The sequence below is a fragment of the Eurosta solidaginis genome, chromosome 3 (assembly GCF_040869045.1).
Source record: "Eurosta solidaginis isolate ZX-2024a chromosome 3, ASM4086904v1, whole genome shotgun sequence".
NCBI lineage: Eukaryota > Metazoa > Arthropoda > Insecta > Diptera > Tephritidae > Eurosta > Eurosta solidaginis.
In genome coordinates, this window is record NC_090321.1 from 93,015,552 (window position 1) to 93,159,730 (window position 144,179).

At 38.3% G+C, this 144,179-nt stretch overlaps 1 protein-coding gene and 1 pseudogene across 2 annotated transcripts; one reads left to right on the plus strand and one right to left on the minus strand.

The window, feature by feature from the left end:
* Positions 1 to 4,283: 4,283 nt before the first annotated feature.
* On the minus strand, positions 4,284 to 114,698 carry betaTub60D (beta-Tubulin at 60D). Of its 2 annotated transcripts, none has more exons than XM_067772767.1 (4): positions 114,252 to 114,698; positions 17,950 to 18,058; positions 7,613 to 7,857; positions 4,284 to 7,538 (listed from the first exon to the last, which is right to left on the minus strand). In XM_067772767.1, exons 1-4 carry the CDS (start codon positions 114,306 to 114,308, stop codon positions 6,585 to 6,587), a joined length of 1,365 nt encoding a protein of 454 aa, XP_067628868.1. In that variant the 5' UTR covers positions 114,309 to 114,698; the 3' UTR covers positions 4,284 to 6,584. The 2 variants fall into 2 exon arrangements, with proteins under 2 accessions (XP_067628868.1, XP_067628866.1); XM_067772765.1 differs by lacking the exon at positions 114,252 to 114,698 and adding an exon at positions 92,278 to 92,794.
* LOC137247283 (uncharacterized) lies at positions 89,945 to 91,782 on the plus strand (annotated as a pseudogene).
* Positions 114,699 to 144,179: the final 29,481 nt, after the last annotated feature.

Consider the following 144,179-nt stretch of genomic DNA (forward strand, 5'->3'; position numbering starts at 1 on the left):
CGACGCAAATTGGAAGAGAAGCTCGGCCTTAGATCTCTTCGGAGGTTATCGCGCCTTACATTTATTTATTTTTTAAGTGGAATTTCGACTATTACTGCCAAGTGCCATGGAATATTTTTATTGGAAGTAAGTGGAATTTCGACCATTACTACACAGTTCAAACTTTAACGACTTCAATAATAAATCTGACGACTGTGGTTAGATTCAATTAAGGCGAGTTTTGACATTTTTCTCTAACACAAATTATATGGAAAAAATATACATTTCAAAACTCGCACTTACTCAATCTAGGCCATAAATAAACGGAAGTGTAAAGTAAAAATTAAAAAAAAAAAACAAGTAAGGAAGGCTAAGTTCGGGTGTAACCGAATATTGCATACTCAGCTGAGAGCTTTGGAGACAAAATAAGGGAAAATCACCATGTAGGAAAATAAACCTAGGGTAACCCTGGAATGTTTTTGTATGCCATGGGTATTAAAGAGTATTTTAAAAGGGAGTAGGTCATAGTTCTATGGGTGGACGCCTTTTCGAGATATCACCATAAAGGTGGACCAGGGGTGACTCTAGAATGTGTTTGTACGATATGGGAATCAAACGAAAGGTGTTAGTAAGTATTTTAAAAGGGAGTGGGCCATAGGTCTATAGGTGGACGCCTTTTCGAGATATCGCCATAAAGGTGGACCAGGGGTGACTCTATAATGTGTTTGTATGATATGGGTATCAAATTAAAGGTATTAATGAGGGTTTTAAAAGGGAGTGGTGTTAGTTGTATATGTGAAGGCGTTTGCGAAATATCGACCAAAATGTGGACCAGGGTGACCCACACCATCATCTGGCGCTAATTTATTTATATATGTAATACCACGAAGAGTATTCCTGCGATGATTCCAAGGGCTTTTGACTTCGCCCTGCAGAACTCTTTCATTTTCTTCTACTTAATATGGTAGGCGTCCCACCTATTTTACAAAGTTTTTTCTAAAGTTATATTTTGCGTCAATAAACCAATCAAATTACCATGTTTCATCCCTTTTTTCGTATTTGGTATAGAATTATGGATTTTTTTTTCATTTTTCGTAATTTTCGATATCGAAAAAGTGGGCGTGGTTATAGTCGGATTTCGGCCATTTTTTATACCAAGATAAAGTGAGTTCAGATAAGTACGTGGACTAAGCTTAGTAAAGATATATCGGTTTTTGCTCAAGTTATCGTGTTAACGGCCGAGCGGAAAGACACACGGTCGACTGTGTATAAAAACTGGGCGTAGCCCATATAATCTATGCCCCCACCAAATTTCAGAAGGATTCGTAAATTTTTGTTCGACTTATGGCATTAAAAGTATTCTAGACAAACCGAATGAAAAAGGGCGGAGCCACGCCCATTTTGAAATTTTCTTTTATTTTTGTATTTTGTTGCACCATATCATTACTGGAGTTGAATGCTGACATAATTTACTTATATACAGTAAAGATATTAAATTTTTTGTTAAAATTTGACTTTAAACAAATTTTTTTTTAAAAAGTGGGCGTGTCCTTCATCCGATTTTGCAAATTTTTATTTAGCACATATATAGTAATAGTAGTAACGCTCCTGCCAAATTTCATCATGATATCTTCAACGACTGCCAAATTACAGATTGCATAACTTTTAAATTACCTTCTTTTAAAAGTAGGCGGTGCCACGCTCATTGTCAAAAATTTTACTATTTTTCTAGTCTGCGTCATATGTCAACCTCCCTACCAAGTTTCATCGCTTTATCCATCTTTGGCAATGAAATATCGCATTTTTCGGTTTTCGAAATTTTCGATATCGAAAAAGTGGGCGTGGTTTTAGTCCGATATCGTTCATTTTAAAGAGCGATCTGAGTGCCCAGGAACCTACATACCAAATTTCATCAAGATACCTCAAAATTGACTCAAGTTATCGTGTTAACGGACAGACGGACGGACGGACATGGCTCAATCAAATTTTTTTTTCGATACTGATGATTTTGATGTATGGAAGTCTATATCTATCTCGATTCCTTTATACCTGTACAACCAACCGTTATCCAATCAAAGTTAATATACTCTGTGAGCTCTGCTCAACTGAGGATAAAAATTTGAGCTATTGGAAACAATTTTTATATTTTATAATAAAATTGATACAAACGAGCTCTGGAGAAATTTAGTTTAAAAATAAGATTTTTATGTAAATAAAAAAGAACTAGTTGGGCTTGCGGCACGGGTTTTCTCTAAGGTTTAGCGTTAAAACAATTATTCATATAAGCCTTTTTGTTAGAATAAAAGTGTGTGTGACTGTACTTTACCACAACCTGAAATTATTAATTTTACAAAGAACTCGGACCATTCGTGAATTGCCGAATTGTTTGTAAGCCAATTAAAACTTAAAAAATTGGTCCATTTCTTTGAGATTTGGTCCTTTCGATGAATTTTGGTCCCGAATGAAAACATGGTGTGGCAACCGTGCCTTTAAGCCTATTTTTCGAAGTTTCGATATCGATTTTTATACTCAGTTGAGCAGAGCTCACAGAGTATATTAACTTTGGATAACGGTTGGTTGTACAGGTGTAAAGGAATCGAGATAGATATAGACTTCCATATATCAAAATCATCAGTATCGAAAAAAATTCGATTGAGCCATGTCCGTCCGTCCGCCCGTTAACACGATAACTTGAGTAAATTTTGAGGTATCTTGATGAAATTTGATATGTAGGTTCCTGGGCAATTATCTCAGATCGCTATTTAAAATGAACGATATCGGACCATAACCACGCCCACTTTTTCGATATCGAAAATTTCGAAAAATCGAAAAAGTGCGATAATTCAATACCAAATACGGATAAAGCGATGAAACTTGGTAGGTGAGTTGAAATTATGACGCAGAATAGAAAACTAGTAAAATTTTGGACAATGGGCGTGGCACCGCCCGCTTTTAAAAGAAGGTAATTTAAAAGTTTTGCAAGCTGTAATTTGGCAGTCGTTGAAGATATCATGATGAAAATTGGCAGGAACGTTACTCTTATTACTATATGTATGCTGAATAAAAATTAGCAAAATCGGAGAACGACCACGCCCACTTTAAAAAAAAAATTTTTTTTAAGTAAAATTTTAAAAGAAAAGTTAATATCTTTACAGTATATAAGTAAATTATGTCAACATTCAACTCCAGTAATGGTATGGTGCAACAAAATACAAAAATAAAAGAAATTTTCAAAATGGGCGTGGCTCCGCCCTTTTTCATTTAATTTGTCTAGGATACTTTCAATGCCATATGTCGAACAAAACATTACCAATCCTTGTGAAATTTGGTAGAAGCTTAGATTCTAGGACGATAACTGTTTTCTGTGAAAAAGGGCGAAATCGGTTAAAGCCATGCCCAGTTTTTATACACAGTCGACCGTCTGTCCCTCCGCTCGGCCGTTAACACGATAACTTGAGCAAAAATCGATATATCTTTACTAAACTCAGTTCACGTACTTATCTGAACTCATTTTATATTGGTGTAAAAATTGCCGAAATCCGAATATGACCACGCCCACTTTTTCGATATCTAACATTACTAAAAATGAAAAAAATTCCATAATAATATACCAAATACGAAAAAAGGGATGAAACATGGTAATTGGATTGGTCTATTGACGCAAAATATAACTTTAGAAAAAAGCTTTGTAAAATGGGTGTGACACCTACCATATTAAGTAGAAGAAAATGAAAAAGTGTTGCAGGGCGAAATCAAAAGCACTTGGAATCTTGGAAGGATAACTGTTCGTGGTATTACATATATAAATAAATTAACGGTACGCGACAGATGATGTTCTGGGTCACCCTGGTCCACATTTTGGTCGATATCTCGAAAACGCTTTCACATATACAACTACCACCACTCCCTTTTAAAACCCTCATTAATACCTTTAATTTGATACCCATATCGTACAAACACATTTGCAGCACAATTGTTGTCCGTATTCATCGCTGTCTGAAAGAGAACTAATCTTCGGCCAAAAGTTCGTATGGTGTATGGCCAAAGCTGCGAACAAGATTGCGGAATGTTCGCGGAAATGTTCGTGTCGTGTATTTGGCGCTTAAGTCAAGTTAAGTTTTGAGTAATCAGTAACATGCAATGTTCATTTAACAGAACTGTAAGTGACAGTTCTCCAGCCAAGTCAAGTCTATGCTAAGTATCAGTAATGGGGCCTTAAGGCTGGGATGTGACACCAGTTTACCTATTTTAATATACATACCTATGATCTGATAAAGGGGTTTCACAAATTGAAACAAAGCATATTTATTTCTGTTAATTTTTATTTGAATAACGATTAAACTGTTTTTTATTTAAAATAATGAGAATTGGACAGATTTGTGTAAAGAAGTATACGAAATTAAATGTATGTACATTCTTATAAAAGTGCAAACGATAGACGTCGTGAAGATAGATAACAATTTTTATTGCATTTAGAGTTGCCACTTTCGATTAAGAAATAACAATTTTATTCGAGTCGACTTTTAGCTTATGATAAAATAGCGACTCATTTGAAAGGCTTCCAGATACTATCGTAACGAATTGTGTATTACAATTAAAGTTTGAAAATTAAATTCGGAATAATTCAGAAACTAGGTGAGATATTAAATTTAATAACATCATTTAAACGATATTGATATATTTTGGTTAATTGCATTATTCCATAATTTTTCGCAAAGTTTACATACGGAATTTGTATAAATGTACGCAAAAGGATTTGTATTGAATTTCGGTTAATACTTAAAAATCTAAACCTACTATGCATACATATGACTTTTTGTATGTAAATATTATATATTAAAATTACGATAAGCGATTTTTAAAATAAATGATTTTACGATGAAATTGCAACATTGAATATTAGGTAAGTATGCTAATGGTATGATTATAATTCCCTTAAATGAGTTTACCGATAAACAGTTATTTTTTTTTTTAATAAGTGATAACGTATTTATGGGGGTGAGTGTGTATAATTATGTATTGTATGTATGTATAATATAAGTAAATGACAAGTTCGCTTTATGTTTTCATAGAAAGTGAGTTTGTATATGTTATGAGTAAAACTAGCAGAGAAATGCGACAGAAGTGCCCTACAATTCTGTAAACATTTTATATTTAAAAAATAAATAATACGCATACACAAACATATGTAAGATAATTCGAGAAAATTTGGAGAAAGTTTTGTGCTCTTCTAGAACCCGCCAAAAATGTACAGCAAATATCATAAGACTGTTACATCTCATCAAAGGCTTGCAATATGAGGGTTGATTAGGCTCAGGACACAGCGTTTGTCAAGAGCTATGCTAGGCGTGAAGTGCCTGATAATTTCTTAAACGTTATCTGCAAAATAATAGTTATGCTATCGCATAGCTCCCATTATGTTGTCAGCCTAAGGAATTAAGTTCTATGCCAAACCCCCAATACTACCTACGCCTTTTTTTCTTATACTGCTGTCATAAAGCTTAAGGCTTATCTGCAAAATAAAGTATGTTTTAGGTTGATAAGCAATAATACGTAAGACATTTAAGTAAGCATATTGGCCAGCGTAAAAGCCCCGTCGAATAAGAAGTTTTTCATATGCATACATACATATGTAGATGCGTTTAACACAATCTTATGCATCATGAGGAGATTGCACGTATTTTTATGGAGAACGGTAGATTGAGTGACACTGGCGCCACCTGACATGGAAAAGTAGCCAACTCCCAACTTTTGTTGCAAGCAAAGCATAAGAAGAAGAATTTAACATTTGATTTTGCTAAGGGTGGTTTCACACGTTGCAAGTAAAATTATTTTTCGCACTCGTTGGTACTTTTCTAACATTTTTCACAGTTAAAAACTGCAATTTAACTAATGAATACGACACAAAAATTTGTATGAAAGTATTTTTCTGGTATAGTAAGAATGTTTAAAACAGTGCTTCGCGAAATGTTTTATGTGAATGGGCAAGGCAAAATAAGCTTCAATTGGAAAGTCTGTAGTTCCTTTATATTTACAAAATCAACATCTTGGTTGATTGTGGTGATGTTAATGACATGCATAAGATTGCGTTGAACGCATTTATATGAAAAAATTTATTGTGTCTCGGCCATAATCCTTATTGCTTACAATCCGTAACAAAATTTCTTGCTGGGACGTTTAAAATCTCAATAAGTTCGACATCATGCGTGTGTGCGCGTATCTTTTTGGTGCAAAATACTAACCCCAAATTCATATAAAAATTATGTGTTAAAAAGTTCTTATAATTGGAAATTCGTATTTTACAAAGTTTTTAAACCATTGTTTTATTTCTTATGAATTGGGGGATAGATAAATAATATACATTAAATTGGTCCCCTTTCCGTTGCCGATACTAACGTGTATGTGTGACTGGTAGATAATGTATACATATGTATGTCATATCATTGGAACAACTGTTTGGCTATGTACGGATGTTTGAATGAGCGCCTTAAATTATACTACAGTTTTTGTAGTATCTCTCTTTCAAATGAAAACGCATTCCCGATAGCCACAATCGTTCACCAAATGCCACCCTACGCACGCTCGCCATTTCTCTGGTCTTTACATTAAATACAATCGCCCTCAACCTCCTCTTGATGCACATCCTGATCAAATTCATCATCTGCGGTAGCCTCCTGATATTGCTGGTATTCAGATACCAAATCATTCATATTACTTTCTGCTTCGGTAAACTCCATTTCATCCATACCCTCGCCCGTGTACCAATGTAAGAAAGCTTTGCGCCTGAACATCGCCGAAAATTGTTCTGAAATACGTTTGAACAGCTCTTGTATGGCGGTTGTATTGCCAATAAAAGTGGATGACATTTTCAGTCCCTTTGGTGGTATGTCACATACTGCAGTTTTTACATTGTTCGGGATCCATTCTACAAAGTACGAACTATTCTTATTCTGCACTGCTAACATTTGTTCGTCTACTTCTTTCATCGACATACGCCCACGGAAAACAGCAGCAACAGTTAAATAGCGACCATGCCGTGGATCACATGCAGCCATCATATTTTTAGCATCAAACATTTGCTGTGTCAGCTCGGGCACTGTCAGCGCGCGGTATTGTTGTGAGCCGCGTGAAGTTAATGGAGCAAATCCTGGCATAAAGAAGTGGAGACGCGGGAAGGGTACCATGTTGACGGCTAACTTCCGCAAATCGGCGTTGAGTTGACCAGGAAAACGCAAACAAGTGGTCACACCGGACATAGTAAGCGAAACAAGATGATTAAGATCACCATAGCTTGGATTGGATACCTTTAGCGTGCGGAAACAAATATCATATAAAGCCTCGTTATCAATACAATATGTCTCATCTGTGTTTTCTACAAGTTGATGTATGGACAGAGTGGCATTGTAAGGTTCGACAACAGTATCGGAAACCTTTGGCGAAGGCACCACGGAGTACGTGTTCATAATACGATCGGGATACTCCTCGCGTATCTTTGAGATAAGTAGCGTGCCCATACCAGATCCAGTTCCACCACCCAATGAATGAGTTAATTGAAAGCCCTGCATGGAAGAGATTTAGAATAAGACTCTGATTAGAAGCAGCATCTTTATTTTGTTACGTAAATATAAGTTACCTGCAAACAATCGCAGTTTTCACATTCCTTGCGTACCACATCAAGAACATTGTCCACAAGTTCGGCACCCTCAGTGTAATGTCCCTTAGCCCAGTTATTTCCAGCTCCACTCTGACCAAATACAAAATTATCCGGACGGAAAAGTTGTCCGTAGGGGCCAGAACGCACAGACTCCATAGTACCCGGCTCGAGATCGAGTAGAATAGCACGGGGGACATACTTGCCACCAGATGAGCGTGTCACAGCTGTAGAGAAGTAAATTGGAATTTTAGTAAATAGTTCAAGTGATGGACACTATTTAAGATAATCGTATATAGCCTTCCTTTGCAAAAAAGGCCTTCTATATTTGTCTACGGTTCTTTTTATTATCTTTTATATAAAAGTGGGCGTGGTTTTAAACCGATTTCGTCCAATTTTGCAGGCTCATTCCCTATGACAAAGGCTATAAGCTTACCGAGTTTTGTAATGGCAACTTAAAAGATTTGGGGGTTTTCACCAATAATATTTGAAAAATTGATTTTTGTCAAATGTGTGTCCCTTTTCGAGAAACTTTTCCAAAGCTTTAATTAGGAGTCGCCATTTTAACCTACATATGAAATTGGATTATTTTAGCTGCATTATTTACTGAATAATAACTTTACGACGTGAACTGCATAAATTATGTGATCGGTTCGGTTTAGCAGTTCTATCCGTTTTCGGACTTTTGGACCGGTTCCTCAAAGCGGGTTTTTGGATTTTGACCCCCGTTTTCGGTTCGGTTCAGTGGCTCGGAAATAAAAGAAAAAAATGTATAAAAATGCATAATATATACTATGTTTAATATATTGAATGAGCTGTTGAACCGCTACGAAAAGTGGGTTTTAAGTTCGGATCAGATATTTTTGAACGTATTCAGTTCGCATAGTGGTTAAGTTATTTAAGAACAAGTAAGGAAGGTTAAGTTCGGGTGTAACCGAACATTACATACTCAGTTGAAAGCTATGGTGACAACATAAGGGAAAATAACCATGTAGGAAAATGAACCGAGGGAAACCCTGGAATGTGTTTGTATGACATGCGTATCAAATGAAAGGCATTAAAGAGTATTTTATGAGGGAGTGGGCCTGGACGCTTTTTAGGGATATAGCCATAAAGGTGGATCAGGGTTGACTCTAGAATGCGTTTGTACGATATGGGGATCAAATGAAAGGTGTTAATGAGTATTTTAACAGGGAGTAATCCTTAGTTCCATAGGTGGACGCCGTTTCGAGATATCGCCATAAAGGTGGAGCAGGGGTGACCCTAGAATTTATTTGTACAATATGGGCATCAAACGAATGATGTTAATGAGTATTTTAAAAGAGAGTGGGCCTTAGTTCTATAGGTGGATGCCGTTTCGAAATATCGCCATAAAAGTGGACCAGGGGTGACTCTAGAATGTGTTCGTACTATATGGGTATCAAATTAAAGGTATTAATGAGGGTTTTAAAAGGGAGTGGTGGTTGTTGTATAGGTGGTCGCCTTTTCGAGATATCGCCATAAAGGTGGACCAGGGGTGACTCTAGAATGCGTTTGTACGATATGGGTATCAAATGAAAGGTGTTAATGAGTATTTTAAAGGGAGTAATCCTTAGTTACATAGGTGGACGCCGTTTCGAAATATCGGCATAAAGGTGGACCAGGGGTGACCCTAGAATTTGTTTGTACAATATGGGTATCAAATTAAAGGTATTAATAAGGGGTTTAAAAGGGAGTGGTGGTTGTTGTATAGGTGGTCGCATTTTCGAGATATCGCTATAAAGGTGGACCAGGGGTGACCCTAGAATTTGTTTGTACAATATGGGTATCGAAAGAAAGGTGTTAATGGGTATTTTAAAAGGGAGTAATCCTTAGTTCCATAGGTGGACGCCGTTTCGAGATATCGCCATAAAGGTGGAGCAGGGGTGACCCTAGAATTTGTTTGTACAATATGGGTATCAAAAGAAAGGTGTTAATGAGTTTTTTAAAAGGGAGTAATCCTTAGTTCCATAGGTGGACGCTGTTTCGAGATATCGCCATAAAGGTGGGCCAGGGGTGACTCTAGAATTCGTTTGTGCAATATGGGTATCAAACGAAAGGAGTTAATGAGTATTTTAAAAGGGAGTGGCCTTAGTTCTATAGGTGGACGCCTTTTCGAGTTATCGCAATAAAGGTGGACCAGGGGTGACTCTATACTTTGTTTGTGCGATATGGGTATCAAATGAAAGGTGTTAATGAGTATTTTTAAAAGGGAGTGGGCCTTCGTTCTATAGGTTTTTGCCTTTTCGAGATATCGCCATAAAGGTGGACCAGGGGTGACTTTAGAATATGTTTGTACGATATGGGTATCAAATGAAAGGTGTTAATGAGTGTTTTAAAAGGGCGTGGGGCTTAGTTCTATAGTTGCACGCCTTTTCGAGATATCGCCATAAAGGTGGACCAGGGGTGACTCTAGAATGAGTTTGTACGATATGGGTATCAAATTAAAGGCATTAATGAGAGTTTTAAAAGGGAGTGGTTGTAGTTGTATATGTGAAGGCGTTTTCCAGATATCGACCAAAATGTGAACCAGGGTGACCCAGAACATTATCTGTTGGATACCGCTAATTTATTTATATATGTAATACCTGCCAAGATTTTAAGGGTTTTTTATTTCGCCCTGCAGAACTTTTTCATTTTCTTCTACATAATATGGTAGGTGTCACAACCATTTTATAAAGTTTTTTCTAAAGTTATATTTCGCGTCAATAAAACAATCCAATTACCTTACCATGTTTCATCCCTTTTTTCGTATTTGGTATAGAATTATGGCATTTTTTTCATTTTTCGTAATTTTCGATATCGAAAAAGTGGGCGTGGTCATAGTCGGATTTCGTTCATTTTTCATACCAAGATAAAGTGAGTTCAAGTAAGCACGTGAACTAGGTTCATTAAAGATATGTCGATTTTTGCTCAAGTTATCGTGTTAACGGTCATTCGGAAGGACAGACGGACGACTGTGTATAAAAACTGGGCGTGGCATAAACCGATTCCGCGCATTTTCACAGAAAACAGTTATCATCATAAAATCTATGCCCCTACCAAATTTCAAAAGGATTGGTTAATTTTTGTTCGACTTATGGCGTTAAAAGTATCCTAGACAAATTAAATGAAAAAGGGCGGAGCCACGCCCATTTTGAAATTTTCTTTTATTTTTGTATTTTGTTGCACCACATCATTACTGGAGTTGAATGTTGACATAATTTACTTATATACTGTAAAGACATTAAATTTTTTGTTAAAATTTTACTTAAAAAAATTTTTTTTTTAAAAGTAGTAGTAATAGGAGTAACGTTCCTGCCAAATTTCATCATGATATCTTCAACGACTGCCAAATTACAGCTTGCAAAATTTAAAATTACCTTCTTTTAAAAGTGGGCGGTGCCACGCCCATTGTCCAAAATTTTACTAATTTTCTATTCTGCGTCATAAGTTCAACTCATCTACCAAGTTTCGTCGCTTTATCTGTCTTTTGTAATGAATTATCGCACTTTTTCGGTTTTTCGAAATTTTTGATATCGAAAAAGTGGGCGTGGTTATAGTCCGATATCGTTCATTTTAAATAGCGATCTGAGATGAGTGCTCAGGAACCTACATACCAAATTTCATCAAGATACCTCAAAATTTACTCCAGTTATCGTGTTAACGGACGGACGGACGGACGGACATGGCTCAATCAAATTTTTTTTCGATCCTGATTATTTTGATATATGGAAGTCTATATCTATCTCGATTCCTTTATATATGTATGTACTTAATATACTCGGTGAGCTCTGCTCAACTAAGTATAAAAAGCCAGCTCTGTCCGATTTCGCTTATTTAAAATAACGGTTGTAGATAAATAACAAGGCACCCACATATCAAATTTCATTAAGATATATCAAAATATGATCATTTTGATGCACGAAACTCTATACTTATCGCGGTTAATTTATGCCATTACAAGCTATACTTTGTGTAGCCATATATATACATATGTACGTCATGAAAAATTCGTTTGAGTTTGAAACCTCTAAACCCAAATTTAATTCACCTATAGTCACCTTGAACTAGAGTTTGAAAAACTTTTTGGCATTTACTGATTAAGAATACTGGCGGAATTGTTTCTAATAAACATCAGTGCACTTTATACAGTGGAAGAATTATGAATTCTTTAAGTTGCATGGCACGTAAGCGTTTCATTTCGTATAGAAACTTACACAATTCACTCCAAATTAGGTGAATGTTCAGCTATAAAGGTGACGCTGATATTAAATAATTGTAAACTAATAAAAAGAAGGAGCTCTAGTACAGTTTTGGTTGTGAAATGAAAACCGTATGGTTTGAGTAGTCTAAGTGCATTTTCTTTATTGAAATTAATGTAGCCCCGTGGGTTCTTCTCCGCTATAGCGTAAGTTTATGTGTTCTCTTCAAAAAATATTTTCTACTAAATAAGAAAAGGGATACCATTTCCTACAAATAGAGCCATTTTGCTTAGCGGAAGGTGACCTAGTTCAAAAATTGGAACTAAGAGTGCAATATGCAGGTATAATTTTTTCCAGAAAAGAAAACGTCGTAAGATGCAATTACTTCGATGCTTTTGCCAACCCCAGTTTCGTATTGAGATAGAAAACGAGTTCTTTAAAATTTTCTAGAATATACAATATACATGTGGAGTACCCTAATAGTCAGCATAACAGCTCTGCATATTCTGTACAAACATTTTTACATATTCGCTTTGTATTGCAAATTTAACTCTCTTTTCTTAAACTTGTTTACATAGTCACCTTTTCAATTAACTTTTTCCAGTACATAGCAATAGCATATAGCCCTAGCGGTAACCAAATTCTTTTATGCTGTAATCTTCGTGAATATGAACAGTAATTTTATCAGGCCTCTTGATTTTTGTCCTCTAAATACGTCGGACGTTTTACAAAAGTATTTTGTTAAAATAAAGCAATATTTTTTGTTTAACCTAGAAGGTAAACCGTGCAAGTGTTTTTATTACGGCAAAAAAGGTAAAGTCAACCGTCCAACTTCGAAAGCATCAATTTGGTAAGGACCCCGCAAAAAGTGTCATTGCAACGATTTCGAACACGTACTAGTAAGCGAATCTAGCATAAAGCACAAGGATGCCAAACGATAGCGGAATTTCTTCGGCACCAACGGCTAACACGCCACCACAGAACTCCAACAATTCCATCCAATCAACACCGCTAGTCGAAAGACAAGCTGCTGCAGTTTACGCCCGGCTACCAATCCCTGCCATGTCCAGTAATAATTTTGAAGCTTGGTTCACGTCAATGGACTTTTGGTTTACTGCGTCGGGAATCACCTCCGACAAACAGAAGGCGGCAACTGTGTTCGCCGCACTCGATCCCACGGTAATTGGTCAACTATCCGAGGTGATCGCAGCTATGCCACAACAGGATGGATTTGAGTACGTCAAGGCTAAAATAATAGAGCATTTCGCCGATAGCGAACAAAGGCGCCTAAACCGACTTCTATCCGACTTCTATCCGAACTTCCACTCGGTGATAAAAAACCTTCCGAACTATATTTCGAAATGAAACGCGTCGCCGGAAATACATTAGGAGAAGCCGCCTTAAAAGGCTTGTGGACTAAACGTCTCCCAGAATTTGCGCAACCCGTCGTTGCTGCATCCTCGGGTACTGCTGCGGAATTTACGAAGATTGCGGACTCGATCATCGACGCAGTTACACCGCACCACGTTCATCGAGTGGAATCAGGAGTTGCGAGTGAAATAAGTCAGCTCCGCTCAACCGTAGAAGACCTCGGCAAGCGTCTCGATAGATTCTCTATACGCTCACGTTCACGCACTCGGCAGAGATCAGCAAGTAAATTTCGACATCGAAGCACAAATCGACCAGAAACAGCCAATCCGGATTCATCAGCTAGTACCCAGTGCTGGTACCACAAAAAGTACGGCACAAACGCTCGTAAGTGCCGCAGCCCGTGCCGCTATAGACATCGCACAGCTGCAGTGACGACAGATAAGAGCGAACAATGACTAGATAATCACGCTGCTGAACCCCGTAATACATTTGTAGGACCTCGTAAAGTATTCCGCCTTCAAGTAAAAGACAATATTTCAAAAACGACATTTCTTATCGATACGGGAGCCGACGTATCGATCCTTCCGCTGACATCGCAACCGTATGACATCCAACCAACTGCCACTAAATTATATGCTGCAAACGGTGCTGCTATCAAAGTCTTAGGTAAGATGAAACTAAAACTTGACCTAGGTCTCCGGCGCGATTTTGTCTGGTCATTTATAATCGCAGATGTCACTCAACCTATCATAGGCGCGGATTTTATAAAATTTTACGATCTCCTCATAGACATGCGTCGAAGTAAACTGATCGACAATACGACGACCTTAGCTACGAATTTATCGCCAACAGTAAAATACAATGTGTTAGAATTAAAGACATTTACGATCGAGGGGGTTTTCAATGAAATTTTAAACGAATTTCCAAGCATCACGAAATTGGCGCTAGATGGCACAAAATCTAAATCAACGGTTTTTCATCGAATTCAAACGACGGGACAGCCAGTGTTCTGTAGGCCTCGCCGTCTTCCGCCCGAAAAATTAGAAGCCGCAAAATCCGAGTTCGAATTTTTGCTCAAGGCGGGAGTGTGCCGCTCATCAAGCAGTAGTTGGTCCAGCCCACTCCATATGGTTAGGAAAGGTGATGGGTCCTGGAGACCATGCGGAGACTATAGAGCTCTAAACGCGCAAACCCTCCCCGATCGGTATCCCTTGCCCTATCTAACAGACTTCGCCAATATTTTTTAGGAAAATCGTTGTTTTCAAAGATCGATCTAAAAAAGGCATTCCACCAGGTGCCAATCCACGCTGACGACGTGCAGAAGACCGCAATAACAACGCCCTTCGGTTTGTATGAGTTTCAATTTATGACATTCGGGCTGTGCAACGCGGCACAAAATTTCAGCGTCTAACCGACGAGGTCCTGCGCGGTTTGGATTTTGTCTTTCCATATATTGACGATATATGTGTGGCGTCAGAGTCGATAGAACAGCATCAGCAACATTTAAGATTACTTTTCCAGCGACTACAGGAAAATAATTTGACAATAAATATTTCCAAATGCGTTTTCGGAAAACCGGAAATAAAATTTCTAGGTCACCTAGTTAATTCCACTGGAATCAAACCGCTACCAGAAAAAGTTGCATCGCTGGTAGACTTTCCCAAACCGACTATCGCCAAGAATCTGAAACGCTTTATAGCAATGATCAATTTTTATAGAAAATTCCTTCCTCACGCTGCCGACTACCAGTCTGAATTACAGCAGCTCGTTCGAGGAAATAAGAAAAACGACATGACGGCCCTCGTTTGGAATGCTGAAGCCGAGGATGCGTTTAAACGTTGTAAAGAAGAACTCGCAAACGCGACGCTATTGTTTCACCCATCAGGAACCGCGGAATTGTCACTGCATACTGACGCCTCTGATTTCGCTGTAGGAGCTGCTTTACACCAAATAATTGACGGCAAGTTCCAACCCCCAGCACAGCGCAAGTACAGTACGTACGATTGGGAACTAACCGCAATGTATCAAGCTGTGTCACACTTTCGCTACATGATAGAGGGACGACGCTGTCATATACTTACGGATCATCGCCCTCTTGTCTTCGCATTCAGGCAAAAACTGGAAAAAACAGCTCCTCGCCGTGCGCGTCAGCTTGACTACATAGGGCAGTTTACGACAGATATAAGACATATATCGGGAGAAGCTAACATCACGGCAGATCTATTATCTCGAATTCAGTCACTGGGTGAAGTAATCGATTATAATGCCATAGCACAGGCACAGCAAACCGACCCCGAGTTGCAAACGTTTTTGGCATCAGGTACAAACGCTAAATTTTCTTTATCATTAAAACCGTTTATTCCTACAGGAACGAACGTTCAATTAATCTGCGATACGTCTACGCCAAATATTCGTCCATACATTCCAAAAGAATTTCGAAACCAGATATTGTCTAAAATGCACAGCCTGGCACATCCTGGAGTGCGCGCCACTACGAAGCTGGTTACAGCTCGATTCGTTTGGAAAGGCATAAAAAAGAGCGTTGCAGATTTCGTCAAAAGATGTGAAGCATGCCAGCGATCAAAGACCCATCGTCACACGAAATCCCCACTGGTAAGATATGCTACACCTCAAGGTAGATTTACGCACATCAATATCGATATAGTCGGACCATTTCCCTTATGCGAAGGACAGCGTTACTGCCTCACTATCATCGATCGTTTTACACGATGGCCGGAAGCGGTCCCCATTCCTGATATGACCGCCGAGACTGTCGTCAAGGCGTTAATAACCGTTTGGATATCGAGATTTGGGGTCCCCGAGCGCATAACGTCGGACCGTGGGCGACAATTTGAATCCGCAATATTTCAGGAGCTTATTTCATCATTGGGAGCAACTCATTTGCGTACTACGTCGTATCACCCCCAATCCAACGGAATAGTCGAACGCTGGCACCGTTGTCTGAAATCAGCAATCCTTTGCCAAGGCTCCAGCAAATGGACGCACTATCTGCCTACGATTTTGCTTGGACTTAGAGTGGCATTCAAACCGGATATCGGCGCATCCCCAACGGAACTGGTCTACGGTAGGACGTTAAAAGTTCCTGGAGAATTTTTCCACCCAACTAGGCCAACAGATGTAACCAGTGATACGGTAGCAAAATTTCGTAAGTCAATGGAAAAGCTTCGTGCTAGTGACACTGCCCACCATTCGCCTCCTACTACGTTTGTGTCACAAAAGTTACAAACCGCAACACACGTTTTTATAAGAAATGATTCCGTGCGACCCGCACTAACTAATCCGTACGACGGACCGTTCGCAGTAACGCATAAAACCCCGAAATATTTTACAGTGCTCATTCGAGGGCAACCACGCAACATAAGCATCGATAGACCAAAACCCGCATATTTAACAAGCTACGATTATCAATCTCCGTCAACACTCAGAGGGCTACAACTAACACCGGAAATAAACGTATCAAAGACGCCTACGCATAGCTCTATCCGAAACCCTCAGCCAGATAAAAACAAAAACAACGCATCGACGAAATTTACACGAAGTGGTCGACAAGTGAAATTCCCCAGTCGGTACATGTAACTTTCGTCTAGGAGGGGAGTAATGTGGAGTACCCTAATAGTCAGCATAACAGCTCTGCATATTCTGTACAAACATTTTTACATATTCGCTTTGTATTGCAAATTTAACTCTCTTTTCTTAAACTTGTTTACATAGTCACCTTTTCAATTAACTTTTTCCAGTACATAGCAATAGCATATAGACCTAGCGGTAACCAAATTCTTTTATGCTGTAACCTTCGTGAAATATGAACAGTAATTTTATCAGGCCTCTTGATTTTTGTCCTCTAAATACGTCGGACGTTTTACAAAAGTATTTTGTTAAAATAAAGCAATATTTTTTGTTTAACCTAAAAGGTAAACCGTGCAAGTGTTTTTATTACGGCAAAAAAGGTAAAGTCAACCGTCCAACTTCGAAAGCATCAATTTGGTAAGGATTTAGTTCGATCGAATCCTACATACATATAGCAGTGACATTCTGGTCTTAAACAATTTAAGAACCTTGTCCGAAAACTGAAACTTGAACGCCAGAATTTTGGGCTCAAACAACAGTTCTATTTTGGGAAATGATGTCTCTAATGATGTAAATATTTTGTTGCAATATGCATTTTTTAATCGGCGGCGCTGTGGGCAAGGAATAAAGCTCATTTCACCTGATTTGGAGAAGATAATTCTAGCAGCAGATGTTTCTTCATGGAACAATCTATTGCAAGGGTATATTAAGAGTGGGATCAGCAGCCTTAGCAAATGCGCTGTAATTTTTTCACGAAAAGGTCGCGCAGTCCATGGAACAAAAGTTTAACTAGAGCTCCGATAGCACGAAAAGGAACTGCGTACAAGCCGCTAAGCCAGACTTTAATTTCCCGCCCATACGGCTCTGAAAAATTATGTTAATAAGCACCTCTAAAGCCTATTCAGAATTGTGAAGGATCCCTTCGAGCCGTTCGACGCTGAGCAAGCCCTCAGAAGAATTTAACTTAAATTTATCTGGTTACCAGCATTAACATAAACAGCAATGGGAAGGGGTCAGCAATTAAGGAGCTAAGTCCTCTCTTCAAACGTAAATGAAGGTCTACAATTCACTTGCCGCAGTGACATCATTGATGTGGCAACTGAGTACATATTACTATCGGAACATCTTTTCCATAGGTAAATTATTTCCTCAACTAACCTGAAGCTTCGTTGTAGTAAACACTGACCCGCTCCAGTTGCAGATCGCTGTCGCCATTGTAAATGCCATTGCTGTCTATTCCGTGCTCCTCTGAGATTATTTCCCAAAACTAGAATAGAAAATTAGGATTATATTAATTAATTAGAAATAATGGTTCAACGAGAGTAAGATAATATTGATAGTAAACTGATTACACTTATTTGATGTTTGTATACAATTCCATTAACAGGAATCATATGCATATGTATTATATTGGGCCTAATTGAGAAAGACCAATCAAGAGTTGATAAAGCAATATTTCGACTTGGCCATGCCAGAAAATCTTGATATACAAATATCATATATTATATTAATAGAAAATGTGTGGCTACCGCCGTGATTATCGTGACCATTAGCTTTAGCTCACAAAAACTTATAAGGCCTTGAATCTAAGTAGGTATCACCTTTAAAATTTTTTTCGGGCAGTATAACGTCTGGCAAGAATGCTAATAGCAGTGCTGCTCAAAAATTTTTATATGGAAGTGCGAATCACAATACATGTACAAAATTTTATGTGCACTGAAACTTGTTTGTATTTAAAAAAATATATTTAAAAAATTTTAATTGTTTGAGGTCGGAAAAAGTTGAATATTTGGTTTCAAGTTACAAAATATTTGCTTAAAATTTTACGTCAATAGTTATATCACCAACATACAAGAGCCAATAAATTTAATTCTGGAAGTAGCGAAAAATTACATTGACCTCTAGCCTCAAGTTTTGTGGAAACATATTCTATATACGTACATATATCGTCGGAATTTGGGTTTCAATAATCATACTAAAAGTGAATGTAGAGATTTTTCGCGAATGTTGTATTGGAAGTTGAATGTGATAACTTTTGAAATGCTTAATTAGAGGACTCCGCGTGGTTTGTTTCAAATTTGTGTTCAAATTTACATATCTATATTAGCAACAGATATTACTGAGGTGCTGAAGTACCATTTGAATTTAATAAAATGTTTAACAAGTAAATGATAGGCATGGTTACATTACGGTTCCCCCAATCAAAAAATGTCTCATAACCAAGAAAAATAATATATCGAATTGAAACAAAAAGTCACAGAAACAGAAAACCGCGTAAGGAGAATCTCTAGTTCAAAACAAGTGCATTTCTAGTGCATTCTGAACCACTAATAGTTCGCCATCTATCTCTTTTACATGTTTTCAACTGGCGAATTTAACATGGCGACGGCCTAGGCGGTGGAAATTGCCCCCGCTGCTTTAAATTTTAACTAGTATCCTCTTTTTTCCTTTTCCAAATTTCTTTTTCGAACTTTTTCGATAGTTGAGAAAGAGGCATACTCATATGTAGCCGCAGCTCGTTAAAGCTGGTAGCAGTTTTTTTGTCGATTTTATAACTGAAAATCTAGTGTTAACGAACTAATACTTATTTGGCACTCTAGGTCTAGTTCTGAACCAGAATTTTGTATCACTAGTTACTGACTTCCCTTGAGGGTAATTAACTAATATATGAAGTTAGAATAGGCTCCTGTTGTTGTAGCAGTGTTCGCCCATCCAATAGGTGCGACCGATCACAAATTGTCATCAATATCCTCCAATGCCAGTCCAAGGAAACTTGCTGTTTCAACAGTGGTGGACCATAATGTGAGGGGTGTTAGAGGCTTTGGTTCCACATTACAATTAAAAAGATGGTTGGTGTCATGTGGGGACACATTGCAAGCAGAGCATACATTTTGTATGTCGGGGTTGATTAAGAGTTTAACCTGTTACAGTATCCAGATCTAAGTTGAGCTAGAGTGACTTGCGTTTCCCTGGGGAGTGTGCGTTCCTCTTCTGCAAGTTTTGGGTACTGTTCTTTGAGTACTGGATTCACCGGGCAATTCCTGGCATAAAGGTCCGACGCCTGTTTGTGGAGTTCACTGAGGACCTGCTTGTGTTTTTTTGCTTTATACGGCTGAGTTCTCAGGTGCCGTATTTCCTCATAATGCTTACGGAGATTACTTCTTAAGCCCCTGGTGTTGGCTCATCAATCAGATGTCTGTTGGGATGCCCAGGTTTCTGGGTATTCAACAGGAACTGTTTGGTTAGAATCACATTTCTCTCCCTCATGGGGAGTATTCTCGCCTCATTATGTAGATGGCGTTCTGGGGACAAAGGAAGACAGCCCGTGGCAGTATTTTGACAGGCCTGTAGCTTCTTCCAGTGTGTAGTTTTTAGGCTTGGCGACCATATAGGGGACGCGTAGCATGCAATCGGCTGTCCAATTGCTTTGTAAGTGGTAATGAGCGTTTCTTTGTCTTTTCTCCAAGTACTGCAAGCAAGTGATTTGAGGATTTTTTTACGGCTCTGGATTTTCGGTACAATTGCGTCTGCATGATCAAACGTCACGCCCAAGATTTTGGGGTGTGGGACAGTCGACAGCGTAGTGCCACCGACGTGGATGTTCAAAATGGTCGACATTTGGGACGTCCGTTTTGTGAATAAGGTTGCGTAGGATTTAGTCGGTGATAATGCCAGGTTTTGCGAGGCGAAAAAACTAGAGAGATCAGGGAGGTAGCCGTTTATTCTGTTACAAAACTCATCGATCTGTGGGCCTGGGCCTGTGGCCATTATTGTGCAGTCATCGGCATAGGAAACGATAGTAACCCCTTCTAGTGGTGAAGGTAGCTTTGATATGTAGAAGTTAAACAAAAGTGGGGATAGGACACCACTCTGTGGCACCCCTTGTTTAATTCTTCTTGGTTTTGATGTTTCGTTTCTAAATTGCACCGATGCCTGCCGACCACCCAGATAATTTGCGGTCCACCTTTTAAGACTTGGGGGAAAGGTAGACCCTTCCAGGTCTTGATATAACGTGCCATGGTTGACCCTAACAAAAGCTTTTGGTAGGTCTAGCGCAACGAGTACTGTTCTATGGTGGGGTGTTGATTTTAACCGCAATTTATCTGGGTGCTAATGGACTTTAACGCGGTAGTAAGCTGTGTAGTTTTCTAAAGCCATGCAAGTTTGCCTTGAAATGGGGCAGTAAAATGGCTTTAAGCGTCTTAGTTACTGGCGATAGGAGAGATATCGGGCGATATGACTCTCCTATGTTTGCTGGTTTCCCAGGCTTTAGTAGCGGGACCAACTTGGCCATTTTCCATTTTTCGCGAATGACGAAGGTGGAAAGAGACAAGTTGAAGACATGCGCTAAATATTTGAAATTCTCTTTCCCTAGGCTTTTAAGCATCGGCATGGCTATGCCGTCTGGGCCCACAGCTTTGGATGGTTTAGCATGACCGATGGCATCCTCAACCTCTTTGGCGGTGATGGTAATTGAGACGCGCTGAATTTATGTTTATGTGCGTATCTGTTGGCCCTCCGTCTATCTTTGTCGACCGTAGAATGCATTATATATTGTCGGCAGAAAGCGCTCGCGCAATTTTTCGCGTCCGACAGCACTTTATAGCCAAAGGCGATGGAAATTTTGTCATTGTGCTTAGACGGATTCGATAGGGACTTTACGGTGGACCAAAGCTTACCTACATCGGCAGAGAGGTTACAACCGCTTAGGTGCTCCTCCCATTTCGCCCGTGTTCATCCACCAGCAATCTGATGCGTTGGTTTATATCCCTTATTTGGGGGTCGCCGGGTTCGAGCTGTCTTATTAGGTCACGTTCTCTCGCTAAATTTGCGGCCTCCGCCGGAAAGTGAGGCCGATTTCGGGAATTCTACCGGCGGGAATGAAACGAGCCGAGGCGGATTCAATGACCTTGCGGAAAGCACGCTCCCCTTGGGGAACATCAGTCGGTTGTCTGTAAAGGATTTTTATTCATCCCACTTTCCTTTTTTAAAGTTTATGAAGGTGCGTTTTTCTGTGACGATGAAGTCGGTGGTACTCTCGAGCGAAATACACTCAGAAAAAAATTTCTCCCCATTGAAGAAAAATTGGAATGAAATGGCACTTAATAAATTTTTTCCTCATTCGCATGGCCAAATTTCTTCAAAATGAGGAAAAATTCTTCAAATTGAGGACTTTTTCGTCATTTTGAAGAAGTTTTGGCCCCGCGAAGAGGAAAAAATTTCTTAAGTGCCATTTCATTCAAGTTTTTTCTGAGTGTAAGTATTGGCAGGTGGTCAATGTTACCATCGGCTGCCAGTTGACGCAGTTTACGAGTCCTGCGCTCACGATTGATATATCCGGCGAACTGTGACAGCTTCCTACCATACGTGTGGAGGCGTCTCCGTTTATTGTGCAGAACGTCGTTTCTTATATTTGATCCGCCAATATCTCACCCCTACTGTCTGCCTGCAAGTTTGAATGCCATAGATCGTGATGGGCATTGATATCGCCTAAGATAATGCGATTATTGTCAGTGAGTAAGGCGCTGATATTAGAGCGGTATCCACTGGGGCAGCAGGTGGCAGGAGGGATGTAGATGTTGATGATTTCTAGGTTTGCATCGCCTGTCCCGACAGATAGGCCTTGACGTTCTAAGACACTGTCCCTGCGGCCGATTGCGGGATGAAATAAAAGATAATGCACAGAGTGGTGTATGATAAACGCGAGACCACCTCCATTTCCGCTCTCGCGATCTTTTCTGTGGACATTATGAACAAGTCTGCAGAGCAGATCTTGCTGTGAGTTTAGTCTCTTGAATCGCAGCAATGCGGATGTTGTGCCACTTCATGAAATCGACTATCTCCGTGATCTTCCAAGTTAATCCATTACAGTTTAACTGCAGAATTCTGAAGTGCAACGGGGGAGACGTTGTCACTCTGGGAGTAAGTGCCGGGTGACTACGCCTGGGTTGTGGAAGGCTAGGACGCAACTGCTGTTGTGGCCCTGCGACTGGCCGTCCTTGGGTAAGCATTGGGGTACCCGGCCTGGCAACATGGCGCAATGAAACCCGTCGGCGGGTTGCCGTCGCGGAGACCACAACATCTCGGAAAGTGGAACCGCCCATGGCAGGAGCTGCATTGGACGGATGTCGCAAACATATATATTCTGTGCTGGCAAACGGTGCAAAAGAAGGTAGGGACTAAGAGTCTGTTTCCCTAACTACACGGTTGCTGCCGGAAAAGGGAGGGGAAGAAGACGGGGGCAGGAGCTGATGCTCGGCATTGCTCCCAACTCTACTACGGAGGTTGTAGGTATGAGTAGGAGCGGCCGTATGAGTTGGTGGTGCCGTGGGGCGCGAGCAGCAGTGTGTACTTGTTGTGGCTTGCTGAGCAGCGGGGCTTCTGGAAGGTAGTGGGGGGGGGGGGGGGCGCTAAGCCGTAGAACGGGACGCCCTTGGGCGTGAACAGCAAGGAGCCACAAAATAATTATAAAAGTTACGTGGACGTCGGGTTTTGGGATCTAGCCCAGAACAACCTATCCGATGCAACCATCCCTAGCACGAGACACACTGACAAGAGTATGACCGTCCTAAAAAGATTCTTTTCCGGCAGACGCAGCAAAACCATTTCTCAGGACCGGGGTTAGGAGACGGACCCGGATTGGATTCGATACCTTCCCGGAGCAAGAGAATATGGAGCAGTCCCGCTGCAGGGAGATGCTGGGAGGATGACAATTTGTGGGAAGGACGCAAAACATTAAATGGGGTTACACTGAAATGACAGTCCTTGGTCGGGAAAAATCCCGAGTCGCTCCGGTACATAGAACCGACTGGCTTGGGAAGCGCAGGCTCCTCTTGTTTTGGTACAGTTTTGTTTACATTCTCTGGTCATATGCTCCATATATTTCAGCTCCGCGGTAAATTATCTATTTTAATTTTATTTATGAATCAATTTTGATTAAAAATTTTTTTCAGTGCTATAATGTTTTAGAATAATTTTTAGTTATCAATTTGTTAGTATACATTTTTTTATTATACACAAGTACATGAGCTTCATACGGGAGTGCGTTTTCTTGGCACTTTCATAAGAAATTCAAGCATTTTCATATGATTCGAAATTATATGTGAGGGCATATGGGAGTGCTATGAAAATTTTTTTTATATTCAAAGTGTGAATTTGAATTTGTGCCTATGATTCAGGGGAAACAAAAACAAAAGTGGTACAAGTGTATAGGGGTTGAGCAGCTCTGGCTAATAGTGTCTAGTAATTGGTAAAGTGCAAAAATGCAACCATAGCTCAATTACATGGTTAGCTCATCTCATCAGCTGATTTTATTTTTTTTCTTTCACTGGTATAAGGATTGTCAAAAGGAGATGGCAAGCGCAAAATGTAACCAACACATTGACTATTATTTACTGCCGAGGAGGTAAATTTTTTATAAAAAAATAGTTTCGTATTAGGTTAGGTTAGGTTGAGGTGGCTGCCCGAGGGCACACTTACACCAGTAGTATTAGGCCCGTTGTGATACCACCAAAATACACCGTTACCTTTCCTCTTCGAACCAGTTTGAGGACCTGATAAAAGCTACCATGTCCTTGACGTCATACTCCACAACCTGGCTCAGATTATCAAGAAATGGAGCACCCAGAAAGCGCTGTCGTGCTCCGCTTAGTGCTAGGCAGTTGCAAATGAGGTGAATCACCGTTTCCTCCTCATCATCCTCTTTACAACCCCTACAGCATCGACGATAAGACGCTCCTAACCTTTCTGCATGCCTAGCTATGAGGCAATGACCAGTTAGTGCCCCTACAAGTGTGGAATGGTATCCCTTCTTAGGTTGTACACGTGACGGGATCTTTTAGGATCCCATTTAGGCCAGGTTTCCTTCGATGTTCGACACTCCGGTGTTCGTAACCATCTTTCGTCGGCTTGACGGTGGATGTGCTCTTTTAGCATTAGCTTGCATGTGGACAGGGGCATACCTAAGCGTTCTTGGCCAGGAAGAACCTGCCTGGTTGTACCCTGCCTAGCGAGTTCATCTGCAATGCAGTTTCCCTCGATATCCCCACGTCCAGGGACCCACGTGAGGTGTACATGGTAGTTTCATATTACTTTAAGTTATTTTTTTAGTAAGTGCATCTAATTAGTACATTATTTTTCCACATACACAAGAATTGCCAAGTTTTATGTTTTCTCACCATTCAATTCGCCTAACACCTACACGCAGGTTTTCACAATCTGAACAAAGGTATGTTGTTGCTGTATATATATGTAGTTGAACCATGAATGCAACCGAAAAATTTCATTACAGTTTGTCAAAAAAAATTGTTAAATATTAGAAAAAATGTATGTCTTAACTGTCGTCTTTGGAGAATTCTTTTGATTTTAAACGTTTCTGAAATTTTCAGAAAATTTTGCAAATATAGATTTGATGTCATGCATCTGATTAAGTACATATAAAAATTTCTTTCACTAGATTTAACATAATTTGTCCTAAGCTTTTTGAGGGATCCATTTTAATAGTAATTTTCTTTTTTTGAGTCGAAAAAGTCCGGGTCAAAAAATTTTCCTAGGTGAAAGTTTATGGGATACCGGGGGTTTCCATAGTATTTTCATGACGAATCAAATAAAAGTAAAACCCGGACTTTTATTTTATAAGTCCGAAAATAAAAGTTAAATCCGGACTTTTTATTTTAAGAGACGAATTAAAGTGCGGCCTTTTAACTACCGAACGACTCATCTAAATGAAACGAATTTTTTTAAAACTAACTCTCATATGTAGTACTATGCTTTTACTTTTCCATAGTAAACTTGCACCTGTTTTTACGCCGTAAAGATTGATCCAATTAAGATATCGCCTTGAAATTCACTTGAGCACTTTCTGGGGTCGGCCTGAAAAACATTTAAATTTTCGTCTTTTATATATGGACGGTGCCACGGCCATTTTCCTAGATTTTACGAAATTTATATTTTGGATCATGGGATCACTTGCTACGTGGGAAGTTTCATCACATATCAAGTTTCATCACGTACTCCGCGTAGATATCGTTTGATTTCACCAATTTTCAATACCAATCTATTATATATATCAAGATAAGTAAGTATTCCAAATTACGTAAAGGTAACTTAATTTTTACTCACGTTGTTGTCATGGACGGATATATGTAGCTCAATCAATTTTGATATAAGAAGTCTATATCTATCTCGATTCCTTTATGCCACTACATACTACCGTTATTAAACCAAGGTTAAAATATAAGGGCCAGATACCCAACTATATATTGGACAAACTTAATGAAAGTTATAAAAAAATTGTATACAGGACCAACTTTTATTCAAAAATGTACATATGTACATACGATCCTATTGGAGCTACTTCTCTATGTAGTCAATTAGTCTAAGGTGGTTGTCATACAACCCCGACAATATTAAGTGTTATATCCACAAAAGCACTTTAGTGTACGGCTTTACATATACATATGTATGTAGCACTGACGTTCTGATTGTAATTTGTAATAATTAACTTTAGCTAAGTCAACAAACATGAAACAACATCATATGACAAACTAAATAGATTTACCAAATTTCCAAAAATAAATCTTAAAAAGATTTATGATATTTGTACTGAGTTGGCACAATATTATTGCTGACTTCACCCCACAAATTTTATTTACATACATACATATATAATGTAAAAATGTATGAAAGTATCTTTGTCTAAGCTAACTTTTATTTGGCTTTTTTATTGCTAAATTTAAATACTATGTACATCAAAATATAAGTACATATGTATTTGTATATTAGACCGAACTTAAAAAAGTGATATTCATATATTTTCCTTATGAGGCTTAGTTTATATTACAACTTAGTAATTTCTGGGCGCACGGCTTTTCGCCATTTTATCAAAGGTTGGGAAGGTGGATCTTTCACTCGTACTTTAGTTCATCAGAGAAAGTAAAGGTTCGCTGAGGACCACTAGGACGTAAACTGGTTGGTGGAATGTGCCGTCACATGGAGCTAACTGAGGGCGCTCCCAATGAACAAAAATATCTTATGTCCTTTGATTTAACCTAATCTAGAGTAATTCTCTGAAAATTTAGTGCAAAACGGACGCTGAGTTCACGTTTTATGTATACACCTGTATCATTTCAAATTTCTACTAATTCATTACCGTTGCACGGAATATATCTGAGTAAAATTTGTGTTTTCAGGTTTAAAAATATTTGGCTTGCGAGTTGCTGAACTTATTGGGAAACTAAGTTAATGTATTTTTCGATGTAACTTTACCATTTTGAGATTTAAAAAACTCTTAAAAAAAGAAAATTCGGAAGTTGTGATTTAAAACTTGATTTTTTCCTTAGGCCCACTTGCGGAACGGCAATTTATCTTTTTAACTCAGAGTTAATCTTCGACTAATACATTTGATACATTTTTTTAATTAACTCTGCGTTAAACCCCTATCCTATATTATAGAGTTCTTGTTTGTGGAGAGCCACAAAAAAAAGGACCTACCCTAAAAAATTTGAGGGGATTGATACCAGGCTATCAATGCCTAGTATTACGGGAGCCCTGAAAACAACCCCGACGGCTGCACTGTATGCCATTCTGTACATACCAGCACATACCACCTGTAGACCTAGTAGCAGAGAACATAGCGTCAACAACTGCAACGAGTCTCAGTGCCTCGGGGCAGTTTGAGCGCAGGCCAAGTAGTATAGAGTCATCAACTACAAGACGAACAGACTACCTGATTCCCTATCTGCGCTTCCAGGCCCAAGTTCGGGGCTGTAAAGTGTCGAAGATTATGTGTAGGTCTTACAACTTTAGACTAACAAAGTTGATTCTAACATTAAGAAGTGAGGATTATAGACTCGTGACAGGTATTCTGACTGGACACTGCCTTCTGGCGTCACATGCCTTTTGTTTCTGGTTAATAAAAAAAAGAGAAAAACGATTTATGAATACACGAACTTTATTGGAGCAATGTACGATAACGATAGTCAGCAAATTACAATGATAAAGAAGAAAAAAAAATGAAAGGCTTAAAGCACAATAGGCCAACCAATGCTGCTTGTGATTGGGAATTATCCCGGCCATGGCGTTACCATACTATATCTAACATTTGTGACCAGTCAATTCCGACTGAACATCCTGCCCCCGTTGAAAGGATCCTTTCAATATCCTGATGGTAATGGGGCTAGTTTATGAACTGGTCGGCGAAGAATTCCCTTTGCTGTTTTAATTTCCACCACTCGGACCTTTTTGTCTGGACCTGGGATAACGTTCGTAATTCGGCCTAATGGCCACTGGTTAGATGGTATATTATCTTCATATAAAAGTACAAGCTGATCAAGTTCTACGTTAGCTTGGTCAGTTAGCCATTTGGATCGCTGCTGCAGCTCATGGAGGTAGTCACGCCGCCATTGTTGCCAAAACAGATTTTTTATATGGGTGATGCGTTGCCATCGTGATAAATATGATAGCTTGTTGGTGTCACAATTGGGTTCGGGTACGCTCCTAATCGCTTCACCAATGAGAAAGTGAGATGGCGTCAAGACGCTTCCATCATTAGGATCGTTTGACATTGTTACCAATGGACGAGAGTTAAGAATGCCTTCTGCTTCAACTATGACTGTCAAGAGTTCCTCATACGTGAGACCACCTTGGGATAAGTATTTGGTAAAAAGGTGCTTTGCTGATTTAACCGCAGCTTCCCAGAGCCCACCGAAATGCGGCGATCGCGGTGGGATAAAATGGAATTCGAAACCTGTGATGGACGAAAAGTCGGAAATTTCCTTTCGACTTTGATCGCACAAGTAGCGATGGTAAAAATCTTGCAATTTGTTGTGAGCCCCCACGAAATTTGTTGCGTTGTCACAGTAAATTCGATGTGGAACGCCTCGCCGGTTTATAAATCGTTTGAGACAGTATATAAACGCATCGGCACTTAAATCGGAAACTAATTCCATATGTATTGCTTTCGTCGAAAAGCACACAAAGATCGCCACATAGGTTTTGTAGGGAACTTTACTCCTGATAAGGTAACTGGTAAGGAAAGGTCCACAGAAATCCACTCCGCAAATATAAAATGGCCGCTCTGTATGAAATCGGTCCGCTGGTAAGAGTCCCATGATTTGTTGTTGCAATATTGGTCGATATTTGAAGCAATGAACACATTGTCGCACAACCTTGCGTACCGTTTCTCTAGCCCTCACAATCCAAATGCGCTGTCGGAGCAAACCTAATAGAACCTTCGGTCCAGCGTGAAGATTTGTGCGATGTAAGTGCTCTATATAGAGGATTATGAAACGATGGTCGTGAGGCAGTATTAGCGGGCATCTTGCTTCTATTGGAATAGGTGCTTGCAACAACCGTCCGCCTACTCTAACGACGGTGTGCATCTTCTTAAATATTTGCAGTTGGCACAAGAGTGGCGACAGTTTCTGAAACGATGGAGGTATATTTTTATTGTTCTCTAATGCATTAATTTCTGAAGAGTAGAAATCGCGTTGTAAGGTTACGGCAACAAAATTGAATGCATTATTGAGTTCCGCAGCAGAAATGGGTTCTACATCTTGTATTTGCATCTTTCTTTGCGGTGGAACTGTGTTATATACGCGATGAATAAATGCTATTATGCGAAGGATGCGGATGTATGAGGAATTTCGATTGACGATATCATTTACAATGTGTGTTATGTGATTTGTTTTATAGCATTGAGTTCGTTTGGGCTTACGCTGCTCTTCCACTGGTGCGTCGGTGACGACTACCAGCTCCGGCCAATGTTTTGACTCCTTACTAAGGAAGAATGGGCCAGAAAACCATATTGTGCTACATAGATCAGCAGCACTGCAGCCGCGTGAAATTAAATCGGCCGGATTATCCTTCGATGGAACATGTCGCCATATGATGCCCTGCGAATGTTCCTGGATTTCCGAGACCCGGTTGGCGACAAATGAAGTAAGAGTCGAGGAATGAGTTTTTAACCACTGAAGGACCGTGGTTGAATCCGTCCAAAAATATACTGTGTTAATATTCTGCTTGAGGTTCACTTCAAACTTTTTCCATGTTCGTATTAAAAGCAATGCAGCGCACAGCTCCAACCTTGGTACAGACTGTGCCTTTACTGGAGCTACTTTAGACTTGGCAATAAGCAGATTAATTTTATACGTACCATTGTGCCAAATTCTGGTATAAATGCAGCATCCATAAGCTCGCTCAGAGGCATCTGAAAACCCGTGCAGTTCGCCTCTCTGTGACGGTGAAGTAAATGCGTAGCGGGGAACGGAAATTGTGTTTATTTTAGGTAGATCATCTTCTATGCTAGCCCATAAATCGGAAAGTGGCTTGGGCACTTCCTCATCCCATGAGGCACCGTGTAACCAAAGTGCTTGGAGAAGCATCTTGCATCGAACTACAATTGGACTCAAAAGCCCTAGTAAGTCATATATCTTTGCTGTCTTCGAAAGAATCAAACGCTTTGTAGTATTCCTGTGGGGTTCGTCATTAAATTGGAAACAGAATTGATCTGACCTTGGTTTCCATAACATTCCCAGTGTACTAGTAACGCCGCTGGCCAGCTGAATGGCTACCTCATCTGAGTTCGTGAAAAGTTCAATGCAGTTGCTGTTCCATTTAGCGAGTTCGAGTTTGGCCATCGCTAATAACTGGGTTAATTCGAATTTGCGTTGCTTTAACTCCTCTAGAGTATCGGCGCCTGTAAGGACATCGTCTACATATAGATCGGATTTCAAAACGTGTGCGCCAAGAGGATAAAGATTGCCATACGTTTCCGCAATAAAAAATAAACTGCGGATTGCTAGGAACGGTGCTGAAGCCGTTCCATATGTTATAGTATTTAATTCATAGAACTGTAAAGGAAGATGTGGTTCATCCCTCCATACAATTAGTTGAAATTGTCTGTCCTTCGGTGACATCCCGAACTGGCGATACATTTTACAAATGTCAGCAGTTAATGCATGTTTGTAAAGGCGAAATTTAAGCAAAGTTGTTATGAGATCGGGCTGGATCGTTGGGCCTACCATAAGTAAATCATTGAGGGATACGTTAGATGAGGTTTTTTGAGATGCGTCAAATACGACACGCAATTTGGTTGTTACATTTGTTGGGCGAAGCACAGCATGATGCGGTATAAAATAATGATTTGGACTGATGTCGACCTCACTGATCGGAGACATGTGCCCAAGTGCTGCATACTCCTTCATAAACTCGGTGTACGATTTTCCTAACTCTGAGTCTCTTTTGAAACGGCGTTCTAGAGATATAAACCGCCTGTAAGCATTCTGAAACGAATTGCCAAGTGCTTTAGGTGAGCCAATAAATGGTAAGGAAACCTGAACCCGATTGTCTGCTGTGTACGTAACATTTTTGACGTAATGGGCTTCGCACGCCACATGCTCTTCAGAGAGTTGTTGCTCTTGTTTATACTCTTCGATTTCCCAAAAACGTTGTAGTTGGGCGGATAAGTCAGGTGAAGATAGTGATTTCGTAAAGTAGCATGCATTCGACCGCAAGGTACTGTGATTCTCGTATTTCCCACCTACTATCCACCCTAGAAGAGTATTAACTATAAGGCATTGATTCCCATCGAGAGACAATTTTCCTTCATCGAGAAGTTGGAAGAAAATGTCTGTTCCGATAAGCAGATCTATTTTATGTGGCTTAAAAAAATAGGGATCCGCCAAATTGACGTTTGGAGGAAATTCTAAACTTTTTGTATCTATATATTGGCTAGGCTGTCTTGATGAGATCGTATTGACAACCGCAAACTCTGCAGTACAATTAAAATTTGAAAACCGTGACTGAATCGTGGTTTCTACCTTAGTGGATACTCTTTCGCTAGCGCCTGCGATCCCTGCTACTTTCTGATTGAAACGAATTTGATGTAGACGTAAACGCTTTGCAGTTTCAAGCGTTATAAAATTCAGCTCCGAGCAAGAATCCAATAAGGCACGAACTGGTTGGAAGATGCCGCAAGCATCCTTAATCAAAACGATTGCTGTTGGAATGATAGAGCAACCAGTAGCCCGTGCCAATAATGTAGTAGGTGTTTGCGATGTAAAATTTTGGGTGGTTGGTTGGTTTGAGCCGGACTTCCATGCTGGAGCTGAACCAGAGTGCGAAAACGAAAAGGTCGATGAAGATGAAAGAGGTGTCTCTCCAGATGAAGGCACTCTATGTAGCAATGTATGGTGCAAAGTGTTACACACCCGGCATCGCGTTTGTGATGGACACTTAGCGACCACATGACCTGTACCCAAACAATTAATACATAGGGATGATAGCTTAGCTAAGTCAAATCTCTGGGCCACACTCATGTTGCGAAATTTCATACATCGATGAATGAGATGGTCGCCTGCTTGGCAACAGACACATTTTGATTTGGAGGTGACGAACGCTTTTGATTTGCTTACCTTTGAATTGGGAATGTGATTAGCCACGTCAGGGGAGCGCTTATTCCAACTCTCGAGAAGTTGACAACGATGGCTTAGATTAGTGTAACACTTTTCAAACGATGGGAGTTCTTTAAATTCTTGGCGTTCATCATAAGCCTTTTTTGAGTCAGCATCTAACCTGGTTAAAATAATATCAATTAGCAACGCTTCCATTATGTCCTTCTCGGAGCCAATCGATAATAAAGCCCCTTTAATAGAAGCAACGTTGTCGATAAGTGATCGCAAAGCGATGTGATCGCCTTTATTCATTGATGGCAACGTGTGCAGAATCTTTATATGTTCAATAAAAATTAGGGTTTTATTGTCAAAGCGCTCTTTTAATCTTTGCAGCGCTCGCTGATAGTTTGCTTCGGTAACGTCAAATGGTTCAATAACTGCTCGCGCAGCCCCCGACAAGCAATCAAGAAGATAATTAAATTTGTCAATTTGTGATAAGGACGAGTCCTCGTGTACCAACGACTCAAACGTATGTATAAATCGAGAATATTCTGTGTACTTGCCGTCGAATTTCGGCAACTTTAATTTCGGCAAGCGATGTGAAGAAAGCGAAGGGGTCGTTGTATTAAAATAGCTTAATTCAGCGCTGCTTGATCGACGTGCTTTGTTCAAGAATCCTAATAATTTTGACTTGGTCGTGATGAAGAGTTCCTCTAAATCACTGCGGCCATTGTCTGTAAAGCAAAGTTTTTCAATTTGGGTTTGTATATGACATACTTGCTTGAAATATGATTCCAATATTTGCAATTGGCACTCTAGAATCGTGGCGTCAGCTGTAGCACCTTCCCTTTCAATTTTAGTTTTAAGGTTTGTGATATTCCGCTTCATTGAACTGCGTTGTTGACGCAGCGGTGGCAATTCCACCGATGTATCATTGGTATCATCGTCCGTCGGCATGCTGCCGGCTTTTAGATCTCAAAAATTGTGTGTTGATTGTTGTTTCCTCAAATTTATTTAATTTGCAAACTGCTTGTTCCCGTATGAAAGTAAAAAATAAAACGTGCACACGGACTGAAGCCAAAGTAAAGCACCAAAAAATAAAACGGAGATATGGTGTGATATTTTCGCTGAAAACAGTACTTTTCCCTTTATATGCAATCTGCTTATTACCGTATTAAGCAAAAACAAACCGTGCGAATGCGATTGAGGGCAATGTAAAGAACCGCAATATAAAACAATATGCTTGCGATTATGTGCGTAGGCTGTGTTCAGGCAAATTCAGCAATAATTACGATATATATGTACATATACTCAGAAAACCAAACAGTGCAATATAAAGAACCGCAATATAAAACTATATGCTTGTGATTATGTGCGTAGGCTGTGTGTATTATACCAATGCAGCACTAATTACGATATGTATACGAGAACATGTACTGCTCTGTATATTAAAATTTGAGGCTCCAAATTGTTCTCTTTTCCATGTACTCCACCTTGTTTGTGTTCTTGACGGCAGCGAGCACCTTTATTTTGTTTTTTATAACGAAATGCTTGCTTCACCGTCCTGTCACGGTCGCCAATGTTTCTGGTTAATAAAAAAAAGAGAAAAACGATTTATGAATACACGAACTTTATTGGAGCAATGTACGATAACGATAGTCAGCAAATTACAATGATAAAGAAGAAAAAAAAATGAAAGGCTTAAAGCACAATAGGCCAACCAATGCTGCTTGTGATTGGGAATTATCCCGGCCATGGCGTTACCATACTATATCTAACATTTGTGACCAGTCAATTCCGACTGAACACCTTTTAATTAGGCTTGGTCAGTGATAGAGATGTAGGAAGTGCGGCTCGTGCCCGGCGCTTGCCAGGCTAAGACTCCAGCTATTAGGAGTGATACAGCTGTCAGATCTAGAAGCAGCAAGTGTCATAAGTCCTAGAAAGCTTCTAGTATTTTCCAAGAGGACGGAGTTATTTTATAATATAGGTGCTGGTTTTTGATAGGAGTTTTCAGTTTGGTCGTTAAGTAAACTTCTGGTAACATTACGGACTCTTTCAGTCTATGCGAGGTCCTCATGAACCGGCCAGTTCAACCTTACCCAACCTGTGTTAAAAAGATTACTTGCAGTTCTAAAGTGGACCTTACAATTTTAATATTATATCTGTCAGAGCTTTGTACAAAAACCAATTGCACATTTTACTGTGGTTCTTGCATTTTTCATATTTTGTTGTAGATACGCACATGAAAAATATAACATTTTTCTACAATGGCTCATTTTGTGGCCTTAATAATTTGTTTCCAGACCTAAAGTAAAATTTGTGGGAAAAAGGGGGTTAACATCGGAAAACCTAGTATGTATCTATGCCTGTAGGGACTACCACGTAAAAAAGGTTATATACCATTAAGAACGAAATCAACAGAGCCATCCTGTGAATTCGAAATTGATCCATACAAATATCAGGATCACAACGTCGTTGTTGCATTTGCATGTTAAATATATGTATGTATATCAGGATCTGGATCAGTGTTTAATGGAACTCAGCTTTTGTATTTAACTCATGCAACAATACAAGCATGATGTTCCTATTGCTTTTGTCATTCATTTCATTCATCCGCTTTTGATCACTCATAAGGAAAATCTCTTTTTTAAAGCCAACCTTTCATTTGAAAATTAAGGAAAACAGCCGATTGTTTCTAATCCCAAAGCCGGACGGAAGCGATGTTATTAATCACATACTTTCCTTGTTTAAATTTTAATTGGGCGATCATAATGAAAACTAAATGAGAACTAAAGTTTATTTTCAGTTTTATTGAAAGAAATAACAGAATTGGTTTTTTCTTATCCGTCTAATGCCTAAGTGTAAGTTGATTCATTTAAATATTATTTCCTGTTAACATCGATGGTAGTACGTACGAGTACCAGCCACTTCAGTGCGGCGCCTTTCGCCAACACACCAAATAAAGAACGCGCCACGCATTTCTATTCTACATATAAATAAGTGAAATCGCATGAATGTATGTATACTTTTTCAAAATAGCTCATCAAATGTAAAATGCATTTTTGTCGCTTCTTTAAGTGATTTTAGAGCTGCGTTGGCTTGCGATGTTGGATGTGTAGGTAAATATGTTGGGATCCACAGAAAAGTCTAAATAAACATAGCGCTCCTGGGGAGGAACATTTCAAAAATAGAACAAGAAAACTGAGCTACAAGTTAACTCATGCAATGAGGCCTGGGTAAACAGCAAAAAATGAGGCATTTGGAGCGAATGAAACATCGCTACATGAAAATTTTCACTGCAAGAAATTTTAAAATAATCAGAAAAATGCACTGCTTCCAGTACATTTATAGCGTATGAATCATCAAGTTTTGACATACATGCACATATATATATCCATGTATGGATTTGTACAAATATATGTATGTAGGTAAATATTCTCTCTAAATGTATCTTTATAATTAAACATTTCTTAATATTATTAATCTCAACAAGTAAGGACGGGACTGTCTTCGGCTGTGCCGAAGACTTCATACCTTTCATGAATGGGGCTGAACAATAATCTTATCCCGTTCGTAATCTCCGAATAATCGGATGTATAAGATAAGAAATATATAGTGAACAGATCTACATACCTAAACGATTTTTAAGATAAATATAAAATAAACAAGTAAGGACGGGACTGTCTTCGGCTATGCCGAAGACTTCATACCTTTCATGAATTGGGCTGAACAATAATCTTATCCCGTTCTTAATCTCCGAATAATCGGATGTATAAGATAAGAAATATCTAGTGAACAGATCTAACGATTTTTAAGATAAATATAAAATAAAAAATAGGTAGGTACTTTGTGTGAGGACGCAAAGTTTCAGGTTTTTTGTGCGTGTAAAAACTATGACTACGAATCACGTATTTCAAAAATATATGAAGTAAACGTAACTATTTGATGAAATTTGATCAATTTTGAAGCTTCTATCCGTAAAAAGGGGCAAAAATGACAGTTTATATGAAGTATATAATATATATACCACCGATCTCTATGATTTTTTCAGACAACAATATATGCTATATACGTAAGCATTTGGTGAAATTTGAAGCTTCTAGCTGTTAAAATGGGGCCGAAATCGCAAAAAAAAAAATATATATATATCCTATATATACCATCATATATATATTATATATATCACCGATCTCTATAATTTTTTGACACAACAATATATACTATATACGTAAGCAATCGGTGAAATTTGAAGCTTATAGCTGTACCGTGGTGTGATGGTAGCGTGCTCCGCCTATCACACCATATGCCCTGGGTTCAACTCCCGGGCAAACCAACATCAAAATTTTAGAAATAAGGTTTTTCAATTAGAAGAAAATTTTTCTAAGCGGGGTCGCCCCTCGGCAGTGTTTGGCAAGCGCTCCGGGTGTATTTCTGCCATGAAAAGCTCTCAGTGAAAACTCATCTGCCTTGCAGATGCCGTTCGGAGTCGGCATAAAACATGTAGGTCCCGTCCGGCCAATTAGTAGGGAAAATCAAGAGGAGCACGACGCAAATTGGAAGAGAAGCTCGGCCTTAGATCTCTTCGGAGGTTATCGCGCCTTACATTTATTTTTTTTATTTTAGCTGTTAAAATGGGGTAGAAATTGCGAAAAGTTTCTTATCTGAACAATCGGTTGTATGAGATATATACAATATATACAACCGATCTCTATGATTTTTTCAGACAATAATTTATGCTATACACGTAAGCGTTCGGTGAAATTTAAAGCTTCTAGCTGTTAAAATGGCGATAAAATTGCGAATATATATATATATACTATATATATATACTATATTGTGAGGACCCAAATCCACCGGCTTTGGAGCCCACACATTCGAACCTACAAATATTTATCAAAACTCATTAAAACGTGTATAAATCCTACTTGAATTACAATGAATTTATACATATGGCATGTAAAATGTACAAAACTGAATTATATGAATTAAATTTACACATACAAAATAATCATTTTTGAATTACCCTAATATACATATAAACATTCATGACAACATCTAATTTCTTCGTTTAAATAATTGTCTCTGCCTGCATATGGTAAATATTTTGGTTGAACATTATAATTTCCAAAGATAACCCATAGGTAGGTAGGTAGGTTGAACTGGCCGGTCCATGAGGACCTCACATAGACTGATTGAGTCCGTAGTGTTACCAGAAGTTTGTTTTAACGACCAAACTGAAAAACCCTATCAAAAACCAGGACCTATGTTATAAAATAACTCCGTCCTCTTGGCAAATACTAGAAGCTTCCTAGGACTTAAGCCACTTGCTGCTTCTAGATCTGACAGCTGTATCACTCCTAATATCTGGAGTCTTAGCCTGGCAAGTGCAGGGCACGAGCACAGAACGTGCTCGATCGTTTCCTCCTCCAAACCGCACTTCCTACACCTGCTATCACTGACCAAGCCTAATTTAAAGGCATGTGACGCCAGAAGGCAGTGTCCAGTCAGAATACCCGTCATGAGTCTACAGTCCTCTCTTTTTAATGATAGAAGCAACTGTGTTAGTCTAAGGCTGTAAGACCTACACATAATCTTCGACACTTTACAGCCCCGCGCTTGAACCCACGCCTTTTCTGCTTGGTCGATCATGTGCACCTCTCGCATTCGCTTAATCTCGCCCAATCTAATTGGGACGTCTACGGAGCAAGCTTCAAGGGATGCGCCCTTTTTAGCTAATTCGTCCGCTTTTTCATTCCCATCTATACCCATATGCCCTGGGACCCAATATAGATGTATGCTTCTCCCTGTCCCGATTCTCTCCAGAGACTGCTTACACTCTAACACGCATTTAGATGCTGTGCTATGCGAGATTATTGCCTTAATTGCTGCTTGACTGTCAATATAAAAGTTAACACGGTTGCAGCTTAAGCTATTCTCTTCCAGGGTTTCTACTGCTTTGGTTACGGCTAACATTTCCGCTTGGAAAACGCTACAGTAATCCGGCAGCCTGTAGGATCTGCTTAATTCCGGATCAGCGCAGTATACCGCAGACCCTACTCCTTCCACTATTTTGGAACCATCGGTGTACACATGTATCGCCTCGTCCGCCATTTGCGCACCCTTGCGCCAACAGTCCACCTCTATTGTGGCCTTAAGATCTCCCTCAAAGTGCAGGTAGGGAATCATGTAGTCTGTTCGTCTTGTGACTGAGGACGCTATACTACTATGGCCATATGGTCGGCGCTCAAGCTGCCCCGAAGCATCGAGCCTGGTTGCGGTCGTTAACGCTTTGTTCTTTGCTACCAGGTCTACAGGTGGAATGTGCAGAATGGCATACAGTGCAGCCGTCGGGGTTGTTTTCAGGGCTCCCGTAATGCAAAGCACCGATAGTCTGCATACCCCCTCTAATTTTTTGAGGTATGTTGTTTTTTGTGTGGCTTTCCACCAAACAAGAACTCCATAGTATAGAATAGGGCTTACAATCGCTGTAAAAACCCAATGAGAAAGAGAGGGCGATAGACCCCACGTACACCCCAGCATTCTTTTACATGCATAGAGTGCCGTTGAGGCCTTCTTGACCCTCTCCTCCAAGTTGAGCTTCCATGACAGCTTACTGTCTAGGATGATTCCTAGATATTTTGTGCAAGGTTTCTCCTGTAAGGTCACCGCTCCTAACTTAGGCCTGGTCCAATTTGGGACCTTGTACCTCTTTGTAAACAAGACCATATCCGTCTTCTCCGCATTGACTTTCAGCCCGACATTAGATGCCCAGGTATGAATATCCCGAAGCGCCCGATCCATCAAAGAACTAATCGTTGGAAGGCATTTTCCACTTATGACAATTGCAACGTCATCTGCGTAAGCCGTAAGTTTTACGGGTCCCTCATCGAATTGTCTGAGCAGTTGGTTGATGACCAGTGTCCACAGCAGAAGTGATAGCACCCCTCCCTGCGGCGTGCCCCTGTCCACTGATTTCGTGGCCTCGTACAATCCCCATTGTGATGTAATCTTTCTGCAATTTAACATGCAGCCGATCCATCTGATTAAGGCAGGATGTACTTTAATGTAATTAAGACCATCCATAATCGCCCATTTTGCAACATTATTGAAAGCCCCGGCAATGTCCAAGAAGACTCCTAGAGCATACTCCTTATATTCCAGGGATTTCTCTATGCTTATTACCACCCTATGCAATGCGGTGTCTACCGACTTGCCTTTGGTGTACGCATGCTGTGTTGTGGGGAGCAGCTTTTCATCCACGTTGGACTTTATGTACACATCTATCAGCCTCTCAAAGGTTTTGAGCAGAAATGATGTTAAGCTAATGGGTCTATAGTCTTTGGGATACACGTGACCGATCTTCCCCGCCTTTGGTAGAAAAGCTACACGAGCAGTTCTCCAAGAGTGCGGTACATGATTCAGTCTTATGCACCCATCGAATATTATTTTAAGCCATTCCACGACCGCCCTACTTGAGACTTGTAGCATGGCCGGGAATATACCATCTGGGCCCGGCGATTTAAACTTAGAAAACGTCTTCACTGCCCACTCGATCTTGGTATCGGTCACCAAGCCCGGCACCACTAGCTCCGTGATCGAAGTGTGAGTGATGTCTGCTGGTTCTTCTAAACCGTCTCCCGATGGGAAATGTGTATCGAGAAGCACCTCAAGGGATTCCTCACTATCACGTGACCATTCCCCGTTCTCTTTCTTTATTAGTCCCTGGACTATGTTTCCCTTTGCTAGGACTTTTTTCAACCGTGCTGTTTCACTGGAGCACTCTATGTCCGTACAGAAACTTTTCCATGAGTTTCTCTTCGCCCTGGTAATTTCACGCTTGTAGATCCTCAGTAGATCCCTGTACTCGTCCCGACACGCTTCGCTTTCCGCCGTCTTTGCGAGTTTAAACATTTCTTTTACCTGTCTTCTTAGAAGACTCAGCTCATTGCTCCACCATGGCGGCTTTGCTTTTCTTCTGAATCTTCTTAGAGGGCAAGCTTTGTTATACGCAGTCATAAGCGTCCTTGTTAGGAATTCATTCGACTCCTCCAGTTCCTCTACATTAGCAACCTCTTTGGGTTGTCCCAGTTTCGTTTCTACATGTTTCTGGAATTTAGTCCAATTCGTTGCCATAGGGTTTCTAAAGGTTCCTCCCTTCTCTACCCTCTTTAGTGGGATGCTGAAGCTTATATACGCATGGTCGGAGAAGGATGGTCTATCGAGAACCATCCAATCATACCTTGATATATCACGCTCGGGGCTCAATGTAATATCCAGAACATTGCTGGATGTTGGACCAATGTATGTAGGAACATTTCCCCTGTTGGCTATCTGCAAATTGGTTTGCAGGATGTAACAAAATAGAGATTCGCCCCTCTCGTTCGTATCTGCTCCTCCCCACGCATTGTGGTGCGCATTTGCATCTGCGCCTATGACCAACCGCCCTTTGCGCCCTTCCTCCTGTACTAGCCTTTTGCACTCCATCGGTGGAACCTCCGCAGCATGGGCCATGTAGCAGGACGCCAGGATAAATGCCTGCTTATTCTTTTGCTCAACGGCCACCGCTACGAGATCCTCGGTGGTGTAATTAGGCAGCATATATGAATGCAGCTGTTTCCTTACCATTACTACAGCTCGCACCCGTCCTTCCGTTTGTGCGTAGTAAACGCCAAGCCCGCGCGCGCTAAGTCCAGAAACCTTTCCTCCCGATGAGAGCCACGGCTCCTGGATCAGCGCCACGTCAAACGAACCCTCCTCAAGGGTTAGGAGGAGTTCGCTCGACGCCACTTTACTGTGTTGGAGGTTTATCTGTAGGACTCGCAGCACCATTGGGCTGTTTGTCCCCCTCCAGCACCTTCGTCTTGACGTCGTCGTCCTCCTCTTGCCCTTTTGGTTTAGAGTATTCGAGGCCCCCTTCAGCCCCTCGTGAATGTTGTGCCGTGTGTTCCTCTGTGCGAGTCACAGCACCATTTAGCGGTTGGTCCTCTTCTAGCACGTTCGTGGTGACGTCGGGGACCTCCACCTGTCTTTTTTCCCTTAGGCTTCTGAGGTCCTTTTCGACTTCGCCCACTTCCAGCGTGTTAGGATTTTTATCCTCGGGACTTCTTTTCCTGAGTCGCATGTCAATTTTGCCAGTGCCAAAGGACATTTTGCCAAGCTGCGTGTACAAAATATCCTCCGCCTGCTTGTTTATTTGGAAGATGTAGAACTGACCATCCTCGGTAGGCCGAGATACAGTAAGTACCTTCCAATCCTGTGTCGATATGTTCGGATTTTGATTCTGCAGAAGTCGCAGTGTATCCTCCGACTTCATCACGCATGGTATCCATACCTTAACTTTTGGTACCGTGGGGATTTGCGCTTTATCCACCACCTCAAACCGCGCGTTCGTGCTTTGCCTTTGGAGGTTTGGAACGACTTCCTCCAGATAACCCATAACCGGCTGGTATTTTAAATAATGCTGGGAATACAGCAATGCAATAAGCAACACACATAAGCTCCCATTGCAAGAACACTAAAAACATACAAACATACGTATACCAAGCCATTGCGACCAAGCACAGCAGGCATTGAAGCGAACCATCGGGGCGGACATCGCACAAAGAGAAACGAAAAAATGCAATGTACTAGGAAGCGGTCACGTTAGCATACCAACAACACAGCGTGGGTACTAGACACAAGTTACCTACGAAGGGCAACCAACTCGTCGACAACAACAAGACCCAATAAGCAAGCAGCAGAGGGAAAACAAAAATAACTATGCTAGCTAACTGGAGATGCGTACCAACGAACTCACATGTTAGGGGGGGGGAAGTACAAGAGGCATTTTTACATACGCAATTTGGAGATAAATACTTATAATGCGATATATGGGTAGAATAATACAGTTAAATGTAAGATACCTTAAGTAAATACATATAATAAGTAAAATTTATTGTTGTAGGATAACTGTCCACCTGCGCGTGGATAAGTATAAAAGGGCGACAAATTTCGCGAATTGGGACAGTAGCCAGCTAGGAATAGTATCCTGCTAACGCCTTGTTAAGCGGTGAATGGGACTTCTGGGATTTTTCCATCTCACGAGTTCTTTATTTTAGCAACTTTGGGGGTTTTTCCAACCCCATCGTTAGAGGGATTGTGGTGGTTTTTCCACCTCCGCAACCTTCAGAAAGAGCAGGGTATCCTTAAGCTATATACTCGGTGGGGGTTTTACCAACTCCACCGACTGGGAGGAAGTGGTGGTTCTCCACCTCCACTTTCTTTACGAAGTAGTCTGAGATTTTTAGTTTAAGCGTAGTCCCGGTGGGGGTTTTCCCAACCCCATCGGCGTAGAACCGACGGTGGTTTCCCACATCCGTCGCCATAGCTTTAAGGGTAGTTTGAATATTTCGGAATAAAGAGTTTATAACGTTTCTTCTTTTTAACAACAAAACGGGATCTTTCTCTTTAAAAGGAGACGATAGGGATTCTTCTCTAATTCCACAGGGATCCTGGACGGACTGAGCATACCCCGGCGCAAGGAAAAGTCCGTCACAATATATACCACCATATATATACTATATATACCACCGATCTGTATGATTTTTTCAGAAAACAATATATGCTATATACGTAAGCATTCGTTAAATTTGAAGCTTATAGCTGTTAAAATGGGGTAGAAATTGCGAAAAGTTTCTTATCTGAACAATCGGTTGTGGTGGATATATGCTATATATACGACCGATCTCATCAATTTTTTCAGGCAACAATATGTGCAATATACGAAAGTATATGGTGAAGTTTGAAGCTTCAATCTGTTAATTTCGGAAGTCGAATTTTAGAAGTCAAATTTTAGAAGTGAAAATTTAGAATTCAAATTTCAGAAAGCAAAATTCGGAAGCCAAATTCAGAAAGTAATCAGACAACAGAAAAAACATTAAACTTTTCTCAAAATTCAGAAACGTTGATTTATTTGGAAGGAATTATGTATAAAGAAAAAGTAGTAAAATCTAAAATTTTATATTGTGTGCAATTGCAAGCGTGTAATTAATTAAATCTTTTCGCGTTTATCTTTTTCAAATGAATTTGCATTATTAAAAAAACGAAGTCTTTATATTTTATCTTGCGTTTCCGAAATGGCTCGTCTCCAGTTGAAAATTGCTGCAGTTTTGTTTCTGGTATTGCATGTTAGTTGTGTCCCAAACGCACTTCGAATGACGTTGTACCACCTTTAGATAGAATTATTTGTACGGACTTCACTCAATTTCCATAATTCGATTGGATATGACGCCTCCTTTCGACGTTGCTGTGTTCCAGGCGGAAAAAAATTTCAGAAGTTAAAATTCAGAAAGTAACCAGACAGCAAAAAACAAAATTTTCCGCAAAATTTAATGTTTTTTTGCTGTCTGATTACTTTCTAAATTTTGACTTCTGAAATTTGGCTTCTGAATATTGATTTCTGAAATTTTGGCTTTCTGAAAAAAGGGTTCTGACTAATGTTTTCTGAAAAAATGTTTTTCAGAATTTTTATTTTCTGAATTTATGGGGGGGAACCAGATGTCGGATCTCAACATTTATGGTGACGTCTCTAGCTTGAAGTACGACGTTTCTTTTATTAATGATGGTAAGTATTTTGAACAAAATTGAGGACAGCAAGATACATTCGAACTTGTTGATGTACCTGAGAATGCTGGTAACATCACCGTATGGTTGTGCAGTCAAATTTAGCTTAAGTAATGCGTTTAGTGCTTATGTTAATCGTGGAACATGGTTTGCAAATGGTCTGGTTGCCTCAATTCTAGCCAACCACCTAGTGTCTGAAAGACTGCGAAGAGAGTTCGGTACATATTTTTGAGGATATCCCATCGTTGTGGACTGCTGCTGAAGTAAAAACATTTTTGTATAACTCCGAAGAAAGTAATTGCAGCCGTACAACATTCTGCGGCATCAACACCACATAAATTCAGACTGTGTGTTGCACAAGACGAGTAATCAGCATTCTAGTTTTTGTCGAGAATGTGACGTTGTGCTCCGTTGTAATCTCCTTTCATATTGGCGCCGTTATCGTACCCTTGTGCACAACAATCTTTTAATGGGATTTCATGTTTACCTAGAGTATGGCAAATTAAATCAGCGATTTCCTGATCAGTTTTTTGGTTACGATCTACGAAAGCCAAAAACCGTTCTTGAATTTAAAATTTGTTGCTTTCGAATTAAAATGGGGTTAGCGTAAAATGAACGTAGTCTGTTCAACGTGACTGGCATCGATAATAGCAAAATACTTGGCTTTTTTGCGTTGATCTAATATAGTTTCTCTCACGTGTTTTGCACAAATTTCTATAAACTCGTTCTGAATGTTTGGGGAAAGATAGTAGATTGTAAACGTTTGTGCTGCTGTTGTCAAATCCTAACTTTCTCAAAATGATCTCTAAAAATCGGATCATATTGGCTTATGAGATCTTAGATGCCAAAAAAATGTTCATCGTTTCGTTCACCAAGATATATACTTTCGCCTCTGAAAGCTGGGCCTCTTTCACCCAAAAATAAAATAGTGTCCAAAATTATATATAAAATTTCCTTCCACTTTTGAATTTCAGTAATTAGCTGTTCATTGATAAGTGTATCAATTGTAACCTCCTTTTGAATTAGATTTTGTAAAGATCGGCATTGAATATAACATTTAATGTGATCTTGAGTATATTCGTATGATGGCAGTTTATCGTATAGCTTCTTCCACACCTGGAATTTCGAATATCCGCAGAATAAATTTTAGGTCGATTTAATAAAGTATTGGTGCTTAACAGACGACTTGGTAGGCAATAAAAAGCATTGCTATTGGCGCTCCACACTAACAAGTACCGCTCCACTTTCTCTCCAAATGCCTCGTCATGACAATCACGTGGAAAAATAACAGGACACTTTTGATGACCTCGGCGAATTATTTCGTTGACTTCTTCAGATTGCAAAAACTCATTATTCACGGTACCGATATCGAAGTCGTTTAAACAATTTGGACTTTGATACAGAGTTGGTGGTATTGTTGGAAGACTTTTTGAAGATGAACTTTCATCAGTGTCACCACGAAATCTTTACGATTTCGGATTCATGTAAACATTTTGTTTGATGTTTTTATTGTTTCCTCAGGCCCAGGCAAAAAATCATTATCAATATTCGTTGCTTTTGAAATTCGGCTTAAAATTTGCACATGGAACAAATAAAGGCTCTCCTGAATTAAAAAAAAATGTCCTAGTACCTCTAGATCGTGGGCCCGGGATAAACACATTTTTGTTTTATTCTGTTTGATGTGTCCTCAGGCCCACGCAAAAAATCATTATCAATATTCGTTGCTTTTGAAATTCGGCTTAAAATTTGCACATGGAACAACTAAAGACTCTCCTGAATTAAAACAAAAATATCTTAGTACCTCTAAATCGCGGGCCCCCTGAGAAACACATTTTTGTTTGATGTTTTTATTGTCTCCTCAGGCCCAGGCAAAAAATCATTATCAATATTCGTTGCTTTTAAAATTCGGCTTAAAATTTGCATATGGAACAAATAAAGGCTCTCCTGAATTAAAAAAAAAAAATGTCTTAGTACCTCTAGATCGCGGGCCCCCTGAGAAACACATTTTTGTTTGATGTTTTTATTGTTTCCTCAGGCCCAGGCAAAAAATCATTATCAATATTCGTTGCTTTTGAAATTCGGCTTAAAATTTGCACATGGAGCAACTAAAGACTCTCCTGAATTAAAACAAAAATGTCTTAGTACCTCTAAATCGCGGGCCCCCTGAGAAACACATTTTTGTTTGATGTTTTTATTTTCTCCCCAGGCCCAGGCAAAAAATCATTATCAATATTCGTTGCTCTTAAAATTCGGCTTAAAATTTGCATATGGAACAAATAAAGGCTCTCCTGAATTAAAAAAAAAGTGTCTTAGTACCTCTAGATCGCGGGCCCGCGAGAAACACATTTTTGTTTGATGTCTTTATTGTCTCCTCAGGCCCAGGCAAAAAATCATTATCGATATTTGTTGCTTCTAAAATTCGGCTTAAAATTTGCACATGGAACAACTAAAGGCTGTCCTGAATTTAAAAAAATATCTTAGTACATCTAGATCGCGGCCCCCTGAGAAACACATTTTTGTTTGATGTTTTTATTGTCTCCTCAGGCCCAGGCAAAAAATCATTATCAATATTCGTTGCTTTTGAAATTCGGCATAAAATTTGAACATGGAACAACTAAAGACTCTCCTGAATTAAAAAAAAATGTCTTAGTACCTATAAACCGCGGGCCCCCTGAGAAAACCCGGGTCCGGGTTCCAAAAACAAAATACAATTTTTCAATTATAGAAAAATTAAAAACACAATAATCATTACAAAAAATTATTGTTCTGGCCTTGAGCTCGTTTCGAAAATTCAATCCTTTATCAATAGGCCGCTAAAACAAAAACAATTGTTAATAAACCAAGAGCACTTGGGAAATGTCAAACAAAGTAATTGACAATAAGCAAGTCCAACATTATCAGTGTCTTGCAACAGATGGCGCAACGCTGATCAAATCAGAAACGATAAAATATAGAGACATTGCATAGACGAAAAATAGTGTGAGGCAAGCTTCACAAAATTCTAGTAGGTCACATTCACCACTTACCACAGCAGAATTTGTTAAACTACCACTGTCTGTATTTGTTATTTAACAATTATTTGTACATTTTTTATTCAGCTAATGTGTTCAGAATTCACATTTTTACTCTCTAAAACTCTAATCAGTGTATTTCTGTGCTTAAATTATGTTAAAAATCGAGTTAAAATTTGTGGTGTGGTGGAAGTGACCTACTAGAATTTTGTTACGCTCCGTTGCTTTCCACCGAAGTTCGCGCATGCAATATCTTTATATTCCAAAATTTTTGGATCAAATATAGTTGGCAGAGAGGAATAGAAGTGGCAATTTATCAGTCAAACCAAACACCGCTGTATAGCTAAATGGTTAGCGCAGCGTGCATAAAGCGTGCTGATGATGAAGGCTTAGCACACTTTGAAATGGATCTATCTGCGCAGCTATGGCAGGTTGTCTGAAAAATTTTCTACTTACTATTCCAAAAACAAAATACAATTTTTCAATTATAGAAAAATTAAAAAAAAAAATAATCATTACAAAAAATTATTGATCTGGCCTTGAGCTCGTTTCGAACCTTGAATCCTTTATCAATAGGCCGGTAAAACAAAAACAATTATTTATTATAATATTTAAATGTTTTTCATAATAAATTCTTTATAAAAAGTAATGCAAAACAATTGTTCTGCGTCGAATTTTTTGACAAAAAAATACTGCACAAAAATTATTATGCTACCAATGCCGTTGAGAAAAAATGGATCGAATCGGAAATTAAAGTTACGTATGAGTATTGTTCTCATCACCCGCACTTGAGGGGTATTTATATATATATGCTTAAAATATTTTCAAGCATATATGAGCCCCATTGCATTAAATATTCACCATTTGGCAAATAAATACTTACAGGGTATCAAAGCCTATCGAAAGAGTGTTTTTCCAATATAAATTGAGACCTCAAAATTTTGGCAGTCAAAATATTTTAACAAATTTTTAAACGATTAATCTTCATTCCCCACCAAACAAATTATTATCGACTCTTTATCAAGCCCTTTTTGATAGAACCTACCTTGCGACTGTTAACTTTTCAGATGAAACTTATTTCGACTTGCCCATTCGCATACAAAACTTCGCGAAGCACTGTGATAGACACCTTCGCTACAGAAGATAAATACTTGCTAACATATTTTGTCTCCAATTCATTTGTTAAAATGCAGTTTTCAATTGTGAAAAACATTGGAAAAGTACCAACGACTGGGAAAAGTAATTTCACATGCAAAGTCTGAAAGCACTCATGTTAAATTCTTCTTCTTATGCTTCCATCAACGTAATGAAATCGCAATTTTTTGAAGCGTTTCAAATGGCTCGCTTTTGATATCATTGATAAAATCAAAAATATTTTATGCAGACTTTGCGAGCTTTACTTCATTTAACTATGACGAAATATTTCGTCAGTTTTTGGATAAATGTTAATATTCTTTTAAGAAATTTTCCCTGACCTCCTGCTAAAACTTTGTAAGGTGCTATATTGGAACACTACCCAGTATTTTAATGCAAGAAGATGCACCCTAATGATCAATTACTATGTAGACGCGAATGCACTTATTCGGTCATTGGCCTTCTTTTACATGCCGTTGTATACAGAAGTAGTAATACATATGTATGGACCTCAGATGGGCAGTTTGCATTACCATTGAGTCAAAATTTTAGAACTGAAGAATGAAAACAAATTGCAGTAAAAATAAAATTTGAATGTTAAATGAAAACCGCTTTCGCATTATCATGCAACACTTATTCTTGCTGTAATTTAATTTTATTCAGCATTAATATTTATATTAGTAGCAATTTCACCTCAATCAGTAATTTTTATACCTTTCATCAAAGTTAAATGGTATATTAAGTTTGGTCCGAAATCGAAAATTTAAAGTTCTGAAAGGAAACAAGCCAGCTAATAAGTGTACCGAAATGATCAGGATGACGAGCTGAGATGATTTTGCCATCCATATCCGTCTGTCTATCTGTTTAAACGCAAATTGAACGACTACTTTTGAGATATCCGGCAAAGGACCATCAACAACGATAACACTCCCCAGTGCCTTCGAGGAGTTTCCTTTATCAACAATTATTTTTCAAGCACTGCCCATTAACAAAGTAAATCAACTTATTGTGTACTATACTTCGAATGAGTTCAATGAAAATTCAAATACATAGTGTTTTGCCTGCTATGCTGGTTTTAAGGCGAAGATATGTTACCCAAGGCACAGTTCCTTAACCAAGGGTACGGTCTGTAGTGTTAGACGAGTTTAGGTTGGGCATATGGATGCTTTAAACTATTAGTTGCAAATATAAGTTTTAATCTACTTTTTCGGTGTTAACTGTTTTTTTTTTTGTTTCTATATTGTAACGAAAGTAATTATTTTATGTGTTAGTAAATATAAATACTTTATATAAACTAAAAAAAGCGTTCCCTCTTTTGGTGAAATTAGATATTTGGCTTTCTTTCACCTATATAGATATTGAAACATTTCATTGACGCAGCATTATTTCTATTGTATAATATCCGGCTGGTGTGGTGGTAGCGTGATCCGCCCACAACGCCGAAGGTGCTGGGTTCAAGTCCACAGCAAAGCAACATCAAAAATTTAGAAAACATTTTTTGTTTTTTTCAATTAGAAAGCAGTTTCTTCAAGCAGGGTCGCTCCTCTACAGTGGTTTGGCAAACACTCGGAGTATGTTTTGGCCATGAAAAACAACTGAGAGAAAATTCAGCTGCATTGCAGCTGCCGTTCGGAGTCGGCATAAAACTTGTAGGTCCTATCCCGCCAATTTGTAAAAAAATCTATAAATTGGAAAGATAACACCGTGACACCGAAAAATACCTAGGAAATCATACCATTTTTTAGTAAATCTTGAAGATCTTACACGATTTCACCCGGACACCGCCAAAATCAGTAGTTACGGCAAAAAAAAAAACACAGTTGTGGTTGGGTAAATATACACCGTTTTCTAAATATTTCCAAAAAACTGTGTATGTATTTGAGGTTCACGCCGATGTTCTTACTTTGAAAAGCTTAATTTTTCTATTAAAAAAAAATAATATTTAGGAAAGGCTTTGTTTATATGTATTAAAGGAAATCAACGTTTTGGCTATTTCGGAAAGATCCGGAGTTTTTGCCTCAAAATCTCGCAGATCGTTCAAAAATTTTGCGGAATGTTTGTCCCTCGATCATTTACTCCAGAGAGGCTTCGGACCTAACCCCGGTCTTTGGAATTGGTACTGCTGTGTCTGCAGAAAAGAAATAGAGATACATAAAATGGTCACACTTTTGTCTTGTATTTCTCGTGCAAAGCATAGTTTCACCTGGGGTTAACTCCTAATATTCGTCGCGAACACAATTTCTTTAAATTATTTGTGGCTCCTTGGTGGTCACGCACAAAGGCGACTTACGGTTGCTATTAATGGTCTATTAATAATCATGACTTTCGTGGCACAGGGCGCCTCCAGTTTATTCGGCTTATTTTAAGAGCTACAATTCCCGATGTGCGAACAGTAGCAATCCCGACCACCAGTCGCTACCACGCCTCCTGACCCTTACACCATATGCCAGCACAGAAGCTATACGACCGCGACTTCGAAGTAATACCTTCGTCGACATCACTTTCCTAAAAGCTCTATGTGTAGCTCCGAAGACATTCTAACGGATGTTTTTGTCGCGTTATGCTGCCGAGCTACGCCAGAGGAACACCTTAACCTTTAGGGAGAGACTATTCAGCCAAGGATGCCGCCCTCGAAATCATAAGCAGTCTAAGTGGATGTCATTGCGTAAATCATGGGTGAAAATCATATAATCCTCTTCGCATCTACATAATTCAAATTTTACAAGGACCCTGGATAAAATTTTTAAAATGTAGACCAAAGTTTGCAGACGTTTGTGTTCACAATATTGATTTCAATAGTCTTCGTTAAATCAAAACGATATTTTAGAATGAAAGTCGTCCGATTTTCAGTTGAAAGAATTTAACTCCTGTTTTCCGGCCTTATGAGATAAGAGCTTATTATGGATGACCGCGTAGCTTCAGTTTTCAGACTAGTTCGACTGTCCACTACATTAGCACACACGGTCATTAGTTCGACTGTCTTGGGAAAGAAGGGTTTATGCCCCTAGAAGCTACTAAAGGATTTTGCAACACTGATTTCGCTTATTCTTTCAGCCAATCGCAATATAAAATAAAACATATGGGCACCTTTTTTGGGTAATCTGTTTTTATAACAACTTTTTTGATAACAAGTAAAGAAATCTAAGTTCGGGTGTAACCGAACATTACGTACTCAGTTGAGAGCTTTGGAGACAAAATAAGGGAAAATCACCATTTAGCAAAATGAACCTAGGGTAACCCTGGAATGTGTTTGTATTACATGTGTATCAAATGAAAGGTGTTAATGATTATTTAAAACGTAGTGGGCCTTAGTTCTGTAGGTGGACGCCTTTTCGAGATATCGCAATAAGGGTGGACCAGGGGTGACTCTAGAATGTGTTTGTACGATATGGGTATCAAATTAAAAGTATTAATGAGGGTTTTAAAATGGAGTAGCCCTTAATTGTATATGTGAAGGCGTTTTCGAGATATCGATCAAAATGTGGACCAGGGTGACCCAGAACATCTTCTGCCAGGTACCGCTAATTTATTTATATATGTCATACCAGGAACAGTATTCCTGCCAAGATTCTAAGGGCTGTTGATTTCGCCCTGCAGAACTTTTTCATTTTCTTCTACTTAATATGGTATGTGTCACACCCATTTTACAAAGTTTTTCCAAAGTTATATTTTGCGTCAATAAACCAATCCAATTACCATGTTTCATCTCTTTTTTCATATTTGGTACAGAATGATGGCATTTTTTTCATTATTCGTGATTTTCGATATCGGAAAAGTGGGCGTGGTCATAGTCGGATTTACGCCATATTTTATACCAAGATAAAGTGACTTCAGATAAGTACGTGAACTAAGTTTAGTTAAGATATATCGTTTTTTGCGCAAGTTATCGTGCTAACGGCCGAGCGGAAGGACAGACGGTCGACTGTGTATAAAAACTGGGCGTGGCTTCAACCGATTTTTCCCATTTTCACAGAAAATAGTTATCGTCATAGAATCTATGCCCCTACCAAATTTCACAAGTATTGGTAAATTTTTGTTCGACTTATGGCATTAAAAGTATTCTAGACGAATTAAATGAAAAAGGGCAGAGTTATGCCCATTTTGAAATTTTCTTTGTATTTTATTGCACGATATCATTACTGGAGTCGAATGTTGACATAATTCACTTTTATACTGTAAAGATATTAAATTTTTTGTTAAAATTTGACTTAAAACAAAATTTTTTTTTAAAAGTGGGCGTGTTCGTCATCCGATTTCGCTAATTTTTATTTAGTACACATACAGTAATAGGAGTAACGCGCCTACCAAATTTCATCATGATATCTTCAACGACTGCCAAATTACAGCTTGCAAAACTTTTAAATTACCTTCTTTTAAAAGTGGGCGGTGCCACGCCCATTGTCCAAAATTTTTCTAATTTTCTATTTTGCGTCATAAGGTCAACGCACCTACCAAGTTTCATCGCTTCATCCGTCTTTGGTAATGAATTATCGCACTTTTTCGATTTTTCGAAATTTTCGATATCGAAAAAGTGGGCGTGGTTGTAGTCCGAATTCGTTCAATTTAAATAGCGATCTGAGATGAGCACCCAGGAACCTACATACCAAATTTCATCAAGATACCTCAAAATTTAATCAAGTTATCGGGCGGACATAGCTAAATGAATTTCTTTTTTCAACCAGATCATTTTGATATATAGAAGTCTATATCTATCTCGATTAGTTTATGCCGTTACGGATTACCGTTATGCGAACAAAGTTAATATACTCTGTAAGCTCTGCTCAGCTGAGTATAAAAATATGCAAAGTGTGCATACAAATTTATTATATAACTTTTCTTTTAGTGTTTTGTTTTAATAACTGGGTGAATTCGGTGATGCAAAGTCCGTGTTAAGTTGACATCGAAAGCGCCTGTTTTTATACTCAGCCTGCTTTGCACGCAGAGTATATTGACTTTGATTGGATAACGGTTGGTTGTACAGGTATAAAGGAATCGAGATAGATATACACTTCCATATATCTAAATCATCAGTATTGAAAACAAGTAAGGAAGGTTAAGTTCGGGTGTAACCGAACATTACATACTCAGTTGAGAGCTATGGTGAGAGCATAAGGGAAAATAACCATGTAGGAAAATGAACCGAGGGAAACCCTTGAATGTGTTTGTATGACATGTGTATCAAATGAAAGGCATTAAAGAGTATTTTATGAGGGAGTGGGCCATAGTTTTATAGGTGGACGCCATTTAGGGATATAGCCAGAAAGGTGGATCAGGGTTGACTCTAGATTGCGTTTGTACGATATGGGTATCAAATGAAAGGTGTTAATGAGTATTTTAAAAGGGAGTAATCCTTAGTTCCATAGGTGGACGCCGTTTCGAGATATCGCCATAAAGGTGGACCAGGGGGGACCCTAGAATTTGTTTGTACAATATGGGTATCAAAAGAAAGGCGTTAATGAGAATTTTACAAGGGAGTAATCCTTAGTTCCATAGGTGGACGCCGTTTCGAGATATCGCCATAAAGGTGGACCAGGGGTGACCCTAGAATTTGTTTGTACAATACGGGCATCAAACGAAAGGTGTTAATGAGTATTTTAAAAGGGAGTGGGCCTTAGTTCTATAGGTGGACGCCGTTTCGAAATATGGACATAAAGGTGGACCAGGGGTGACTCTAGAATGTGTTTGTACGATATGGGTATCAAATTAATGGTATTAATGAGGGTTTTAAAAGGGAGTGGTGGTTGTTGTATAGGTGGTCGCATTTTCGAGATATCGCCATAAAGGTGGACCAGGGGTGACCCTAGAATTTGTTGTACAATATGGGTATCAAAAGAAATGTGTTAATGAGTATTTTAAAAGGGAGTTATCCTTAGTTCCATAGGTGGACGCCGTTTCGAGATATCGCCATAACGGTGGAGCTGGGGTGACCCTAGAATGCTTTTGTGTAATATGGGTATCAAATGAAAGGTGTTAATGAGTATTTTTGAAAGGCAGTAGGCCTTCGTTCTATAGGTGTTCGCCTTTTCGAGATATCGCAATAAAGGTGGACCACGGGTGACTTTAGAATATGTTTGTACGATATGGGTATCAAATGAAAGGTGTTAATGAGTATTTTAAAAGGGCGTGGGGCTTAGTTCTATTGGTGGACGCCTTTTCGAGATATCGCCACAAAGGTGGACCAGGGGTGACTCTAGAATGAGTTTGTACGATATGGGTATCAAATTAAAGGTATTAATGAGAGTTTTAAAAGGGAGTGCTGGTAGTTGTATATGTGAAGGAGTTTTCCAGATATCGACCAAAATGTGGACCAGGGTGACCCAGAACCTCATCTGTTGGATACCGCTAATTTATTTATATATTTAGTACATGCCAAGATTTTAAGGGTTTTTTATTTCGCCCTGCAGAACATTTCATTTTCTTCTACTTAATATGTTAGGTGTCACAACCATTTTATAAAGTTTTTTCTAAAGTTATATTTCGCGTCAATAAAACAATCCAATTACCTTACCATGTTTCATCCCTTTTTTCGTATTTGGTATAGAATTATGGCATTTTTTTAATTTTTCGTAATTTTCGATATCGAAAAAGTGGGCGTGGTCATAGTCGGATTTCGTTCATTTTTCATACCGAGATAAAGTGAGTTCAAGTAAGCACGTGAACTAAGTTCATTAAAGATATGTCGATTTTTTCTCAAGTTATCGTGTTAACGGACATGCAGAAGGACAGACGGACGACTGTGTATAAAAACTGGGCGTGGCATCAACCGATTTCCAGTTAACGTCATAAAATCTATGACCCTACCAAATTTCAAAAGGATTGGTTAATTTTTGTTCGACTTATGGCGTTAAAAGTATCCTAGAGAAATTAAATGAAAAAGGGCGGAGCCACGCCCATTTTGAAATTTTCTTTTATTTTTGTATTTTGTTGCACCATATAATTACTGGCGTTGAATGTTGACATAATTTACTTATATACTGTAAAGATATTAAATTTTTTGTTAAAATTTTACTTAAAAAAAAATTTTTTTTTAAAAGTGGGCGTGGTCCTTCTCCAATTTTGCTAATTTTTATTAAGCGTACATACAGTAATAGCAGTAACATTCCTGCCAAATTTCATCATAATATCTTCAACGACTGCCAAATTACAGCTTGGAAAAATTTTAAATTACCTTCTTTTAAGAGTGGGCGGTGCCACGCCCATTGTCCAACATTTTACTAATTTTCTATTCTGCGTCATAAGATCAACTCACCTACCAAGTTTCGTCGCTTTATCTGTCTTTTGTAATGAATTATCGCACTTTTTCGGTTTTTCGAAATTTTCGATATCGAAAAAGTGGGCGTGGTTATAGTCCGATATCGTTCATTTTAAATAGCGATCTGAGATGAGCGCTCAGGAACCTACATACCAAATTTCATCAAGATACCTCAAAATTTACTCAAGTTATCGTGTTAACGGACGGACGGACGGACGGACATGGCTCAATAAAATTTTTTTTCGATCCTGATTATTTTGATATATGGAAGTCTATGTCTATCTCGATTCCTTTATATATGTACAACCAACCGTTATCCAATCAAACTTAATATACTCTGTGAGCTCTGCTCAACTGAGTATAAAAAATTTGATAGAGCCATGTCCGTCCGTCCGTCCGCCCATCCGTCCGTTAACACGATAACGTGAGTAAATTTTGAGGTATCTTCACCGAATTTGGTACCCAAGCTTATCTCGATCCAGAATAGATTGGTATTGAAAATGAGCGAAATCGGATGATAACCACGCCCACTTTTTATATATATAAAATTTTGGAAAATACAAAAAACCTGATAATTTAGTAAATAATACACCTAGAATGTTGAAATTTGACAGGTGGGCTGATATTGAGACCATTGATAAAAATTTGGAAACATTTTTTTAAATGGGCGTGGCACTGCCCACTTGTGATAAAATCAATTTTAAAAATATTATTAATCAAAAATCGTTAAACCTATCGTAACAAAATTTGGCACAGAGGTTGCCTTTACTATAAGGAATGCTCTGAAGAAAACTTAACGAAAACGGTTAAGGACCACGCCCACTTTTATATAAACGATTTTTATGACTAAGCAATTTTCTGTTTCGGGAGAAAAATTAACGGATCGTAATAAAATTGGGTACACAAATTTTCCCTATAGCAGGAAATATTTCTAGGAAAAATGGACGAGATCGGTTAAAGAACACGCTCACTTTTATATAAAAGATTTTTAAAAGGGTCGTAGACTAGAATAATAAGCTATAACTTAGCAAAAAATAGTTTTGAATCAATGATATTTCACTTGTCAAGTTTTATTGTAAGAGGAAATGGGGAGACATTTTTTTTAAACGGGCGGTACCACGTGTTATGTAGAAAAGTAATTTATCTGAAATGAAATGTACAATTGAAGCTCAGGCTGAGTATATAATGTTCGGTTACACCCGAACTTAGACACCTTTACTTGTTTTAAATAACTTTTGAAAAGTTAGAAAGAGTTAAATTTCGCATTTAGTTTCTTATAACTGGCAGTGATCCGCATCCGTTGATACCGCTTTCGACCATATCCGACCAATTTTGGACAATAACAATAAATGGCCTAAACAGTCTTAAACGAGTAGAAAATATAGTAACGCGCCGGACGACGCCGCCGCACAGTGTTTCGTGTAGAACAAGCTAGCTGGACAAAAACAAAGTTCTTATTCCAAGAAAAGTGTAATGAAAATGAAAGAAAACAAAGAAAATAACTGGATTTTTGCTTTTTTTTGATATTTTTGCTCATATATATTGAGTAATTGAAGTAAGAAGGCAGGAGTGGCCGTAAAATGCATTGATTAATTTGCAAAATTCTTGTTGAATATTAAGCTTCATATTTCTTTTAAGTAAACACTTTTATATAATTTTTTAATGGATTCTAAGTTCGAAGGAAGGTAAAATTTTTTAATAGTAATTCTTTCGCAATTAGAGTATTTTCAATATATTTAACATTCCGTTATTAAGAAGAAAAGGTATTTTTTCTCTATATTTTTAACTTTAGGGACAAAAAAGTTACATACATCCGCGGGCATCCGGGCTAAATTTTACATATGTTATAGTCGCAAGTATTCTCTAATAGTCGAAGAAAAAAACCATTGCGAATTCTTTGCACATCTATTTTTAATTTTTTTTTTTTGTAGATTTAGTTATCTCTACATATAAAGTAGGATGTATGTACGTACCAGCTCCGACGAGATATTTGAACATTTAAAGCTGATATACGAACGGCAAAACCAATTCCCAGGTACAGGGAACAAACACGTAGACATAAAATACACAAAAATAAACGCGCAAGGTCAACAAGAGGACACCAAAAGCAAAAAGGCGAATATCACTGACTTCAACCTGCTACTACCTACCGCACCAGTCACCAAGGCATAAAAACAGGTACATACAGAGCAATCCTAATGCAGGTATAACCACACAGGAACGCTACACAAAACAACCCACAACGCTACACAACTGATAACAAATCAGAACGATCAACGACACTTAAGATGGCAGCACATCAATCATCAACTATTCACCCAGTCGGAAAATCAACAACACAAAGCAATTTAGTTATAACCGTACCAAGAACGGAGTTTTTTGACATTTGGGTTCAACATTCGAAGGAAACCAGATATAAAGAATTATTGAGTTTTGTTTTACTTAAGTACGATTTAAGCGAAGCAGCTGAGTATTCGATAAAAAGTTTAAGCATTCAAATATCGGCATATTCGTCGAAGCTGGATCAAAAGTAGAACACTTCTGAAAGACATAAGGAGCGATTTTTGAATAAAAACTCGTAGTGGTTTTCGGGTCCAGACTTCACATTTACAATAACGGTGGATTCAAAGTTGCCATCAGGCCAACCAACCACTTCTTCAGGTGGTTCGCCCCGGAAGACGAAATAAGGACTTTGTTAGCTGCTGTGAAAAAACCAAACGGCGTCGAGTGGATGACCTCTTGCAATCTAGAAGTCCTGGTGAGTTACTTTATGCGGCAGAAGTGTCAACGCGTATGTCCGGCAACAGAAATGTTGCTAACATTATTAAAAATCACAGGAAACCACTCAAATATCCGGAAAAAGATGACATGTGAGCCAGACGCAAGATGCTTGAGCAATGTAGAAGCTTTAGCATACTACGTAGATAGCAAGTCGACGACTCATGGGTACAAAGCGACTCGGAAGTGGAGCATCAAGGCAGGACATAAGGTTTATCCATCATTTTATAGTCTAAGAAAAGCTAAGGCAGAAATTAAAGTCCAGTCCGTATAAATTGTTGAGCGTTTAGTTTTAGCAAATCAAGAAGTTTTTGTTAGTTTATTACCTACAAACTTGACGTATACTTTAATCAGCAAGTGGGGTTGCGATGGAAGCTCTGGCCATAGCACATATAAGCAAAAGTTTACATGCAGTTCTTACACAGATGAGTTTTTGTTTATATTTTCTTTCGTTCCTCTTCAATTACAGGATGAAAAAGGTAACATTGTTTGGCAGAATCCTCGACCTTCTTCTACCATATATTGTCGTCCAATTAAATTTATTTTTTCTAAAGAAACAAAAGTTTTGATTGTTTTTGAAGCGAACAAAGTTTTAGAGGAGATAAATGCGTTGTTGCCAACAAAGTACATGCTCGAAGAATACGAAGTTTCCGTAAATCACAATATGCTTCAAACAATGATTGACGGAAAGTTTGCAATGCTTTGACTGAAACTTCTTCCGCACAAAAGTGTTATATTTGCGGTGCCACTCCAAAAGATATGAATAATGAGTTACGGGACTTTACGCCTAACCGAGATAATCTTGGTTTTGGTTTGTCTACTCTCCATGCTCCATGCAAGATGTTTTTAATGCTTGCTTCACATAAGTTATCGCCTCGAAGTAAAAAAATGGCAGCTTAGGAATGAGGCAGATAAAGAGAGTGTAAAGCTACGTTCCAACGAAATCCAGAATAAATTTAAAAGTGTACTTGGATTAATAGTAGATAAACCAAAACCAGGTTTCGGCAATACCAATGACGGCAACACTGCCCGTAGGTTTTTCGAAAATTCTGAGGCTAGTGCTGACATTACGAGATTGGATGTAACGCTCATCAAAAGATTCGACACTCTCTTTCGCGCATTAGCATCTGGGTACAATATAAATATCCAAAGAAAATTTGCGGTCGAGACTAAAACACTATACATAGATCTCTATCCATGGTTTAATATGCCTGTTACAGTTCATAAAATCTTAGTGCATAGTACTGATATTATAAAATCAGCAATTTTACCTATTGTTCAACTTTCTGAGGAAGCACAGGAAGCCCGTAACAAAGATTTGAGACGATTCAGGGATGATAACACACAAAAGCAGTCGCGTGAAGCCACAAATAGAGATCTTATGAATATGTTGCTTATAACATCGGATCATTTTGTTAACAGTTTTAGGGAGATACCTAAGAAAAAATTTAAAAGTCTGACTTCAGAAGTCTTAAATTTACTGTCCCCGATAATGTTGAGGAGTCAATAAATACCCCAGTTATTTCAAGCTTTCACAGTAGTGTTGCTGATGCTCATGACTATTCCACAAGTGACTCATCGAATGAAAGTGATGATAGCGAATAATAACATAATTATAAAAGATAACCTACCCTATAACTTTTTGTTGGATCAGTTTTATTTTATTTAAATCTATTGTCTTTTCTACTTTGTACGATACTTTACTTTTAAGTTTTTGTAATAAGTAATTTTCACATAATTAATTTAATTATTTACATTGTTATTATTATTATTGTAATTCACTTTTACATTCCTGACTGGTACTATAAAATAATCTTGTAAAAATTGTAGTGCCAGGATAAATACTCAAATAAATACAAAATATGTATGTACATATGTACAGTCACTCACATAAATAAGTAGACATCCCTTTTTGTCCAATTCTTACAATTTTCGCTTTCGCAAATTTATTAAACAAAATCCCATCAGAAAATTTGTCACGATCTATAACAAAAACTAAATTATATTTAACAAGTAAGGAAGGTTAAGTTCGGGTGTAACCGAATATTACATACTCAGTTGAGAGCTATGGTGACAACATAAGGGAAAATAACCATGTAGGAAAATGAACCGAGGTAACCCTGGAATGTGTTTGTATGTCATATGTATCAAATGAAAGGTATTACAGTGTATTTTATGAGGGAGTGGGCCATAGTTGTATAGGTGGACGCCATTTAGGCATATCGCCATAAAGGTGGATCAGGGTTGACTCTAGAATGCGTTTGTACGATATGGGTATCAAATGAAAGGTGTTAATGAGTATTTTAAAAGGGAGTAATCCTTAATTCCATAGGTGGACGCCGTTTCGAGATATCGCCATAAAGGTGGACCAGGGGGGACCCTAGAATTTGTTTGTACAATATGGGTATCAAAAGAAAGGCGTTAATGAGAATTTTACAAGGGAGTAATCCTTAGTTCCATAGGTGAACGCCGTTTCGAGATATCGCCATAAAGGTGGACCAGGGGTTACCCTAGAATTTGTTTGTACAATATGGGCATCAAACGAAAGGTGTTAATGAGTATTTTAAAAGGGAGTGGGCCTTAGTTCTATAGGTGGACGCCGTTTCGAAATATCGCCATAAAGGTGGACCAGGGGTGACTCTAGAATGTGTTTGTACGATATGGGTATCAAATGAAAGGTGTTAATGAGTATTTTAAAAGGGAGTAATCCTTAGTTCCATAGGTGGACGCCGTTTCGAGATATCGCCATAAAGGTGAACCAGGGGTGACTCTAGAATGCGTTTGTACGATATGGGTATCAAATTAAAGGTATTAATGAAGGTTTTAAAAGGGAGTGGTGGTTGTTGTATAGGTGGTCGCCTTTTCGAGATATCGCCATAAAGGTGGACCAGGGGCGACTCTAGAATGCGTTTGTACGATATGGGTATCAAATGAAAGGTGTTAATGAGTATTTTAAAAGGGAGTAATCCTTAGTTCCATAGCTGGACGCCGTTTCGAGATATCGCCATAAAGGTGGACCAGGGGTGACCCTAGAATTTGTTTGTACAATATGGGTATCAAAAGAAAGGTGTTAATGAGTATTTTAAAAGGGAGTAATCATTAGTTCCATAGGTGGACGCCGTTTCGAGATATCGCCATAAAGGTGGACCAGGGGTGACTCTAGAATTTGTTTGTATAATATGGGCATCAAACGAGAGGTGTTAATGAGTATTTTAAAAGGGAGTGGGTCTTAGTTCTATAGGTGGACGCCGTTTCGAGATATCGCCATAAAGGTGGACCAGGGGTGACCCTAGAATTTGTTTGTACAATATGGGTATCAAAAGAAAGGTGTTAATGAGTATTTTAAAAGGGAGTAATCATTAGTTCCATAGGTGGACGCCGTTTCGAGATATCGCCATAAAGGTGGACCAGGGGTGACTCTAGAATTTGTTTGTATAATATGGGCATCAAACGAGAGGTGTTAATGAGTATTTTAAAAGGGAGTGGGCCTTAGTTCTATAGGTGGACGCCTTTTCGAGGTATCGCAATAAAGGTGGACCAGGGGTGACTCTAGACTTTGTTTGTACGATATGGGTATCAAATGAAAGGTGTTAATGAGTATTTTTAAAAGGGAGTGGGCCTTCGTTCTATAGGTGTTCGCCTTTTCGAGATATCGCCATAAAGGTGGACCAGGGGTGACTTCAGAATATGTTTGTACGATATGGGTATCAAATGAAAGGTGTTAATGAGTATTTTAAAAGGGCGAGGGGCTTAGTTCTATAGGTGGACGCCTTTTCGAGATATCGCCATAAAGGTGGACCAGGGGTGACTCTAGAATGAGTTTGTACGATATGGGTATCAAATTAAAGGTATTAATGAGAGTTTTAAAAGGGAGAGGTGGTTGTTGTATATGTGAAGGCGTTTTCCAGATATCGACCAAAATGTGGACCAGGGTGACCCAGAACATCATCTGTTGGATACCGCTAATTTATTTATATATGTAATACCTGCCAAGATTTTAAGGGTTTTTTATTTCGCCCTGCAGAACTCTTTCATTTTCTTCTACTTAATATGGTAGGCGTCCCACCTATTTTACAAAGTTTTTTCTAAAGTTATATTTTGCGTCAATAAACCAATCAAATTACCATGTTTCATCCCTTTTTTCGTATTTGGTATAGAATTATGGCATTTTTTTCATTTTTCGTAATTTTCGATATGGAAAAAGTGGGCGTGGTCATAGTCGGATTTCGTTCATTTTTCATACCAAGATAAAGTGAGTTCAAGTAAGCACGTGAACTAAGTTCATTAAAGATATGTCGATTTTTGCTGTAGTTATCGTGTTAACGGCCATGCGGAAGGACAGACGGACGACTGTGTATAAAAACTGGGCGTGGCATCAACCGATTTCGCCCATTTTCACCGAAAACAGTTAACGTCATAAAATCTATGCACCTACCAAATTTCAAAAGGATTGGTTAATTTTTGTTCGAATTATGGCGTTAAAAGTATCCTAGACAAATTAAATGAAAAAGGGCGGAGCCACGCCCATTTTGAAATTTTCTTTTATTTTTGTATTTTGTTGCACCATATCATTACTGGAGTTGAATGTTGACATAATTTACTTATATACTGTAAAGATATTAAATTTTTTGTTAAAATTTTACTTTAAAAAATTTTTTTTTAAAAGTGGGCGTGGTCCTTCTCCGATTTTACTAATTTTTATTAAGCGTACATTTAGTAATAGGGGTAACGTTCCTGCCAAATTTCATCATGATATCTTCAACGACTGCCAAATTACAGCTTGCAAAAGTTTTAAATTACCTTCTTTTAAAAGTGGGCGGCGCCACGCCCATTGTCCAAAATTTTACTAATTTTCTATTCTGCGTCATAAGCTCAACTCATCTACCAAGTTTCGTCGCTTTATCTGTCTTTTGGAATGAATTATCGCATTTTTTTGGTTTTTCGAAATTTTCGATATCGAAAAAGTGGGCGTGGTTATAGTCCGATATCGTTCATTTTAAATAGCGATCTGAGATGAGTGCTCAGGAACCTACATACCAAATTTCATCAAGATACCTCAAAATTTACTTAAGTTATCGTGTTAACGGACGGACGGACATGGCTCAATCAAATTTTTTTTCGATCCTGATTATTTTGATATATGGAAGTCTATATCTATCTCGATTCCTTTATATATGTACAACCAACCGTTATCCAATCAAACTTAATATACTCTGTGAGCTCTGCTCAACTGAGTACAAAAAATGTTTGAAAATTTTCATAAAAATTTTTTTCGGAATTTTTAGAATTTTTTAGAGTATTGAGATTTGTAGTCCATTCAATTTAAGTACAATAAAGTAATATTCTTAAGTCCCTTAAATTTTGTTGGATCTATGTGACTTATTCACATGAGTTACTGTATATGAAATAAGCAAATGTATGCATATGAAGTAAAATTTTGGAAAAAAAATAAAAAAAAAAGAACATATGGCTGAAAAAAAGACGTAGTTGTAATAAATGACTGCATATGAAACGGAAAATCGTATAAAATAATTTTGTCCACCTAGCTTGTTCTACACGAAACACTGTGCGCCGCCGCGCCGATATTTTTGACATTCGGCGGCGGCGTATATCTCTAGTATGTATATGCATGTATGTTGAATAATGTAATTTGTCTATCCAAAGCTGGTAAAAGGTTTAAAATTGGCTAGTCGAGTGGAAAAAAGTTGGGAAAATATCGGAAACCCTAGCGCATATGTCTGTAAGTGCTACCAAGTAAAAAGGGTTAGCTGTCATTGGAACTGAGCTTATCATGTATCCAAATATAGCCGCCTACGTACATATACCAATTCATGTCCTTCCTAGTAATTTCCTAATTAATGTTTGGCCTGAAAACTTCCTTTCTTTGCAGTAAAAACTTTAAAAGCCAAGGCGGTGACACAATGAAATTTTTGATAGAGATGCGTTTAACACAAGCTTATGCATTCCAATAACATCGCCACAATCAACCAAGATGTTGCGTTTATAAATATGAAGGAACTTCAGACTTGGCAATTGAAGTTTATTACGCCTTGCCCATTCACATACACAATTTCGCGAAGCACTGTTGTAAACATTCTCCCTATACAACAAAAATACTTGCTAACATATTTTGTGCCGTATTCGATTGTTTTTAATTGTGAAAAATGTTAGAAAATTTACCAACCAGTGGGAAAATAATTTCACTTGCAAAGTGTGCCAACACCCTTAGCCAGAGCAAATGTCAAATTCTTCTTCTTATGATTTGCTTGGAACAAAATTGGGGAGTTGGCTACTTTTCAATATCAGATGGCGCCAGTGTCACTCATTCTACCATTCTCCATAAAAATACGTGCAATCTACTCATAATGCATACGCTTGTGTTAAACTCATCTATATGAAAAACTGTTTATGTGTCGGAGGTACCAGTCATTATAATGTGTTTCATTTTGCACGTCTTCCCCTTTAATTCTTTCTTTTCTGTCCATCGACATCAACATGAAATATTTCCAAATCACTGCACAATGTATGATACTTGCTCCCACATTTGCTTTAAGATATTGCGATCATACACGTAAATGCACTTTGTGCTGATGCTTTACGTACATTTATATGTATGTGGGCTTGCATTACCCAGCAGTTGAACTCACAAGTGTTAAACGAATTTAGCCGTACTGGACAAGTATTAAGTTTTACGATCCGTGATCGAACCTCATTTTTTAAATCACAATCCCCCCTATTGCCAGTGTCGATCGGAATAGAATCGACTATTTGTCGATTCCATCATCTGCATTTAAGTTTGTTACTATGCAGATTAATCGCCAAATCTTTGGATCTTTATAAACAGTTATCTTATACGAAACAGATTTTGATATTATTTTGAACTTTTCGATGTAATAACATAATTTTTATCCATTATAGAGACAATCGATTATCGCTCAGCGTTCGGCTATCTACTGCAATCGACACTTGCAATAGCGGGGAATAGCTTTGAAATGGTTGATCAGATTAATGAAATATGTGAATAGCGACAAACAGGATTTGTTAGATCCATAACTTTTTATAACTTTTAGAAATAGCTTGACAGTTGCATATTTATCGTTTACGTGAAAGTGGTTGTCAGTTACTGATCGTAAAACGTAAAACGGGCCCAGCTCACTTTGCTTATCTAATACCAAATGGAAGCAAACTCCAGAAAGCCATTTTGCTGTTTCTGTAAGAAGTAGCTGCCATGATATTCACATATGCACATACGCAAAAAATACATCTAAGCGGAGTCTTAACCATTTAAAAAAAATATATTTTCCCTTTTAGAAAACGGCGTAAACGACTCGCTTGAAATATTGGGTTAGACTTCAGGCATTTCCGATAAACCCGAATTGATACATAGTAAAAACGGTGCAAGAATGAGATAGCTGATAGCTTATGAATTATCCACTCGACTTATGAATGTCTCTGAAAGCAATATTCTACCAAACAATGTGATCTTGCAGTGAAAACACTTTAGGATTGGAGCTCGGTGCGATTTCTTTAACCTAAAGCAGCACAATCTGATCTAAGAACGTATAACTAATGGCATGGCTTAGATGATAGAAATCGCTCCGTTACTTTTAATAAAGAAAGTGGATCTGGCGGGTAGAGCGGAGGCGAACTACATTCTGAAATAGGCTGACTTCTGGGACAGCCATAGCATTGACTCAGAATACAAAATAGAATAAAGATTTGCAGGAAGCTCAAATTTGGAAGATTTGTCAACGGTTTCAGTCTTTTTTGGCTTTTCACCGCTGGGTACTTAAAAGTCGAGTGCACAAAATTGCATGCGAAGTACATAAGATACATGCACAGACAGACAGCAGACTGAAGTAGCTCAGTTGTTTGAAACTAGCCTCGAAAATCCGTCAGATGGAAACACCCGCCGTTGCAAAATTACTTTAAGATAAAATCAAAAAACAACAACAAAGCTATAATTAACGTTAACATAGTTATGTATTTGTTTGCAGTGTATACCCTGCAGAGAAAACAGTAAGAAGTGTCCAAAATACGAATTTATATTTAGATCCAAAATACATGCCTGTGAAGTTGGCATACACAATATCGCAAAACAAAAAAAAAACAAAAACTGTTCTGAGTAGGTTTCAAATAGTTCTGGAGTTCCTGAAAAGGAAAAAAAAAATCTGGCTTTTTAGATAGAAAAAACGTTTTTGAAATTTGTGTATGCCAACTTCACGCAGCGTACAAAGTGTAGAAAATCGGTTAAATAAAAACTGTTCTGAGTAGGTTTTCAATAGTTCTGGAGTTCCTGAAAAGGAGAAAAAAGTTCTGCAGAATTTCGCCAAATATTCACATTTTTCAAAAATTTGAAAAATTCGAAAATTTGGAAAAAAGTAAAAAAAAAAGTTGTTCTGAGTAGGTTTTTAAAAGTTCTGGAGTTCCTGGAAAGGAGAAAATTTTTTTCTGCAAAATTACGCCCAATATTCACATTTTTTCAAAACTCAAATTTTTAAAAATATTCAAAATCAAAAAAAAAAAAAAAAAAAAATTGGTCTTCTGAGTAGCTTCTAAAAAGTTCTGGAGTTCCTGAAAAGGAGAAAAAAGTTCTGCAAATTTACGCAAAATATTCACATTTTTCCAAAAGTCAAATCTTTTAAAAAATGTTCAAAATCAAAAAAAAAAAATTGGTGTTCTGAGTAGCTTTTAAAAAGTTCTGAAGTTCCTGAAAAGGAGAAAAAAAGTTCTACAAATTTACGCCCAATATTGACTATTCACATTTTTCCAAAAGTCAAATTTTTTAAAAAATGTTCAAAATCAAAAAAAAAAAAAAAACAAGTAAGGACGGGACTGTCTTCGGCTGTGCCGAAGACTTATACCTTTCATGAATGGGGCTGAACAATAATCTTACCCCGTTCGTAATCTCCGAATAATCGGATGTATAAGATAAGAAATATATAGTGAACAGATCTACATACCTAAACGATTTTTAAGATAAATATAAAATAAAAAACAGGTAGGTACTTTGTGTGAGGATGCAAAGTTTCAGGTTTTTTTGTGGTCTGCTTGTAAAAACTATGACTACGAATCACGTATTTCAACAATATATGAAGTAAACGTAACTATTTGATGGAAAGGGGCAAAAATGACAGTTTATATGAATTATATAATATATATACCACCGATCTCAATGATTTTTTCAGACAACAATATATGCTATATACGTAAGCATTTGGTGAAATTTGCAGCTTCTAGCTGTTAAAATGGGGAAGAAATTGCGCCAAGTTTCTTATCTGAACAATCGGTTGTATGAGATTATATATACCACCGGTCTCTATGATTTTTTCAGGCAACAATATATGCTATACACGTAAACATTTGGTGAAATTTGAACATATCTAAACGATTTTTAAGATAAATATAAAATAAAAAATAGGTAGGTACTTTGTGTGAGGATGCAAAGCTTAACGTTTTTTGTGGTCTGCATGTAAAACCTATGACTACGAATCACGTATTTCAAAAATATATGACGTAAACGTAACTATTTGATGAAATTTGATGAATTTTGAAGCTTCTATCTGTAAAAAAGGGGCAAAAATGAGAGTTTATATGAAGTATATAATATATATACTACCGATCTCTATGATTTTTTCAGACAACAATATATGCTATATACGTAAGCATTTGGTGAAATTTGAAGCTTCTAGCTGTTAAAACGGGGCAGAAATTGCGCAAATATACCATGTATACCACCGATCTCAATGATTTTTTCAGACATCAATATATGCTATATACGTAAGCATTTGGTGAAATTTGAAGCTTCTAGCTGTTAAAATGGGGCAGAAATCGCAAAAAAAAAATATATATATACTATATATACACTATATATACCATCATATATATATTATATATATCACCGATCTCTATGATTTTTTGACACAACAATATATGCTATATACGTAAGCAATGGGTGAAATTTGAAGCTTATAGCTGTTAAAATGGGGTAGAAATAATTGCGAAAATTTCTTCTCTGAACAATCGGTTGTATGAGCTATATACAATATATACAACCGATCTCCATGATTTTTTCAGACAACAATATATGCCATATACGTAAGCATTCGGTGAAATGTGAAGCTTCTAGCTGTTAAAATGGGGCTAAAGTTGAGGAAATATATATATATACTATATATACCATCATATATATACTATATATACCACCGATCTTTATGATTTTTTCAGACAACAATATATGCTATATACGTAAGCATTTGTTGAAATTGGAAGCCTCTAGCTCTTAATCTTGAAAGCAGAAGTAAAACGTTCTGCAAATTTACGCCCAATATTCACATTTTTTTTAAAGTCAAATTTTTAAAAAAATGTTCAAAATCAAAAAAAAAAATTGGTGTTCGGAGTCGCTTTTAAAAAGTTCTTGAGTTCCTGAAAAGGAGAAACAAAGTTCTGCAAATTTACACCCAATATTCCAATTTTTTTCAAAAGTCAAATTTTTTAAAAAATGTTCAAAATCAAAAAAAAAAAATTGGTATTCTGAGTAGATTTTAAAAAGTTCTGGAGTTCCTGAAAAGGAGAAATTTGCAGAACTTTTTTTCTCCTTTTCAGGAACTCCAGAACTTTTTAAAAGCTACTCAGAACACCAATTTTTTTTTTTATTTTGAAAATTTATAAAAAAAATTGAGCTTTAAAAAAATATGAATATTGGGCGTAATTTTGCAGACAAAATTTTCTCCTTTGCAGGAACTCCAGAACTTATAAAAACCTACTCAGAACTACTTTTTTCCAAATTTTCGAATTTTTAAAATTTTAGAAAAATGTGAATATTTGGCGAAATTCTGCAGAACTTTTTTTCTCCCTTTCAGGAAATCCAGAACTATTGAAAAGCTACTCAGAACAGTTTTTTTAATCGATTTTCGACACTTTGTAGGCTGCGTGAAGTTGGCATACACAAATTTCAAATACGTTTTTTTTTTATCTAAAAACCAAGAACTTTTTTTCTCCTTTTCAGGAACTCCAGAACTGTTTAAAACCTACTCAGAACAGTTTTTGTTTTTTGTTTTGCGATATCTTGTATGCCAACTTCACAAGCATCTAAAATACTAAAAAAAAAACTGAAAATTTCGAAAAATTTAAAAAAATCGATAATTCATTACCAAAGATAGGATAAAGTGATGAAACTATAAAAACAATTTGGATACAATTTTGGAAAATTCAAAGGAAGAAAATTCAAAATTTGGCAAGCCGTAAGTCATAAGCAATTGAGGATTTGGCATGGAGATTGTCCTTTCAATTATAAATACACATTGCTAAATAAAACAAGTAAGGAAGGCTAAGATCGGAAGTAACCGAACATTATATACTCAGCTGAGAGCTTTGGAGACGAAATAGGGGAAAGTCACCATTTAGGAAAATGAACCTAGGGTAATCGTGGAATGCGTTTGTATGACATGGGTATCAAATGGAACGTATAAAAGAGTATTTTAAAAGGAAGTGGGCCATAGTTCTATAGGTGGACGCCTTTTCGAGATATCGCCATAAATGTGGACCGGGGGTGACTCTAGAATGTGTTTGTACGATATGGGTATCAAATGAAAGGTTTTAATGATTATTTTAAAAGGGAGTGGGCCTTAGCTCTGTAGGTGGACCCCTTTTCGAGATATCGCCATAAAGTGGACCAGGGGTGACCCTAGAATGTGTTTGTACGATATGGGTAGCAAATGAAATGTGTTAATGAGTATTTTAAAAGGGAGTGGGCCTTAGCTCTGTAGGTGGACCCCTTTTCGAGATATCGCCATAAATGTGGACCGGGGGTGACTCTAGATTGTGTTTGTACGATATGGGTATCAAATGAAAGGTGTTAATGATTATTTTAAAAGGGAGTGGCCTTAGCTCTGTTGGTGGACGCCTTTTCGAGATATCGCCATAAAGGTGGACCAGGGGTGACTCTAGAATGTGTTTGTACGATATGGGTATCAAATGAAAGGCGTTAATGAGTATTTTAAAAGGGAGTGGGCCTTAGCTCTGTAGGTGGACCCCTTTTCGAGATATCGCCATAAAGGTGCTTTGTACGATATGGATATCAAATGAAAGGTGTTAATGAGTATTTTAAAAGAGGGTGGGCCTTAGTTCTATAGGTGGACGCCTTTTAGAGATATACCCATAAAGGTGGACCAGGGGTGACTCTATAATGTGTTTGTACGATATGGGTATCAAATTAAAGGTATTAAAAGGGAGGTGCCCTCAGTTGTATATGTGAAGGCGTTTTCGAGATATCGACCAAAATGTGGACCAGGGTGACCCAGAACATCAGCTGTCGGGCATCGCTAATTTATTTATATATGTAAACCACGAACAGTATTCCTGCCATGATTGCAAGGGCTTTTTATTTCATCCTGCAGAACTTTTTCATTTTCTTCTACTTAATATGGTAGGTGTCGCTACCTATTTTACAAAGTTTTTTCTAAAGTTATATTTTGCGTCAAAAAACCAATCAAATCACCATGTTTCATCCCTTTTTTCGTATTTGGTATAGAATTATGGTATTTTTTCATTTTTCGAAATTTTCGAAATCGAAAAGTGGGCGTGGTTTTAGTCGGATTTTTAATACCAAGATAAAGTGAGTTCAGATAAGTACGTGAACTAAGTTTAGTAAAAATATATCGATTTTTGCTTAAGTTATCGTGTTAACGGCCGATCGGAAGGACAGACGTTCGACTGTGTATAAAAACTGGGCTTGGCTAAACGGATTTCGCCAATTTTCACAGAAAACAGTTATCGTCATAGAAGCTATTCCCTTACCAAATTTCACAAGGATTGGTAAATTTTTGTTCGTCTTATGGCATTAAAAGTATTCTAGACAAATTAAATGAAAAAGGGCGGAGCCACGCCCATTTTGAAATGTTCTTTTATTTTTGTATTTTGTTGCATCATATCATTACTGGCGTTGAATGTTTACTTAATTTACTTATATACTGTAAAGATATTCAATTTTTGTTAAAATTTGACTTAAACATTTTCTTTTCAAAGAGTGGGCGTGTTCGTTGTCCGATTTTGCTAGTTCTTATTTAGAACACATATAGTAATAGGAGTAACGTTCCTGCCAAATTTCATCCTTCTTTTAAAAGTTGGCGTTGCCAAGCCCATTACACAAAATTTTGCTAATTTTTTATTCTGCGTCATACGGTCAACCCACCTACCAAGTTTCATCGCTTTATCCGTCTTTGGTTATGAATTATCGCACTTTTTCGGTTTTTCGAAATTTTCGATATCGAAAAAGTGGGCGTGGTTATAGTCTGATTTCATTCATTTTAAGCAGCGATCTGAGATGAGTGCCCAGGAACTTACATACCAAATTTCATCACGATACCTCAAAATTTACTCAAGTTATCGAGTTTACGGACGGACGGACGGACATGGCTAAATGAATTTCTTTTTTCGCCCAGATCATTTTTATATATAGAAGTCTATATCTATCTCGATTAGTTTATGCCGTTACAGGGTACCGTTATGCGAACGAAATTAATATACTCTGTGAGCTCTGCTCAGCTGAATATAAGAACAAGTAAGGAAGGTTAAGTTCGGGTGTAACCGAACATTACATACTCAGTTGAGAGCTATGGTGACAACATAAGGGAAAATAACCATGTAGGAAAATGAACCGAGGGAAACCGTGGAATGTGTTTGTATGACATGTGTATCAAATGAAAGACATTAAAGAGTATTTTATGAGGGAGTGGGCCATAGTACTATAGGTGGACGCCATTTAGGGATATCGCCATAAAGGTGGATCAGGGTTGACTCTAAAATTTGTTTGTACAATATGGGTATCAAAAGAAAGGTGTTAATGAGTATTTTAAAAGGGAGTAATCCTTAGTTCCATAGGTGGACGCCGTTTCGAGATATCGCCATAAAGGTGGACCAGGGGTGACCCTAGAATTTGTTTGTACAATATGGGTATCAAAAGAAAGGTGTTAATGAGTATTTTAAAAGGGAGTAATTCTTAGTTCCATAGGTGGACGCCGTTTTGAGATACCGCCATAAAGGTGGACCGGGGGTGACTCTAGAATTCGTCTGTGCAATATGGGTATCAAACGAAAGGTGTTAATGAGTATTTTAAAAGGGAGGGGGCCTTAGTTCTATAGTTGTTCGCCTTTTCGAGATATCGCCATAAAGGTGGACCAGGGGTGACTCTAGAATGTGTTTGCATGATATGGGTATCAAATGAAAGGTGTTAATGAGTATTTTTAAAAGGGAGTGGGCCTTCGTTCTATAGGTGTTCGCCTTTTCGAGATATCGCCATAAAGGTGGACCAGGGATGACTCTAGACTTTGTTTGTACGATATGGGTATCAAATGAAAGGTGTTAATGAGTATTTTTAAAAGGGAGTGGGCCTTCGTTCTATAGGTGTTCGCCTTTTCGAGATATCGCCATAAAGGTGGACCAGGGGTGACTCTAGAATGTGTTTGTACGATATGGGTATCAAATTAAAGGTATTAATGAGAGTTTTAAAAGGGAGTGATGGTAGTTGTATATGTGAAGGCGTTTTCCAGATATCGACCAAAATGTGGACCAGGGTGACCCAGAATATCATCTGTTGGATACCGCTAATTTATTTATATATGTAATACCTGCCACGATTTTAAGGGTTTTTTATTTCGCCCTGCAGAACTTTTTCATTTTCTTCTACTTAATATGGTAGGTGTCACAACCATTTTATAAAGTTTTTTCTAAAGTTATATTTCGCGTCAATAAACCAATCCAATTACCTGACCATGTTTCATCCCTTTTTCGTATTTGGTATAGAATTATGGCATTTTTTTAATTTTTCGTAATTTTCGATATCGAAAAAGTGGGCGTGGTCATTGTCGGATTTCGTTCATTTTTCAAACCAAGATAAAGTGAGTTCAAGTAAGTACGTGAACTAAGTTCATTAAATATATGTCGATTTTTGCTCAAGTTATCGTGTTAACGGCCATGCGGAAGGACAGACGAACGACTGTGTATAAAAACTGGGCGTGGCATCAAGCGATTTCGCCCGTTTTCACAGAAAACAGTTAACATCATAAAATCTATGCCCCTAACAAATTTCAAAAGGATTGGTTAATTTTTGTTCGACTTATGGCGTTAAAAGTATCCTAGACAAATTAAATGAAAAAGGGCGGAGCCACGCCCATTTTGAAATTTTCTTTTATTTTTGCATTTTTTTGCACCATATCGTTACTGGAGTTGAATGTTGACATAATTTACTTATATACTGTGAAGATATTAAATTTTTTGTTAAAATTTTACTTTAAAAAAATTTTTTTTTTTTTAAAAGTGGCCGTGGTCCTTCTGCGATTTTGCTAATTTTTATTAGGCGTACATATAGTAGTAGGAGTAACGTCCCTGCCAAATTTCATCATGATATCTTCAACGACTGACAAATTACAGCTTGCAAAACTTATAAATTACCTTCTTTTAAAAGTGGGCGGTGCCACGCCCATTGTCCAAAATTTTACTAGTTTTCTATTCTGCGTCATAAATTCAACTTATCTACCAAGTTTCGTCGCTTTATCTGTCTTTTGTAATGAATTATCGCACTTTTTCGGTTTTTCGAAATTTTCGATATCGAAAAAGTGGGCGTGGTTATAGTCCGATATCGTTCATTTTAAATAGCGATCTGAGATGAGTGCTCAGGAACCTACATACCAAATTTCATCAAGATACCTCAAAATTTACTCAAGTTATCGTGTTAACGGACGGACGGACGGACGGACGGACGGACGGACATGGCTCAATCAAATTTTTTTTCGATCCTGATTATTTTGATATATGGAAGTCTATATCTATCTCGATTCCTTTATATATGTACAACCAATCGTTATCCAATCAAACTTAATATACTCTGTGAGCTCTGCTCAACTGAGTATAATAAGTTGGCAGCCCCGCACAGTTAATAAAAAATGTTTTCAAGGTGTAATGGTAACAAAAAATTCAACACCTTCAGGAAATATAACTAAATCACACTGATATTTCACCTCAGTAGTGATATGATGCAGCAAAGTACGAAAATTTCAAAATAAATGTAAATGTTTATCTTTCCAGAATATATCAATTTACATAGTAATATCCAACACTTAGTTCATAATATGGACATTTCTCAGCGTTTTCGAGGCATAACCAATTATTTTTTTTGAATACATATTTCAACTTTTGCAGTGCAAACAGTGATCGGCTGTTAATGTGAAGAAGTATTTGTGGTCACGATATTCAAAAATACAACAGGAGGCGCTTCCCAAGGCAGTCGGTTCTATGTACCGGAGCGACTCGGGATTTTTCCCGACCAAGGACTGTCATTTCAGTGTGACCCCATTTAATTTGTTTCGTCCCTCCCACAAATTGTCATCCTCCCAGCAGCTCCTTGCAGCAGGACTGCTACATATTCTCTTACTCCGGGAAGGTATCGAACCCAATCCGTGTCCGTCTCCTGACCCCGGTCATGAGAAATGGTTTTGCTGCATCTGCCAGAAAAGAATCTTTTTAGGACGGTCATACTCTGTTCAGTGTGTCTCGTGCAAGGAATGGTTGCATCGGACAGGTTGTTCTGGGCTTGATCCCAAAACCCGACGTCCACGTAACTTTTATAAATCTTTTGTGGCTCCTTGCTGCTCACGCCCAAGGGCGTCCCGTAGTCTACGCCTAAGCGTATTCCCACTACCTTCCAGCAGCTTCGCTGCTCAGCAAGCCACAACAAGTACCCGCTGCTGCTCGCGCTCCACGGCGCCAACAACTCAAACAGCTGATACCACTCATAACTACTACCTTCGTAGTAGAGCTGGTAGCAATGCTGAGCATCAGCCCCTGCCCCCGTCTTCTTCTCCACCCCTCTTTTCTGGCAGCAATCGTGCAGGTCAGGGAAACAGACTCTTAGTCCCTGCCTCCGTTTGCACCGTCTGCCAGCACAGAATATATAGGTTTGCGACATCCGCTCAATGCAGCTCCTGCCTTGGGTGGTACCACTTTCCTAGATGTTCTGGTCTCCGCGACGGCAACCCCTCGACGGGTTTCATCGCGCCATGTTGCCAGGTCGCAAACCCAAATCATCCGGGTACCCCAATGCTTGCCCAAGGGCGCCCAGTCCCAAGGCCACAACAGCAATTGCGTCCTGGCCTTCCACAACCTAGGCGTAGTCACCCCTCACTTACCCCTAGAGTGGCGGCGTCACCCCTCATGCACTTCAGAATTCTGCAGTTCAACTGTAATGGACTAACTGGGAAGATTACGGAGATAGTCGATTTCATGAAGCGGCACAACATCCGCATTGCTGCGATTCAAGAGACTAAACTCACAGCAAGATCTGCATTGCAGACCTGCTCTGGTTATAATGTCCACAGGAAAGACCGCGAGAGCGGAAATGGAGGCGGCCTCGCGTTTATCATACACCACTCTGTGCAATATCATATGTTTGATCCTGGCATCGACCGCAGTGACAATGTCTTAGAACGTCAAGGCCTATCTGTCCGGTCAGGCGATGCAAATCTAGAAATCATCAACAGCTACATCTCTCCTGTCACCTGTTGCCCCAGTGGATACCGCCCTAATATCGAGGCCTTACTCACTGGCAACAATCGCATTATCTTAGGCGATTTCAATGCTCATCACGACCTATGGCATTCAAACTTGCGGGCGGACGGTAGGGGTGAGATGTTGGCGGATCAAATAGACGAAACGACGTTCTGCACAATAAACGGAGACGCCCCCACACGTATGGTAGGAAGCTGTCATAGCTCGCCAGATATCTCAATCGTAAGCGCAGAACTCGTAAACTGCGTCAACTGGCAGCCGATGGTAACATTGGCATCCGACCACCTGCCCATACTTATTTCGTTCGAGCGTACCGCCGACTTCATCGTCACCGAAAAACGCACTTTCATAAACTTCAAAAAAGGAAAGTGGGAAGAATATAAATCTGCAACAGACAGCAGCTTTGCTGCCCTCCCTATCCCGACTGATGCCCGCCAAGGGGAGCGTGCCTTCCGTAAGGTCATTGGGAGAATTCCCGAAATCCGGCCCCACTTCCCGGCGGAGGCCGCGAGCTTAGCGAGGGAACGTGACCTTATAAGACAGCTTGATCCAGGCGACCCCCAAATAAGGGATATAAACCAACGCATCAGATTGCTTGTGGACGAACACAAGCGGGCGAAATGGGAAGAGCACCTAAGAGGTTGTAACCTCTCTACCGGTGTAGGTAAACTTTGGTCCACCGTAAAGTCCCTATCGAATCCGACTAAGCACAAAGACAAAGTTTCCATCGCCTTTAGCGATAAGGTGCTGTCGGATGCGAAAAAATGCGCGAGCGCTTTCTGCCGACAATATATAATGCATCCTACGGTCGACAAAGATAGACGGAGAGCCAATAGACACGCACATAAACACAAACTCAGCGCGTCACCAATTACCATCACCGCTAGAGAGGTTGAGGACGCCATTGGTCGCGCTAAACCATCCAAAGCAGTGGGCCCAGACGGCATAGCCATGCCGATGCTTAAAAACCTAGGGAAAGAGGGTTTCAAATATTTAGCGCATGTCTTCAACCTGTCTCTTTCCACCTTTGTCATACCCGAGAAATGGAAAATGGCCAAGGTGGTCCCGCTACTAAAGCCTGGGAAACCAGCTAACGTAGGTGAGTCATATCGTCCGATATCTCTCCTATCGCCAGTGGCAAAGACGCTTGAAGCCATTTTGCTCCCTTATTTCCAAGCACATTTGCAGCTAGCCCCTCATCAGCATGGCTTCAGAAAACTCCATAGCACTACCTCCGCGCTAAATGTTATTAGCACCCAGATAAATTGCGGTTTGAATCAATATCCCCACCATAGAACAGTACTCGTAGCGTTAGACCTATCAAAAGCTTTTGATACGGTCAACCATGGCTCGTTACTGCAAGACCTGGAAGGGTCCACCCTTCCCCCATGTCTTAAAAGGTGGACCGCAAATTATCTGGGTGGTCGGCAGGCATCGGTGCAATTCAGAAACGAAACATCAAAACAAAGGAGAATTAAACAAGGGGTGCCACAGGGTGGTGTCCTATCCCCGCTTTTGTTTAATTTCTACATATCTAAGCTACCTTCACCACCGGAAGGAGTCACAATCGTTTCCTACGCCGATGACTGCACAATAATGGCCACAGGCCCAGGCCCAAAGATCGATGAGCTATGCAATAAAATAAACGGCTATCTCCCTGATCTCTCCAGTTTTTTCGCCTCGCGAAACCTGGCATTGTCACCGACTAAATCTTCCGCGACCTTGTTTACAACATGGACGCCCCAAATGTCGACCATATTGAACATCCACGTCGATGGCACTACGCTACCGACTGTCCTACACCCCAAAATCTTGGGTGTGACGTTTGATCAGGATCTACATTTTGGTGCGCACGCAACCGAAATTGTTCCAAGAATTCAGAGCCGTAATAAAATCCTCAAATCCGCAGTACCTGGGGAAAAGATAAAGAAACGCTCTTGACCACATACAAAGCAATTAGCCAGCCGATTACGTGCTACGCGTCACCCATATGGTCGCCAAGCCTAAAAACCACCCACTGGAAGAAACTACAGGCCTGCCAAAATACTGCTCTCAGAATCGCCACGGGCTGTCTTCTTATGTCCCCAGAACACCATCTGCATAATGAGGCGAGAATACTCCCCATCAGGGAGAGAAATGAGATGCTGACCAAACAGTTTCTGTTGAATACCCAGAAACCTGGGCATCCCAACAGACATCTGATTGACGAACCAGCACCGCCTAGGGGCCTAAGGAGTCATCTCCGTAAGCATTTTGAGGAAATACGGCACCTGAGAACCCAGCCGTATGAAGCGGAAAAACACAAGCAGGTCCTTGGTGAACTCCATAGACAGGCGTCGGACCTTTATGTCGGGAATTGCCCGGTGAATCCAGTACTTGAAGAAAAATATCCAGAACTCGCAGAAGAGGAACGCATACTCCCCAGGGAAACGCGTGTCACTCTTGCTCAACTTCGTTCTGGATACTGTAACATGTTAAACTCTTACCTATCCAGAATCAACCCCGACATACAAAATGTATGCCCTGCTTGCAATGTGTCCCCACATGACACCAACCATCTCTTTAATTGTAATGTGGAACCAACGCCTCTAACACCCCTTTCCTTATGGTCCACCCCTGTTGAAACGGCAAGTTTCCTTGGACTCCCGTTAGAGGATATTGATGACAATTTGTGATCGGTCGCGGCTATTAGGTGGGGCGAGCATTGCTACAACAACAACAACAACAACAACAACAGGGGATTTTGAAGGAAGTAAAAACGTTTTGGTTGTCCTGTGTATAGCTAATAAAATAAGAAACAATATTTCCTATAATTTACGCAGTTAAGAAGGATTATAAGTTGTGAAAAACTAGAGTATAACTGATTTTCTCGACTGTAAGTGACTTTCGGTTATGCCTGAAAACCACATAAATGTATCCCTTTCCGGAAAGATTAACACATTACTGATATCGAACTGCGCACTAACTCAAAAAGTTGGCTTTTTTCATTATGCCGGGAAACCAAAGATATATTTATACATATGTACATATATATGTATATATGAGAGCCAAGGCGAATTCAGTAGGGGTGGTGTCAAGGCGAATCTATACCAGAATTCAACCAATTCGCCGTGCAGAAGAATTTCAAGTCAAAAGAAAATTTTCATTGATTTCGACTAACTGACATATTGTTGTACAAGGCTTTGTATGGAAAATTATAAAGAAGAAGCAATCAGCTGTTGGGATAACACCACCTCTACTGAATTCGCCTTGATGAGAGCTCATGTTGGGTATATGACGTCCGGTTTCGCCTGAACTTACACTTGCATACTTGGCTAATTATGTGAATAAAATTGTTTAAACGAAAAAAAAAATGTATACGAAATGCATGTGCTGCCTGACCTTACGGAGTGACATGCAAAGATAAACGAAGAAAGAAAAAGTTCTAAAGAACGTTTGTACCATGGCGCAACGATACAAGGTGGCAGCATGGAACAGCTGATTATAAACTGTTTTTATATGATTTGATATATCAACTTCCGGCGCAGTACGATTTTGACATTTGTCCATCGAATTTACAAAAACAAAGTACATGGAATTTTTATTTATGTTTGTAGGTATGTCACCATGCTGCCACCTTGTATCATTCCGCTATGGTTTGTGCTATAAAACCGAATGCAGTGTATCGATAACATTAGTTTACGACTACTGAAATTGATTCTTCCTTATGCCATTTTGGCGATTACACTTATACTAGGTTCAAACACGCACCAAATTGGCAATTTATACTATTTGGGCAATTTATTACGCAATTTGTCATATAATAAATTTTAATAATAAATTGCCAATTTCAAATTTTCATTCCATTTCATTCGCCTAATACCAACACGCACATTTTGACAGTCTGAACAAAGGTATGTTCTTGCTGTAGAGATGAGCCAACCAGCTATCAAATTACTATTGTGTAAGCTAAATCGAGTTGTATGAACAGCACTCAATTCAAATCGAAATTTCCTCAATTTATTTTTCTGTTTGAACATAGTATTATACCAAAGGTTGCCTTTGCCTTTTGCATGAGTCCCAGTCTGACTTTAGGTACGGTCACAGTTGCTCAAGTGCTATTATGAAGGTAATGGATCACTTTCCTCTGCATTTAATAACAAGCTACTCACGATATTGCTACTCCTCGATTTCTCTAAAGCTTTTGATTCTCTAATCCATGCAATTCTAGTCATGAAGTTGAAATACTATTTTGGATTCAACACAACGGCAGTTCAATTGATGAAAAGCTCGGTGCTTAGAATGAAGGAAGACCTAACGAGGATATCAGTTTGGGCTCAAACAAATGGTCTTTGTTTAAATCCGGGCATTATCAATTGCATATAGCTCTATGGACATTGCTGGTCTATCCCCAATTATTTTAAATGAAATAAGAGTCAAATTCCAAACGGTAGTCACCAGCTTTGAATTTAAAATAAACTCAAACCTTAATTGCACTGATCACTTCATTTATAGTATACTAATAAACGCTTAGAAATCTGTGACATATACATATACATATGTATAAACTCAAAAAAAGGTTTGAGCATATTTCCTTATATAGCTTCCTTCGATGCTTTAACGCGGAAAACTACTTTAATGTGCGTATTGTGCTATTTCACTTTAAAATTATTAAATTTCAAAACCCTGGATACTATCTTTTCCAAAACTGAACTCGCAGATTCTACTTGACTAAAGCAAAGCACATACGGCGTATCGGAGACCTTGAATAGCCCAAATCTCTTGCTATATTTATATTTATAAGGCCTCTAGTTGGACCGGCTAGGCGAATTTATAGGCTATATTCGAGCCAAAAATTAAGGAAATCGGCTGAAAGCCTCATCCACTTGCATATAAAAATACACTAATATCTTTGTATTGAATAAAACGAAATTGGCAACATTAATAGGGCCCGCCTCCATCAGTACACGCTGAATAGGCAAATGTCTCGCGTACAAATATTATTTCTATGTCAAGAGCACAGAAAATTTGCTATGTACATATCTCCTGTAGATCTAGAAACTTTCATTTTTGCTCTTGTACGAACTTAATGAAATTGTCTACAGTTCTCTAGTTTTTCACAACTCATAATCATTCTTGGCTGCATGAGTTATAGTTATATTATACTAGCTTTACACCGCACTATGAAAAGGACATCCAGACTTTTTAATTTTCTTCAAATCCCTTGTTGTAGTTTTGAATATCGTGACCATAAAAACTTCTTTCCATTAATGGCCGTTTTAACCATACTCAGTTATACTAATTCTAACAGATAACACGACTCTACAAAAAAAATTTTGATCTTTGTCCTAAAGTTTATGTCATGATTTTCTGTTTTATTGTAAACAAAAACGAAAAGAAAATACCTTTTTTCTATATAAAGTTTGCTTTCGTAATAGTTATAGTAACAATACTCATAGCGCTAGTGTGATATGTAAACAACGATCAGGTGTTTTGTACAAATCTATAATAACCTAAAATGTCATCGCAAAAGTTTTTAAAATGAAGCTGATGCTTTTTGTTATATATGTGGGTAATTTATTAAAGTTTGAGATATAAAATATGAACTAAATACATCTCTCATCCTCTGTGAAGCATACGAAGCATATTTTGGCTGTCCTGATTGGAATCAAGACAAGACATGGGCTCCACATGGTGTTGTAGTTATTGTAAAAGATGTTTAGGAGGTAAGCAAATTTTATTTAAATAGTAAATTAAATTAAGTAGACATATTGATTTCTCCTTACATATTTTAGGTTGGTACCGAGGTCAGAAAATACCTATGAAACACCAAGAATCTGGCGAGAACCAAAAGACCACGTTAAAGACTGCTACTTTTGCATTGTGCATCCGAGTAAAAGACGTAGATGTAAAAATGCAAAACCTGTCGAATATTATGATCTTGAATCTTGTTCTGCTCCAGTCGCACACGATCTGACACGACCAGTACCAGAGTCATCGAAAAAATTATCGCAGAGAAGTGGCTCATCTCTTAGTTCCTTAAAAGCAATGCCGCTAAGGAGTTTTTAACGACACCAGAACAGGATTCTAATTATTTGATTAGAGATTTAAATTTACCAAATAGTAAAGCAGAGTGTTTAGGCCACAGGCCTAAATATGTCTCCCCCCCCCCCCCCCCCCCCCCCCCCTCGTAACATAACTTTCTTTGGTTATTTTCCTTCGTTACTACCACCCACATATTCTTGTGATCACTATACACACAGGCATGTGTGAGTGGTAGTACGAATGTATCTTAAGATTTTACCGCTGTGAGCCCGCGGTACAGCAACTTTGTTGCCGGGAAACCCAACGAAGGAGCTGTATCGTGTGTTCATCGGCTCATGTAGCAAAGAGTCTCGTCCTCTTTTGATCCAGCAGCCAGCAAAGGTACACGTAATCGTACGTTCACGTAAGTTGTAAATTTCCAAAAATATACTTAATAATTTCCTAAAATATTTTTAATATTTTAACCTTTCACAACAGTTGTTAACATTTTCCTTAACATTTGTTGTATTTATACACATTGAATAAAAAAAAACACTGTGAATTCCTTTTATTAATACGAAACCTTTTTGGTGTTTTTATTTCTTTCTTCCCTTTTTTTCGCCTTAACTTATCTTTAACAAATACGTGGGTGCGCGCCGTTGCCACCACGCATTTGTTCATGGTCCTTACCGCGCCGGTAAAGAGAACCAATCACACAATTACAGTCCACTCAACTTTCTAGGCATTAAAGCAAGGAAGTGATAATACACAGGAAAAAACACTAATTTCAAAGTCAAATATCAGCAATTGTTCATGGTGATACCAGCGAGTTTATATTGAAGACAAGAACTGATACAGCCAATATATACAACTGATACACTTTTGGTGGTACCTTGGAAACATCCAACAACAATATTTTAATCACATTCGATTACTCCGGATCAACACTTTGATAAAAGGTACGTGGTTTAAAAATATTCCGTGATAGGTAGGGTTTTCTTTTAATTTCACTTTTAATAAAATTTCAAAATAAAATTACAAATTACAAAGTGACTCTTTATATTAAACAGTGCAAGTGATTTTTTGTTCGTGAAGTGAGAAGTCTTATTTTGTGCAAAAATAGGACAAAAGGCGCTTAACTCAGTTATATAAAGTTTGTGCAACACGCCTTGTGACTATCCGGAACAATCCCCCACCAGCGGTAAGATTTTCCGGACACAGCTCAAGGTAGCACAACACTGCTCTAAAAGGTTAACATAACCTCAAACACCGCTTTGCGCCACTTTTCTATTTTCACATTTGCAGGATTTATCTGAAAAAATTCATTTAATCCACAGCACAAAAATTCCATTTGTTAAGGTTACTTATTCAGGAACCTGTAAATTTAATTTAGGCGCACATTTAATTAAATAAAATTTTTTCTCACATACAAATCACTTGCACTTATTTACACGGGCAATACGTTTGCAATTTAGTTTGGTGCTATAGTACAAAGTGCACTTAGTTACATACACATATATTGTTGTTGTTGTTTGGGTGGCCAATAGGCTTAGTTCTCATACAATTTTTAAAACAAAAAATTGAAAAATTTATTATTCTCACTTGCGGCAATATACAAATCAGTTTTACTGATCTAATTTTTTGTGATACAAAAGATCACAGTCCTTGGTTAAATTACCAAAAAGTCCATAACGAGCGTTCATACATTTTTTTATTTTTTCACTAACACCACTTTTTCACTAGCCATTACTTATTGGCTTACACAATTCGTTAACACAGCTGCATTAGCACTTTCTTTTAACAATTACGTGGGTGCGCGCCGTTGCCACCACGCAATTGGATATTCCCTCAAACTACTAGCTTTCTTGCAAGCTTCGAGGCCACTTCACCGAGAAATCTCTCTCGAATACATTCCTTCATTCCAGTTCATTTTCAATCAGGACTCTCTGCAAAGGCAATTAATTAATTAATATTTAAATAAATTTTCTTTAATATAATGGATACCTATAAACGCCAAGCAGAGGCAGTGACTGAGTTTGAAAATGACTATCATGATATGTCTCCTTCAGACCATACAAAACACACCCTCTTAGTCCAAAAGGAGGAGTTGAAATCGCTATGGGAGAAGGCGAAGCAGACATATGAGGAACTCTTGAGCTCCTCAGAACTGGAGGCAAAAGAGCTGTCGGCTATCAAAAAGAAGCACAAAATTGCATACTTCAGCTTTCTCAAGTGCCAGGCAGCGATGGCTGAACTCTCGGAAAAACTTGAGAAAGCTGAAAAGAAAGAAGAAAGCTCAGGAGACAGGGAATATCGCGTGCGCCTGCCTCCGCGTGATACGGACGTTTTCAATGGAGATTACCTTTCTTGGCCTTCATTTCGAGACATGTTCACTGCTATATATATACGTAACAAAAACCTAGAAGCAGTAGAAAAATTATATTATTTAAACCAAAAGACTCAAGGTGAGTCCAAAGAGATAGTTGGGCGATGTCCTTTAACGAAAGACGGTTTCGAAACAGCGTGGAAAAATCTTTGTGACAGATACGAAAATAAACGTATCTTAGTAAATGCCCAATTAAAAATTCTTTTTAGTTTGAAAGCAGTTGTGAGTGAATGCGGTAGCTCTATAAAGAAACTGCAACGTGAAATAAATAATTGCATCTCGGCGCTCCAGTGTCATCACATAGACATATCAAACTGGGATGCAATTATAACATATCTATGTTCCACAAAACTGCCAGAAACCACACTGGCACTCTGGGAACAAACAATTGAAGACAAAACGGAAATTTCAAAATGGGCAGATATGGATAGATTCTTATCCAATCGTTTCCAAACCTTAGAAACCGTGACTGATCTGAGAGGGGATACAGTTTCCAAAACCTCAAAGCCACAAGTATCTCGTTCGACAACAGATACATCTGCTAAAAAATTAGGGTCCTATCAGGCAAGTGTAAGTGTAGCCAAACCTACGTGTAAGATGTGCAAAAGTCCTGCACATCGAATTTCAAAGTGTGAAAAGTTCTTACGTTTAACACCCAATAAACGGTTTGAACAAATTAAGAGCAGCCGTGGGTTTATAAACTGCCTTTCTGCTGGCCATTCGGTGACAAAGTGCACCAGTCAAATGAACTGTGCCACATGTCATTTAAGACATCATACACTGCTTCATATTTCGAATCAGCCAAAACCAACAAATACTTCTGACACTATCGGAGCATCTACCTCACGGGAAGCTCAAATACGACGCAATGCTGAAAGAGAAAACGCTCCTATTAATAATGTGAACTCATGTTTCGCAAACACAAATAAAGGGGTATTACTAGGGACAGCTCAGGTTAATATTCGTTTTAATGGAGTTGACTATTCGGCGAGAGCCCTAATAGACTCGGGATCTGAATGCTCATTCATTACCGAGAAACTAAACGCAGAATTAATCTGCCATCCAAACACCTGCATGCCCAAGTTTCGGGCATCAATAATACAATGTCTGCACAAATAAAAGAAGCGTGCAACATACAGTTGCTGTCACCAACAGACCCATTAATCGAGATCAATACGATCATGCTGGTTTTACCACAATTAACAGGGAATCTTCCAACTTGCCAAATAAACGCAATGACTAGGCAAGCATTCCCTGACTGGCTGACAAAAGATTCTTTGTCAATGAGCCAGTCGACTTAATTCTGGGCGGAGACATATACCCCCAAATTATGCTAGGCGGTATTAGGAAGGACGTGCTAAACACATCAATAGCACAGGAAACGGTGTTCGGCTGGATTTTGACAGGCCGGACAGATGCGGTTGATACAAATAAGACCCTAGTTTCATATTTCAATGAGGTCACTTTAGATAAACAATTGGCGGCTTTTTGGGAGATAGAGGAAATTCCAAAGAAAAGGAGCATCAATAACGATGACACTTACTGCGAGGAGCTATACAAATCCACAACAGTTCGGAACAACGATGGCAAATACGTAGTCTCCTTACCCTTTAGGAAAGAGTTTAACTTAGGCCCCTCATTAAGAAGTGCGTGTTCTCAATTTTATCGCAACGAGACACGACTTGCGATAAACCCAGTCCTTCAAACGGAATACAATAGAGTTGTATCCGAATATGAAACTTTAGGGCACATGAAACAACTAGGCAATATTTCGCCAGACTCAAATGACTGTTACTTCCTACCTCACCATGCTGTTATAAAGGAGGGAAGTACAACGACAAAAGTCAGAGTCGTATTTAATGCATCTTGTCCTACCACTAATGGCAAAAGTCTAAATGATGCCTTATATCCAGGTCCGATTCTTCAATCCGACCTGACAATTCTTATACTACGTTGGCGGCTGTTCAAATACGTATTTAATAGCGACATAGAGAAAATGTATCGCCAAATATGGGTCAATGAAGACCAAACAAAATATCAGCGAATCATATTTCGCAAATGCCCCGAAAACCCAATTAACATTCACGAATTGAAAACAGTAACCTTTGGTGTTAATTGTGCTCCGTATCTTGCGATTCGGACGCTGCACCAACTGGCTGATGACGTGAAGACATCGCATCCAATGGCAGCAGATATCCTGCGAAATTTCATGTACGTTGATGACGTACTCGCCGGTGGACACAGCATCGAAATTGCAATCAAGGCAAGGGACGAGATATCATCGGCATTGCAATCGGCAGGTTTCCCATTGCGAAAATGGACGTCCAACTGCAAGAATATTCTACAGGGTATACCGAAGCACACTTATTAAGCGAGGATTTTCTTGAGTTTGAAGACACCAGCATGGTAAAAGCACTCGGTATCAGATGGAACGCTCATTTCGACTACTTCTACTTTGCAGCGAAACCATTTGATAATAACCCTACTGTAACAAAAAGGTCAATACTGTCTGCGATAGCAAAACTTTTCGACCCTATTGGCTGGCTGGCACCAGTCGTAATTGTAGCCAAAATTATAATGCAAAATATTTGGTTGGAAGGCACTGGTTGGGACGAAGAAGTATCACCAACTACTCTAGATCGTTGGACCGCATTTATGCAAAATTACGGAAAAATCAACGATATCCGCATACCGCGATGGGTTCATTTTACCCCAAAGGACAGCGTCGAAATACACGGATTCAGCGATGCTTTGGAAAAAGCATATGCCGCCACTGTTTTCCTGAGGGTACAAACGAAGGATCAAGTCTTCACCAACTTGCTGATGGCCAAGACGAGAGTAGCCCCGGTCAAAACTATATCATTGCCACGATTGGAACTCTGCGGCGCAGTCCTACTTGCAGAAATGATAGAGTCGGCCATAGAAAATATGCAACTTTCCAATATTAAAGTAACCCTTTGGACAGATTCAACTATAGTACTGGCATGGATCCGAAAACCACCATGCTCGTGGTCAACGTTTGTGGCACATCGAATAACGAAAATCATCAACAAAGTTGGAGACAAAGTATGGCGGCATGTAGACTCTGCGTCAAACCCTGCAGATTTGGCGAGCAGAGGCCTCCTCGCTTCGGATCTAATCGACAATTCTTTGTGGTGGCAGGGACCTTCTTGGTTACAAGAAGACAACGGAAATTGGCCAACACAAGAAGAAGATTACAACACGAATATCGAAGAAAAGAGGGTGAAAGTTCATGCAACATCGGTCAAAAACAACTTTGATCTTATGGATAGGTTTTCCGATTTACCAAGGGCTTTGCGGGTTATATCCTATATTCTTCGGTTTTTCCAGAATACGCACCCAACAAATAAAGCCTCCTTTAAAAGGGATTCTCATTCTATAGCCTCTGACGAAATAGAAAAACAACACGAAGATTGATAACAGTATGCCAAAGGCATCATTATCAAGAAGAGTACGCAAATTTTAAGTCAGGAAAACTAATAAATGGCAAGAGTGAGATTTTACCCCTGAATCCATATATAGACGAAGAAGGCATCATTCGAACTGGGGGCGGACTGGGACATCCAAAGACATGTCTCATAACGAAAGTCATCCCATTATTCTTCCATATACTTGCAGGTTATCCAGACTTATAGTTCAATCCTCTCATGAGACCACCCTGCATGGAGGGAACCAGCTGATGCTACGTCATATGCGCACTCAGTACTGGATCCCACGCGTTAAAGTCATGATAAGGTCGGTTATCCACAACTGTAAGGTCTGTACTATTTACAGGAAGCGGACACAAACGCAACTTATGGGGATCCTTCCGAAAGAGCGCACCACCTTTACTAGGGCCTTCACTAACTCTGGGGTAGATTTCGCGGGACTATTCGATATAAAATCCTACCGAGGGAGGGGATGTCGAATTTCAAAAGCATACGTTTGCCTGTTTGTCTGCTTCTCGACGAAAGCCATCCATCTAGACGCGACAAACGACCTTAATACCGGGTCCTTCCTAGCTGCCTTCGCCAGATTTGTATCCAGGCGAGGTTGTCCGAAAAACGACTCCGACAATGGTACTAACTTTGTCGGAGCTTCGCGATCGTTACGATCCGAGTTTAAGGCATTTCTGCGTGAAGCAAGGGACGGAACATTGAATAAATACAGCCATCACACTTTAGAATGGCATTTTATACCGCCAAGCACTCCTCACATGGGAGGTTTGTGGGAAGCGGGGGTAAAAAGTTTTAAGACCCACTTTAAAAAGATCGCGTCCGATCATAAATATACTTTCGAAAAGTTTACAACCCTCTTATGTCGAATTGAGGCCTGCCTCAACTCGAGACCTCTAAGTCCCTCATCCAACGACCCCTCCGACCTGGAGCCGCTTACTCCAGGCCATTTTCTCGTAGGTGGGCATCTTTTAGCTCCACCTGAACTCGATTGCAGTGAAAACCCTGCCGCAATAGTAAACCGATGACAAAAGATGAGAGCCCTTCATCAAACCTTTTGCAAAAGATGGAAAGCGGAATATCTCACCGAGATCCAGAAACGGTATATATGGAAACATCCACAATCCAAACTAAAACCAGGGGACCTTATCGTCATAAAAGAGGATAACCTACAACCAAACGAGTGGAGAATGGGGAGAATCGTCAACACACATCCAGGTTCCGTTAACCGTGTACGTGTTGTTGACGTCAATACAATCAAAGGAGAAATTACGAGACCAATAGCGAAATTGGTACTACTTCCGCCCAACGACAACGAAAATGAACTTTAATAGTCCATATTCCTTTATCCCAAAAAACCCAGCTCTCGTTCACCCCGAACGAGGCCAACACAAATAACCCAGCTCTCGTTCCCCCGAACGAGGCCAACACACCCTAACGCAGATTCACTATCTGCCGCAGAATACAATTGAATCATTTTTTTTCTCATCATCATAAAAATTCAACTGCCTATTGCCAAATTCCTCAAACGGGTTTTTGGGTTTGCGATATCTGACACATTGCACCCGCAACCGCTTGGGCTTAAATGTATAATAATTTTTTTTTCAACTTTGATCACTTAAATGAGTATCCAAATCTGTTATTTACATTTCTTTACAACAGTTTAATAAAATAAACTACCTATGTATACTGAGCCTCGTCCGTCCGGATGTCACGTTGTTTAAAAGTTTTCCCAGATTATTTAACGAATTATTGAATTGCTTCAAATGAATGTTTTCATACATTTAAAGCGATACGGGCAATCCCCGCCTAACTCATACAAATAGAAAACATTGGGTAATTCGTTGTAGTTCCATAAATGGAACACAAACAGCAACATTACCAAGTTTCTTTGAAAACCGCCTTACCTACAAGCATAACTTTAACACATAATTACATACGATGTATGTAGCGTGTAACAGAACAAAATATGCAAAGAAGGCAATTGGGAGAACTTTTCAACAGCTACGGCAAGACGCGGCTGAATACGCTGGTAACACTTCAACCACTTCATCATCGGGTCCAAATCTCACTCCCGGGATCAAAGGCTTCGAAGAGTTCTGACCAAAGCTCTCAGCTGAGTATGTAATGTTCGGTTACACCCGAACTTAGCCTTCCTTACTTGTTAACATTAAAACCCCACACCCAAATTATCAAATCTTACAGTTCATATCCAGTCCTGCTTTAGCACGGCAATCAATTTCATCATCACGTGCAGCTGATAAGCCTTAAAATTAACAATAACCCTTCTTTTCGCTCACTGAATTTTTCACAAATTTTGAGAAACGCCATTTCTGCGATCAATAATCATATTTACCCTAGTAATGTCACGACAGACCTGCAACCAGCGCCTACTATTTAGCGCAGGTTCTTTCTTGAAAGTATCATCCAATGAACCGCGGCGCACCCAATGGATACTAAATAGCGGAAATAAAACCTCGAGAAATCTTACAAACACCCAGCAACCGGCTGTTTCAAAAGCATAAAATTTTAAGCAAAAATTTTCGGCAGAATAGATAAATAAATTCAGTGTGAAAATGCTGCAATGCGAGGAACTGAAGGAAGATGAAGTTCCCTCAAATACGCTGGAACAGTTTACGGAATTGGATCAAGTACTTGAAACGATCGATACAATGAAGTACTGCGATGTATCAGGCTCTGAACGGAATTACGAAAGATATACGGAAGTTTTGTCCAGATCCCAAGAGCAGCCTCATTTACTTGATCCATATTTGGGATTTGTTGTTGGGGCGATTGTTGGCAAAAGTGCACGATAAAGCAATACCAGAAAATGCAATTCATACTGCATTTAAATATATGTATATGCTTAGTAAAGTGCGTACATATAAAGTGGTGGTAAAATTCTTGCCACACGAATTGACTGACTTGGAATTCGCATTGGATTTGGTCGAACGCCAAAATCCGACAACATAATAACTGAGAAACGCGTTATACGTTATTACTTTGGATGTCAATACTGGTTTTGAATCCATTCCATATGTCACGTCTAGACGCCTATACCACAACTGCTAGTGATGCAGGCCACCCTGCAATTACTGATGGGAACGGCATAAATGATGTTAAAATATTAATGAATCACGCACAAACGAAATCTAAAATGGAACGCATTTTTGATATTTGTCAACTTTATTCGGCCAACAAATGATACATGCAGTAATATGCAGCATATTTAGCTGCGAAATACTTGGTACGCGCCGATATTAAAGATATTTACTTGGAACGTTATTTGGACGAGATAACGTCGGTGCTGAGTGAATTGGATCACAAGGCAGAAGAACAGGGTGGCGCAGGCAAAAAGATTGCTTTCAAATCAATTATTAACTGAATTCAATGAATTAATCCCAAAATATGTTCAACGTGATCTCTATCGTGGTATGAGCGGTGAAATAATGAAAACTTGTAGTACTGATTTCATTAAGAATTGTAGTATGGCACGCATTGAGATATCGATCACAAGTCTTGACTCTTGGCAATATATTGTGGATAAGTGTTTGCTAAATAAAGCTGCAGTTATACGTGAAAGTGCCATAGCTGCTTTTGCCGAACTTTGTCGCGCCTTCTATAACATTGAAGATCGTTCAGAAGCAAATGCTGAAATTATTCATGTTTATCTAAAGGGTGCCAATAATAATTTGGAAGAGCATATACATACGTATGGGTTATATAAGCGCAGGCATTGGACAGCTAACTGAATCTTTAATAAAATATTCTTCGGCAGCATTATTCGAATTCCTACGCACACACCCCGCAGAAGTGCCACGTTTGTGTAAGGAGGTGGTTACTAATTTCGAAGAGAATGTCATGCATGAGCGAGTCACATATCCAATGATGAACTTTTTAGATATTTTAATAAGCTCAGGGACCATTAACGATGTATTATTGGACAACTCGAATACATTTGGCGAAGTTATCGCCTGTTGAACATCGAAACAAAAGGACACAAAAAACTATAAAAACTAATATCGAGCATACATGTCTATTGCCAGTTGGTGCAAGTGCCACATCTTTGCAAACGTATTCTATCTAAATTGGCCATATTCATTGGACTCGCTCATGTGCACGTACGCAAAACGAGTGCTACTAAATTATATGAATTTTTGGCATTCCGTGCTGACGCTTGTGACATTCCCGAAGAGAATATGGATGTAATATTAAATTTACTATCGGAGACTGATTGGGGCTTGCCACTGGTTACAGTGCGGCCCATACGTAATCAATGGGTATTAAAGCACCAGTCAGCGGCGCTGTAGCGAGTACAAGCACTGCTCCAATAGATACGGCGGCCAGCTTTGCAATGTATCGGATTGGTCAAGCGGGTGCAGATGTCAGGACAGCGCAAGAAATGCCACATTAAATTGATGTAAGATGTCGTTGTATGACAACTTATGGCATTTATTTTTTCAACAATGCGGTGTGCTTGTAGCAAACGCGTATCTTTTCTTAAAAAGTATTTTAACATTTGATATTATTTAAACATCAATTGTATTATTATGCAGGAATGAAGGCAATGGCCAACATTGCTAGTTGCACACAATTATGATATGATATGAATGCGTTGCCTTGGAATGGACAAATGTTGCCGCTTTCTTTATTTTGTGTTTTTTTTTTTTTTTGTAGTATTTATTAGTATATCATAATGCTGTTTGTGTGTTAGCCAAGCGCACATAGCACGCGTATCTCTTACGCCTGCCCAACCGGTCTGAAATTGTTATACGATGTGTGTCGAAGATTCAATTTTCAAATCAACATTAGCGCCGCCAAAACGCGTCGCAGAAATTCACCAAAGAAGTCCAAAACTGCAAAAACCCACGTTCCTACAAATAATAGCATCAACAATAATGATACTTACCAAACCACAACAGAATCCGGGCAAACATTTGCTACAGAGGTTGACAAACATCCGGCTGGTAATCCAACACATGTCAAAGGCAGTATAATCTCACCGCAAACAGATACCCATTATTTTGCATTTGTGATAATTGGCTCGATCGCCGGCTTTGGGCTGGTGACAGGGGTGATACTTTGGGTCGTTTATCGTCATTGCAGCAGGCGTCCCACCTCTATAAATTTCGAAAATCCGCTATGTCGTAAATCCACCAAAGATCATTTTAGTTTGGAAAAGAATAACCTGCCGCGCTTGTACCCAAGTACGGTAGATGAAGAGTCCAAAGAGCCGCTGAACGACGATTCGTGAGACAACGCGTGTGTGTGAAATTTCTCTAATGAAGGAAGTGTAAGATTCGAGCACTGTTTAAATAAATATATGTTGTTCTCAAAAGTTAAACATGTCTAACATATTTCTCATACATATGCACAACACACGTTAATAAAAAACCATATTACGCATTATAGAAATTTTCTCACCACCGCGTGTTTTACCTCAATTATTTTTTTTTCCATTCAGGAAATGGGAAAGCGTAGCAGACGTCAAAATCTCTACATTTAATGTCTGACTGTCAATGATTATTGCAATACAAACGTTAGGCCTCATGCGCAAGAATCTCCCGCACTACACGTCATGCACTACACGCCGCACTACACGTCACGCATTACATGCCGCACGACATATCGATCACAACACGCCACACATGTCGCGTATTACATATCTCGACCAATCATTCATTTGGTCGAGATTTAAAATACTTAATTCCACGAATCTCAACATTATCGACAATACACGTCAAAATAATGTTGAATGGTGGAAGTGCAACTCTGTAATACCTTTTCAGCCAGGTTTGGAACCGTTCCGTTTGGTGGCAGGCCACTTGTTGTGAAAACAAAGTTCACCACAAATCAAAAATAAATTTTAGGACTACTTCGGTGACATCTACCGACATAAATCAAATTATAAATGTACTAAAGGCGCTAAAGCAACAGCCACATCGCATGGATGCGTGCTAAATCCGTTTTTTCTTCCTTTCTTTGCGCGCATAAGTATTTACTTATGGCCTTTAATTTTTTATTTCAATAAAATGTTTTTTTTCTCTTGCGAAAATATATGAGAGATAATATTTTTTTTTTTTTGTGCTTACGCCACCCAAACAACATTCCGCCAACCTCAATTTGGGCATGATCAATGATACCAATATTCTTTCAGATCATGACCCGTTTCGAAACTCTATTGGCCAAGTCAGAGGGGAGCGCCAAGCGCTTCGACGTCGCCTGCCAGCTCTGCGGTAGAAACCATAGTATGAGGCTCTGCGCTGAGTACACAGGCAAGTCGCCCGATGAAAGGTTACGGGCTGTCCTACTACATAAATACTGCCCGAATTGTTTGTCGCCGTTTCATCGCGTTGACAAGTGCAAAAGTAAATATCGCTGCAAACGGTGCCAGCAAAAGCACCACACCACTCTCCATCTAGATGAGCGTCTTTCCGAACGCGATGATGCAACAACTATTGGCGACGACAACCCGTCCGATGACACGTTGTCAATCCACCTAATGGGGCCGACAAAGTCCTGGGCTCAGCAGGTGGAGGAGGAAGAAATGGAGGAGGAGAGAGCAAAGGCGGAGGAAGAAAGAGGTAAAACGGAGACAACAAGACCGTCAACGGTCAACCAGGGGATGCGCAGTTTCCGGCCGCTGTTACAAGATGAAAAAAGCGCGGCGAAAGCAAACAAACGTCGAAACGAACGAGGAAACTGGCGGCACCGCGACATTGGACTCCAAGGAGGCCCGACCAAGTCATCCAAACGCGGAAGACAGCAGCGGCGAGATAAAACGACGCCATACCATTCTGACGCCCAAAATATATAAGCACTATTGCGTGGTACACCGGAAGGCTTCCGAACCGGCCGGCTGCTCCCAGCCACTCCAGCGCCCATCATGCGGTCTTTCGTTCCCATTGCGCCGACGGCCATCGTACGCGTCGAATCGCGTGGGCACCTACACTTGGTTCGTGCGATCATTGATCCCTGCGCCGCCAGCACCATCGTCGATGCAGAGCTGGTACGCGATTTGCAGTTAGAGCGCCAAGGACCAGGGCAATGCACACTTATTCTGCGCGACAAGTTCGGGTCAACGACTCATGTCACTACCCAAGCCGCCGTGGTCAACGGCCACTATCGGTTGAGTCCGCCATCCAATGTGGATCCAAAGGTTGCCGTTCTATTTGAATTTATGCGGCTTGCAGATCCGCAGTTCTACCGCTCATCGCCAGTTCGTCTTACACTCGTCGCTGATATATACGCCGAACTGATGGTGAGCGGAACGCCAGCAACAACAGTTGGCGGACTTCTGACCCAACCGACCGTATTCGGGCTGGTAGTCTCAGGGGCCTGCCAAAAATAGGAGCCTTTCATAAAAACTAAGTAATTACTGCACGGAATTTAAAACCACGTACGTATTTTTAATAACTTCTTTTCTTTTTCTTCACAGGACAACGATACACGAAGTCCATTGTGCGACGTGCAGTGCTTGCAGTCCGCATCTGCACATCGACATAACGCCTTACTGGACGTGCGATCACGTGTCATTCCTTTTTTTTTCTTTTCAGTTTTTTTTCTTTGTTGCTTACGGCAAGGGGGCTGGTATGTTTAGGCCACAGGCTGACTCATTACTCCTTGAATATCATACGGAAGTATTGTTAAAAAATCAATTGATATTCTTTGGCGCACAGGATAAAGAGTAGCTGTAAGGTTCAAGTTACAGGAAGTATATACATGTACATACGTCAGTATCTGCAAAATATTACCCCTCAACATTGAATATTAAATCAGCAACTGTCAATACAAAACAAGAAGCGAAAAGATATATTTAAGAGTGAAAAAAAAAAATGTTCAATACTGGTAGCTTATATTTGCTATTGCAACGTTTTCAATATCGAATGCACAAAACTCTTAGTTGCCTTAATGTTCTTACCAAATTTCGTTAAAATTTGTCGCTTTTTGTTTGAATTTGCTATTGAAAGTTTTGTGTGCCTAGCAGAACCATTTAAAAAAATATAAATACGGGGCGCGATAGCTTCCGAAAAGATTTTAGGCCAGGCTTCTATTTCAGTTGCGTCGTGCTTCTTTTTTAATTTTTTTTACAAATTGTCGGGACGGGACCTACATGTTTTACACCGACTCCGAACGGCAACTGTAAGGCACTACTGAAACACACTGATGTGAAATATCAGTATACTCTGGTTAAATACCGCAAGGGTGTTGCATTTGTCACCATTAGACATTAAACATTTTTTAAAGTGGGCGTGGCTGCCAACCGGTTTTGTTAATTGCAAGGTGTACATATAACAATCTCCATGTCAAACCCTTAATGGCTTTTCAATTACAGCTTGCAAAACTTTACAATTTTTCTTTCTCCTTCTGCCAAGCCGATTTTCCAATATTTCACTAATTTTCTATTTTTTAAAGTCAACCAACATATCAAGCTTAGTCACTTTATAGTATTAGGTAATGCATTACCGAATTTTTGTAAATTTCTGTAACAATTTTTTTAAAGTGGGCGCGGTATATATATGTACATATATATAATAGTTAGGACAACCATCGCGCCAAGTTTCAATATGATATCTTCAACGGCTTTTGGTTTACGGTTAAAAAACTTCGAAATTTGCTTTTTCTAAATGTGGACATTACCACGCTCATTTCTTCAAATTTCTATTTTTAGCCATAAAGATAAGCAACATATTAAGTTCCATCATCTTATCTATCTTTGGTAATGGATTACCGCATTTTTTCTACAATTTCGATATTTCGATATCGGTGTTTATACCCTTCATGAAAATGAAATGTTTTATGTATGGAATTAGCGAGACTGGCTCAAACTGCTTTATAAAATGGTTTTTGTTATTGATAATTAGAAAGAGATGGCAAAGTTCACAAACGGCGATTGTTACTAGGACATGTTTCTGAATTTCAATTCTTCACCAGCTAGCTTCTCGGGAGCTGAGTATTGAACTCGAATCTCTAACATTCATACCAGTTTAAAGGCAGATGCCTTTAACCACTCAGCCATATGAATGCCCCGCTGTTCGCATTGCAATTTCTCAATTTACCAGTTAAAATTTTACCAAATGCTTACGTATATGGCACATCTTGTGGTCTGAGATATTGGTGGTATATGTAGTATATATCTAATAAAACCGATTTTTCAGATAATTAACTTTTCGGAATTTCTGCCCCATTTTGAAAGCTTGTAGCTTCAAATTTCACCAAACGATTACATGTATAGTATATAATGTGGTCTGAAATCGTAGAGATCGGTCGCAGATATAGTATTACAAACCGATTACACAGCGCCGTCCTTACTTGTTTTTAAAAGTGAATGTATAACAGTAAGGACAATCTTCTTCTATCAAATTTTTATTCGATGCTGATAATTTTGATGTATGGAAGTTTATATCCATCTCAATATAAACCCTTGTGTACAAATACACGTTGGATAAAAAAACACGTTGGATATAATAATATAAAAACTCATATAAATACATACATATTGTTAGCTCTGTTCACAAAGGTCATAAAGGCTTGGGTTCCTCGGAAAGCGGCGCCGCTAAAGAATGGCCGGTATATTTACCGTTATCAGCGCCACTGCTTCATTGTAAACCTCGGAACACGATCCTCAAATTTAATTCTGCAATTCGCTATATAGCGGCACCGCTTTCGAGAAAACCGGGAATTAACCAAACAATTTCAAATATTTCAGGTGAAGCAAAAAACATTTTTTCACCATCACTAAATGCTTCTACGGGTACTTCTATACGACAGCATGACACTATTAATACACGTCCAAAAATATCAAGAGGGGTATCAAACGACCCGTTTTGAATCCAGGATTGCGAATCCGAAAACTGAGGTCAACAATTTTGGGTATGTCAAGAGATATTTGCAAAATAAATTCAAATTTTCATGTGGTTGTAATGTTGATAATTTTGCGTACGCCCAAAAAAAATTGTGAACACAAGTGTTTTGCGCGGTTTTAGTTTTGGTCTCCAAACCGGTTATGGACCCACCCAGGGTAATTTGTTAAAAGCGTGGCCGAAGCCGCCAATGCAGGAAGGTGAACTGCGCAAAAATACTATGGGTCCCACCCCCGATTCGGAGCAGTCCTGGGTAATTTTTTGGTTTTTCATTAATATCTTTTGACATACGCAAAATTTTTGTCTTCCGTTTTCCATTCGCGATCCTGGATCCAAAACGCGTCTTTTCATACTCCTCTTGATATTTTTTGACATGTGTTAAAAGTGTCATGCATTCGAATTTCCCATCTGCGTTGCTTTTGGTTCTAACACTTTTAAATTTTTTTGCGGGTAATTTTAATATATAAAATCTGCGTAAAACCGCAGTTTCGAAAAATTTGTTGGCTAAAGCCTTTATGAATTAAACTAACGCTATGTATCTATGTAAAGTGCTCAATTAGGCTACCCAACATTGCAGGGCCTTTAAGAACATTCATTCCTTCACCCCACAGAAGTTGGTCAAGGCTTAAGGGCCTGGACAATTTGCCATATCCATATCCATATAAACCAGCTGATCCAATCAACTTATGGAAACCAATGTAAGTGGCCAATAGTGCCACTTCATAATGCCGTAGCCATAAACATATCACAGCTAACCAATTAGTTTTTGGTTTTTCACTATATCCATAAACTATAATTATTTGAGTTGGCAGAGATTGAAAATAATTGTTAAAAAATATTATGTTTTTTTGTATTTCAATGAAAAAACTATAAAATATAAAACAAAAAACCCTAAATCAACAAAAAAAGGCGATTTTTAAACTGTTTTTTATCTTTCAGAAACACAAAAATTTTATTTTTGAACATAATAGTGTGAACAAGTGCTTATGAGTTAAGCCTAAGTTATACCTCCTTTCATCCAAAATGAAATTCAAAGAAGAAAATGATCTTTCTACTGATACTTGTGTAGCAGGGACACCAAGAATGACTAAGGCTAATTCAAACAGCTCAGGAGATGTAAAGCGAATATTTTGATAATAAGTAAAAATGTCTTCATATACCGCCAAGCGTGTATGAAGGCCTTCAAAATTGTTTATTTCTGCAAATATATTAGTAAGTTCGGAAACTTCATATGAGGAACTACAGCTACTATATTTTGAGCCATCTCATCCAAAAAGGTACTGAGTTTCGAGCTTTGATGAGCGTTTATGAGCTCCTGGGCAACAGAGAGACATATTTAAGCAATTTTTTTAGCGCCCTGACGTATAAAATACCTATAAATTTGCTCCAGCCTAATATCAATTTTACTTTGTCCCCAGGGTGTGGGTGTGACAATGGTCTCATTCCGAGAGTTTTTACAACTACATACTACTATTCTTGAATTTTGAATTGCAATATACTGTAGGTTAATGCCTAATATTGAGCGGTCAAGCCGAGTAGGGGCGTCAATTTTAATTGAGACACATTTTTTTCCAACCACATTTTTTATTTCTATAGCACGATTACTTATTAACTCCATAACATTATGGGAGTTGACTGGATTCATTTTAAGGGCTTTGAAGATGGGAACAACCACCTCCCTGAACCCTTCACTGTCCAATTCCGACATTGGCCGCCCATCTTTTGTTACAATTTTTATTAACGAATTCTTAAAGGACTCTAGTCGTATATAGTATGAAATTTTAATTTCTTTTTTGGTGGTTCGCTATTTTCGAAATTAGCCCTGAAACCGTCTAGAAATCTTCCGTGCTTCCTTATTATGTGGAGTTTTAAATTTGTCAAATGTTCGCCTGCCAATTTTCTTTTGCACATTTTACTTTGCGAATTTTTTTCTTCCTTGTTATATTGGAAAACGTCTCTAATGGCATTGTTTGCTGCAACCCTATTCCTGCCCATGGTGTATTTACATGATATGATATTTACCCAGCTTATATACGCTTTAGATGTTTTTCTCAGAAAAATTTTCCATAATATTTTTTCTTTTGAGTTGTTCAAGTTTTTCAAAACAATAATCAGAGAAAGAACGAAAATTTTAAACTGTAAGGTTTTTTTGCCTTTGAATTTTAGTTTTCAACGAATATCTGAATGTTTGGCTTAACTTTCATGCTATTTTCAAAACCTTTTAAATTGTTAATAGATATTTTCGATGTCTGTGAGTTGGTGAATTTACTAACTTTTTATATATGTATTTTATATTTTGTTTTCGATATTTTTTGACTTCTTTTTATGGATAAATTTTTAGGTTAATTAATATGGTTAAGTAATAAAATAATTAAAAATAATTTTTTAAGTTAAACGGTTTTATTGAAAACAATACTTACATGAAGTAATAATAATACGAAAAGCTAGAAAATAATTAGGTAGGTCCTAGGTACTAGTCATCACACTCCTTATCAATATGTGGCGTTGATCAGACAATTAAATAAAAGCGTTGGGCGCGTGAAATTTCTAAAAATGTGACTGATTAAGGTTCAGTAAGTTTTACTTATGACTATCAGTAGATATATGACGCGTCCAACGCTTTTATTTAATTGTCTGATCAACGCCATAGATTGATAAGGAGTGTGATGACTAGTACCTAGGACCTACCTAATTATTTTCTAGCTTTTCGTATTATTATTACTTTATGCAAGTATTGTTTTCAATAAAACCGTTTAACTTAAACATTTTTTTTAATTATTTTATTTTCAAGTTTTTAGTCTTTATTTAATTGCCTATTATTTCTCATTCTATTTAGTTCATTTAGTGACTCAGTATTACAAGGACTCTTTCCTGACAATTTGTTACAACCTAAGTCCTCAATACATAATCCTTCCAAAGACTTTACTCGACTCTGCGCCACGTATGATTGTGCCTCCTCGAACTCCAAAATATTTTGATGTCACTTCTACCGGACTGTATGCAATATTTGTTCTAAATATGAGCCAATTCGGGCATCATAGGTCGCTTTCTATTCATGTATCTATGTATTATGTGTTCCAAATATGTGCAAAATCGGACCAAATATATGATTTTTGTGAATATCTCGATCCTTTCGCCACCTAGCGGCGATTTTTTTTTGATAGGTCGCTTTCAAATCTTGTATGTATTAAGTGTTCCAAATATGAGCCAAATCGGGCCACAAATACGATTTTTGCGAATATCTCGATCCATGCGCCACCTAGCGGCGATTTTCTTTCACAGGTCGATTTCTATTCTTGTATGTATTAAGTGTTCCAAATATGAGCCAAATCGGTCCACAAATACGATTTTTGCGAATATCTCGATCCATGCGCCACCTAGCGGCGATTTTTTCTTATTATTGCATTGTCATCGGGTTCTGAACTATATTCCAAGTTTCATGCTTGTAGCTTATCGGGAAGTTACTTAAATTTCAATTACAAAATTCGTTCACAACGGCCGTGCAGCCGTGCATGCGGCCATGCGGCCTGTCAACTTAAGCTAAATAAAGTCTATGTCAACTTTGTCATAGCCTTTAGTTCTGCCTCCACGATTTCTTGCTCTAACTTTTGCTTCTTTGGGGGAATACATTTTTGGTTAGATAATTCCATGCATGCGCTTTTCTGTCGAAAATTTGGCTTTTTGGTGCCCAAATATTCACAAAAGCGGAGGAGATAAGGTTTGAACCTGAAAACTCAAGGTGTCCGATTAACGTTGCATCCTAAACATTGCAGTAATTTGACACTTGAATTCATATTGTAACCAATTTAGGGAACCTCCGCTTATTTTACACCTTCTACTAACGTTCGTATCGCTAAACTGTTGAATAAATAACTCCAATATTCTGTATTGCAAAATGGTCTTTATTAGACTAATTTGGGAGTAGTACAATTATACTTGACAATAAAACTCCACTTCGCAACCAATAGCGTGCTTAAATCAAACTGCTTAGCCATGCTTGCGTGACATACGTTTGTGAGTATCCCTCTGCTGCCTTGTATGTATGTATGTGTGTACATGATGATTGATTTGTTTACGTACATACTGCTTATTATCGGCTTAGTGATGGTAGTATCGCTTAGTGATACTAATATTCGTCACAATATGTACACATTAGGGTTACCAAATTTACTAACTAACCAATTAAAATTATATTCAATAGTTTCAAAACAATTTTTGTAAAGAGAGTGTATTGTTTTTCACACGAGGGCACTCAAAGTTTAGATTATTGTGTTATGTGTCACTTTATTAAGGTGTTTTCGGAATTTTGTGGAATTCCGGAGTGTTGTTTTCACTTCTTTATGTTGCCATCTAGTATAATCGAGCACAGTGGCGGATCCAGGGTTGTGGAAAGAGGAATTTTTTTTTGAAATTTCGAAATTTTTTATCTACAGTTCCAAAGCTTTGGCCAGTTATTTCTCAAGCTAGACTTCGATGAAGGGAAATGCACAGAACTCTACAACTTTTATGAAGAATAACTGGATTGTTCCGATAGTGATTTCGTCTCTGAAGTTGAAATGTGGATGCAACGAATTTACAATCGAAGCGTTCAAATTGCGCTGGGTGCGTTGTCGGCAAGTTTTCTTATAGTCAAAATTTCCAGGACCATGTAGTTCTCGCTTTTTTCAGGTAGTAAATTTGAATGCAATCAAATATGTAAACACGTTATTTCGATTAGGAAGCATTGTCAGTTACTACAGCAACTCAGGACCATTTTCAACCTTGAGAAGAATCAAGAATTATTCATAAATACGACAGGAGAAGAGCGTCCCAAAGGTCTAGCTTCGTTAAATATCCAAAACCGGATTGTTTAACTTAAAACGAAATCTTGAAAGAACTCTTTCAAAAGGTTTTTGGATCATGGAAACTATGGTTTTTGGAAAACAACTTGAGTTGTTTTAAATTCAAACTAAATTTTGTAAACATGAAATAAAATAACTATGTACTTTTTTTTCAAACACACAACTTTTTTAATATTCGAATTGAACTGTACTTCGAATTGAACTGTACTTCTCAAGTTGTAGAGATAAAAAAAAAATTTATTTTGGGATCCCGAGAGAGGGCGGTTTTCGGACCCGAAAACTCCCTCCTCGATCAGCCACTGATCGAACCCATGCCCTCCTATTGTGAGTAGAGAACTTATATAGTGTTGCACGGCAGTCCTTCAAAAATTAAGGGCAGTTTTCACTATCTTCAATAAGTCACTTATCTATAGGGTATTCAAATTCTTGTATTCTCCATGCTAACTGAAGCATCGACAGTCAGTGAAGTAAAAGGCAAACGTGTAAACAAAATTCAGCTGATTTGTTGGTTTTCGTGCATTAACAATATCTCTGTTTTACAAAATATTCACAATTATCGATTTATCCGTGGCTGGTCAGCCTGTTTAGCGAAGACAAAACTGTCAACTGAAGCTAAATATGTACGTTAAGATGGTGAAACTAGTATGAGGCCAGAAAATGTCTGGCCCCAATACTTACTAGTTGTGATGCAGCTCATAGCTAGTTGGCTTGGTTTAAGGATTTCTACTTACATACTACATACAAACGTTGCAAGTTCTTTTTTGATATGGATTCTCAAATCATTAAACGTTTCCAATTACATCGCTCATGTTAAAAAAAAAAAAAACAAAAACTTATTTAATGAAAGTTGACTACCATGAGTTTTTTAGCCACATACAGTCGAGCTTACATAAATAGCACGCTTCTTTTTTTTGCAAGAACCCTGAAGTGTGGAGCGCCACACCAAAATTAAACAGTCTTAATTTATTAATTTAATTTTCTATGTAAATTAAAATAAAAAAGTGTGATTCTAATAAAGACTATGTACATACATGTATATTTTGAACATATATAAATGTATGTATGTATACACGAAATACTTTCAAAGAATGATTATCAAAAATAATCAAATGGAATTGCAGTGAGACAAGTGACAAATTCCCCTTATCAAACAACAAATACTGTAGGTGTGGATATTATAACATACTTATATATACATACACACTAAATATGACTACTTTTTTCACATTCAAATCAAAAAATTTAAAAAGTTCCTACAGCTTGACTGCAAGAATTCATCACTTCTAATTCAGCAATTTTGAGTTTAATTATTTAATTAAGAAAACAGACAACAACAAAGTGATCATCTAGGGCTGCATGTGTAAGTTAAGCTTATTAACGAAGGGTATTAACAAAATGTTGTCAAATTTTCACATGAATTGACTTACATGTTGGTTTGCCCCTCAGTATTGGTAAGTTAAACTGAGAGAATGTTATGGGCCAAATTTTATTTGAATGCAAAAAACAAAGGAAAGGATCATTAATTCTCATCAAAAAATATAAAAAATTAGTTTTTGTAGATTGTAATATGTATATTTATTAAACACCGGAAGAAATGAAACTGGTAAAATCAACGAATCAGATTTCTGTAAAAATGACATATATTCAGCCAATCTAACTGGTTTTTCTGTTCAAAGAAAAAATCTTTGTAATATCAACAGCCACCGTTATTTTTTAACCCTTTTCATTGATATTTTTAGGATGACATTTATAATTTTTTGTTAGCATATCAGAGCTAGGCGACCATTTTGTTGGGCTGGTAGCGTGCTACGCCTATTACGCCGAAAATCCTGGGATCAAGGCCTGGAAAAGCAACATCAAAATCCTTAGAGAGAAAATTGTTTATTGTTTCTAACAGAGCTGTGGCTTCTATTTAATTATTTTTTGTTTGTTTGTTCATTTGACTGTAAAAAGTGTTGATTCAGTATCAACAATTTGTGCAAGGTGATTCAATAGCTATTTACGTTGGATATAAATTGACTGAAATATCTGTTGAATTAAGCCGTTACTATTTTTTGCAAGGTGATTCAATAGCTATTTACGTTGGATAAAAAATTGACTGAAATATCGGTTGAATTGAGCCTTTACTCTTTCGATTTCACCAGTTTGGGTAATCCTCACACAGAGTTTCTCGTTTCTTTCCTGAGAAAGCTATGACGATGAACCTCTTATCTGAACAATAGCTCTGTGGAAAATCTCTAGTTAAAAAGTGGTGCGCTTCTAGTTAATCTGGAACCACTACTAAATCGCTACCCATCTATTTTACATGCTTTGAACTGGCGAATTTAATATGACGATGTTCTAGGCAATGGAAGTTGTCCCCGCTGCATTATCTTTCCACTAGTTTCGAACTAGATACAAATTTCTACTTTAGAACTAGTAATTATTGCCACTTTTTCGATAGTTCCGAACAAGTGTAAAATTTCACAGTTTAGGTCCAGTTCTTTTCTTGGTACTTTTTCATTGGCTCCGAGATGGTTTTTCGATAGTTCCGAACCGGTGGGAAAGTGTCTGCAAAAAGATACTCATAGTCCAAGCAGTTCTTTTGTTGGTGGCCTATTTCACAAATATATATATATATATATATATATGTATATGTTAAATATGAAGTATAAAAATCCAACCTGCCGATATTATAATTGAAGAAAATCTATGTAGTTATTAACGAACTAGTACTTATTTGGCACTTTAGGTGTATCACTATTTGGAGACTTCATTCAGAGAGGTTGCATAGGTAAATATATACTATATATACGACCGATCACTACCATTCTGTCAGAGAAAAATACGTGCTATAACATAAGCATCTGGTGAAATTTTAAGCTTTCTATCTGGCAAATTGAACAAAAAAGGCAAAAAACCTCTTTTCTAAAAAATCGGCTGTGAAAAGCATGCATGCTGTAGTGGTTCGATCCGGTCCGGTTCGATGAAATTCTAATCGGATAACAAAATATATCCGCTCGCAAAATTTCATCAAGACATCTCATATATTTAGGGGCAAGTTTACGTTCAAGTATACAGACGGACGGGGCTAAACCAACTCAGATCGTCATCCTGATAATTTTGGTATACTTATGGTTGGGTCTATCTCTTCTCCTCTAAGGGTATACATTTGGGATTCAAACCATTTTATTTTCATGAAAGATATAAAAATGGCATATTATAAAAAAAGTTGGAGGTTGCCATGCCCAAAATGTTGTATAGATTGTGCAATACTATTTGTATCACCTACTGCGTTCTGAGATTCAGTTTTGTAGGTATGAAACAACTTTCAAGATTTAATTTTAAGTGTTTTCAGAAGCCTTAATCCCTGTGTGGAGACAATCATCCAGTATGTATATGAAAAGATTTAACATTAAATCTTGAAAGTTTACCTATATAATCGGACTAAGAAGTCTGTATCAAATATATCAATCCATGCATAAAATATCGAACGTCTTTAAATATGAGATAAATAAGTAAAATATGGTAAGGTAAGCAAACTTTTGTAACTCCCCTCATATGTATGAAGAAATTCTAGATTTGTGGTCTTTAGTCGACATTAGCATACTCCTCTTGCACATATCCTGAGGAGTGTCTGAAGCAGTGTATTTTTTCATAACTATGCTTGGTTGAGTAAAAAGGCATTTAAAAGAACAAAAATCAATCTTGAATGGCTTTAAAAAATTCGCCAAAATAACGATTAAGTTAGTCAACTTAAATTGTTTTTCCTTACAGCACGTGCTTTTTATTCGCATTTGAAAGCCTTATAAGATCAGTGAATACATAGTGTATACAAATCTACATACAAAAATTTTTTTCCTGAGCCAGTCGGACTGGCACCAGAAGGTGCAGTACCGGGGCGTTTCGGATTCATTTCCGGTGTGATTGTCCACGTCCGCCGCTACAACAATTAAAAAAATGACACAACAACATTAAATATTCGATTCGGGCATTTTTAGTGTGGGAGCGAGATTTGGGTTGTAAAAAAAGACGCATCCTAATGGATATACATGTATGTATGCGAACACATCCGTTGCTGCTTGGCTATAGTGATAAGTAATTGTCTGCTAAGAATAAATATGTAAAACCAAAATATAGACAAATATATGTTCATACGTATCGTTGATTTCACAAAACCATCTAAGGACACATTGCAAATCCATGAGTCACAGTCATCGAACTCCAAGCAAACACATCAGAAATTGTAAACTTAAATATCAATTTTTGTTAGCTAAAAAAGGGGTGAAATTAAAGAGTCCAAAAACATTTTTTCGACACTTTCAGTTAAGTTAAGAGGAGAACAGGAAACGCATAAGCATTTCAAAGTTTGTATAAACTAAATATTATTGCATTTTTAAAAAAAATACTTTCGCTTCACTGCAAAAAGTTGTAACGAAAAAAACGTCCAGCAAATCCAAACTCGGTGTTTATACTCAGTTGAGCAGAGCTCACAGAGTATATTAACTTTGATTGGATAACGGTTGGTTGTACAGGTATAAAGGAATCGAGATAGATATATACTTCCATATATCAAAATCATCAGTATCGAAAAAAAATTCGATTGAGCCATGTCCTTCCGTCCGTCCGTCTGTCCGTTAACACGATAACTTGAGTAAATTTTGAGGTATCTTGATGAAATCTGGTATGTAGGTTTCTTGGCACTCATCTCAGATCGCTATTTAAAATGAACGATATCGGACAATAACCATGCCCACTTTTTCGATATCGAAAATTTAGAAAAATCGAAAAAGTGCGATAATTCATTACCAAATACGGATTAAGCGATGAAACTCGGTAGGTGAGTTGAAATTATGACGCAGAATAGAAAACTAGTGAAATTTTATTACTATATGTCTGCTTAATAAAAATTAGCAAAATCGGAGAACGAACACGCCCACTTTTTAAAAATTTTTTTTTTTAAATCAAATTTTAAAAGAAAAGTTAATATCTTTACAGTATATAAGTAAATTATGTCAACATTCAACTCCAGTAATGATATGGTGCAATAAAATACAAAAATAAAAGAAAATTTCAAAATGGGCGTAGCTCCGCCCTTTTTCATTTAATTTGTCTAGGATATTTTTAATGCCATAAGTCGAACAAAAATTTACCAATCCTTGTGAAATTTGGTAGAGGCTTAGATTCTAGGACGATAACTGTTTTCTGTGAAAAAGGGCGAAATCGGTTGAAGCCACGCCCAGTTTTTATACACAGTCGACCGTCTGTCCTTCCGCTCGGCCGTTAACACGATAACTTGAGCAAAAATCGATATATCTTTACTAAACTCAGTTCACGTACTTATCTGAACTCACTTTGTATTGGTGTAAAAAATGGCCGAAATCCGACTATGACCACGCCCACTTTTTCGATATCGAAAATTACGAAAAATGAAAAAAATGCCATAATTATATGCCAAATACGAAAAAAGGGATGAAACATTGTAATTGTATTGGTCTATTGACGCAAAATATAACTTTAGAAAAAAACTTGGTAAAATGGGTGTGACACCTACCATATTAAGTAGAAGAAAATGAAAAAGTGTTGCAGGGCGAAATAAAAAGCCCTTGGAATCTTGGAAGGAATACTGTTCGTGGTATTACATATATAAATAAATTAGCGGTACCCGACAGATGATGTTCTGGATCACCCTGGTCCACATTTTGGTCGATATCTCGAAAACGCCTTCACATATACAACTAAGGGCGACTCCCTTTCAAAACCCTTATTAATACCTTTAATTTGATACCCATATCGTACAAACAGATTCTAGAGGCACCCCTGGCGACCTTTATGGCGATATCTCGAAAAGGCGTCCACCTATAGAACTAAGGCCCACGCCCTTTTAAAATACTCATTAACACCTTTCATTTGATACCCATATTGTACAAACGCATTCTAGAGTCACCCCTGGTCCACGTTTATGGCGATATCCCGAAAAGGCGTCCACCCATAGAACTAAGGCCCACTCCCTTTTAAAACACTTATTAACACCTTTCGTTTGATAACCATATTGTACAAACAAATTCTAGAGTCACCCCTGGTCCACCTTTATGGCGATATCTCGAAAAGGCGTCCACCTATAGAACTAAGGCCCACGACCTTTTAAAATACTCATTAACACCTTTCATTTGATACCCATATAGTACAAACAAATTCTAGAGTCACCCTTGGTCCACCTTTATGGCGATATCTCGAAAAGGCATCCATATATAGAACTAAGGCCCACGCCCTCTTAAAATACTCATTAACACCTTTCATTTGATACTCATATCGTACAAACAAATTCTAGAGTCACCCCTGGTCCATCTTTATGGCGATATCTCGAAAAGGCGTCCACATATAGAACTAAGGCCCACTCCTTTTTAAAATACTCATTAACACCTTTCATTTGATACCCATATCGTACAAAAAAATTCTAGAGTCACCCCTGGCCCACCTTTATGGCGATATCTCGAAAAGGCATCCACCTATAGAACTAAGGCCCACTCCCTTTTAAATTACTCATTAACACCTTTCATTTGATACCCATATCGTACAAACAAATTCTAGACTCACCCCTGGTCCACCTTTATGGCGATATCTCGAAAAGGCGTCCACCTATAGAACTAAGCTCCACGCCCTTTTAAAATACTCATTAACACCTTTCATTTGATACCCATATCGTACAAACAAATTCTAGAGTCACCCCTGGTCCACCTTTATGGCGATATCTCGAAAAGGCGTCCACCTATAGAACTAAGGCCCAATCCCTTTTAAAATACTCATTAACACCTTTCATTTGATACCCATATCGTACAAACAAATTCTAGAGTCACCCCTGGTCCACCTTTATGGCGATATCTCGAAAAGGCGTCCACCTATAGAACTAAGGCTCACGCCCGTTTAAAATACTTATTAACACCTTTCATTTGATACCCATATCGTACAAACAAATTCTAGAGTCGCCCTTGGTCCACCTTTATGGCGATATCTCGAAAAGGCGTCCACCTATAGAACTAAGGCCCACTCCCTTATAAAATACTCATTAACACCTTTCATTTGATACCCATATCGTACAAACAAATTCTAGAGTCACCCCTGGTCCACCTTTATGGCGATATTTCGAAAAGGCGTCCACATATAGAACTAATGCCCACGCCCTCTCAAAATACTCATTAACACCTTTCATTTGATACTCATATCGTACAAACAAATTCTAGAGTCACCCCTGGTCCATCTTTATGACGATATCTCGAAAAAGCGTCCATCTATAGAACTTAGGCCCACGCCATTTTAAAATAATCATTAATACCTTTCATTTGATACGCATATCGTACAAAATAAATTCTAGAGTCACCCCTGGTCCACCTTTATGGCGATATCTCGAAAAGGCGTCCACCTAAAGAACTTAGGACTACTCCCTTTTAAAATTATCATTAACACATTTCATTTGATACCCATATCGTACAAACAAATTCTAGAGTCAGGCCTATTCCACCTTTATGGCGATATCCCTAAATGGCGTCCATCTATAGAACTATGGCGCACTTCCTCTTAAAATACTCTTTAATACCTTCCATTTGATACACATGTCATACAAACACATTCCAGGGTTACCATAGGTTCTTTTTACAACATGGTGATTTTCCCTTACTTTGTCTCCACAGCTCTCAACTGAGTATGTAATGTTCGATTACACCCGAACTTAGCCTTCCTTACTTGTTTTCAATTATGTTATGCAAAACATTTGTTGACAGAAATAAATAAAGGTTTTACGAAGTCTTATTAGTGTTGACGGTCCTTTGCCAGGTATAGATACGGTACGTTCCAGTAATTAGCACCATTAAGGAGCACGATTATTGATCCCGAGATCACAGCGAATCTTTTGACAAATATATCGACATTTTTGGACGTGTTTTAGAAGTCAGCAAAAAACTGTCAAACATGGAATTTAGGTTTGGTGGAAATTAAATTTAGTCAAAAAGGCGGTTTTGTTCAAATCTGCCATAGGAGGTTTTGCAAAGGCATCGATGATATGTTTTGGCCGTACTACATAGTAAAAAATAAAAATAAATGTGAGGCGCGATAGCCTCCGAAGAGATCTAAGGCCGAGCTTCTCTTCCAATTTGCGTCGTGCTCCTCTTGATTTTCCCTACAAATTGGCCGGACGGAACCTACATGTTTTATGCCGACTCCGAACGGCATCTGCAAGGCAGATGAGTTTTCACTGAGAGCTTTTCATGACAGAAATACACCCGGAGCGCTTGCCAAACACTGCCGAGGGGCGACTCCGCTTAGAAAAATTTTCTTCTAAAAGAAAAATCTTATTTCTAAAAATTTGATGTTGCTTTGACCGGGGTTTGAACCCAGGGCATACGGTGTGGTAGGCGGAGCACGCTACCATCACACCACGGTGGTCATAGTACAATAGTACATAGTACAATCTATTAATATACTCTAAGGCAGCCAGCGGACGTCTATTACAATTGTGGAGCAATTCTTTTGAGAAATGTATTATTTCTGGAACCTGCAGTTTGCATACAAACAACAGTCAAATTCAATTTGCGGCTGTATTTTTTGTTTTCATTTTCATTCCATGATAAGATTAGGTTTAAATTATCTCTTCCCTTTAGTCCCCTTTTCTATGTTAGAACTGCAGAATCGTTAGCAAACAAATTAATAAAGTCAGCAGATTTTAGAAAAAAGTGCACTTTTTTTACCTAACTTTAATAGACTAACTGGTCACGTCACTTCTGACAGTTACATATATAAAACATACTTTTGCCCATTTGAGACGCAGCGCTGTGCTTGCTATTCGGACGAAGTAGTGAATAAAGACTTCTATTCCACTCTCGACGAACAAAGACCATGCTATTATTGTTCGTTCGGAAACAAGCCTTAGCGTAATTTACTATGTCAATATCATATGAGGTCTACACTTGCCGGTGACATTGGGGGAAGTAGAACCCTCACATCGTTCAAAAAAATTGTGCAATATTTTTAGGCTTCCTTTATGTTTTCAAGTGACGTCATTTATTGTGAAGAAAGGTGTAACTGCCGACAACATCTTATAGAGTCTGGACCCTTAATCGCTGATCATTTTATGAATTAATGTCGTTATGAATGAACATTCACAAATAAATAAAGTTAGAAAACTCAATGTTTTGTTTAATGTTAAGTTTATTAAAATTAGCAGTATTATTATTCATTTTAATCGAAAACAAAACTTGAAATGTATATAAACTATTTGTACATAAGTATGCACATATAGGGGGAATAATTATAGGATGTGATCCTTAAGAACAAAATTGAGTGTAAACCCATGCTGGCGTATAATTGAACTCATATCTACTCAATACGAAACGGAAGCGTGAGAGACTTGTAAGCTGTTTTATCATAATTATTATTTGGATATTTTCATCGAATTAAAAACGTAAATATTTATCCTTGACATTGATCTACAGAAGGACTGACGTCATCAACACAATTACTTAATTTATTATAATCAGGCTTTATACTTGTGTACAATTCAAATATATATAATATGTAGCAGCAACATTTGAACATTTGAGATATCATCATTTTATGTACATATGTACCTATATTTGTATGTTCAAATGTCAAAACATACTACCCAAAAATGCGCCCATTTCTTGCACGTTGACAGATTCGAAAATTGCTAAGGAAACCCGCTGGCAAAACTGGATTTTTGCAATTTACCAAAAATTTGTTTAACGCAGTTTGACTTCTGAAATTCTACATTTGCTATGGCCATATATGAGCATTAGGGTGTACGTTATATACCAAGTAGTTTTTTTGCACACATTTACTTTAATTAAATGTTCTAGCAAAATGTTATTTTTTTTAATTAACACATTCCGAAATCTCCTTATATTTGCCATAGACAACTGCCTGATACAACGAACTCCCAATAGGATGATCCCCCTTTGTTTCCAAACCTTTAGGATTTAAAGTGCGTTCATACCAAGCGGAGCCGCATGGCTCAATGATGTGCGTGCCTCCATTCTAAATGTACTTCCTAAAAAGTAATATCGCACGTTCCATTGTAAGCAGATGTAACTCTAAAACTTAATTGTTTTTCAAGAACCATTAACTGTAGCAGAATGAAAAAAACTTTTACCTAAAATGAGGAAAACATTTCCTAAGAAAATGTTCTTTAAATTGAGGAAAATTTCAATTATGTGAGTAGTAATTTCTTATTTCTAAACAACTTTTGATTGACTTGAAGGAAGATTTTCTTAAATTTTTTTCATCGAGAATGCTTAACTGAGATTTTGAGTAGTAGTAAAAAACCGGAAAGTCTGATCGCTTATAGAAAGTTCTCACTTATTTCTTTATAAATTTATTCGAAACAATTTTCTCATATTTGTGTGACGGAGTTGAAAAATTAATTCTGCAAGAATGAATGCATTTTCGACATAATTTCCACATTAACAATAAAATATGAACATACCATATCGCTGCATTTCGTCATTCATCATTCTTACACAATTTTTATGCAGCATAAAATACTTCGCTAAATTCTAAGAAAACAAATATGAGATACATCTTCGGAAGGTCGAACAAGAACTTTAGGTCGCCATAAAGTAGCTGTGTATCGCTTATGACAAATAATTGTGACTGTCGTTTCTAACAAAAGAAAAGTTTCTGATCCATTGACCAGGTACTATAGTTTTTATACCCAAAAAAGTGTGCCAGGACGTCCGTAACGTTGGAAACACCCATATGAAAAATTTTTATTCTAAAAGTTTTAATGAGCTTCAGAAAAATCACAGTAAAATCATTTCTATTTAAAATTGTTTGTACTTCAGTTAAATTTGCTATAAAATTGCCTACCATACGAGCGAAGTTAATGAGAAATTAATTTTAATTTTTATCAGTAACATTAAATGCATCCTATCCTCTTCTGAAAACAATTTGTATTTTGCCGGAGGGTGTTATATAACAACATGTCTCACACTTTTCCCAAAATACAGTTCAGCGATAATCGGTTCTTATGTATGAACACAATTTTGAGATTTTCTTTGCTAGATCTAGAACCATCTCTACGGTGCTATCTCTAAATGGAAACACGAAAAAACCGCTGACCGCGAATACTTGATAGCTCAAAATCTAGTTCCTATGGATGGGACATATGCGAACGCGTAAATTAACTATTGTGGATTTATTGTATATTAGTGCATGCGTAAAATTGGTCTAACAAATATATTTTCTTGTGCTAAAAAAAAAAGCGAATGGAAATGCCTTGATAGCCTCAAGTTTATCATCTGATAAAAACAAAAAACTTTGGAAGTAACAGACACTCTAATGCTCTTTTGTGCATAAAAAATTTGCAGCGAAAGAAACTATACCAAAATAAAACAATTATCTAAAGCAAAAGCAACAATAAATGCAACAGTAACTGCTGGACAATTTTGCGTTCAAAATGCATCAAACATTTCAAGAGAATGCGATGAAAAAAAATAACTAAAGGCCGCGGCACACCGAAATTGTTCATAAAGATGCGTCTAACACAAGCTTATACATTCCAGTAACATTGGCCACAATCAACCAAGATGATGCGTTTATAAATATGAAGAAACTTCAGACTTGGCAATTGAAGTTTATTTCGCCTTGCCCATTCACATACAAAATTTCGGTAAGCACTGTAATAAACATTCTCCCTATACAACAAAAATATTTACTAAAATATTTTGTGTCGTATTCATTTGCTAATAATGTTAGAAAAGTTACCACGAGTGGAAAAATAATTTCACTTCCAAAGTGTGCCAGCACCCTTAGCCAAAGCAATTGTCAAATTCTTCTTCTCTTGTTTTGCTTGCAACAAAAGTTGCAATTTGGTTACTTTTTCATATCAGATAACGCCAGTGTCGCTCAATTTACTGTTCCCCATTAAAATACGTACAATCTACTCATGGTGCATAAGATTGAGTTAAACGCATCTATATGAAAAACTGCTTATCTGACGGGGCTTTAAGTAAACTCAAGCTTTACAGAAATTAAATTGCAATGAAGTAAAAAATGTTTGCTCATATCTTTATCACCGCTGACAAAGTGAAAATATGAAACCCGACCGAACGCTTACGATTCGGTTGAGTTGAGGCTTGGATGAATGTTCTATTCGGCATTAAAATGCAGTTTGATATAATCCAACTTACCTTAGCACCAATCTGATTGCCACATTGACCGGCCTGTAAGTGCACAATTTCCCTCATTTTGTTGTTGATGTAAGTTTTTGTAAGTTTTTATTTGAAACACGCGAATTTGGTGTGGTAATTGGCTTTGTTTTTTTGTTTGTTGAGAAATTCGGAACTGTTATTAAATATCCCTTTGTGCTCTTTTCAAATGGTTTTCTTTTGTGTTGCTCAAATTGAAAGAATTTTTTAAGATCACTAAGTAACGATAAATTAGTTCAAAATATTTCTCCCGCACTTAATATTTTTGTATAAACGTTTACAATTCTCGTATATCCTCCTCACAAACAAAACTTTGCCTTTTCTAATCAACAAATTGTGGAATTAATCTGCAGTTTGCTTTAATTGTTCTGAGCGTGTTTGCGGGACCAAGCACTTGGTAACAACTTGACGTACGAAACTGAACTGATCGTTTGGGGAGTGCGCTAAGCTTGCAAGTAGCATTTGCCGGTTGCCGGCAAATGTGCAGACGGAGTTCGCCGCACGCCACATGCGTCATATAATGGGCGAGTACACAAAGTATGTATGTAATTAAGCGTATGCATACATGCATATGTACATAAATACAATATATACTTTGGGTTGGGTGGTGGAGATGATCACATTTTGTTTTGCTTATAATTGAGAGTTAAAGATATACATTCCCTGCAAAAAATCGTGCGATTAATCCCTAAAGTGATTGGTCTCCGATTGTCTCTTTTGTCTACATTTGGCCATAATTGATCCCCTTTAGTCCCTTTCGAGAACAGTTGCGATCAGTCAGTTTGAAATCTATGTAGCCCATTTTAAGAAATATTAAAAAGAACGGCATGAGTGAAAGAAAAAAGATTACAGGTGATTGAATCGAATTATTTAAGAAAAATGTGAACCTAAATTACTAGGACTTAACGACTACGCCGGAGAATATTGTTTTATCCTTTTTGAAAAGCGGGCAAACAACTTACATCAAATAGATTTGGTGGCTTGGCAAACCCGATTGTGTTTCTGCCATGAAAACAGCGACTGAGCCCCATTTGAGTCCTTATTGAACTGAAAAGGGACTAGGCTTCACATGTTCCTTTATGGGTACAAAGGGGGTTGTTCCTATCGACCCCTTTCGGTTATAAATTAGTAAAATTAGTTTCTGCATAACACATGCTCAAACAAAAGGGAACAGTTCAACTCATACAAAGATATCAAAACTGGCATTTGTCGCAAACTCCTTTGCGACTCATCCCGGATTCAGCCTAGACTAATCCCATTTTTTGCGGGGTACATACCTAGGTATGTATGTATGTGTGCAGTACATTGCCCAAGAGGAAAACGTATTCGCTTTAATGCGCTTTTTATGCGCATCTATGGAAGCAAATAGTGCATTAGAGCGTATCATTAAAAAAATAGAATATGCTCCCCATTTTCAAATACTTCGTCAAGATTTGAAAAATTGATCAGCGAAATTAGTTTTTTCTTTATAACTCATTTTAATTCACGTTCAGGTTTTAGAGAACTCAACCTGGTACTGAATTCTCTTGGAAAACACAGACAAAAACCAAATTTCGCTGCTTTTACAGGGTGTAGAAAATTTATTTTTATAATATTTGATCTCCTCAGAGATGAGTATTGAAAGATGGGCACAATTTCAGCTTCTCTTCCAATTTTTAACGTTTCCTACAAATTGGCGGTACATAGGTCCCATGTTTTATGCCGACTGCGAGACAGACAATTTTTTACTGATAGGCTTTTCATGGCAGAAATATACTCGAAGTGTTTTGCCAAATCACAGCCGAGGGGCGACCAAGCGTAGAAAAACATTTTCTAAATTTTCGATGTTGCTTTACCCGGGACCTAAACCCAGGACTTTCGTGTGGTAGGCGGAGCACGCTACCATCACACCACGTCGGCCGTCACACAAAAGGTGATGTATTTTGAAGTAACTGGGGGACGTTGCAAACAAAATTTTTTCAAGCTCAGTTGCTGACAAGAATTAGAGATATACGCCGCCGCCGCTAATGGCATAAATATCGGCTTCGGCGCGTTACTATATTTTCTACTAATTTACGACTGTATTAGGAGTTAACACAGAACATCTCCTTCGGAGTAACTACGCTTTGCACGAAACATACAGACAAAAGAGTGACCATTTATGTAAGTATTTGTAAATAAAATAACTATGGATAGGTGCATCCGCCTTATATAAAGCCAGCATGAATGTATGTGAACTCGAGTTCAAGTCTTAACATGCGCAATGTGTAAATTTTTTAATTTTTTCTATCATGTCAACAAAATTAATTTTTTTAAGCGGTTTTATTTAGGTTGACTTGGCAGCCGTGCACGGCCGTTGTGAACGAATTTTGTAATTAAAATTTAAGTAACTTCCCGATAAGCTACAAGCTTGAAACTTGGAATATAGTTCAGAACCCGATGACAATGCAATAATAAGAAAAAAATCGCCGCTAGGTGGCGCAAGGACCGAGATATTCACTAAAATCGTATTTGCTGTCCGATTTGGCTCATATTTGGAACACATACTACATACAAGAATAGAAAGCGACCTATGAAAAGGAACCGCCGCTAGATGGCTCAAGGATCGAGATATTCACAAAAATCGCATTTGTGGTCCGATTTGGCTCATATTTGGAACACATAATACATACAAGAATAGAAAGCGACCTATGAAAAGGAATCGCCGCTAGTTTGCGCAAGGATCGAGATATTCACAAAAATCGTATTTGTGGTCCGATTTGGCTCATATTTGGAACACATAATACATACAAGAATGGAAAGCGACCTATGCAAAAAATCGCCGCTAGGTGGCGCAAGGGTCGAGATATTCAAAAAAATCGTAAACAAAAATTTTTGGTATTTCTGTCTACTTTTTTCGCATAATGGTACCCTGTAACGGCATAAACTAATCGAGATAGATATAAACTTCTATATATGAAAATGATCTGGCCGAAAAAAGAAATTCATTTAGCCATGTTCGTCCGTAAACACGATAACTTGAGTAAATTTTGAGGTATCTTGATGAAATTTGGTATGTGCGCTCACCTTTTCGAGATCGAAAATTTCGAAAAACCGAAAAACTGCGATAATTAATTACCAAGGACGGATAAAGCGATGCAACTTGGTAGGTGGGTTAAACTTACGACGCAGTATAGACAATTAGTAAAATCTTAGACAATGGGCGTGGCACATACATGAATAGGAAGCGACCTATGATGTCCGATTTGCCTCATATTTGGAACAAATATTACATACAGTCCGGTAGAAGTGACATAAAAATAGTTTGGAGTTCAAGGGACAAGCATACGTGGGGCAGAGTCGAGTAAGGTCTTTGGAAGGATTATGTATTGAGGCAAAATTGAAAGGAAAGAGTCCTTGTAATAATGAGTCACTAAATGAACTAAACAGAATGAGAAATAATAGGCAATTAAATGAAGACTGAAAACTTGAAAATAAAATAATTAAAAAAAAATTTTTAGTTAAACGGTTTTATAAAAAACAATACTTTCATGAAGTAATAATAATACCAAAAGCTAGAAAATAATTAGGTAGGTCCTAGGTACTAGTCATCACACTCCTCACCAATCCAGGGCATTGATAAAACAATTAAATAAAAGCCTTGGACGCGTAAAATTTCTATTGATAGTCATAAGTAAGACCAACTTAACCTTATTCAGGTTATGATACTCCTCACATTTTTAGAAATTTCACGCGCCCAACGCTTTTATTTAATTGTCTGCTCAACGCCCTACATTGGTGAGGAGTGTGATGGCTAGTACCTAGGACCTACCTAATTATTTTCTAGCTTTTAGTATTATTATTACTTCATATAAGTATTGTTTTCAATAAAACCGTTTAAATAAAATTTTTTTTAAATTATTTTATAGATATTGTAGGAAAGACCATATATGGTGTTTCCAAACATTGGGGATAGGACTGATATCTTCTGTATAGGCGTCAAAATTACAAAAATAATGTAATAAAGTGGCTATCGTGTCTCGTTATATCACCCGCCGAAGATAGCCGACCGTGTGCGTCGCCATATTGAACATCCTGTCAGACAGTTGACGGATAAGACATCACACTTGTTTTGTACACAATGTTTCAAATGTTACGTATTATTCTAGTAGGCATTGGATCAGAAAATTTTCTAATGTTATGAACACCACTCGTAGCGGTCTATCCAACGTAGTTAGTAGACGATACAAAGCTGCATATGTATGACTTCAAGCCCCGTTGCATAAGCAGTTTTTCTTTTGGATGCGTTTAACACAATCTTATGCAAAATTAAAAGATTGCACGTATTTTTATGGAGAACGGCAAATCGAGGGATACTGGCGCCTTCTGACATGAAAAAGTAGCCAACTCACAACTTTTGTAGCAAGCATAAGGAGAAGAATTCGACATTTGCTTTGGCTAAGGGTGGTTTCACACGTCGCAAGTGTAATTATTTTTCCCATTCGTTGTTAACTTTTCTAACATTTTCCATAGTTAAAAATATGTTAGCAAGTATATTTCTTGTATAGTAAGAATGCTTATAACAGTGACTTGCAAAATTTTGTACGTGAATGGGCAAGGCGAAATAAACTTCAATTGCCAAGTCTGAAGTTCATTCATTTTTATAAACGCTAGATATTGCGTGATTGTGGCGATATTACTGGCACGCATAAGAATGCGTTGAACGCATCTATGTCTTATATATGTATAAAAAGAAAGCCTAAAATGTCTGTTAGTTTGCAGTCGGTGTTTGGAGAGATGCGCCCTTCGATTTTATTCAAACTTTGACACAAGTTGTGTATACCTCACGCGGTGGTTTGCACATAGGTGTGGTTGCGATCGACGCACAGGGTCTCGAGATATAGGCCAAAACGTGGACCCTAGAATTTGTTTCTAGAATATGGATATCATATGAAAGCTGTTGATGAGTGCTTTAGTAGAGGGTAATTTCCATACCCCTGGGTGATTAGGGCCTCAAAATATAGGCCAAAACGTGGACCCGGGTGCCCCAGAATGTGTTTATAGAATATGGATAACAAATGAAAGCTGTTGATGAGTGCTTTAGTAGAGGGTAATTTCCATACCCCTGGGTGATTAGGGCCTCAAAATATAGGCCAAAACGTGGACCCGGGTGCCCCAGAATGTGTTTATAGAATATGGATAACAAATAAAAGCTGTTGATTAGTGGACCCATGAACACATAGACAGTGTTTTTACATTATGGTTATCAAAGTGGTGCGTCTGATCTCCTAATCTGTGCTTCCTACATACCGCCGGCAAGCGCTGACGCCATCTATGAAATGCACGTGGACAACATTTCTAAGAATTCTAATTGTAATTTCTGCATTCTGGGTAATTTTAATTTAAGTAATTTAGAGTGGATTTCCTGTGATAACAACTTTACATTCTTTCCAAAAACTGTAATTAATTTTCCTGAGTCTTACGTAGTCGACAACATGGCAAGCTTAGATCTTTCTCAGGTGAACCATTTTTCCAATAGTTTTTCTAGATATCTTGATCTTATTTTCGTTAATGATAATATAAATCTTTCTATAACCGAATGTTTGGATCCTATTTCTAAAACTATCATTCATCATATTCCTCTTATTATACTTATTGAGTTCTATAATTTTAGTGAAGTTTCGCTTAAAAGTGATTGCTCAAGTTTCAATTTCAAACGTGGAAACTTGCATAATGTTAATTTGGATATAGCTGCCTGAGATTGGGACTCCTTACTTGCTAATATCAATGCTGAGGAATGCTTTGAAGTATTTAGAAATAGAACTCAAACATTCTGTACAAAACATGTTCCTGTTTTTGGGAAGAAATGCCATAGGATACCTTGGTATACAGCGAAATTAAAGAGGTTAAATAATCTAAGAAACAAATTTTACAAAAGGTACAAGTCTTCTTACTCTGTTTCTCATAAAGAAAACACCGCTATCGCAAAGAGTTTAAATCCCTAAATAAGGACTTATACCGAGATTATGTTCACAATTTTGAATATGACATCAAGCAATATCCAAAGTCTTTTTGGCGTTTTGTTAAATCCAAAAGAATGTATTCTAGCATACCATCGAATGTGTTCTACAATGGAACCAGTCCATCCTCCCCGCAAGAGGCTGCTAATCTTTTTGCTGACTTTTTCAGCTCTAATTTCGAGTCGTCTGAGCCGCTCGATGACAACTATTTCCCAGATAACCAATTCACCAATTAATTTTGGATCACTTTCCCTATCGCTTGATGATGTGCTCCATGGTATTCTGCATATTAAGTCGTCTACTAGTTCTTTTCCTTTTCAAAAACTGCACTGCTGTTGCTTATCCTCTAATTATAATTTTTAATAAATCACTTCATTCCGGTGTTTTTATTGATGCCTGGAAATTTACCTCTATCACGCCTGCTTTCAAAAAAGGTAATAAAAATGATATTGCCAACTACAGGCCAATTTCAAAATTGTCAACCGTATCTAAATTGTTTGAATATACTGCCAAGCGGCTTCATGTCTGGTCGGGCCACGGTTACCAACCTTGCCGTGTTTTCAGAATTCTGTACATCTGCTTTTAATGATCACCTGCAAGTTGGCACTATTTATACTGACTTTTCCAAGGCCTTTGACAAAGTGAGTCACACACTTTTAGTTGAAAAGTTGGCGCATCTGGGCTTCACTCTACTTTTTTATCTTGGATAAAATCGTACCTTCCTTCTCCAATTGTCTGCTATACGCTGACGATCTTAAAATTTATTCCTCTGTTCGTTCTCTGTCTGAATCATGTAGAATTCAGAATGATATAAACAACGTTGTTTTGTGGTGTCAAAAAAATCGACTTCTTCTTAATGTTAGTAAATGTTTCCATGTGTCGTTTGCGAAGTCTCGTTCCTCTATTCCCACTGTAGGGTTATATTTATATTCAACTTTAAATGTACCTACTTTAAATAAATTGAATATTTTTTGTTCTTGTTAATTTTTATTTTTCAATTGTAAAATATTGTCTTTCAAAAATTTTCATTCGGTTGAAATATTTAAAAACGTTTTGTAACATACTTGTAGGAGCGGTTAAATAAAAATATTTTATAAAAATAAATAGTGCTTATTATTAAATAGTGATTTATATATTAAATACCACATTGGCGATCTAGCCAGCCAAACATAAAAACCGTCCTTCAAAAACAACGAATCAAATTTTAATTCTTGTATGCTGTATGAAATAATAACGCCACCAGTTGATGTTCAGCAAAAAATCGATTTATTCTCTTCCTAGTTATATATTATGCGATTGGAAACCATATTGACTTCCGAAAACGATACCATAGTTCTGTTTACTATATCCAACTTATTACGTTTTTATCAGCAAATTCTTAAACAAATTGTTAAAGGTGCTGCACTTGAACAAACTTTAATTGATTTACAAAAGACCAGCGAAGAGATTTATTTAAATTCACTTTCAAATAAAGTGCGTAACATCTTGCAACGTCCAGCTCTAACTCGCTAAAAGTTTTGTAATTCGTACCTTTAAACTAGTGTGAAGTGTCCTCACTACTCGAAGAATTATCTGAAAAACAATTTGAAAATATATACCAAATATATCGTGAACATCACAAGAACCCTCTCTAACGCGTATTTGACGTAGACGTGGTGGTCCAACAACTAGATTCACTTCTATAAAATTAGTTTATTTTCAACTGCACGACGTCGTCTTCGTCGTATTTTTGGATTGTCATTATTTCAGGCGTTACCGCTGCATCATTAACATCAGCCTTTCAATCAAACATTGCAAGAGCAACAACAACAAAAGCTACAAATACAAAACAATTAAAGCCATTGCACAATACATTGTCTAATTTCATGAATCAATTTTAAAGCCATTGCACAATATATTGTCCAATTTCATCAATCAATTTTAAAACCATTGCGACAAATATTTGGTGAGCTGTATCTAGTATTAATATTATTTATATATATCTGTATATGTATCAAAATAGATTAATAATTTGGGTTTTATAAACGCTCCTTTCCGGACATTTTTATTTCTTCCTATAATATAATTTTTAGTTATTTCTATTAACAATGTTTCATTCACCATCAAATATACACGTACATCTACACCACGAAATCAAGTAAACGATTCACTTATTGATTTGAATAATGAAAATTATGAAAATGATTTACCAAATCCATATGTGAATCAAAATAATGAAATTTTTGCTACATCGGTAAAACTTCCCCAATTTTGGACTAATTGCCCTGAAGCATGGTTCATCCATGCTGAAATGCAATTTAGTCGAAAGAACATTACTCAGGAAGGGACAAAATATGAATATGTCATAACTGCACTTCCACAGGATGTAATTATGACAATTCTTGATTTTATTCAAAATCCTGCTGAAAATGACAAATTTTCTGCATTAAAGAAAATTTTAATTGAACGGCACTCATTAAGTGAGAATGCCAAATTAGATCGAGTGTTATCCGATTCAGAAATGGGAGATCGTAAACCTTCTGAGTTTTATCGGTCTCTAGTGCTACTCTCTGGAAACAATTTTAGCAAAGAAATTCTTAAAAAGCTTTGGATAAGGAAGTTGCCCAAAAATTTAAGTATTATTCTTACTAGTTCGAATTTGAATGAAATAAGTGAATTAATTAAATTAGGCGATAATATTTGGGAAGTTTATAATAAAAATGAAATAGCCTCAGTTAGTAATTTTCCAAATTCTAAAAGCGAAAATGCAATTACTTCAAATTTGGTTCAAACAACTAACATGATGTGCAAAAATTTTGAAAAATTGTCATTAGAGATCAGTGAAATTAAAAATCAGATGAGTCAAAATTATTCAAGGTCCCGATCTTTTAGTAGGAATCATTTTAGAAGTCCTTCTAGATATCGATCAAAGTCTCGTGACAACCCAAATTGGCTCTGTAGGTATCATTATAAGTTTGGTAATCAGGCTTTGAAGTGCGAACAACCATGCGCTTTTAAAAATAATAGTTCGTCAAACTAAAGTTATCCGTTGTTACGGCGACAAACAACGGACATTTAGACACCTTTACACGTCGCTTATTTATTTTTGATAAAACAAACAAACTTAATTTTTTAATAGATAGTGGAGCAGAAATTTCAATGCTTCCGGTTTCAAAATCTTCAAGTTCGAAAAAGTCATCAGATATTATTTTAACTGCAGCTAACGGTTCAACGATTTCGACATACGGTAAAAAACTTTTAAATATTAATTTAGGATTGCGTCGCGAATTTCCGTTCACGTTTTTAATAGCGGATATAGCTAAACCAATTATCGGTGCTGATTTTTTGTGTAAATATGGTCTCTTAGTTGATGTTAAACGCAAATGCTTAGTAGATCCGATAACAAGTATTTCAGTTAACACAATTTCATGTGTTTGTAATGTTTCGCTACCAAAAGTTTTCGCTGTTGATAACAAATTTACAAAGTTACTAAAAGAATTTCCTTCTTTATTTTCTGAACCAGATTATTCACAACCAGTTAGACATACAACAGTTCACAGATTAGTCACTGAAGGAAATTTGCCATTTTCTAAACCAAGACGTTTAGATCCCATTAAATTCAAAGTAGCTAAAACTGAATTCGATTTTTTAGTAAAGACAGGGATATGTAGACCTTCTAATTCAGCAGTAGCATCTCCTTTACATCTTGTACCCAAGAAGGAGTTAAATGACTGGCGTCCTTGTGGAGATTTTAGAAGATTAAATGTCGTAACAGTTCCTGATCGTTATCCTTTGCCCCATGTTCATGACTTCAACATGAATCTAAGAAATAAGAAAATATTTTTATTAATGAAGTAGTTAATGATTTAGACTTTGTTTTTACATATATTGATGATCTCTTAGTGGCAAGCGAAAATGAGGAACAACATTTCAAAGATCTTCGCGTACTATTTCAGCGTCTAACGGAGTACGGTTTAAATATAAAACCAAGTAAATATACTTTTGGCGTAACAAATGTTGACTTTTTAGGACATAATATTTCTGAAACGGGAATTAGACCCTCAGAAGAAAAAGTTTTAGCCATTCGAAATTTTGATCGTCCAAAATCTATTAAGCAGGCATACAAATTTATTGGTATGGTTAATTATTACCATCGATATATACCAAAATTAGCAGAGTTTACGACAGTTATCTATGATTTAATTAATAGAACAAATAAGAAGCGAGACAAGATTTTAATTTGGGACGATACACCTTTTAAAGCTTTCGAATGCAATAAAGAAAAATTTGCATCTGCGATATTGTTAAATCATTTTAACAAAGATGCAAAACTTTCTTTAAATGTAGATGCATCCAATACGGCAATAGGTGGTGTCATACATCAAACGTTTAATAATAAGTCAGAACCACTTGCATTCTTTTCAAAGAAATTGTCTCCATCCGAAATTAAATATAGTGCATTTGATAGGGAACTATTAGCTATTTATTTGAACATTAAACATTTTCGTTACCTTCTAGAAGAACGTGAATTTACAGTTTTCACAGATCACAAGCCTCTTGTATTTGCTTTAAATTCAAAAACAGAACGCAGTCCAAGACAGACTAGACATATGGAATTCATTGCTCAGTTTACAAATGACATTAGGTATATTAAAGGACAAGAAAATGTTGTAGCTGATACATTATCTCGTGCGTTTGAAGTAGAAGCGATTAATAATTCGGACATTAATTTAAAAATTTTACAAAGTGAACAACAACAAGACAGTGAATTAAGCAAACTTACCTCAGAGCAAACATTTTTAAATTTGAAACTAATAAAAATTCCTGTTCTTAACTTTAATATATGGTGCGAAGTGTCAGGAGAAAATTCTAGGCCTTTCATTCCAAACAATTTAAGAAAAATAATATTTGATATGTTACATGGGATTTCACATCCTGGTAGTAGAGCTACACGTCGTTTGATAGTTAAGAAATATTTTTGGCCTAAAATGAATAAAGATATTAATACTTGGTCTAAAGAATGTATAAGTTGTCAAAAATCGAAAGTACATCGTCATACAAAATCTCCAGTTATGAAAATTCCAATTCCAAAATCTAGATTTGAACACATTCACTTAGATATTGTTGGACCCTTACCTGTTTCAAAAGGATATCGTTACATATTAACTATAATTGATAGATTTACACGTTGGCCAGAGGCATTCGCACTAAGAGATATTTCTGCAGTTACGGTTGTAAATAAATTTTTTAAAGAATATATTTCACGTTTTGGAGTTCCAATAGAAATAACAACAGATCAGGGATCTCAATTTACTTCAAACTTGTTTTCAGAATTAACGAAACTTCTTGGAAGTCATCAAATAACAACTTCTCCTTATCATCCCCAAGCTAATGGAATGATAGAACGTTTTTTTAAATCTTCAATAATGGCTAGGAATGGATCCAGAGATTGGTATGAAGAGTTACCAATAGTACTTATGGGTTTGCGATCGATTTTTAAAGAAGATATTTCAGCAACACCGAATGAAATGGTTTATGGACAAAATTTAAGATTACCTGGTGAATTATTTGTTTCAACTACAGAGAATATAACTTCAACGGATGTTTTAAGTAGTTTGCGTGAACATTTTAAAAATTTTAAATCAAATTTGAAACATCATCAAAATTCTAGTGGTATTTTTGTTCCAAAAGATTTAAAAGATTGTCATTTTGTTTTTGTACGTGTAATAAACAAACATTCCTTGCAACATCCGTATGAAGGTCTTTATAGAGTTATTGAAAAAGATATTAAAAACTTTAAAATTGAAATAAACAATGAAATTAAATCTATTCCTATTGATCGTTTAAAACCAGCAATGATTGATAAAATACAGATACCTAACACAAAAACAAAAAAGAAAGTTACTTTTAATTTATTTAACATTAAATCTCCGGAAGGGGGAGTATTGTAGGGTTATATTTATATTCAACTTTAAATGTACCTACTTTAAATAAATTGAATTTTTTTGTTCTTGTTAATTTTTATTTTTCAATTGTAAAATATTGTCTTTCAAAAATTTTCATTCGGTTGAAATATTTAAAAATGTTTTGTAACATACTTTTAGGAGCGGTTAAATAAAAATATTTTATAAAAATAAATAGTGCTTATTATTAAATAGTGATTTATATATTAAATACCACACCCACCTCCTATTCCATTCGCAACTCTAATCTATCCACCCTGAATGAAATATCCGACCTGGGTGCTATTTTCGATGCTAAGTTTTCATTCTTGAGCCATAACAACGGCACTATAGCAAAATCGTATGCTACGCTTGCTTTCATTCGTCGGTTTAGTTCGGAATTTAGTGATCCGTATACGCTCAAGCTCTTATACACGTCACTTGTCCGCTCCAAACTTGAATATGCGGTCTTCATTTGGAGACCTTATTTTGATTTTCATATCAAACGACTTCAACGTGTTCAAAAGGTGTTTTTGCACTATGCTCAATGTTCATTAAATTTTATAGACCCACTTCCACCATATATTGCCAGATGGAAATTAATCAACCTGAAATCGTTAAACTCCAGAAGAACTATTCTCTCCCTCTCTACAGTGTTCGACATTATAAATGGTATAATAGATTGCCCTCTTTTACTTGAACGTATATTTTTCCATGTCCCCCAGCGTTGTCTTAGAAATAACGATCTTTTTTGCTTAAAACAAGTCAGAAGTACTTATGCTACCAATGCACCTATCTATAGAGCTTTAAGGGAACTTAACACTTCATCGGGTCCTTTTATTTAGCTCTAAAGTCAAATTTGTAGCTTCACTACATATAAATTTTGATTAATGTTGGTATTGTATAATCTTGTAATATTTATATTGATCACTTATCATTTATTATTTATACTAAGCAAAAAAAAAAAATTCAAAGTTTTGTCATTAGTCTGTAAGTGCACTATCGTCATGTATGACTACAAATAAATAAACAAATTGAAGCTGTTGATGAGTGCTTTAGGACAGGGTAGTTTTCATACCAATTGGTAACTAGAGTTACCCCAGCGGGTTAAGGGGTCAGAATATACCCGCGGTAGGTATGCCTGTCGTAAGAGGCGACTAAAATACCAGATTCAAGGGGCTGTGTACCGCAACCCCTTAGGTTGCCAGCGCAATATATAGCTTCTCTAAACCCAATTGTCAACCTCTCCTATCCGCGGTGAATCCTGTTTCACTAACAGACGAGGCTCTGGCGACCCCAAGCTCCTCATGGGACTTGGGGGTGGGAAGGGAGGGAATGGCCTGAAGGTTTAATGTGGCCACATAAATCGTTCCCGAGATGGTCGGGCTAGCACTTCAATGGTGCTGTGGTTCCGGAGCGTACCGGATCTGTATCCGACAAAGGACCATCACATCGATAGCACTCCCCAAGGCCTTTGGGGAGCAACCTTATCGCTACAACAACAACAAGGGTCTCGAGATATAGCCCAAAACATGGGCCCGTGAACGCTTAGACAGTGTTTTTACATTATGGGTTCAAATTGAAGCTGTTGATGAGTGCTTTAGTACAGGATAGTTTTCGTACCTATTGGTGACTAGGGTCTCGAGATATAGGGCAAAACGTGGATCAGGGTAACACTAGGATGAGTTTTTACATTATGGGTATCAAATTGAAGCTGTTGATGTGTGCTTTAGGAGTAAGTTTTATGCCGCTGGGTGACTAGGGTCTCGAGATATAGGCCAAAACGTGGAACATTTTTCCAGGAAGTAGACCAGAGACGGACTGGGACTGGGATTAGGTCTAGGACTGGGACTGAGACTCGGAGTGTGACCGGAACAAAAAAAAGGAGACTAAAAAAGAGATAGAATGAGACGAAGATAGAGACAGATGAAGCGAAAAAGAGGAAGGGTGGAGTGAATAAAAGGATTAGGAAAAAGTGATGAGGGAGGGCGGGTGGGGGGGGGGGTTGGGAGGAGTTAGACGGAAAAAGCTTATTGAAATGTCTGCCAGGTCTGCTAGTATGTATGTACATATATGAAAAACTTCATTGTCAGATCTACTCCTAATGCATAAAATTGTGTTAAACGCGTCTATATGAAAAACTGCTTATGTGACGGGGTTTTAAGTTTGGGAGCTAATCAATAAGCGCAATCCCAAAAAAATTAATATTGGCTGAACTTACTTCTAGCAATATTAGTATCACAAAAAATTGTAAAAAAAAAATATGGTGATAAATACGTAATTTCCGTCACAAACGCATGAATAAAATGTATCATGCGCAAAAATGACAACCGATGCAAATATAAAAGATTTATTATGCCAATAAAAAAAGCAGTGTTAACGAACATTATGCTTTATCATGATGCTTTGCAATATGCATTTACGAAGTAAGCCTATTTTATAGCGAACTAAAAGTTACCATTTGGACGTTACGAGAGTTGCCAATGTCCCGTATTTGGTCCTGTATTTTACACACCATACATACTTCCGAGATCTCTAACTCAATGCCGACCGAACTGTCGAATCGATTGAATAGTAGGTAGCACTAGCAGAACTTTCTTCAGCACTAGCGCAGAACTCTCTTCAGCATTTTTTCCATCGCTTTTTATGTTAAAGTAGCTTAAAAATAAATAAATACAAGGCGCTATATAATTCTGAGGAGATTTAGGCTGAGCTTTTCTTCCTATTTGCACCGTGCTACTATGTATTTTATTTTTAATTCATATTGGTGGAACGTGTATTTTCACGGAGCAGGTTTTTTACGAAGGAGTTTTGTTCAAATTGTTTCTAAAGATTTTTTTGTTGCTTTTCCCGGGCCTTGAACCCAGAATCTTGGGTGTGGTAAGCGAGCACTCTACCTCCACATCACGTGGGTAGGTATGCACACGTTAATAAATACAGCTTAATTTTCAAAAATAGAACTTCTGTACAACATTTCCATCTTGAATAAATCTTTCCACATCCATGGAAATGCATTTATGAATATGTGTAGGCACACTTTTTCTTTTTTCAAATGAAACAGTCGCCAGCAAAATGGTCTTTATATGAACAAGTAAGGAAGGCTAAGTTCGGGTGTAACCGAACATTGCATACTAGGCCGGGTCGATTTGTGGGGAGGCAAAAAAATCGCCCATTGCTCTGTGAAAATCATATTCTAAAATGTCAAGGCTGTTATGGCGACGACATTAGAGAGCCGTGCGAAATTGCCCAGATTTGAAAGTAAAAAAGACTTCAAACAATAATTTTTTTTAGTTTCTTTTCTATAACTCACTTAAATTAATTTTTTCATTTACATATGTTCTGACTAAATAAATTTCTTAAGAGAAAAAATAGATATTATTATAAATAAGTAATAAATATTATTATAAATAAATAAATAAAAATAAAGAAAAAACATGTGCATTTCGCTGATTTTTTCATGTAAAGTGCAAAACCGGCGATTTTTTGAAATGTTTGTATGGTGAACCCCCAGGGGAGTTCCAGGGGGTGTGCCACTGGCATCGGTGGGTCGGGCCTCCAAAGTTAGTGGAGGTCGGTCATACATTTGGACTCGATTGGAGCACTCTAATTGGGTCAAAGTGGGATTTTTCAAAATTTGCCCCTACCCAAAAGTTCGACCCAAATTGGGGGACATCAGAATTCGTTTTAGAGGTATGGTTCCTTCGGCAAGGTTTATTTTCCTACATGGTGATTTTCCCTTATTTTGTCTCCAAAGCTCTCAGCTGAGTATGCAATAGGGCGGGTCGATTTAAAAATCGCTCATTGCTCTGTGAAAATCGTATTCTAGGGATCAAAATAAGAAACTTTGCCAATCGAGTCCAAATGTATGACCGACCCTCACTAACTTTGAACACCGGACCACTGATGCCAGTGGCACACCCCCTGGAACCCCCTTGGGGTTGACCATACAAACATTTCAAAAAATCGCCGGTTTAGCACTTTACATGAAAAAATCAGCTAAATGGCTATGTTTTTTCTTTATTTTTATTTATTTATTTATAATAATATTTATTATTTATTTATAATAATATCTATTTTTTCTCTTAAGAAATTTATTTAGTCAGAACATATGTAAATGAAAAAATAAATTTAAGTGAGTTATAGAAAAGAAACTAAAAAAAATTATTGTTTGAAGTATTTTTTACTTTCAAATCTGGGCAATTTCGCACGGCTCTCTTATGTCGGCGCCATAACAGCTTCTACATTTTCCGGTATAACCCGTTTGGAAACGCTAGCTAGCAATTGAACATGTCGTTCCGTTCCTTGTATGTGTGATGGAATTTTTGGATCATTAAACGGTGGATCATCTTGATTTAAATATTCTTTCAATGTATCGTACGGAATGCTTCGCGTGAATGGTGGTTCAAATACGATATTTATATCATTCAAATTGATCATTTTCGTATAATTTATGCAATTAAAGTTTATATATGGTTTTTTATAATCCCTAAGTTCCATTGGCTCGTCAACATCGGTTCGATAGCGTAGAATTTTCTTGATGGCGCTTTTCTTTGCTATCATCAAACAACATTGATAACAAGATATTTTCCGAATGCGCATAATATGAATTATCTTTAATTACTTGATTGACAATTTTGCGTAAACGAGGTTCTAGAAATCGTTACCAACCAATGAACTTGAAAAATAATGCACTGCCGTACACGACAGAGCTGTAATACTTGATATTGAAGCACATTGGCACATAACATTTAATTATAAATTCAACCAAATTGCATTCCAAATTTGCATCTGGATTTTCCGTTGTCACATATAATCGCAATAATCTAGCGGCCTTGGTGAGCCACCGAGAATGTACAATTTTCCCTGGTTTGATGTTAGCCAGATCCACCGGAACCACGCCGCTAGAAATTGCATGGGCCATGTCGTATAAGTACTTCGAATCGGTGGAAAATTCAATTTTTTCAGGAGCATGGGGCATATTTTGCAACTCAATTTTCTGGAAGCCGTCCATCACCTGAAAATATATAATAATAAAATAATTAAAAATGGTTGACAATTATAATAAATGAGTGATAGCAATAACTTACCGGAAGAGTTTCACAAGTAAAAAATTGTTTCCAGAGATTTTACATACTCTGTAAATTGTTGGGTGTTGTTTCTTCTCTTGATTTGCTCTTGATACTTGTCAAGCAATTTATTCAATTTATTAAATACACCTTTTTGAGCATTATTTCCATACCAAGTTTTTCCCAAATTCCAATCAACTTATCTTGTACTTGAATAGTGAATGATTTATGGGAAAACTTTTTTTGTTCTGTTTTAGCACGTTCGCTTAAGTAAAAATAATATCTCAGGATATCCAGATGTGTTGGTAAATTAAGATCAGTTAAATCAGTAGACACACCAAACAGTAACATCATGCTTGGGTATATGACTCATTGGGTTTTCGATAGTTGTTGATGTAGTTGCTTCATCTTGCGCTGTAGAGGATGTTGGATTCATTGTAAACTTTTTGATTTGGAATGGTCACTTCACTTATTATTTTTTTTGAAATATTTTTTTATCTGAAATTAGTGCTTCACACTTTGAGTTCTTCACAACGACTTAATGCATTCACAAAAACTGTTGCGTTATATAGGTCTAAGAGACGAGGTAATAAGAATGAAATGGTAATTTCAATTCTACCTGCTGTGTCTTGTGGTGGCTTAAAAAAAACAACACAAGCAATTTTACGATCTGCAATTGTGTCACAGTGATACCTTCATTTTATAAAAATGTTGAATAAAAAACCCACACAACTATGTTTACGACATGCAAATGCATCACAGTGATGCCTTGGTTTTAAAAGGGGGTTGTAAAAACGCTAATTTCTAATAATTTTTTTTAATTTATTTTCTATTATTAAGTTAAATTCTTTTTTTCATTTACATATGTTCTGACTAAATAAATTTCTAAAGAGAAAAATAAACTCCAAAAAAAAAAACATAGGCATTTCGCTGATTTTTTTCATGTAAAGTGCAAAACCGGCGATTTTTTGAAATGTTTGTATGGTGAACCCCCAGGGGGTTCCAGGGGGTGTGCCACTGGTATCGGTGGGTCGGGCCTCCAAAGTTAGTGGGGGTCGGTCATACATTTGGACTCGATTGGAGCACTCTAAATGGGTCAAAGTGGGATTTTTCAAAATTTGCCCCTACCCAAAAGTTCGACCCAAATTGGGGGACATCAGAATTCGTTTTAGAGGTATGGTTCCTTCGGCAAAGTTTCTTATTTTGATCCCTAGAATATGATGTTCACAGAGCAATGGGCGATTTTTTTGCCTCCCCACAAATCGACCCGGCCTAATCTACATACAGATATACATATATAGATGTGTACAAGATGTGTGATTCTGATAGGTCGAACAGAACGATTAATTTAGGTCCGTTGCCACCATCTTCTGTTAACGGTAGATGACACTGCATTTGACAGTTGAATGATCTGTCAAATAAAATTCCAGTATAAGAGTAAATTTCCAATGGATTGGTAGTTTTCAGAGGTACATACATGCCTAAAAATCTGCCAACACTAAAAGAACGGATCTAGGTTTGTTAATTGGGAAATAAAAGGTTCAGAATTGAACAATGCATAAGCAAGGGGGAAAAACTCTTCAGGAGAAACACAGCTGAAAATATCTAGGAAAAATAATAAGCAGTAAATTGTCGTGGAAATTCTATGCGGATGAGAGGACGTAGAAAGCCTAGACGCAAAACAAAATTCTTTAAATCACTTGGTGTCTTTACGGCGATTGTCAAACCCGTCCTTTACCATGGGGTCTTTGCATTTATGTTAATAAAATGGGCATATAACTGGGTGATAATATTGAAGAAGTAGTAACGGCCACTTTTTATAGTTATCAACGATAATAAAAATAAAATAGAAGGTGCGATATACCTCCGAAGAGATTTAGGCCGATCTTCTCTTCCAATTCGCCTTGTGCTTCTTTTTATTTTTCCTACAAATTGGCGGGACGGGACCTCAATGATTTATGGCGACTACGAACGGCGTCTACATGGCAAATAAGTTTTCACTGGGAAGTTTTTGATGGCAGAAATACACTCGACCTCGCTTATAAAAACGTCTTTTCTAATTGGAAAAATTCCAAATTCTTTCTAAATTTTTGATGTTGCTGTCTCCGGGACTTGAACCCAGGATCTTCGGTGTGGCAGGCGGAGCACGCCACCATCTCACTACTGCGGCCGCTATTATTAACGATAATTTTAGACCAAATCATCGAAGCAGAATTTTGGTCCGAAATAATTCTAATTCTGGAGATCAGGTCTTGACCCGTGTATGTGAGTAAACATCTACATAGTGCTGTTCAGATACGAGTATCTTCGAGTATTTTACGCAAGTACTGTGAGGACCAAATAAAACCTCATTAATTTGGCCCACACAAAACCATCCCACACCATATGGATCACAACCATTAACACAACAGGCGGTCACAAAAAGCCCTAGCAACTCGACCAACCAACAAGTCTCAGCAATACAACGAGCGGTCCCAACATTTAACAGTAACACGGCCAACCAACAAGTTTTAGCAACAGAGCGAGCGGTCGCAAATTTAACTGCAACACGGAGACCATGGCAACACAACCATCTGAGCTAGCAACACCAAACACAACAGCCATAAAAGGAGCGACACAGCAGCACATCAGTCAGTCAGCAATGAGCTGTGGTTGTGACCGAAATTACGAGTAAAGCGCATCTTGAATGTGTCGGTTATACCACCAAGAGAGATCTCTTCATAGGAGTGAGTCGTGTCCTCAAGTTGTGAATGTGTCGGTTATACCACCAAACACCGCTTGATACTTCGTTCACACTCGCACAGGCAAAGGCCTTGCCACAGTAACGCGCACCCGCGAACTGATGACGTCCGCTCGCCTGCGCCAACGTGGACCGCGCCGCGACAGTAGTAAACCGCACAGCAGTGACGCGACCGCCCTAACGCCACCGAGACGTCAGCACAACGCCGACATAAGGCGTGACAGAGCACCGCCTCCACAATACAGGCAGACGCCGACGCAAGGTGCGACGGAGTACTGCAGCAGGAAGAGACGCCGCCGCAAGGCGCGACAGAGCACCGCAGTAGAGGGAGGCGCCGACATAAGACATGACTAAGCATCGCCTCAGCAATACAAGTAGACGCCCACTTAAGGCGTAGCAGAGCACCGCCTCCGTAATACAGGCAGACGTCGAGGCAAGGCGCGACGGAGTACCGCAGCAGAAAGAGATGCCGACGCAAGGCGCGACAGAGCACGGCAGTAGAGAGAGAGGCGCTGACATAAGGCGTGACAGAGCATCGCCTCAGCAATACAGGTAGACGCCGACATAATGCGTGGCAGAGCATCACCCCAGCAATACAGGCAGACGCTGACGCAAGGCGCGACAGAGTACCGCAACAGAGAGAGATGCCGACATAAGGCGCGACAGGGCACATACACCACATACTAACGGGATCCTTCTAACGGAATACGGCCGGGCCGTTAAGGTCCGCCACTACAGCCGAGGATACCGCAAGATAACTTAAGTGAATTTGCAAGTAAAGAATACAAACATATTTTTATATTATAGTATTTAAGCATTCAATCAATAAAGTGAAGTACTAAAGTAAAACGATTTGCAATGTGCCCCCAAATACAAATTGATTGTAAACGAAACCCAGACACGGCGAGTATACCCAAGCAATTATTAAAGGTGCAACGGGGCTACGGAAAATGTTCGTTACAGTTGGCGCCCGAGCAGGGACCTTGAAAATCGCATGAAGTCAGAAGAAAAATTCCTGACTAAAGATATAGCCACACAGCTTTCACGATACCGGGACGCGGGTTATTCCAGTGGCGCGTTATGCCGTTCGGTCTACACCCCGCACCTGCAACTTTTCAAAGAGCGCTAGATCAGGTTATTGGACCGGAGATGGAACCCTACGTTTTCGCATACCTCGATGACATAATCATCATAGGATCCACCTTGGAGGAGCACATTCGCAACTTGAAAGAAGTAATGCTACGATTGCAGCGCGCCAAAATCAGAATAAATTCGGAGAAATGCGAATTTTTCAAGAAGGAAATCCGATACCTAGGACACGTAGTAAGCGACAGGGGAATTCCCACCGACCTAGGGAAAGTTGCAGCCATCAAAGACCTGAAACCACCAACTAACGGGAAAGAGGTGCGTCAATATCTTGGTATAGCATCTTGGTACCGACGGTTCGTGCCCGAATTCGCCATGATCAGCCAGCCACTCACAACCCTGATGAAAAAGGGCAAACACTGGAAGTCGGGGGCCGAAAAACAAGAAGCCTTCAGGGTCTTAAAGCAAAAACTCACGGAAGGACCGATACTTGCCTGTCCGGACTTCACCAAGACCTTCACCTTACAAACGGACGCAAGCAATTTCGGGCTGGGAGCCATATTGACACAGGACTTGGAAGGCGGAGAACGCGTGATCGCATACGCCAGCAGGAAACTTAACAAGGCGGAAACCAACTACTCGCCCACCGAGAAGGAATGCCTCGCGATCCTCTGGGGAATACGCAAGATGAGGCCATACTTGGAAGGGTACTGGTTCAAGGTAATCACGGACCATATGTCCCTAATGTGGCTAAACTCCATCGAAAGCCCCTCCGACCGTATAGCACGATGGGCCTTGGAACTTCAGCAGCACACCTTCGACATCGAGTACATGAAAGGAAAGCTGAACCTGGTAGCGGGCGCACTATCACGACAGCCACTGGAGACCCTACGACCGGCAACGATAACAGAGCGACCATGCAAGTGGTGGTACAAGCGCGTGAACGAAGTGCGCACTAACCCAGAGGAATATGCTGACTACATAATACAAGATGAACAACTGTACCGTCATATTCCCTGCCGGTCACACAATGAAGAAGCGGCACCTTGGAAATTTTGTGTGCCCACAATACTGCGACAACGAGTATTAGAAGAAAACCACGATATCCCAAGCGCTGGACACATGGGCATCCGCCGGACGGTAGTGCGGATTGCAAACCGGTACTACTGGCCCGACATGTTTCGGGACATCAGTCGATACGTACGATAGTGCGAGTCTTGCCAGAAGTACAAGGAAGCACAGCAAAAGCCGGCTGGAAAGATGCTCAGACAGGTGGCCCAAGAACCATTCGCCACGGTATGCGGCGTCGATTTTGTCGGACTACTCCCACGATCCACACACGGGAACACGATGTTATTAGTATTTTTCGACCGCTTCAGGAAATGGGTGGAAATGATCTCCATGAGCCTTGCTACAGCAGAGGGCCTTCGCCGCGGTTCAGACAACGCATCCTCGCAAGATTTGGTGCTCCCAATATACTGATATCGCACAACGGCGTCCAGTTCACCAGCACAATGTGGCAGCGTTACCTCAAGGAAATGGGGATACGACAACCCTACACCCCGCAAGAAAACCCAACGGAACAGGCGAACAGAACAGTCAAGAGGATAGCACAACTCACCAGATCACAGCACAACAGATGGGACGACCTTCTCCCAGAGATCGAGCTGGCCATCAACACCAGTGTGACCGCGTCCACAGGATACAGTCCAGCCTTCCTCGTACAAGGGCGGGAACCGCGACTACCAGGGCATTATTTGACGAGGTCAACCTTGGAACGGGCACAGCTACTACCACGGCAGAAGAGAAATCCGATAATGCAAGAGGCATTCAGAATAGTGAGGCAGAACATGGAAAGAGCGGCGACAGACCAAGCACGACAATACAATCTACGGCGGAGAAAATGGACCCCCGTAGTCGGCGAACTAGTGCTCGTAAAGGAACACCATCTCTCCAAATATGACGGACCCTACCAAATCCTAGGGTATGTATCACCAGTGATACTCAAAGTACGAAAAACCAACGGCGGGAAGGAGAAAACGGTCAACATTGCTGAACTAAAGGCATATCATGCAGCAGAGACCTCCGCAAGAAATTAAAATAAATTCCAAAAAAAAAAAATAAAAATTTATTAATATCAAGGATGGGAGGATAAGCAAGCACCGGTCATTCTATCGCAAACCACAGAGGTGACAACAACGTTTCCTTTTGCTACGAATTTTCTTTTATCAATCAACAATTTACCATGGAGAGCGATAACGCTAAACTGAACAACAGCGTCAAGCGTATGCGCCAGCGCTACGGAAGGAAGAAGTAAAGCGTCCTAGGGTCGTACTGCTGGAAGGAGCTACACGCGCTGACGTCAACAACATGCGCGGAACTACACGCGCAGTCACGTACGCTGACGTCGCATGCACTACTGCACCAGCAAACACTGCTGGCGCCGACGCCAACACCAAGTGCGCAACTACACCGGCAGCAGATGACGGAAACTTTAAGAGCGCAACCGTACGGGCAGACACGGACGCCACCACCGCGTACACTAAGCGAAGCAATAACCGACAACAGAAGACCAACAAGTAGTGAAGATCGAGGTCCAAGACGCAGATAGACCGACGCATCGCCGAAGACAAAGCTCGCACCCGAGTACGGTTCCACACAGCGAAGTACAAGGTCACCATAGTAAAAAGCAAGGCATACATACAAATACGGGGTAGCGAGAGCTGACTCTCCGTAGGGGGGGAGGAGTGTGAGGACCAAATAAACCTCACTAATTTGGCCCACACAAAACCACCCCACACCATAGGGATCACAACCATTAACACAACAGGCGGTCACAAAAAGCCGTAGCAACACGGCCAACCAACAAGTCTCAGCAACAGAACGAGCGGTCGCAACATTTAACAGCAACGCGGCCAATCAACAAGTCTCAGCAACACAACGAGCGGTCGCAACATTTAACAGCAACACGGCCAACCAACAATTCTCAGCAACACAACGAGCCGTCGCAACATTTAACAGCAACACGGTGACCATGGCAACACAACCATCTGAGCTAACAACACCAAACACAACAGCCATAAAAGGAGTGCCACAGCAGTCAGTCAGCACTGAGCTGTGGTTGTGACCGGAGCTACTAGAAAAGCGCATCTTGAATGCGTCGGTTATACCACCAAGAGAGATCGCTTCATAGGAGTGAGTCGTGGCCTCAAGTTGTGCATGTGTCGGTTATACAACTAAACACCGCTTGAGAGTTCGGTCACACCCGCATAGGCAAAGACCCCGCCACAGTAACGCGCACCCGCGTACAGGTGACGTCCGCTCGCCTTCGCTGCAGTAGTAAACCGCACAGCCGCGACGCGACCGCCCTAACGCCACCGAGACGCCAGCACGACGCCGACATAAGGCGTGGTAGAGCTCCGCATTCAATCAATAAATTGAAGTAGGAAGAGAACCAGACGCAAGGCGCGACAGAGCCCCGCAGTAGAGAGAGGCGTCGGCATAAGGCATGACAGAGCATCGCCTCGTCAATACAGGTAGACGCCGACATAAGGCGTGACAGAGCATCGCCCCCGCAACACAGGCAGACGTCGACGCAAGGCGCGACAGGGCACAGACATCACATACTAACGAGATCCGTCTAAAGGAATACGCCCGAACCGTTAAGGTCTGCCACTACAACCGAGGATACCGCAAGATAACTTAAGTGAATTTGCAAGTGAAGGATACAAACACATTTTTATATTATAGTATTTAAGCATTCAATCAATAAAGTGAAGTATTACAGTAAAACGATTTGCAAGGTGCCCCCAAATACAAATTGATTGTAAACGATCCCCAGACACGGCGAGTATGCCCCAGCAATTATTAAAGAAGCAACGGGGCTACGGAAAAGCTTCGTTACAGTACCGAGTATTTTTCCTAGCCGATTACCTCGTACATTTAGGTATTGAGTAGGTGGGCACAATTTCGAGCTACCGATTACTCGATGCCAAATATTAAATTTTGCTCTCACAAATTCCCGCCAAATTGTATTTTAAGATTTTTACATTTCGCAATTTTGAGTTGCCATATAAAAGAGCTCCAAAAGGAATATTGCATACCGCACATAGTTAAATTGGCTTCCGAAAAAGAGCCAGTATTAGGGAATTTTTAGAAGAAATTGCAATTATTATTTGGTGTTTAACCGACCAGGCCGTTTTCGCCGCTGCGTAAAAATTCAATCCAAAAGTCCTCTGCTTCCAAATACGGGTGCCGATACGAATAATTTCTGAGAATTCTCCAGGATTTGGCGTATCGTAAAGATCTGGTCGATAGTAAATTTACTATGTCTGAAGCCGCTTTGATAAGATCCATTCAGTCGCTTAAGTTTTTCTTGTACAAAAATGCTACCTAAAAAACAAGTAAGGCTAAGTTCGGGTGTAACCGAACATTACATACTCAGCTGAGAGCTTTGGAGACACAATAAGGGAAAATCACTATTTAGCAAAATTAACCTAGGGTGACCCTGGAATGTGTGTATGACATGGGTTTCAAATGAAAGGTATTAAAGAGTATTTTAAAAGGGAGTGGGCCATAGTTTTATAGGTGGATGCTATTTTAGTATATCGCCATAAAGGTGGACCAGAGGTGACTCTAGAATGTGTGTTGTACAATATGGGTATCAAATGAAAAGAGTTAATGAGTATTTTAAAAGGGAGTGGGCCTTAGTGCTATAGGTGGACGCCTTTTCGAGATATCGCCATAAAGGTGGACCAGGGGTGACTCTAGAATGTGTTTGTACGATATGGGTATCAAATGAAAGGTGTTAATGAGTATTTTAAAAGGGAGTAGGCCTTAGTTCTATAGGTGGACGCCTTTTCGAGATATCGCCATAAAGGTGGACCAGAGGTGACATTTGAATGTGTTTGTACGATATGGGTATCAAATGAAAGGTGTTAATGAGTATTTTAAAAGGGAGTGAGCCTTAGCTCTATAGGTGGACGCCTTTTCGAGATATCGGCATAAAGGTGTACCAGAGGTGACACTAGAATGTGTTTGTACCATATGTGTATCAAATGAAAGGTGTTAGTGAGTATTTTAAAAGGGAGTAGGCCTTAGTGATATAGGTGGACGCCTTTTCGAGATATCGCCATAAAGGTGGACCAGGGGTGACTCTAGAATGTGTTTGTACGATATGGGTATCAAATTAAAGGTATTAATGAGGGTTTTAAAAGGGAGTGACCCTTAGTTTTATATGTGAAGAAGTTTTCGAGATGTCGACCAAAATGTGGACCAGGGTGTCGGGTACCGCTAATTTATTTATATATGTAGTACCACGAACAGTATTCCTGCCAAGATTCCAAGGGCGTTTAATTTCGCCCTGCAGAACTATTTCATTTTCTTCTTCTTAATACCCACCCATTTTACAAAGTCTTTTTTAAAGTTATATTTTGCGCCAATAAACCGATCCAATTACCATATTTCATCTCTTTTTTCATATTTGGTATAGAATTATGGCATTTTTTCATTTTTCGTAATTTTCGATATCGAAAAAGTGGGCGTGGTCAAAGTCGAATTTCTGCCATTTTTTATACCAAGATAAAGTGAGTTCAGATAAGTACGTGAACTAAGTTTAGTAAATATATATCGAATTTTGCTCAAGTTATCGTGTTAACGGCCGAGCGGAAGAACAGACGGACAAATGTTTATAAAAACTGGGCGTGGCTTCAACCCATTTTCACAGAAAACTGTTATCGTCATAGAATATATGTCCCTACCCAATTTCACAAGGATTGGTAAAGTTTTGTTCGATTTATGGTATTAAAAGTATTCTAGACGAATTAAATGAGAAAGGGCGTAGCCACGCCCATTTTGAAATTTTCTTTTATTTTTGTATTATGTTGCACCATATCATTACTGAAGTTGAATGTTGACATAATTTACTTATATACTGTAAAGATATAAAATTTTTTGTTAAAATTTGACTTAAAAAAAAATTTTTTTTTTAAAGTGGGCGTGTTCGTAATCCTAATTTTTACTTAGCACATATATAGTAACAGGAGTAACGTTCCTGCCAAATTTCATCATGATATCTTCAACGACTGCCAAATTACAGCTTGCAAAACTTTGAAATTACCTTCTTTTAAAAGTAGGCGGTGCCACGCCCATTGTACAAAATTTTACTAATTTTCTATTCTGCGTCATAAGTTCAACCCACCTACCAAGTTTCATCGCTTTAGGCGTCTTTGGTAATGAATTATCACATTTTTTCGGTTTTTCAAAATTTTCGATATCGAAAAAGTGGGCGTGGTTATGGTCCGATTTCGTTCATCTTAACTAGCAATCTGAGATGAGTGCCCGGGAACCTACATACCAAATTTTATGGAGATACCTCAGAATTTACTCAAGTTATTGTGTTTACGGACGGACGGACGGACGGACGGACGGACGGACGGACATGGCTAAATTAATTTTTTTTTCGCCCAGATCATTTTGATATATAGAAGTCTATATATACCTCGATTAGTTTATGCCGTTACGGATAACCGTTATGCGAACAAAGTTAATATACTCTGTGAGCTATGCTCAGCTGAGTATAATTATAGATTTTGAATATTGATCTTCGCTCATAAATAGCTGGCATACGAAAAACGGAATACATTTTAATTAATTACACCGACACACAAAAACAAGACTCACATGAAATTTAAAATAAAAGCTGGAAAGCTGCAAGGTTTACAAACGGCGATGGTTAATAGGACATGTTTCTGAATTGCACTTGTTCATCAGATAGCTTCTCGGGAGGTGAGTATTGAACTCGAAATCTCCAACATTAATACTCCATACTAGTGTAAAGGCAGATGCATTTAACCACTCAGCCATATGAATGCCCCGGTCTCTAAGTATTGCCTTTTTGTTGCTATTTAACCATCGCCGTTTGTAAACTTTGCAATTTTTCTCTAAAATCAATAACAACAAGTAAGGAAGGTTAAGTTCGGGTGTAACCGAACATGACATACTCAGTTGAGAGCTATGGTGACAGCATAAGGCAAAATAACCATGTAGGAAAATGAACCGAGGGAAACCCTGGAATGTGTATCAAATGAAAGGCATTAAAGAGTATTTTATGAGGGAGTGGGCCATAGTTCTATAGGTGGACGCCATTTAGCGATGAGCCATAAAGGTGGATCAGGGTTGACTCTAGAATGCGTTTGTACGATATGGGTATCAAATGAAAGGTGTTAATGAGTATTTTAAAAGGGAGTGGGCCTTAGTTCTATAGGTGGATGCCGTTTCGAGATATCGCCACAAAGGTGGACCAGGGGTGACCCTAGAATTTGTTTGTACAATATGGGCATCAAACGAATGGTTTTAATGAGTATTTTAAAAGGGAGTGGGCCTTAGTTCTATAGGTGGACGGCGTTTCGAAATATCGCCATAAAGGTTGACCAGGGGTGACTCTAGAACGCGTTTGTACGATATGGGTATCAAATGAAAGGTGTTAATGAGTACTTTAAAAGGGAGTAATCCTTAGTTCCATATGTGGACGCCGTTTCGAGATATCGCCATAAAGGTGGACCAGGGGTGACCCTAGAATTTGTTTGTACAAAATGGGTATCAAATGAAAGGTGTTAATGAGTACTTTAAAAGGGAGTAATCCTTAGTTCCATAGGTGGACGCCGTTTCGAGATATCGCCATAAAGGTGGACCAGGGGTGACCCTAGAATTTGTTTGTACAATATGGGTATCAAAAGAAAGGTGTTAATGAGTATTTTAAAAGGGAGTAATCCTTAGTTCCATAGGTGGACGCATTTTCGAGATATCGCCATAAAGGTGGACCAGGGGTGACCCTAGAATTTGTTTGTACAATATGGGTATCAAAAGAAAGGTGTTAATGAGTATTTTAAAGGGAGTAATCCTTAGTTCCATAGGTGGACGCCGTTTCGAGATATCGCCATAAAGGTGGACCAGTGGTGACCCTAGAATTTGTTTGTACAATATGGGCATCAAAAGAAAGGTGTTAATGAGTATTTTATAAGGGAGTAATCCTTAGTTCCATAGGTGGACGCATTTTCGAGATATCGCCATAAAGGTGTACCAGGGGTGACCCTAGAATTTGTTTTTTCAATATGGGTATCAAAAGAAAGGTGTTAATGAGTATTTTAAAAGGGAGTAATCCTTAGTTCCATAGGTGGACGCCGTTTCGAGATATCGCCATAAAGGTGGGCAGGTGTGACTCTAGAATTCGTTTGTGCAATATGGGTATCAAACGAAAGGAGTTATTGAGTATTTTAAAAGGGAGTGGGCCTTAGTTCTATAGGTGGACGCCTTTTCGAGGTATCGCAATAAAGGTGGACCAGGGGTGATTTTAGAATATGTTTGTACGATATGGGTATCAAATGAAAGGCGTTAATGAGTATTTTAAAAGGGCGTGGGGCTTAGTTCTATAGGTGGGCGCCTTTTCGAGATATCGCCATAAAGGTGGACCAGGGGTGACTCTAGAATGAGTTTGTACGATATGGGTATCAAATTAAAGGTATTAATGAGAGTTTTAAAAGGGAGTGGTGTGAATGCGTTTTCCAGATATCGACCAAAATGTGGACCAGGGTGACCCAGAACATCATCTGTTGGATACCGCTAATTTATTTATATATGTAATACCTGCCAAGATTTTATAGGTTTTTTATTTCGCCCTGCAGAACTTTTTCATTTTCTTCTACTTAATATGGTAGGTGTCACAACCATTTTATAAAGTTTTTTCTAAAGTTATATTTCGTGTCAATAAAACAATCCAATTACCTTACCATGTTTCATCCCTTTTTTCGTATTTGGTATAGAATTATGGCATTTTTTCATTTTTCGTAATTTTCGATATCGAAAAAGTGGGCGTGGTCATAGTCGAATTTCGTTCATTTTTCATACCAAGATAAAGTGAGTTCAAGTAAGCACGTGAACTAAGTTCATTAAAGATATGTCGATTTTTGTTCAAGTTATCGTGTTAACGGCCATGCGGAAGGACAGACGGATGACTGTGTATAAAAACTGGGCGTGGCATCAACCGATTTCGCCCATTTTCACAGAAAACAGTTATCGTCATAAAATCTATGCCATTACCAAATTTCAAAAGGATTGGTTAA

Bases quoted from the DNA above. Each gene is read 5' to 3' on its own strand.
- betaTub60D (XM_067772765.1), bottom strand. From the start codon at position 92,349: ATGTGTTGGATTACCAGCCGGATGTTTGTCAACCTCTGTAGCAAATGT. The intron at 18,059-92,277 runs GTAAGTATCATT...TTTCTATTCTAG, and splicing joins CCGGATTCTGTTGTGGTTTG to TTTTGGGAAATAATCTCAGA. The intron at 7,858-17,949 runs GTTAGTTGAGGA...ACTTCTCTACAG, and splicing joins TTACTACAACGAAGCTTCAG to CTGTGACACGCTCATCTGGT.